This window comes from Rhineura floridana, chromosome 1 (genome assembly GCF_030035675.1).
Source record: "Rhineura floridana isolate rRhiFlo1 chromosome 1, rRhiFlo1.hap2, whole genome shotgun sequence".
Lineage (NCBI taxonomy): Eukaryota > Metazoa > Chordata > Lepidosauria > Squamata > Rhineuridae > Rhineura > Rhineura floridana.
This window is the reverse complement of record NC_084480.1, coordinates 146,308,553-146,452,731: the sequence shown is the minus strand read 5'-3', so window position 1 is coordinate 146,452,731 and position 144,179 is coordinate 146,308,553. Positions and strand designations below refer to the sequence as shown.

The following is a 144,179-nucleotide window of genomic DNA, read 5'->3' as shown; positions in this document are numbered from 1 at the left end:
AATCAGATCCGTCTCTCATTGGACGCTAATAAAATAACAGGCCCTAGTGATCCCATGTTTGACACGGCCTATCTTTCTCTATATACAACCTTTCAACTGATCCAACCAGAGGATATTCCTAACTTCCTCAATGGAATGAATCCCACGACATGCTTATTTGACCCATGTCCATCCTGGTTGATAAAAACATCTAGAGTTGAATTGGCAAATTGGCTATGTCTGATAGTCAACTCATCACTTCAACAAGGCCACTTACCTGAATGTCTAAAACAAGCAATTATAACACCTTTACTTAAAAAACCGTCCCCTAATGCCACTCTTTGTGATAGCTTCCGCCCTGTATCTAATTTGCCATTTATAAGCAAAGTCATCGAACGAGTGGCGGCGGCACAGCTACAAAGTTTCATAGACACCAGTGACCATTATGACACCTTTCAATCAGGCTTTAGACCAAATCATGGGACTGAAACAGCCTTAGTGGCGTTAGTCGATGATTTACGGCTTGAATTAGATAAAGGTAATGTGACCTTACTAGTCCTATTGGATTTGTCGGCCGCATTTGATACCATTGACCATGATATCCTTTTGAATCGCCTTTTTGAGATGGGGCTACGAGGCACTGTAATACAATGGCTTCGCTCTTTTTTAGAAGGTAGATTTCAAAGAGTTGCCCTTGGGGACTTTCTTTCAGAGCCCTGGCCATTGCGATATGGTGTTCTCCAGGGCTCTGTTCTCTCCCCAATATTGTTTAATATATATGTAAAACCTTTAGGTCGTATCATTCGTAAATTTGGAATTTCCTATCACCAATATGCAGATGATACACAACTCTACTGCTCATTTCCACCAGATGCCAAAGGGGCTGTTCACCCTCTGAACCAATGCTTAGCAGCAGTGCAGAATTGGATGAATAGTAATAAATTAAAACTTAACCCAGATAAAACAGAGGTCCTTCTAATTGGACGAGACCCCCTTCAGGAAAATAAAAATCTCCCCTCGTTAGATGGGATCTTACTCCCCCTGAAGACGCAAGTCCGTAGCTTAGGCATTATTTTAGACTCAGCCCTAACCCTGGAACCTCAGGTCGCAGCAGTCTCACGGAGCGCTTTTGCACAACTAAAATTAGTTAGCCAACTTCGTCTTTTCTTGGGATTATCCGATTTACGGAAAGTAACGCAGGCCCTTGTAACATCACGATTGGATTATTGTAATTCCCTTTATGTCAGTCTTCCTGTCAAAATCCTCCGGCCGCTTAAGCTGGTGCAAAGAGCAGCGGCACGGATGCTAACAGGAGCTGGCCCTCGAGTGCACACCATACCACTCTTATATAATCTACACTGGCTTCCTATTATGTTTCGTAACCAATTTAAGCTGTTGGTTCTAACTTTTAAAGCTTTACATAATTTGCCACCACTCTACTTATCCAATCGCATTTGTGAACACACATCCCATCGTCCACTGAGGTCCACTGCAGAACGTTCTTTGATTATTCCTTCAACTTTTACCATCTGTCAATCAGGCACTAGGAATAGAGCCTTTTCAGTGGTAGCCCCTAGCATGTGGAATGCTCTTCCACTTGAGATACGGCTTTCTAATTCCCTTTTAGATTTTCATCGACATGTTAAAACGTTTTTATTTCACTAAGCTTTTAATATGTAAATGTTACTGTTTTATTTAATATTAATTTTTAATTGTTGTTTAATGGATTTGTTACCTGATTTTATGAGTTTATCTATATTGTATGAATTTATATTGTTGTTCGCTGCTTTGAATTTAGTGAACGAAAGCGGGTTATAAATTGGCAAATAAATAAATAATAAATAAATAAATGTATTAATTATGATTTATTAAATTTATATCCCACCCTTCCTCCCAGAAGGAGCCCAGGGTGGCAAACAAAACACTGTTGCTGTTACAGTATATGCCTTCAAGTCGATTACAACTTATGGCGACCCTATGAATCAGTGACCTCCAAGAGCATCTGCTGTGAACCGTCCTGTTCAGATCTTGTAAGTTCAGGTCTGTGGCTTCCTTTATGGAACCAATCCATCTCTTGTTTGGCCTTCCTCTTTTTCTACTCCCTTCTGTTTTCCCCAGAATTATTGCCTTTTCTAGTGAATCATGTCTTCTCATTATGTGTCCAAAGTATGACACCCTCAGTTTCATCATTTTAGCTTCTAGTGACAGCTCTGATTTAATTTGTTCTAACACCCAATTATTTGTCTTTTTTGCAGTCCATGGTATGTGTAAAGCTCTCCTCCAACACCACATTTCAAATGAGTTGATTTTTCTCTTATCTGCTTTTTTCACTGTCCTACTTTCACATCCATACATAGAGATCAGGAATACCATGGTCTGAATGATCCTGACTTTGGTGTTCAGTGATACATCTTTGCATTTGAGGACCTTTTCTGGTTCTCTCATAGCTGCCCTCTCCAGTCCTAACCTTTTTCTGATTTCTTGACTATTGTCTCATGGGTGCTGAGGTATTGATAATGCTTGACAAGTTCAATGTCCTCATTGTCAACTTTAAAGTTACAAAACACTAAAACACCTTAAAAACAGACTTGAAAATATATTAAAACATCTTTAAAAACATATATTTTTAAAAAAAACTTTAAAAACATCTCAAAAAGCAATTCCAACACAGACACACCCTGGGATAAGGTCTCTACTTAAAAGGCTCGTTGAAAGAGGAAGGTCTTCAGTAGATAACAGAGATGGTGCTTGTCTAATATTTAAGGGGAGGGAATTCCAAAGGGTAGGTGCCACAACACTAAAGGCCTGCTTCCTATGTTGTGTGGAATGGACCTCCTGGGGAGATGGTATCTGCAGGAGGCCCTCACCTGCAGAGTGCAGTGATTGATTGGGTATATAAGAGGTAAGACGATCTTTCAGGTATCCTGATCCCAAGCCGTATAGGGCTTTGTACACCAAAACCAGAACCTTGAACTCTCGTAGCTGTATAATTAGATTCTATGCAGGTATCAGGTTGCACCAAGGCTGACTGCGAAGAAGAAACATAACAATGGCTAATTCCCATCTCTAAAATTACAAAAACCAGTGGTTATCCAGGTCTTTCCATCCTTAGCCAAAACATACAGGCTCCTCGATAGATGAAAAACAAGACTTTGTTTATTATTTATTTTTAACAAATTATACCCCACTTTCTACCACATTTGGTCCTCAAAGCAGTTTACAAAAGATAAAAACAAAATGGAAAATGGAAATGGGCTGCCTTCAAGTCGATCCCAACTTATGGAGACCCTATGAATAGGGTTTTCATGGTAGGCAGTATTCAGAGGGGGTTCTCTGAGGCTGAGAAGCAGTGACTGGCCCAAGGTCACCCAGGGAGCTTCATGGCTGTGTAACAGCAAAACAGCACACGTGGGGCAAATGCCTCCTGAAATAAAAAAAAGTTTTAACCTAGTGATGGTAATATACCAGGGGAGGTGCCTGCCTGATTTCTAAAGGGAGGGAGTTCTTAAAAGTTGAGCCCACTACACTGAAGGCTCCTTATAGACATGAGTCAGGCTTCTTGTCCATGGAAGGCCACAAATAAGAATTTAGAGAAATACGGCAGTCTATCTATTAATGGCAGTGGAATAAATTTTAGCTGATGTTCCAAATAAAAAGTCAATGAAAGCCAAATAGGGTAGCTTTACCTAGCAGTTGGAGGGACTTTTCTCCTCAGATAATAAAGTTCCAACTTCAGGTGGCATAAGATCTTCCTACAGTTGAGGACCCTGCTGTTGAAAATGTCTTGTCTGATTCTGAGGAACATAAGAACATAAGAAGAGCCTGCTGGATCAGGCCAGTGGCCCATCTAGTCCAGCATCCTGTTCTCACAGTGGCCAACCAGGTGCCTGGGGGAAGCCCGCAAGCAGGACCCGAGTGCAAGAACACTCTCCCCTCCTGAGGCTTCCAGCAACTGGTTTTCAGAAGCATGCTGCCTCTGACTAGGGCTGTCACAGATGTTTATTATTTACACAACCTGTAAAGATATTTATAGTGCAATCCTATGCAGAGCTTGGAAAAGTTACTTTTTTGAACTACAACTCCCATCAGCCCCAGCCAGCATGGCCATTAGATTGGGCTGATGGGAGTTGTAGTTCAAAAAAAGTAATTTTTCCAAGCTCTGATCCTATGTTTGTTTACTCAGAAGCAAGTCCCAATGTATTCATTGGGGCTTATGCAAACAGGAAAGTGTACACAGGACTGCAACCTCAAGTGATAAGGAGCTTCACTCACCGAACCCAAAATTCAGAATCATGCCACTTTAAGCTGTTTTGCAACTGTTTTATACTTGTTTTATGGTTACTGGAATTTAAATGGGTTTATTTCTTGTTGTGAGCTGTCTTGGTTTCCAGTTGGCATCCCTACCTCACAGGGTTGTTGGAAAGGCTCCACACACACTGGAAATTTAAAAATACATACACTCCATGTAATAGTTTCTTGTCAAAACCAGTTGGTAATTGCAGAACATTAAAAAAAAAATCAGTATTAGTTTCCTACAAAATAACAGCAGTGATACCTAGGTAAGCCCTGCCTAATTGCTTTAAAAATAGGATTGGATGGGAAGAGAAAGATTTACAACACAAACATAATCCTTTGCTAAATTCATTCAAAAGTCCCATTGATTTACAGCACAATCTTAACCATGTCTACTCAAAAGTAAGTCCTATTAAATTCAGTGGGGTTTACGCCTGGTATGTGGGATTAGCATTACAGCTTTACTCTCAGAGAAGCAAGTATAGGATTAAAGCTTCATATTGGGAAGGTTTCCAACACAGGCTATGAATTAGACAAATAAACTGGCCTCTTAACAGCCCAGGAAAGTTTAAACTTATTTGACTCCTCATAATTAGAAAAGCATAACGTACTGTAATCATAAACTGCATGTATACTTCTTTTAAACTTCTGTTCAAAAATTATTTGAAAGATAAAATATACAATTTGCCATTTTTGCAAGTAATTTTTAAAGCTTTGCATGTACGCTTTTAATATAATCATAACTGAAATTGTTTACAGTAAGATCGTGCTGTGATTTTTTGTTCTACATTTCCTGCACACAGAGAGAAAGTGATTTTTGTTACTGTTAAAAACTATATACTTACTCAGTCTATGAGATTTTCAGACAATCAGAAAAAGACAACCGTTTGCTGAACTTGCAATGGGTTCTAGCTATTGCCTGGAGGTCAACAAATCCCTTGTCAGTCATAACCCTGACTTCACTTATTGGCTACAAACCTGAAAGGGTGGGGTTAGAGCAGCCAATTATGAGCTTATTTTACAGAAGTTGCAGGGGGGTACAGCTGGTATTTTGGTGTATATCTCTTGAACCAGACCACCTAGAAACTTAATTTTTTTTAAAATGAAAGCTGTGAGCCTGGAGATTGGGGTGACTCACCTGAAGTCTCTGGGCAAAATCTGGAGTCTCTGGGCAATAACCAGAGACCTGGCAACACTTCCTCCTGTCATGGAAAAGTATAATGGTAGACAAAATATATGACAATTTATTGTATCCCCAAGTCTGTTGCTGCCCTTCCTAACAGTACCAGCTGACTGTGTCTCTTCTCTGGGACCAAGGGTAGTAGTATGACACAAAACCCTTTCAGAGACTGTTGGGAGATATTTTGCATGCAGTAGGGGAATAAAGTATAGATGTGGGTGATTTTTTTTGTAATGGCACCTGACTTTTAAATTCCCAGACTGGCTTTTAATTCAACAGCCTCGAGCACTTGGCTGCTTACCAGAACATGGCCTTATCTGTAGAAAGCCAACTTGTGGGCGCATTATCTGTCTGGTCCATTACTCTATGAGAAGAAACACCAAGTAATCAGCTAATAAATGACCCTTGTCTGGGGTCTTAATGTGTTCCATTCAAAACCATGCACAAAAGGAATGCTATGTAACGGAAGGAAGTTTGCGTGTGAAGGCAGCAGACAGGGATGGTGACAGAATGCGACAATGCAGTTTGTTTCCGTTGGTATTTTTCAGCAGGCCTGGTTTTTTAAGCAAGCAAAGCAAGGCATGAAGTGATGAAAGACAAGGTGACAACATTAAAAGGTGCTGCGTATGCTCCAGCTGCCCAGGAACGTTTCCTATTTTCTGGCCACCCCTGATAAAACACTCTCCATATTTTACATTTTCAAAATCGTATTAGGGTACATACATGCTTCTGCATTCTTCAGGTTGTAGCCCTTTCCACAGGCTCCCTAAAAGTTATATGCATATAAATGAATGCAACCACACAGGCACAAAATGGATACAACATCAAGCAGGTGGCAAAGAGCCTTCTGAATAAGTGCCGAGGCAGGAGAATACACATCTTTATAAGTACATAAGCATGCCCTTATTTTCCTTTCTTAAATATTAGCAGGAAGGCCACTATTTTTTGTTTGCCAACACTTGCTTTAGAGGAACCCAGAAGAGCAACATTCCAGAGTTATTCCCATCCCTTATTGTGCTCTTGTTTATATAACCCAAAAGACAACTCATGACCTTTGTAAAACAGCATCATATTGCTGAATCATGATCCGTTCGTTATCCACTGTAACCCACAAATCTTTCTCAGAAGATTTATTGTCCAGTTATTTCCATATTATATTTGTACATTTAATTCTCCTTTCATATGTGTAATATTTTGTATTTATCCTGGTTGTATTTTATGGTACTGCTGAATATCTCTCTAATTTCTTGAGCTCATTTTCATGTTTTTTTTTAGTCCACCCTCTAAAATGTTTGCAGTTCCTCCCACTATTTTATCCACTAATTTCACAAATATCCACTAATTTCATCTACGTCTATAGTGGGATGGATGCATAATGTTAGTAAAATCCATGTTACTATCTTTAGAAATATACCAACAGGAGAAAATGAGATTTTAACATTTTGAACTGCCAATGTATCAGCCCTTATCAATGAGAGTAATGCATAAGGAGGAGGGTGCCGCACAACATGCTCACCAGGATGCCTCGTGGCTTCAGCAGCAAAGATGTGTTTTGTTTCCATGCCAAAGCTGATCCATCCGTGAGCTGTTTCGTCGCCTCTGCTGAGCAACTAGCTGCCCTTGCCCTCTCCAGTAGCCACCAGGCTACCTGCTTCCATTCCAGCTGGTCATGATAAGAACTGTAATTTGAGAACTGGTGCCTGAGCGTGCTTTCCCCCCTTGTTCTTCCCTGTCCCTTTTCCCTCATGTGTTGTGCATTTTACGTTGTTAGCCTAAGAGCAGTTATTTAACTTTTGTAAATTGTATTGTTTTATTGATGTATTTAATATTGTATTTTTATATTTGTGTTTTTTGTAAGCCGCCTTGAGGGCCTTTGGCCGAAAGGTGGGGTATAAATAAATAAATAAATAATCATCTTCTAGAGCAGTGATTCTCAAACGGTGCGCCCAGGCACACTGGTGCGCCCTAAGAGGTGGCTAGGTGTGCCTCAAATACTATGAAAGTATATTTTAAAAATGAGAAGAAACCCATTTGTATAGGGTAAGTAATAGTTTTCTATAGTATATTTTTATTCATAGTTTAAAATATATTAATATATTTTTAATTTTGTACACAAAGTGCGCCAGAATTTTTTTATATGTTTTACAGTGCGCCGTGAACCAAACAAGTTTGAGAACCACTGTTCTAGAGTAATGGAACAGCCAAAGATCCATCATTGACTCCTGAGGAATACTGCAAAGTATCTCTTCTATAATATTTTTATTCCTAATCTTTGCATGTAGATTTCTAACCAACTGCACAGCGATTTTATAACAGGAATATGCTATGTCTGGTATTAATTCCTGTAAGAAAGTGTGCACATACCCAGTACCTCTGATTATCATGCTGGCATTTATTAGTTAGCTTGAAAGCTGCAATCCTCTATGTCAGGTATGGGGAACCTTTGGCCCTCCCAATGTTGCTGAATTACAACTCCCATCAGTCCCAGAAATCATGGCCAATGGGTAGGGATGATGGGAGTTGTAGTTCAGCAACACTGGGAGGGCCAAAGGTGCCCCACACCTGCTCAACATGCTTACCTGGAACTTCCCCACTGAACACAATTGCAACTAACTTCATAGTAAACATGGACAGGACTGTACTGAGAAACGTATACTGCGAGTGGACTGTGCTGTCCACACAACCCCTTGTTAAATGGGCTAAGCTGCGAGACTGAATTGCTAACAAGTATTGTGGTGTTCTGTGTCCTCTGCTGTGAAAAGGCAGCTCAAATGCCTGTACTTGCATAGTTCATGGCTCCGTTGCTTATTTCGTCCAGATACCTCCCATTGGTTTTGATCACAATATAGGGATGGAAAGATCTGTCAGTTTCGGTTCCCTCAGTTTCTCACTTTTCTAATGTTAAATTCAGTCCTCTACATTTCTGCAGCAATCTGCAATAAAAAAAAACAAAATCCTCATGAAAATTCTCCACCATATCAGTGCCAATTTATCCAAATAGACAGATCTTTGTAGGCAGGTTTGACAAAGGTGCACATTTTTGCAAGCCATTTTTCTCATCATTTCATGCCTTTTTGCATGTTATTTTCACTCACATATTCATTTTTATGCACATTTCCCCCCAATATATGCATTTTTGTAAATACTGTTTAGATGATGAACTGCATCCCCAAATTCTAATAAATGTGAATTTCGAAGGATGGCTGTGTTTCTGTTCTCATATTGTTTTGGAAAGGGAGAATTTGATAAATCCTGCTTGAAATGCGAACTGAATTGAAATTCCCACCCATCCCTATCACAATATAGCATTTAGGAAAGGACATTAACTCGGCTTGAGTTCATTTATCATCTGTCCTAACAGCTGAATCAGCATGGGAGATTTGATACTGAGGGATACTCATTAGGCTAATGATCACAGCAGACAACTTCTGAAGTATCTCTTTAAAGATCCTCATCCCACCCAATCCATGGAGGTACAGTGGGATATAAATGTAGTAGTAAATAAAATAAGTCAGAGGCACATTCAAACATCAGACGTGGCATCTGAATGTGAATGCCGTCTATCTGCATTACCTTTCATTGTGATATGCACTGAAATGCATCTACATCCACACTGCAGTACATAAATACCTTTTAGAAACACCACTAGAGTTAGATTAGGGCTCTTCTGCTAAGAAAAAAAACAGTCTTTTTGTGCAGCCTAAATGGTAGTGCTGGAATAAAAACTGTTTAATCAAGCAATTATTTGTTGTTTCATTGGGCTGGATAGCAGATGTATGTTTATCACTTGATACTGTAGCCTCTATCTATTGATCTAGCTTCTATAATTCTATGCTTTTTTTTAATCTAAGGGCCTCTGAAGTGTCCAATCAAAGCATCTGGCGGTGGTAGACGTGAATGAGTTGTCATAGGCAGAATACCCATAGCATCTCATATAACTCCAATGCGGTGCTTTTTACTGAGGTCAGTTCAAACATCAGCTGAAAATCGTTATGCAATGAAGCTAAGTACGTGCCTGTGTGAACCGTGTCATGGTCTTCACTCATTTCGCAAATAGGACAACTCCAATCAGGAATTCCTGAATCTGCTTAACCTACAAGATTTCTTATGCAGGGCAGGGGGCAGGGGAAACAACTTCCTCTACATTTACTATCAGCTAAGAGTGCTACCCAATGGCAAGTTTCCAAGAGTTAATTAAATTAGTGCACCAACTATCAATGAGACAGATGAGTACATGGCTAAAGCCCATTCTGATTACATAGTCCAAGCGGTCTGGAAAGCTTGGCCTCTATGGTATGGCAGTGGGAGTGCCAAGCTAGCCCTCACACCAAATACCTGTAGCAGGAACAAAGTCAGCCCATGTTGTTTGTTGCCTGAGGCGAGTGATAAGAGGGCATTATTATTGTTGCTTTTTTCACAAAGCCACTTACAGAAGTGAACATTAAAAACAAGTACTAAGGCCATTCCATGTACACAGGCCAACTGGCCTGGCTGTTGAATCTTACGTCAACGTTGTACTGTCAATAGAGCATCCTCCTCCACTGCCCTTGAAGATAGTCCAGTGGAGCTTAGCACAGGGCAAGCCACATCACACAGCACACACAGCTCTGTCACCCAACATCTTCCCACAAGCCCCTACCTATATGCCGCCTGCAGCAGCTACCTCCTCCTGCCTAATGGTAGGGCCAACCTTGAGAAGGAAGTACTACTTTGCGCTACATCATGTCGGAATTCCTGTGAGGAATTGCTGTCTGGAAAACCGTAGAAGACTTGACATAACCGATGAGATGCCTGCGCCATCTGCAACAGGCGTCTGAAGAGAAAAATCCAACGGGTGATGGTATCCATTTCAGAACAGAAGCAGCTGGTTTGAAGTTTACATTGAAAGTTGCAAGCTATTTAATTAGGATAGCATATAACATAGGAATCACATTGCCACCTGCAGGGTATAATTTTAAAAAGAAGGTATTTATCTGACATGCTGGAAAATTGACCCCTGAAAGGAAGTAGCATGAGTGGGTCTGCTATTAGAAAAAGTGCACTGAAATAACTAATGTTATTTGCTATTTAATTTAATTTTTTGTACAATGTATTGCTTTATTGATGTATTGCCTTGTTGATGTATTTTTATATTTGTGTTTACTTTTTCTGTAAGCCGCCTTGAGGGCCGTTTGGCTGAAAGGCGGGGTATAAATAAACATAAACATTAACATTAACATCTCTTTTCATTTTTTGACACAAGCCTTTTGGTCATCCATTGCAAGTGGCAGCTGAGTTAATGTTTGGACAGCCACAAGAATACCAATTTTAGTACCTAGTTGCTTCCTGGATTTTGGTCTCATGTTGAGTTTCCAGCAGTTCTGGCGGTAAGAAGAGTGTGCCATTAACACACATTGCAAGGGATGGACAAACTGGTCCATTTGGCTTTCTCTCAGTTTCTCATTTTCCCACTCTTAGTTCAGTTCTGCACATTCCCCCATCAGTTTGAGATTTTTTTAACGTCCTCATGAAAGTTCATCACCATTTTAGTGCAAATTTCTCCTAAAATACAATTTTTTGGCTAATAAATACATTTTTCACAGAACTTTTGCCTAACATAATGGATTTTTGTATGCTTTTTTCACTCGTATATGCATTTTATGCACACTTTATATGTAGCATATGCATTTTTGTACACACTGCTTGATTTGAAAACTGAATTGCAAAATTTGGAGGAGTTTGAATTTCAGAAGATTAATGTGTTTTAGTTCACATATTGTTTCAGAAAGTGCAAATTATGTATATCAAAATTCTCCCTAAACATTGCAACAGGGCCATGTCACACCAATGACACCATGAGGCAATGCCATAGTTCAGGACAGTTTCAGATTCCAAATTCCCATACGTGTTGCAGAATCACTATCTACTCTTGGTATACCAAATGTGAGCCCAACTCTACCCCTGTCTATAAACTGCCCTATGGTTTTGTTTTGCTAATTGCATTGAGAGTGTGCTTGCCTTGAAAAGCAGTATAAAATATTTTAAATAAATAGAGCAAATCTTCTTGACGAGGAAGAGGCTTAACTGTAGGTGGATGGGTTTTGGAATTAATTAGAAGATCACACAAGTGTTGGAAGTGGGGCAAGAGCAACTCCTGTTTTGTTCTTTTGTTTGTGTTCCAGAAGGGAGATAGAGCTAGGGTCCTCCAGATGGATAGGCTTGTTTACCTTTACCTGTGATGCTCTGACTGACTTCCTTCTGTCGCTAGACTGTGACGTCTTTAGGGAAGCTTACCTGCCCCTCCTCCTTCTGCCCTCTCACTCCTTTCTTCTCCGGCCATCCGGGAGAGAGGAGATATCCTTTTGTCTCTGCTCTCTCTCCTAGCATGGGGCTAACTCCTACACCTGGGTGTTACGCCTCCAACTTAGTTAGTTAGAACTAGGTTTGCCTTTCTATCTACTATGTATTTCTATAAATAAAGTGGTTTTTCTTATTTTACTAAGTCTCTAGTCTCAGTGATCCTGATGCAGGGTAAAAGCCTGCGTTCTTAGCTAAACTCACACACACGCTGGCACACTCGCATTTCAACATCTGCTGTTACTCTCTGTTTGCTGTTGTGCTGCTTTACACCAAATTTAGCAACACAATTACACACAGCAACAACAAGAACTTGGGGTTGTCAGTTGTCAAATGATAAGGGATACAGTATCATCCTGACAGAAGTAGGAAGTAGTGGAGTTTGGCTTTCACACCTTCCAAGAGTCCCCAGGTCAGCATATAGAGGACCGGGTCACTCTGTTTTCCATTTCAACAAGAGAGCGTCAATGCAACCTGCAAAATGCATCTTGTCCTCATTTGTTAGTTCTTGCCCACCTAACATTTATAGACAAAATGGAAGCCAAAGAAATATGTGATAAAAGTGTGGGGAACTGAAATGGAGGTGCGCTGGAGCTCTCTGACAACAGCAGCTACCTGCAGAGAAGGCTGCCTTCTCTGTGTGAATGCTGATCTAGCTTTGCTTCCTTCCAGTTAACCTGTGCTGTCAGTAGGTGATTCTTCCCTGTCTTTGCTATAGGTGTGTTTAGAGCATTAAAGTCACTCCTAATGGAAAGACAGAGCAGATGTACCTATGCTCAGATGCGGCTGCCAGCAGCTTTTCTACATAAGCCACTGCTTTAGGCTCATCATCTTCCACCAGCAGAATGGTGACTCATGCAGAGGCATAAGGGAATGGGCAAATCTTTCTTGTAAGCTCTCTAAGTAATAATTGTAATATTATTTAGAGTTTTTACAGTATAATAGAACTGGAAAACCTCAGTTTAAACACAACTTAAAAGCAAACCTTTTGGATGTGGGACTGAAGTTTAAATACATTTTAAAAGTGTGTCTTGGCTGTTGAAAGTCCAGGAAACAAATACTGGCTTAGGTTTTCACTCTGTGTCTTGCTAGGAACCTTAATCACACACCTTCCAGACTTCAGGGTTCTTCAGTACCATCTCCAGTGGCGTCACTAGGGTTGGTGTCACCCAGTGCGGTAACTCCTTGGCGAGCCCCCAAATGTCCTGCTGAGTGTGTGCACATGCGTGTGCGCATGCACACGTGCACACACAAGGCCAGCCACCCATGCCCCTGAGAGGGCGCACACCGGAGGAGCACCCAGCTGGAGAAGCAGGCCTGGGAATGCTGGCACGCCTCCCTCACCCCGCCGATGCTGGTCCCGGTCTCGCCCGCCCGCCTGCCTGCTTCTAAGGAGGAGTTGGCTGCTCTGATGCCAACCCGGAGCGCTTCTTGGCTCCTTTGCCGGGCAATGGCATGGGCGCCCTGCCCCGCAACGGGGCAGCTCTGGGTGTCATCCCCCTCATGGTGTCACCCGGGTGCAGTCTGCACTCCCCGCACCCCGCTAGTGATGCCACTGACCATCTCAGCTTATGCGTAGGAGAACTGAGATTTCACACCACTGATTCTGACTAGTCCAGTTCTGTTGGCAGTACAGTGCCATCAGTGAATTCCTGACTCACAGCTAGGGACCAAGTTGGAGCTTGTCAGGCAAAACAAATGAAATTTGCCTTCCTGCAATTGCTGAAACCCAAGCTTTCACATTCCTAACTGGATGCCAGTATTTTTTTACCTCCTCCTTCCCCTCCCAATAACTTCCTTTTTATTTTAGGATTATAAATAGCCGGAATTCCTCTATGTGTTTCAGAGCAGCAGAGTTCTCAGCATGCATTTCCATAAACACATAAAGCATGACCGCTGCAGGAATGCTATTGTTGGGCATGATTTTTTGCCTACTGTTTATAGGCTTTTTTTAAAGCCTGTACGCACTGTGCTCTTGTTGGTAAAGTTGCATTCATCTCTCTATAACACATGGAATAATATTTCTCTCCTTATCAAGGAAACGACTCATATCTTTTGTGGAAATGTGAGGAAGGAAAACATACCCTCCATCATTTCACATATAGAAATGGGTACACACCTCTTCTCATTGGTGTCTGAGGTCACCTCCCACATTACACCTTTCAAACATTGCTGAAGAGACTATTCATCACCCCTCTAATTAAGGACACAACTAAGATGTGATGCCTGTGGGAGATTGATGATCAAATCTCCTGAGGATTTTTTTAAAAAGGGCAAGTGCAGCCACAGGAGACCACAGCTCTGATCAGGGCCACCACAGGTCAAATATCCATTTTGCGGGTGGGTGGTGGGTGGAGGATTTCAAAGAATCCAGGGGGTGATACAGCTCATTCAAGTGAATAAGTTAGTGAAGAGAGAATTCAGTTAGCATGAATTCTCTAAATGTGGCCAACAGCCAACAGCAATGGGTGGGAATAGAGATGTTCTGGCCCACCTCCACTGCCCTATCCTTAGAGAGGTCCTCTAGTAAAAATATTTGTTGATCACATACCTAGGCAAAAAGCACTAGACAAACACTGGCTTCTCCACAACTTACTTCAGACCAAATACCTTTAGCACCACAGCCAGAGATCTCCCCCACTTCCCCACTCCTAAAAGTATGCTGTACATGTATCCCCGCACTTGAAGTCCCCAGGGATAAGACCAATACATAAACAGGAAATGCAAGGTACAAAGTCCTGCTGAACAATCTCCACTGTCACACCATACAGCCAAACTTTCCAGGGGAGGGGGGAGAGGAAACAGGAAGCATGTGAATAGATTGCCTGCAGGATACAGACTTGATATTAATTATGAGATGGGTGTGTGTGTTAAATAAAGACCTCTGCTGCCTCAGACTAAAAAGTCCAGCTAATCTAGCAGTCTGTTTCCAACAGCAGCAACCAGATGCCTTTGGACGGTCACAAGTGCAACAGTCTGCTCCTGTTTATCCCTATAGCATGATCTGCAGACATAACTGCTTCTGAAAATGGAGGCTCCATTGACTATTGTGGCTGCTGAAGGTCTACCCTCCATATCCAATCCTCTTTAAGAAGCCGCACTTCATTTAATTCCACAAGTTAATCACATCCTCTTCAAAAAACCTTCATTTTGGCTCTCCTGAACCTACTGCACATTCATTTTATCGGGTGTCACACCCCACCCTGCCCAATCAGTGTTCTTAAAGAGGGAGAACATTTTTTCCTCTGGTTCCATCCACACCATACCTTTCAAGCAGTCTCATACCACTGTAACAGCCACGACTTCTTCTAAAGAATCCCAGGAACTGTCGTTTGCTAACAGTACTGGGAATTGTAGTTTTGTTAACAACTCTCAGCATCCTTAACAAATTGCAATTCCCAGGATTCTTTGGGGGGAGGCAAGACTATAAAGTGGTATAAGAATGCTTTAAATGTTTGGTGTGGATGTCACCTCTGACTAATTTCTTCACATGGATCTACCCTGCCCTTCATCTGAGATTGGCCTGAGAAGTCCTCTTAGCTGTATCATCATCAAGGGAGATCCAGTTAACTGGAATCTAGAGTAGGGCCTTCTTGGCTGTGGCCTCCTGATTTTGGAATGTGCTTCTCCCTGAAGTCAGGCAGGCTGCTGTGCTACATAGGTTCTCCTGATAACTGAAAGCATTCTTATTTCACCAGGCCTTTGAGCATTAGTAGCAGATGTTTGTTTATTGTTTATATTTCAACATGCATAAACTGCACTTTGATAAGAAATGTAACAAGGGAGTGTACAACGTAAAAACACAATGTTATAACATCAGTAAAAACATCAGTAAACTGGTTGGTAGAAAAATGTCAAATTTAAATGTTAATTTATATTCTTCAGATATGAGTAGTACTGTGAGATGGCTAGATCCTGGTTTTAGTGATTGTGTGTTTATTGATTGTATTTATTGTTTATGTTAACTGATGTTACAATGCCATCTTAGGGTGAAGGGCAGAACAAACGTTTTAATAATGAATGAATGAATAAAGTTATATCCCTTCATCTTTCAAGTTTCCCCATGCTTGTTTTCTTTTTCTAAACTAAAAAGCCGAAAATACACAGGCCTGCATACACTGGGCTTGAAAAACAACACAGTTCAGCCACAACGATAACCTAAAATAACCCTACGCTCTAAAACACGGATAAAATTATGCAAATGCAGTCAATTTATTGCTTTGTCAGTGATTAAACCCTGCTTCAGCTAGCCATGGGGAACACAACAAATTAGGCTAAGAATACCACCCTTTTAACTGCCCGTACTGGCTCCCCAGAGCAGTGATATTGAGGAAGATTGTGTGTAATTTCTTCACATGAGTCATTATTCTTGGCTCCAATAAATGCCTCTGGTAGATGTGTAAGGGAAAGAAGGTTATTTTATGGTGATTAATCACATATTAATTGTGAAAGATATTGTTGAACTTGGACTTTAAAAAAAAGTACAATAAGGGGGGGAAAGGCGAAGGGGCAGAGAGAGACAAATTCAACCTGTTTACTCCCAGCTAATGTGGTTTTCATCTTTCTGATTACCTGACAGCTACAAGAATTGATTTTCATGTCAATTGCAGTGACAGCCATACTTTGTTGTGGGCTCTTGTGCGAAATACATTGGCGGGGGGGCCTCCCAATTTAGTTTGGTTATACACCATGTTGTGGAAATCCACCATAGAATTTGGAGACCAGGTCATGCAAGAAACCTTTATTATAAAACAGAGATACAAGCATGCAGGGAGGGAACGGATATGACAGCTGGCAACCCAGCCTGTCACCACCAGCTCTCTGCCTGCTCAAGTTAAAATAGCATCTTTTATACCTATAAAATGATTCTATATGATTCGTATAGAAGCAAGCAAATTTCCCCTTTATGACAGGCAGTGGAAAGTTATAAAAACATGTTTTTTTCCAGCAAGTAGGGCACTTTCCGGTTACAGCAGTTAGGCAGTTAAATGTCAAAGAATTTTTGTGGTCTTTTGTTTTTTCTCACTTTTGAACCTGTTACTTATAGGTCAGAGCAGATCAAAGATGGAAGCTCTGAAGCATAGGGTCAGGTCAATGCATAGGTCAGTGGAAATTATTCTACAATTCCCCCCTTTCGCACCTCTCTGGTGCGATGTCCTCCAGACTAATTTCCATTAGGTCTTGGATAGTATCATACTCTTCCTCTCTTGACCTATGCCATTCCATTTTTGGTGTGTCCCTAGGTTGGAATAACAACAAGAGTCCCAACCCAGGAAGCCAGAAATGATGGGCCACACCCACCCAAGGGGGTAGGATCTAGGCAGTGGGATTCTCTTTGATTGGGCTGGAGTAGTGGATGACCTCATGGGTGTCTTCATCCTGAGTTTCACCTTCACCAGCTGGTGCTAGGCTCGCTGCTGGACTTTGGTGCACGTTATTATGGCATTTCAGTGCTACTCTGTGTGGGACGGAGATTGTAATGAGGTGTGTCTTTTGCTCCTCCTCACTAGGTGGGGAGTCCTGAGGGTCTTTATCCTGGACCTCAGGGAGTGTAGGTCTGGGCCGAAATTCTGCTGCTCCTGGGTCCAATGGTGGCAGCACCTTCTTGCAGTACGATATGTGAACCCGAGTCTGATGTCCTTGACACTTAACAGTGGCGTTCATTGTTAGCAGCACCTGGAAGGGACCCCTCCATCTGGGCTGGAGTGCATTCTTTTGCTGATGGACCTTTATGTGCACCCAATCTCCTGGCTCCAGGGAATAGCACGGACCTTCCACTGGATGTGGCAAGGCTTCCTAGACCTGTGAATGAATAGATCTGACACATTTCATTAGGTCTTTGCAATAAATTAACATGAGCTCATCAGTGAGTTGTAAATCAAATTGTGCACATGGGGTGTGGCTGGCATACACATAGGCCATAACTGTCAGGATTTCATGTAGTGTTTGGCCGTGTTTACAATTCACAGTAGAGCAGATATGCATGAGAGCGAGAAACAGTGCATCAGGCCATTTCAATCCAGTTTCAGCACAGATTTTAGAGAGCCTGGTCCAAATTTAGTTGTTCAATGTGCAGTGCAGACACTGCTGTATATCAAGGGCCTTACAAAGATGTTGATCTACTTGGCCTGTGAAGTGTATTCCATGGTCACTGTCCAATATCAAAGGCAGCCCAAACCAAGGGATGAATTCCTTAAGGAGTTTCTTAGCCACAGTGATGGAATCAGCATGGACACAGGGGTATGCTTCAACCCAACCTGAAAACATGTCAATAAGAACTAAAATATACTCAAAGGAGCAACACTTAGGCATCTGTATGAAGTCCATTTGAAGTTTTACGACCGGACCCCATGGAGGGAGATGTGTTGTTTGGATGGTTTTAACCCGCTGGTCAATGTTGTGAGCCAGGCAGGTAGGGCATGTGCTGCAGTACTGCTGTACCATACAGGAAAAATTGGGGGCAAACCAATCACACTGCACTGTAGCTATCATCCCCCCTTTGCTCATTTAGGCCACTGGGTCAGATGAGCAGAGGTACGGCAAGAGTGCTTTGGACGTCACCAGGAGGCCGTCCGGGGGGCACCACAAAGCACTGGGGTACAAAATGCATCCCTTATGAGACCAGTCATTCTTTTTGCTTTCTGGGGCCTGATCCTGTAGGTGTGTGAGATTAACCAAGGAGGTTAATGATGACTGGACATCTGAAAAACAAATTAAAATATCATTAGGAGCCTGAGGGCTAGAAAGGGCAGCATTCCTAGCTACGTGGTCAGCTAGCACATTTCCATGTGCAACATCAGAAGAAGAAGAATCATGAGAGCTTTCTGCTATAGGGCGGTCTAGAAATGTAATTAAATAAATAAATAAATAAATGAGCTTTACATTTCACAATGGCAGGGGTAAAGGGCAAAATGACAGCTTGCAAAAGAGCGTTAATATTACAACCATTACTAATCTGTGTTCTTGCTGAAGTGAGGAATCCTCTCTGTTTCCACAACTGTCCAAAATCATGCACTGTACCAAAGGCATATCTAGGGTCAGTGTAGATGATGGCAGCCCGGTCCTTTGCAAGGATACAGGCTCTAGTGAGGGCAAAAAGCTCTGCCTTCTGAGCAGAAATAGCATTTGGCAGTTGGTGAGCTTCTAAGACTTGGTATTGAGTACAGACTGCATAGCCTGCAACCAATTGTCCCTTCTCATCTTGCAAGCAGGACCCACCTGTGTAAAGAATTAGATCAGGATTCTGCAATGGAAAGTCTTTTAAATCCAGATGAAGAATTAGCAATTGCTCAGTAACAGTAAGACAATCATGGGATTCTCCGTCCATGGGAGCAGGTAACAGTAAAGCTGGGTTCAAAACAGAGCAACAGGTTAAGTCACATTAGCAGCAGATAGAAGCAGTTTTTCATATTGGGTGAGCCTAGAATTGGAAATGTGCTGAGTTTTGCTTTGACCCAATAGAGCAATCACATGTGGGGCAGTCACAATGATCTAAAGCAAGGGTCTCTACCTTTTCAAGTAGGAGAGCAGCAGAGGCTACTGAACGAAGGCAGGGTGGCAATCCAGAAGCTACAGGATCTAGGGGAAAGCTGTAATAAGCTATAGGTCAATGTTTTTCTTCATGTTTCTGTGTGAGGACACCCAGAGCAAACCCTGTAATATCATTCCCTGGCTTCTTCATGGGGAGGACAGGTGTGTTACTTGGGCTGTGAGTGGGAACAAAGATTCCTTGTTCAAGTAGAGAAGCCACAACAGGTTTAATGCCAGCCCGAGCCTCCTTGGACATGGGATACTGAGGCACACATGGGAGCAGTTTGTCCGGGTCAGTAGTAATATGCACAGGTTCTGCGCTTAAGACCTGACCTGTGTCACTGACATGTGCAGACCAGAATCGCGGAGGAACCTTATCCAACAGTTCCTGTTGCAACAAGGAAGTGTTGAGTTGAGGTCCATCAGATTCTGTTAAAGCAGCCAAACCACTCCACTGCTGCTGTTCAGGCACATCCAAATAGATGCCATCAGGGGAGCAATAGATCGTGCAGCCTAATTTACACAACAAATCCTTTCCAAGAAGATTAACGGGAGGAAGGGCTAAGAAGAAAGGCATGCTGTTCAGAAATAAAGCTGATAGGAACAAGGGAACAGAAACAGGGTAAGGTGTAGTATGTCCTTCAATGCCTATAGCACTGATGACAGTAGATGAGGCAGAAATAGAAGAAGGAAATTCAGTGGCACACAAAGTGGAGCAAGAAGCACTGGTGTCTACAAGACAGTTTGATTATTAATAGAGCAGGTAACAAGCCCTATAGGGTCAAGTGGCAGAAGCGGAATAATAATGTTACATTCCTCTAGGCCAGCCTTTCCCAACCAGTGTGCCTCCAGATGTTGTTGGACCACAACTCCCATCTTCCTGACCATTGGCAATGCTGGCTGAGGCTGATGGGAGTTGTGGTCCAACAACATCTGGAGGCATACTGGTTGTTAAAAGCTGCTCTAGGCAATCCTAATCTTGATACTGAGCAGATGGATTGCTAGGAGGAAAAGAAGGAGGAGAGGAGCTGAGGGGGCAGATGAAGGAGGGTGCTCTGGTCTATTTGGGCACTCTGATTTCCAGTAGCCCTCCTGTTTACAATAATTGCATTAAATTTGCTGGGTTCCATGGGGTTGGTCCTGCCACAACCCCAGGGGCCTCTTGGAGTTCCTCTGCCACGTGATGCCCCCCTTCCTTTCTGTTGAATTTGTTGAATTTGGAGGGACATTAATTTACATTCAGCATCTTCCTCAGCTTTTTCAGATTTCTTGTGGTAGCGGATGACTGCAGCTAATAATTCATCCAAAGTTTTGCCTTCTCAAGTGATGAGTGCATTTTTAATTTGATCAGAAACTTTAGGCAGCAATCCTTCTACAAAGCACAAAGCAAGGGCAGGGCATACATTTTGTAAAGGATCATCCATGCCAGAGTGTTTCTCAAAGGTGTCCTTGAGGCGCTGCAAATAATCAGCAGGGTGTTCTCCCTTATTTTGCTTGCAAACCTTAATTTTGGTCCAGGCTGCCTTTCTGGGGAAAACGGTGGCAATGGGCTGGAGTAAAAATTCTCTATGAATAATCAATGGTTGCCCTATACTGAGATCCTGTTCTGGCCACTGGGCAGCAGTACAAATGTGTTGAACAGTCTCTCAGGGTAATATAGAACCAAGGGGTTGATTAATATCTGCCCACGTAGGATTGTAACAATAACAGTCTCTAATTCCTCCTTAAACGTATCACGACCTTCTCAAATTTTTGGAAAGCAGCGGGCCAAATGTAACAGGTCTCCTGCGGTCCATGGAACAAGGACAGTGATAACATTTGCCCCATCTGGATCATTACCGGGCAATTCTTACAAGGAGAACAATCGGGTTGTCCTGGGTCTCAAATGATAGGAATGTCTAGGAGCCATGAATGTCCAAAATTTGAGGTTGTTTTTGAGAAAGCACTGTTGAGGTGGGAGCAATTCCTAATTGTACTTTCCAAGGGACTTTGCAAATGGGCTATCCTGGGAATAAACAGAACTGGCAGGGGTTGAAATGGAGCTCACAGTAAAGGGATTGGTGGAGGGTGTGTTTGGGGTAGCCGGAGTTCCTAGAGGCTGAACAGGAAGGTGAGATCCCATGGCAGTCAAGTTGGTGCACTAATCAAGGATGTCCTCTGGATCCAAAGGAACAACCGATGGGTCCCCTGTCAGGGATGGGTATAGTCGGTTACAATTTGAATTTGGGGGAGAGGCCAATTTCTCCCGTGCTTGTTTCAATTGCAATTTTAACTTTTCTTGGGAGTCTCGAAGACTACACATCTATGACTCCATGCGTCTTTTGGAAGCTTCTTGGTACCAGTCTTGGCACCCTACTAAGCAGCAGTTTCTAATTGAAGGGTCTTTTGATCTGGATAAAATAGTGCACTTACAAGGTGCATTGGAATCCCGTGTTTCCAAGACACCTCAGTCTTAGTGGAATGCGCTTTTTGAATCTGAGGTGTCTTGGAACCACAGGATTCCAATGCACCTTGTAAGTGCACTATTTTATCCAGATCAAAAGACCCTTCAATTGAAAACTGCTGCTTAGTAGGGTCATTTCTGGTATACCAGCTCAATTTTTTCAAGAAATTTACAGGTCTTGGGAGATAATGTGTAACATACAATATACCAGAGTCCCTTTAGAAGAGACTGAAACTTATTTAGAATGGCAAGTTCCCATTGTTAGACCAGACCATTCCCACAAAGGATTGGTTTATTGAGGATGCGGTTTAATTGTCTTGGGCCTGTCTGTCAACTGAGGCCAAGCTCATGCATCCTGGGCCCGTCTTTCGACTTAGGCCAGGCTTATTCAGAGACAACGGAAGGAAAGGTGACAGACACACAAGGATGTTTCCAAAGTCACAGAAGCCTAGCTGTAGCCCCATCTTACGACCGACACTAGGAGTCCTTGGACAGTGGAGCTATGGGACTCATGTACTGGAAGGGAGGGAGGATAAAATAAATAAAATAAATAAATTTGTTTTCTCACTCAGCCTCTCAGTGTTCCAGCAACTATTCATTCCCCATCCACCCTTACATTCAAGACACTGTTGGTCAGCTCGGTGCGGCTGCAGATGGTTTCAGAATTTGCTCTGGACCAATTCCAGATAACCACCCACTCGGGGTTCATTCATGCATTCATACAGTGCAAATAACAACCGTTCTGTTTGTGCAGACTTATTCTCCCAGACAGGCTGAATTCAGCAGCAAATACAGAGCAGCAGCTACTTTAACAGTCAGACAGATTTAATTATGGGTGCCTCTGGCTTGCACTGACCTTTCTATACAAAAGGTCGAATCCCAGCTCTCCCTCACGGGTACGAAGCCTATGGGTGGCCTTCATCCAAAACCCCAATGAGCAGCTTACCTTCAGGTTTTGGTGTGTCAGGGGGTTGGTGGGAAGCAATCTGCGGTCCTCCGGACACAAGCGGGTGTGGGAACCGAGTCACAGCACCAATTGTCATGGAAATCCACCATAGACTTTGGAGATCAGGTCATGCAAGAAACTTTTATTATAAAACAGAGATACAAGCATACAAGGAGGGAACTTATTTTACAATCTTAAAACTGCATGAGCCACCAATCCTGCAATAGAGGTAGACATAACTGGCATTCACCATATACCTACTTGACCATACCAAAGGCCAGAATAGATATGTTAGCTGTGTGAATGAATTTAATGTGTATTTTTGTTTCTACTAAAGCCACTGGGCTGGGGGATGATCTGTATCAGGAGGATCATGGTGTACAGTACAGATGGGGGAAAGGGGGTTAACCCCTTCCCCATGCCATGGTTCTCATCCTGATTCCTCACTGCATTGATGCTATGTTAAAAGGTTTTTTTACAAGGAAAATTGCATGCCTCTCTGCCCCCCCTCTCAGTGTGTGTGTGTGCAGACTTGGCACAAAGACTGCCAGTTGCTGACCTCTCCTCTGAATGGTGTACCCTGATCAGCAGCCCCAGATTTCCTAAACCAGCCTTTCCCAACTAGTGGGCCACCAGATGTTGGACCACAATTCCCATCTTTCCTGACCATTGGCAATGCTGGCTGATGCTGATGGGAGTTATGGTCCAACAACATCTGGTGCCCCACTAGTTGGGAAAGGCTGTTCTAAACTCATCCCAACGTTCATCCCCTTGTCCAGTATCTATCCACAAATACAATCCCATGATCACAAATGTAGCTTATCTTGGCTTGAGACAAAGCCCAGAACTTTCCTGTCTGCTCACTTAGTTCCTTTTTATTTTTTTAGGGTTGGCAGGACACCCGATACAAATTGTTTGGTTAATATCACTGATAGTCACTGTACAATTAATTTAACCAATACTGTCAACAAGCCACAGGGTATTTGCTACAGGTCACCGAGGAATATTCATTAACTGGAAGAAATAGGGCACTGTTCCAAAATGGGATCTCTGTTGGATCATGTTTGGGCAGCTCCCAGGGTTCCCATTGATGTTTGTACCTATTAAATTTAATTTCCGTTTTCAATTCACCGTTGTTTACCTTTCAGGAGCCACAGAGGAATGCTGATTTTCCAGAACCAGAGCTGTGACAACTCCCTACTTCTGTGAAAATAAAAAAGTGCAGGAATTTACAAGAGACAGAACACAAATACTCACTTGGAAAAAGGAACAGGGGAAGCTACCATATACTGAGTCAGCCTTTGGTCCACTTAGCTGAGTAGGGTTGCCGGGCTCAGGGCCTGAGACTGATCCTGTATCTTTAGGAGAAGAGAAAGTCAGCCAAGTGCTGGTGTTCTTGCAACACTGTCATGGGAAAAACCACAAGGTGGAATTCTCCCTTCCCCCTGCACAACTTTTAAAGATACAGAAGACCTCTTGGTTTACCACTCAGCTACAAGAATGTGGGAATTTGTTATCAGAAGATGCAGTGATGTCTTTTAGCTTAGTTGGGAAAGGCTGGGTCAGACTATAGAACATCTACAGCAGGCATGACTAACCTGTGGCCCTCTAGATGTTTCAAACTACATTTCCCGTCATCCCTAACCACTGGCCATACTGGCTAGGGCTATTGGGAGATGCAGTCCAACAGTGTGTAGACCACAGGTTCCCTAGCCCTTCATTAAGCGGTGTATGTTTGTTTAAGTGGTGTTGTGGGTTTTTTTTGGAAAATCTTGAATGCTAGGTGAGTTGATCTCCCTCCCGTCCCATGTTTGAAAACACCCTCATCTGGAAACCCCCAAGGAATACAATACTATGACGGTGCAAAGGAGAGTACAGAACAGCTTTTGTTCTCTGTCTGATTGGACCTGCCTTGTTTCTGGTTTATTCACCAGTGATTGCTGCCCTCTGCTGGACAATGTTGAAACCTTAGTAAAATAGTTAAATGTGACAAGCTGGTATCTTTGAGCATGATATTTCGCTAAACCAAATATATGTATTTTTGCCTTTTTGCATATCAAATTTTCTGGGGGTAAACACACCTGGCAATTACACTTATTTCTCATGGAACTGCAAGCAAGTAATGACATGTCATGTCTAGGAAGGTAGACCACCAGTCTCTATGGTTGCGGGAGTCCGAGACGCTCTAGCAAACCACTTATATGCCAATGATTCCTGTGTTTTTGTTTGCTTGTGTTTGCGATATTTCACAAAACTGACTATGCTTTTCTGCCTTTATGCATATTACAGTTTCTGGAGATACACACGGCTGGCTATTCCACTTATTTCTCCAGAACTGCAAGTAACGACGTGTCATGTCTAGGAAGGTAGACCACCAGTCTCTATGGTTGCGGGCATCCGAGACGCTCTAGCAAACCACTTATATGCCAATAATTCTGGAGATACACACGGCTGGCAATTCCACTTATTTCTCCAGAATGGAAAGGGATTGGCACACTGAGGAGCTGCTACTACTTGCTTCTTTTGTAAAGAATGGCAGGAAAGCTGAGCGTTTAATGGGGAGCACCCCCCTTCTTGCAGAACCAACTTTTCCTGGGGTGGCACGGCAGCTTTGTGACTCTGAGTATTTGCGCACACCCGCCCAGGCGTGTCCTCAATTCAAGTTGTTCTTGTACCTTTCATTCCCCCCCAAATGTCCAATAAATTGAATACCACGCAGGAATGCCAGCTGGGGCCTCTGGCTCCACTGCAAGGTTCCTGACCCCCAAGCTTTTCTAGAGTGCAGCGCTCAGTGGCCACTCCCAGGTCCTCCCCATTCTCTCTCTCTCTCTCTCTCTCTGCCTGCCTCTCGCTCTCCGTGCAGGCGGCGGCAGTGGCAGCATCAGGGGAGAGCCACTGAGAGAGGCTTCCCAGCAGCTTCCCAACCACTTTGGGCAAAACTTGATGCTCCATTGCCTTCACCCCCCTCCTTCTCCCTTTACTTCTCCTGGCCGTTTGCAAAGCGCCAGGCTCTTGCTTTTCTCTGCTGTGTGTGCCTGTGCGTGTCTGTCTGTCTCCGAGCGAGGAGGAAAGAGCAAAGTGAGCTCCCTACACCAACCAGCCGCACTTGAGCGAGACCAGCCAGGAAAAGGGGGGCTTTACAAACAGCCACAGTTGCAGATCTCACCCGGAGCAGCCACCCAGTTCGCAGGCTGGCTAAAAATAAGCAACTGTAGCTGCACAGTAGAAGTTGCAGAGCCCCCCAACACCACACCATTGCTGTGATTGGTTCAGTTTTCCCAAGCTTTCCCTGGACATTCGCACACATGCGCAAAAGTGGAAATACATGATTGGCTGGGAAGGAGGGAAGGGGTATGGGGAAACGCCCATGGACCACCCACAGCTCTAAAGTCCGCGGTATTGCATCCGAGCACCTTGAGGTACAGCGGATGATTCCCGATTTAAAAAAGCATATCGCATTTTTTGCGGTACTGCAAAAGCGGATTTAACCACACGAAAATGCGCAAAAATGGACGACGTCATATAGACCACCGAAAATTAATGAATAGACAAAGCGATCATATCACGCATTATACAGTCGTCTGCATGAGCCCTGAGTTAACTGTGCCACCCAATATTCTAAGTTTCTCATGTTGACTTGGCTAAAATTGCCTAAATTTTAATTTTTTAAGAACTTTTACATTTATCTAAAACCTGTAATAGTTAGCTGTTCAAAAATCCATGTGCATGCTTTGTTAATGTTATTTGTTGAAGAAGGAAACTAACCAATCTTACAGTAATAGCTCAGTTAACAAATCCTCCAGGAGAAAAGCTCATTTTTACAGTCTTTTTTGGGTGCATGGGGTGGGGTGGAGAGGCGCACACTCTGACATAGTCAGAATGTGGCTCCTTATCTACTGGATTGCAGCTGCTGCAGGCAGCTCCCTCACTCGTGGCTGAAATGGCACTCCTTGCCAGGTGGCACAGGCTCTTCTGCAGTAAGTGCTTCGAGTGCCCTGGAAGCACTGTTTACTGCAGATGCGTCTGCTTGAGTGTAGGGGAGGATGGCAGAGAGAGAGACCAAGCACAGGGTGGCAGTGGTGTCTGCCCTTTGCCTGCCTGCTCGAGTGTACAGAGAGGAAAATTGTGCTCAGAGCTTTAGATTTCTATAGCAAGATGCTGCATGATAAAAGAAAAAAGGCAAGGCAAGCATCCCTGGATAAATTTTGGAAGAAGCCTTCAAGTGGTCTTTATGAGACATGCCTATTGGTAATGTTGAATAAAAAGTTTGCTGAAATATGTTGAACCATTCTTCTTTTTTGTGGTGTAGGAACCTATCCCTATTCTTTCCACGTTATTCCTACCTCTGGTGCTAAAGTTTATTTTAAAGATGTCCAGAATGCATGTACTTCATTAACCGAGGTATTACTGTATTAGTACAATTTAAAAGCCTGTTTGGTGGTGGTGATTCTGGCATATCATGACAAAAATATCATGATTAATTGAACAGTTGGAACTGGTTCATATCCTGAATGGCTTCACAAGTTCATTCTGCCTTAGTACTAAAATGACCAAATTATCATTTTACTTTTTGATGAAAATCAATCTGAAAACAATTCAGAGTAATTGCTTAATATGTACCTACCTTCTAATGAAACCTACATCTCTGAATATGTATTAAGGTTATATTAAACAACAATGTCCTTCTAAAAAATTATGATTAAATAGAATCATCCTCACTAGTGATTTAAACTGTGATTTAAATAATTAAAATGGGGTCCTTCAGAGATCGTTTTGAATCATGATTTAAATCAATTTGATTTAAATCAAATCAACCCTGCCCAAAACCAGTATATGATTTGTGTATACCATATGGATCCATTACCCACGGACCTACTCGTATTACTTCTTGCGTATTTGGAAGAGGATATTGGGATATTGCCTTCCAAAATGGTTTCAAACTGGTTTAGTGCAACATCAGTACAATTAACAGATATGGAAATCTCTACAATTACATACATACATACATACATACAGATATGGAAATCTCCAAATCTGCTAGCATGATAGACAGTTGTACTACAAGTTGTTGGTAAACTACTAAATTAGACTAATGCATTTGGTAAGAGTTCAGGGAGGTAAACAAAGAAATAATGATTTTTAATCTAGATATGCTAAGAATCAGGATGGAAGGCTCTGTCAGTTCTGGTTCTTTCAGTTTCTCATTTTTTCCAACCTTAAATTCTGTTCTCCACATTCCTGCATCAATCTGTGATTTTTAAAAAAAAAAATCCTCATGAAAATTATTCAGCATTTCAGTGCAAATTTCTCTTAATAACATTTTTGTATTTATTTATTTAATTATTTAATTTATATCCCGCCCTTCCTCCCAGTAGGAGCCCAGGGTGGCAAACAAAAGCACTAAAAACACTTTAAAACATCATAAAAACAGATTTTAAAATATATTAAAACAAAACATATTTAAAACCATTGAAAAAAAAACTTTAAAAATACCTTTTAAAAAAGGTTTAAAAACATCTATTTTTAAAAAAAAGGTTTAAAAACATATTAAAAAGCAATTCCAACACAGAAGCAGAGTGAGATAAGGTCTCAACTTAAAAGACTTGTTGAAAGAGGAAGTTCTTCAGTAGGCGTCGAAAAGATAACAGAGATGGCACCTGTCTAATATTTAAGGGGAGGGAATTCCAAAGGGTAGGTGTCACTACACTAAAGGTCCACTTCCTATGTTGTGCGGAACAGATCTCCTGATAAGATGGTATCTGCAGGAGCCCCTCACCTGCAGAGCGTATTGATCAACTGGGTATATAAGGGGTAAGATGATCTTTCAGGTGTCCTAGACCCAAGCTGTATAGGGCTTTGTACACCAAAACTAGAACCTTGAACTTGGCCCATTAGCAAATGGGCAGCCAGTGCAATTCTTTCATCAGTGATGGTAATAATAATAATAATAATAATAAAATTTTATTTGTGAGTCGCCTATCTGGCCAAATTAACAGCCACTCTAGGCGACGTACATGTACATGATAAAATACAATAAAAACCAATGGTATCTGCAGGAGGCCCTCATCTGCAGAGCGCAGTTCTGTATGCAGTTTTGACTAATGTATGCATTCTTGCAAGCAGTTTCTCCTTATATAATGCATTTTTGTATGTCATTTTCATGAATATATTCCCTTTTATGCACACTTTTCCCTAATATATGCACTTTTGTAAACATTGCTTGGTTGGAGAAATGCATCACAAAATTCAGATAAGTGCGAATTACAAAGAACAGTTGTGTTTTGGTCCTATATTGTTTTGGAAATTGTGGATTTGATGAATTTGGTTTTAAATGCGATCTGAATTGAATCTCTCCCCCATCCCTGTTTCTGAAATATGTTTTATGAGCACAGTGGTAATACCCACTGTTTGTTCTCTCCCTGAAAGTAATTATAGATGGCTCTCTTAACTTTAATTGCAGAGAGTTGGCATTACCTATCCCAGAGGAGGCTGCCCATGGCATCCCTGTATGTGTCACTGGTCTGGCCTGGCATACTAAACTCAATAAAGTGGGAATGTGATTGAGGTGGAGGGACTGGGGTTGCAGAGTTTAGTAGCCTGCAATGGAAGTAGAAAGATTATTTAAGCAAGGCTCAATCCAGTTTGTGCAGTTTGACAGATGCTACAGGAAGTCACTGATTCATTGGGTCACCATAAGTTGTGATTGACTTGAAGGCACATAACAACAACAATGTTTGCTGCCCTGGACTAATTTGGGAGGAAAGGTGGGACATAAATGGCAAGGCTGGTGTAAACTAGTTTTATAAAAACATGGAACAACCAGTTGCAAAGAATTTCAGTTTAGAGAGTTGCAGCCTCTTTCATCTCTCAAGTATTGCAATAGAGATACTATCTGATCCAAGAACACTGGAGACAAGAGAGAAGTTCTGGATCTATAGAGCTTACACCTTAGCACCACATGCTCTCAGCCTGGAGAATAATACATCACTCAGCTACAATAAATGCATCCCTTCTGAATATTTCACTCTCAGAGTTCTGTAACTGCCACCTTGGCTACAGCATCCTTTGAACGCACCAGAGAGGGTGAAAACAGCAAAAGTTTAGAAGTTTTGCAAAAAAAGAACATTATATCCTTGTTTTGTTAGCCCCTGATGCATGCATATAGCAAACTACAGGGAGAAAACAAATGCTTATATAACACTAGTTTACACCAGCCTTGCCATTTATGTCCCACCTTTCCTCCCAAATTAGTCCAGGGCAGCAAACATTGTTATTGTCATGTGCCTTCAGGTCAATCACGACTTATGGTGACCCTATGAATCAGCGACCTCCAGTAGCATGTGTCATGAACCACCCAGTTCAGATTTTGTAAGTTCAGGTCTGTGGCTTCCTTGATGGAATCAATCCATCTCTTGTTTGGCCTTCCTCTTTTTCTACTCCCTTCTGTTTTTCCCAGCATTATTGTCTTATCTAGTGAATCATGTCTTCTCATTATGTGTCCAAAGTATGATAACCTCAGTTTCATCATTTTAACTTCTAATGATAGTTCTGGTTTAATTTGTTCTAACACCCAATTATTTGTCTTTTTCACATTCCATGGTATGCGCAAAGCTCTCCTCACCACATTTCAAAGGATTTGATTTTTCTCTTATCTGCTTTTTTCACTGTTCCACTTTCACATCCATACATAGAGATCGGAAATACCATGGTCTGAATGATCCTGACTTTAGTGTTCAGTGATACATCTTTGCATTTGAGGACCTTTTCTAGTTCTCTCATAGCTGCCCTCCCCAGTCCTAGCCTTCTTCAAGACTATTGTCTCCATTTTGGTGAATGCTGTGCCGAGGTATTGATAATCCTTGACAAGTTCAATGTCCTCACTGTCAACTTTAACGTTACGTAGAAATGGTTTAAAGATGGCTTTCCAGTGGCATTGGTGACCCTGGAAGGCAAAGATCACAAGGAAAGTTGGAGATGGAAAGTGGGTTTTGTGAGACCACAAAGGGATTATTTTTCCATTTGTGTTGAGGACGTATCAGTGAAAAATGGTTTTGTAACTGCATGGTCAATATCATGAAAGTTTGCAAGTTGAACTACTATGAAACCCTCTAATTTGCTTATCCAGTATTGGAATAAGCTAATATAAGATCCAGATTTTGCATGTCTTGACCATTGCAAGGCTGTTATACAGTATGTTTAGATTCCCTTCTGGAGAACAGGAAGGAAGCACATTTTGGGCTCTGCCATTGGCTAGTGCTGCTGAGAGGCTGCACACCTTGTCCCCAAGAAATATCAAGCCAAGGGGGGAGACCAACAAGGCCCCATCCATGGGACAGCAGAGGAGCAGCAGGAGGTTCCTCCTCCTTGCCAGAAAAAAGAATCAGCTCCAGCAGCCAGTTGCCCTTCAGAAGCACCTGGGAGGGGAGATGCTCTGGCCCCATCCCTAGGCCAAAGGCAAAACAGCCACCAACTCCTATTCAAGCACAAACACTAGTGAGGGAAGATCAGCCTAGCCCCAACTGGCTATAAAGGCACACTAATAAATGCACACTAAAAAGTAATATTCATGTCCTACCATTCTTCCACCGTAGATATCAAGGTGGTGTTCTGGGATTTCCCATGTGGTCTTCCATCCAAGCACTGATCAGACCCGGGTGGTGTAGTGGTCTGAGTGCAGGACTAAGATTGGGGAGACTCAGGTTCAAATCTCCGCTCAGGCATTGAAGTTCACAGGGTGGCCTTAAGCTGGTCATTGTCTCTCACAGAGCTTGGAAGTAATTTGTTACAAGTAAGGAATTACTTGTAATTCATTACTTTTTTGAGGAACGAGTGGGTAATTCCTTTACATTTTTATTGTAATAGAACTAGGAGTAATTTTATTACTTTTGTGCAGTAACTAATGTTTCCAGCATTACCTTTGGGCATTACGTGGGGGCAGGGGGAAGCAGGGGAAGTCATCTGCTCCTCTGATTTGTGGATGAAAATCATGTGCCTCAAACTGGGCTTCTGTGCAGCGTCGCTCTTCCCTCATGCTCTGTGGGTGGGTAGGAGGCAACAAGGGAGGAGGTAGAGAGTGAGATGGGGTGGAGTGGAGTGGAGTGGAGAAAACAATTGTTTTAAAAAAAATGGATGGTGGTGGAGAAGAATGGAGTGGAGGGAAAAAGGAGCCGGAGTGCAAGAACGTGGATAAAGGAGGAAAAGGAGGCAGCAGCAGAATGAAGATAAAGAACTGTGGAGGTGAAAGATGACAACGTGTGTGTGTGAGAATACTGTGTTTGCACTTGGCACACAAAGCGGCCTCCACCACCCTCTCTGGCTACTGTGCTGCATTTGCAGTATTTTAACTTTTTTTGCATCTCAGGGGAAAATGTTTGCTTGGGTGAGTGTCCCTTAGTTGGTGGCAGGGCAGGGTCCAGGAGGTGGTTAAGTGAGAGAGATTGTGCTTGCCGGCTGAGTATGTGTGTGCGTTGCACTTTGTTTGACATGCAAAGATCTGAGTAGTGGCCTCTGCCTTCCTCACCACCGCCTTACCAGCGGAGAGACCACCATTGCTATCTTATGGATAAAAAGAATTATTCTATTACCTCTGTGTGTGTTTATTTTTAATGTTGTTTCAAGCTACTTAGATGTGCAGCGGCCAAGGCCAGCACCTTGTAGGCATTTCTTTTTAAAGTAACTGAAATGTAATTGTAGTGATTAATTTTGAGAAAAAGTAATCAGTTACTTTCAGAGCAATTGTAGTGGTAATTGTAATGGCAATTACTACTTTTTGGGGCCATGTAATTGTAACTGTAATTTATTACTTTTTTAAAAGTAATCTTCCAAGCTCTGGTCTCTCAGCCAAATCTCCTTCACAGGATTGTTGCCAGGATAAAATGTGAGCGTAGGGAGGGAATCTTGGAAGTTGCCCCAGAGCTCCTTGGATATATGGGGGGAAGAGAAATAAATAAAAAGTTGGCACCGTCCTGTACTTTGAGTAGGCACTCAGATTGTGCCTCAAGGAGGAAAAACTGACTTTATTCTTCCAAAGATGCTTGGATCCAGTAAGGGTGGGCTCAGCCTGACACACAGATTTTTGCCCCAGACTTTGCCTGAGCGTAACAAGAGCCCATTGTTAGCTACAAGGTATGGGGATGATGTCATTTCTTAGCTCAGCACAGTGATTGTGAGGTGGGTTTTTCATCCAACAGAACTTTGTCATCTGCCTCCATGACAACAATGCACAGGCAAGAGCTCTTGTGATCAGCAGCTGTACAACCCTCCAGATGTGCGCATAAGCTGCCCAATATTGATGTGTGACCCTACACGGAGGCCTAATGAGGCTTTGAAGGATTGCCGGGGGGGGGAGAGGTGAGGTGCCCAAACAGTGTGAAGACTTGGCTTAGCCTATAGGGCTCCTTCCTGGGAATTCGTGGGCAGAGTAAGGGGGAGCAGTTGTTCTGCCTGGATGAACTCTAATCCCTAGACTCCTAGCTTTCATTTAAAAAGAAACAGCAAGTTTCAAGTATTTGTAAAACCTGAGATTTGAGGCAAAATATGCAGATTATATTCTCCTCATTTGTATGGTGAGAAACCTGCCTGCTACCTACAACCTTTCAGTGTTTCTGGCCAATGAATGAAGTCATTGCAATAACTAGGGATGGAAGGATCTGTCCATTTTGGTTCTCCTAGTTCCTCAGTTTTCCACTTAAATACAGTTCTTCAGGATTCTGCAGCAATTTGAGACTTTTTTAGTATTTTAAGTGCCTGTTTCGTGGTTTTAAGGTTGCGTATAGTTTAATTGTATCTTAATTGTATATTTTTGTATGTTTTTAATGACATGTAGTTTTATTTGTAAGCCGCCCTGAGTTCCAGTTTGGAAAAAGGACGAGGTAAAAAAGTTTCATTCATTCATTCACTTTTTTTTTAATTCCTCACAAAAATTCTTCACATATTAATGGGAATTTCTCATAATAAACACTTCTATGGTGCAGTTTTGACTAATGAGCACATTTTTTAAAGCAATTTATCCTATATAATGCCTTTTTCTATGTTATTGCACCAATATATTCATTTTAATATATGCATTTTCCCTTAATATATCCATTTTTCTAAACATTGGTTGGAGAACTGCATTGCAACATTTGGATAAGTACAAATTTTGAATAGTGGCTATATTTCAGTTTTCCTATTGTTTCAGAGTGTGAATTTGATAAATTCGATTTTAAATGCAAATTGAACCAAATTTCTCCCCTATCCCCAGATATGAAGCATAATGTGTTGGGACAAGAAAGCTTGCATGCTTTTAATAGGGAGATGTCCCTTCTAGCCAGAATTTGGGGATACCTCTATGCTTGTTTATTGTCATGTAACTTCCTATTGATACGTGTTATTTTCCCTTCTTCTCTTCTTTGTTAAGAGATGTTGTTCTCTTATTAGCATAATTGTCCATTAAGCCACAGGAGGCAGACAATCCCAATCATGGACTAAATCTACTACCTACTTCTGTCTTTTCTCTGCAAGCTAGAGCCTATGTTTCCTGAACATATGAAAGGCTGTGAGTAAAACATTCTGAATACTTTTTACCAAAGAAGACTGTCTCTGTGGTTTTTATTCAGCTAGTCTGTATGAGGGGAAGGTGGGCTGGTTATATAGCTCATTCTGCTTTTCAAAATATGTACTCTGCTAAGAAATAGAACTACTGAACTATTTCTATTTCATCTTAAACCAAATAAAATGTGCAGAGAGTATTCTCATTTGTGTTGTGAGAAACTAGCCATTGAATGAAGCAGCAGCAGCAGCAGTAACAACAGCTTATTTCCCACCCTTCTACCCTATAAACCAGGGCTGAGAGTGTGGGTTACACCTATTTTGCTGAAGGGTGTGGGGGAGACAGGGTGTGACAACCCTGAAGGGCAATCCAGTGCTATTAACCTGGCGTTGTTTTGTTTTCCAGTTTGTTTGTTTGTTTTTGATTGAGATGCCATGGGAAGGGGGCTGGGAAGGTTACTGTAGCAGCAATACAATTCATTGAGGGATGGAGAGGAGGAAGAAAGCCAGGGAAAGAAGTGAGGGTTTTAGCAGTGAGCGGAAAGATGTCTGGATCCTAGGTCCACCATGTCTACCCACTGAGAACCAACAAAGGGGTAAATCTGGAATACAAGTTTCTAGAGGTTAGGTCTACTCAGGCCTCACCACTCTCCAGGTGGGGAGGGGTGGTAGTGGTACACACCTGACCTCCTGACAGTGGTATTGCTACCACTTACTGATGCAAGGAGGGGTGAGGAGGCAGGGAGGTTGGTACTGCGCAAGTGCACCAGTGGAGCCAACATGGCACTACCACTGGTGTTCCTGCACCACCTCAGTCCTTTCCCTCCTGGTAAGTGGTAGCGATACTGCTGCTAGGAGGCCAGGTGTGTGCCACTGCTGTTGGAAGTGGGGCAAGAGCATCTCCTGTTTTGTTCTTTTGTCTATGTTCCAGAAGGGAGATAGAGCTAGGGTCCTCCAGATGGATAGGCTTGTTTACCTTTCCCTCTGATGCTCTGACTGACTTCCTTCTGTCGCTAGACTGTGACGTCTTAAGGGAAGCTTACCTGCCCCTCCTCCTTCTGCCCTTTCCACTTCTCTTCTTCCCCGACTGTCCGGGAGAGAGGAGACACCCTTTGTCTCTGTTCTCTCCTAACCATGAGGCTAATTCCCACACCTGGGCATTACTCCTCCAAATTAGTTAGTTAGAACTAGCTATACCTTCTATCTACTACGTATTTCTATAAATAAAGTAGCTTTTCTTATTTTACTAAGTCTCAAGTCTCAGTGATCCTGATGCAGGGTAAAAGCCTGCTTTCTTAGGTAAACGCACGCACACGCTGGCACACTCGCATTTCAACATCCACTGTTGCTCTCTGCTGCTGTTGTGCTGCTTTAAACAAATTTAGCAAGCACAAACACACACAGCAACAACTGCCCCTCCCCACTGAATGCTCCTGCCTCACACTCAATAACCAGAGCTACCAGAAATTTTAGGTGTGTTTGTGATGTTCCTATATATTAGTGTATATATGGTAAGTGCTGGTTGTTTAGAGTATACATGGTAAGTAGTGAAAGAGGAGGGGGAGTGAATGGGCAATAGAATGCTTGATGATTGGCTGAATGTTTAAAATGGCTGACAGTATAAATGAAAGGATGACAGGTAAATCTGGGGGAATGTGAGGTGGTAAATTGTGGAATAGGGGGGAGAAGAGAAAGAGTGGATTGCTTGGTGGGGTTTGAGAGAGTTGTTTGCCAGGAGAGAGTGAAGAAGGAGGGAGGTGGAGTTCGGATTAGTATTGAGTAAAACCATATGCTTATGTGCCTTAAGAAGAAATCTTGTTAATCTTGTTAGCTTTGTTATCTTTAATAAATACTTAATTTGGTTTACCAAAGGCCTGATCCTTGGCTGGGGTTTCACAGACCAGAAGGGAGGGTAAGGTAATGACCAAGGCTGAAGGGGAACTGTAACAAATGGTGGCAGCGGTGAAGAGAATAACAATACCAGTATTCAGAGTCTCTGGGAATACTAGTATTGGGACGTTACTGGTGGTTGCCTAGCAGGGGGATCTGTTGAGATCTGTGCTAGAGCGGGGAGAGAAATCATAAGAGAGAGCGGTCCGGACTGGTGGAGTCCCTGGTGGTGCCTAGAGACAGGCAGTAACCACGAGCAGGTAGGAACCTGACAGGGAGAGCCAGGGAAGGACGCATCACATGTGGTGTCAGTAGCGGTGGGATACGAACAACAAAGAATCCAGATACGAACCAAAGAGAGTCCCAAAGACACGTGGTGACAAAGGAGACTACGTCACAGGTGTTGGCTGTAGCAGTGAGATACGAATACTAGACAATCCCTAATAGTTGTGTGGCAAACAGAAATAACAAAACAAGATTTCTTGTGAGAGTGACTGGCAAAGAGTGTGTGGCAAAGAGTGAGTGAACTCAAACACCATGGCTGAATACATAAAAATGAAAAGAGAGGAGCTGGTGGAGAAGTGCATAACATTCAATTTACCTCATGAGGGTAAAGGGGTAGATGAATTGAGGGTAGCACTTATAGGATTTGCAACTGCCCAGCAAAAGCAACCTGTCAGAGAAGAGACCCCAGAAGGATATTTAAGCAATCCCGCTTATATAGAGTACTTGAGAGATTGAGGATGGAGGCTGAGGAAAAAGATAAACAGCGGGAGTTGGAAGCTGAGAGATTGAGGATGGAAGGTGCAGAGAAGGAAAAACAGAGGGAGTTGGAAATTGAGAGAATGAGATTGGGGTTTGAGGAGAGGGAGAAGCAATGAGCATTGGATGCTGAATTACAAGTAGAAAAGTTAAAATTTGATAGAGAGAAATTTCACTCTGAGGAGACAAGGAAAGAGAGAGATGGAGCAAAAATAAAAATTACACCAAAGGACTTTGCTGTCTATGAGCCTGGTCAAGATCCTCAAATTTACCTCAGCACCTTTGAAAAAGCAGCTCAGTTGTGGGGGCTACCTGAAGATAAATACATGCAGTATTTATCAAACCTGATTAAAGGGGAATTGGCTGAGGTATACCAATATTTCCCCTCAGACAAGCCCGTCACCTATGCTGAATTCAAAGAAGCAGTGTTTAAAAGATTCAGACTGGGGCCTGATTATTTTAGAAAGCTTTTCAGAAATTGCCAGATACAGACAGGGAGGTCTTTTGTGGAACTGGGAGCAAAGTTGATGGATATATTTGGAAAGTGGATGAGTAGTGCCAAAGCTCAGTCAGTGGAAGTGGTGAAAAGCCTCATGATACTGGATCAATTATACCATCAGTTACCACCAGAAATAAGGCTCCTGGTCAAAGACCATTCCCCTACATCTGTGCAGGAGGCCGCAGAGATGGAGGATCACTTCGCCTCCAATAGAACTGGCTGGGTGGGAAAAACATCAAGAGAGTTTAAACCCAGACCATATAGTGCTGGCAGAAGGGATGTGGTACCACAGCGAGTGAGTCCTCCATTAAAATCTGAAGGGCACAGGACACCCCAGAGTGGATCTGTGTACCCTAAAACTGAGGAGAAATTATGCTACAAATGTGGTAGACCAGGGCACCTACGTTTTCAATGTGAGGTTGCCAACCCCATTAGTAATCCTGCTCAGACAAGGGCAGTGAAAACAGAGCCCAAGGCTTTAGAAACAGCGAAAAAGGTTCAGTTTTGCCAGATAAACTGGACAGAAGTAACAGACCTTGATTCAAGTGTGAGAGAGGAAGTGAGAGTACAAGGGGCAAATTATTGGGCATTGCTTGATACTGGTGCCGCTCAGACATTACTGAGGCCAGATTTAATAAAATCTGAGGTAATATTACCTCAGGAAACTGTGACTATCCAAGGAGTGAGGGGTCAACCAGAAAGTTTGCCTGTGGCCCTGGTGGAAATGACTTGGAGAGGCCGAGAGGGCCGATATAAAGTAGGCATTAATGCCCAGCAACAAGAACCAGTAATACTGGGAAGGGATGTAATGGGCGCCCAAGGAAAGATCTATGTAGTGACCAGACAGCAAATTGGCAGAGAAAAAGAAGCCATATTAAGGGGGGCTGAAACAAACAGGGTGGAATCTGTTAACCAGCCTCAGGTCACCATAGCAACCACTAGCAGGCCTGCTGAAGAAGACAAACTGTATCAAGTGGTCTCTGGGGAAGAAGCAGAGCAATTCAGGGAAGAGCTGCATAAAGATATCAGTTTGAAGCAGGTAAAGGAACAAGCCCTGACCCAGCAGATTCCTTTCACTGACAAACTGAGGAGTCAAGTTGTGTGTGAGAATGGGATTTTATGTGGACTGTGGATGCCTGCTGAGAGAGGGGGTGAATGTGAACCAGTGAAACAAATGATGGAAGTGGTGAAAGAGAATTTGAGTCAAGCTCAGCAGAAGCAAAGTTACTGGTATGACAGAACAGCCAGAGAACGTGTGTATAATGTGGGAGATATGGTTATGGCGTTCATACCCAGGAAACATGACAAATTACAGGCTAACTGGGAAGGACCATATACCATCAGAGAAAGGCTTGACGCAGTGACATATGTAATCACCACAGACCAATTAAACAAAAGCAAAGTGGTTCATGTAAATATGTTGAAGCCTTACCATACCAGGGATGCACAGGTGTTGCAAGTTACCTTATTCCCTGAGGGAAGTGGGCCTGAATTTCCAGATTTGGTACAGGAAAGCAAAGACAAAGGAGGGGTAGATCAAGTGGAATGGTCAGAGGAGGTAGAGGAGGAAGTAAAAGAAGAGATTCTGAGAGTTTTGAAAACCTATAGGAATCTCTTTAGCAACAAACCTGGCCGAACCAGTATAGTTATACATTCCATTGATACTAGAGATCATGCCCCAATCAGATCTGTTCCGTACCGTGCGAATGGGAAAGTTTTGAATGAGATCAAAAAGGAGGTGGAAAATATGCTGGAATTAGGAGTGATCAGGGAATCCATCAGTCCCTGGGCCTCAAGTATTGTCCTGGTTCCGAAAAAAGATGGAACGACAAGGTTTTGCATTGATTATCGGCTAATCAATAAAATTACTGTCCCAGATGCGTATCCTATGCCTAGGGTAGACGCAATGTTAGAGTTATTGGGGGCAGCAACCATTATCTCTACACTAGATCTCTGTAAAGGATTTTGGCAAATGGAACTAGACGAGCAATCCAGAGCCAAAACTGCCTTCAGTACACCAGATGGGTTATATGAGTTTGTGACCTTACCCATGGGACTAAGGAACTCACCAAGTTCATTTCAGAGGCTAATCAATACTGTGTTGCGAGGCATGTCAGATTTTGCAGTGGCCTATATCGATGACGTGGCCATTTTTAGCAAGTCGGTGCCTGAGCATGTCCAACACCTGACAACAGTATTGGAGGCCTTAAGAAAAGCAGGCCTCACAATAAAAGCTAAGAAATGCCAGTTTGGACTAAAGGAAGTAATCTATTTAGGACATAAGGTGGGGAGTGGGAAAATCACCCCCTTATGGAGCAAGGTGGAGGCAATACAAGCGTGGCCGATCCCCTTAACCAAAAAACAAGTAAGGGCATTTCTGGGTGTGGCTGGTTTTTATAGGAAGTTTGTGAGAAATTTTGGGGAAATAGCAACCCCCTTGCATGAATTGACCAAGAAGAAGTGTTCTGAGCGTGTGGTATGGACGGATGAATGTCAGAAGGCTTTTGATCTGCTGAAGCAAGCCTTGTGCCAAGGACCCATATTAATAGCACCAGACTATGAGCAACCATTCATCGTGGCTACAGATGCGTCAGACCTCGCGCTGGGAGTCGTCTTGCTGCAGGAGAGAGAAGGCACCAGACATCCAGTGGCGTACCTGAGTCGCAAGCTGACGCCGAGGGAGAAAAACTATTCGTCGGTCCAGAAGGAGTGCCTAGAGGTCGTGTGGGGACTGAACAAGTTGCGCCCATACGTGTGGGGACGAAGATTCACAGTGACTACGGATCATCGGGCCTTGTTATGGTTGCAGACTATGAAAAACCATAACACTATGCTGCAGAGGTGGTCCTGGGCCCTACAGGACTATCAAGTGGACTTCCAGTTCATCAAAGGCAAGGACAATGTACTGGCCGATGGACTTTCCAGGCAAGTGGCTGGGACTGCAGTGACGTGACCAGACAGAGGAACAAAGAAAGACATTTTCCCCATAGAGACTTTTATTTGTTAATGCAACGTATAAATCCTGGAACAGGAATAATACTCTGCCGTTGTTTAAGGGGGGGGAAATGTGATGTTCCTATATATTAGTGTATATATGGTAAGTGCTGGTTGTTTAGAGTATACATGGTAAGTAGTGAAAGAGGAGGGGGAGTGAATGGGCAATAGAATGCTTGATGATTGGCTGAATGTTTAAAATGGCTGACAGTATAAATGAAAGGATGACAGGTAAATCTGGGGGAATGTGAGGTGGTGAATTGTGGAATCTGGGGGGAGAAGAGAAAGAGTGGATTGCTTGGTGGGGTTTGAGAGAGTTGTTTGCCAGGAGAGAGTGAAGAAGGAGGGAGGTGGAGTTCGGATTAGTATTGAGTAAAACCATATGCTTATGTGCCTTAAGAAGAAATCTTGTTAATCTTGTTAGCTTTGTTATCTGTAATAAAACTTAATTTGGTTTACCAAAGGCCTGATCCTTGGCTGGGGTTTCACAGACCAGAAGGGAGGGTAAGGTAATGACCAAGGCTGAAGGGGAACTGTAACAAATGGTGGCAGCGGTGAAGAGAATAACAATACCAGTATTCAGAGTCTCTGGGAATTCTAGTATTGGGACGTTACTGGTGGTTGCCTAGCAGGGGGATCTGTTGAGATCTGTGCTAGAGCGGGGAGAGAAATCATAAGAGAGAGCGGTCCGGACTGGTGGATTCCCTGGTGGTGCCTAGAGACAGGCAGTAACCACGAGCAGGTAGGAACCTGACAGGGAGAGCCAGGGAAGGACGCCTCACAGTGTTCTCTGATGCTAATTATGTATGTATATTTATTTCTTTGGAGTGTTTACTTTGATCCCACCCCTGGAATAATTCCCATGGACTTCCATGGACTCTTTCATCCTGAGAATTTGTCCTTGCTCCCTGGATTTGCTTGCAAGAGAGTGTTTGGTCTTGCCTCAAATAGCATCTCTTCTTTGGACATAGGGCACTCATCAGCTTTACTGTCTCCATCTCACCCACCTCCACTGGGTACTTTCTACCTGAGCATGGAGGTTCCTTGACTTGGAGCCCTCTCCCAAAGGCAAACAGGAGAATAGACCACCTTGGAGGGAGCTGAGAATGTTGGGTGAAACTTGCCTGGGGGCTGCAGCAAGGGGAATGGCATACTGAACCTGCACACTCTTCCTGTGATCCTCTCAAAAGTACCTGATTGGGTGGGACATTTTGTTCCTCCTCTCCAGATGAACCAAGTGCTGAAAGAGGCATCACCAGACCTCTGTAGAACATGGATAAACAGAATTCAGCCCATTCAAACACAGGTGATGTCCATTCCAAGGAATAGAGAGGGTAGGGCCACATCTCTGGGAGTCACTTTTGAAAATGAAAAATGGAAATGGACTGCCTTCAAGTCAATTCCGACTTATGGCGACCCTATGAATAGGGTTTTCATGGTAGGCGGTATTCAGAGGGGATTCACCACTGCCTCTGAGACTGAGAGGCAGTGACTGGCCCAAGGTCACCCAGTGAACTTCATGGCTGTGTGGGGATTTGAACCCTGGTCCAGGTTGTAGTCCAGCACCTTAACCACTGAAACAAGCAGCTTATAGCCTTAATTGGTGCTGTGATGTCCCTGTATATATATGACTGTAAATATGGTAAGTGCGGGTTTATTAGAGTGTATATGGTAAGTGGACTGAGTGAGAGGGGGGAGTACATGGACTGGAATGCTGGAGAATGTTATATTATGATTGGCTGAGCGTTTGAGTGTCTGAAGGTATAAATGAGAGGATGACAGTTGGTTGAGAGTTTGGTTGGTGGGAGTTCTGAGGGAGGCTGTTGGTTGGTTTTGTGGGTTGGATTGGATTAGGCTGGTAGTGAGGCAGGTTATTGACGACTAGAAACATAAATAGAAACGCATCTGATGAAACCATATGCTTGTTAACTATATCTTTAAGTAATCTTGTTATTCCTGTGTATATAAATAAATATTTCTTGGTTTTCCTAATGCCTGATCCTTGGCTGGGTTTACACAGACCAGAAGGGTGGGCAGGGCATATACCAAGGTTGGGAAACAGTATCAATGGCGGCAGCGGTGAAGAGATAGTGTAACATCATCAGGTATCCAGAGCAACCCAGGGCTGTATGCTTTATAGGCACAAAGATACAGGGGGGTTGTGGCCTGCAAGGGCACCCAGACACAAAGTATCAATAGGCCTGGAGGAGACTAAGGCACAGTCTCAAGGCAATATTGAATTACTGGGAGTGACTGGTGGTGCTGCCTAGCAGTGAGATCTTGACAGATCTTTGCTAGAGCCTGTGAGAGAACCATTTAAAAACCAGGACCCTGAGGTGGGACCGTGACAAGGCAGTAGCCACAGGCAGGATCCTAGCAGGTGGTGGCCTGAGGTGGGATCCTGACAGGAAGGGTCCTGACAAGTGCCTATACAGAGTAGGTGCTTATGCATCTCCAAAAGAGAGGATATAAATTTGCACACAATTTCACATATGCTAATTTCTATGTACAGACACAGACTAATTAACATGTAAATACATTACACGTCACCATAGTTAGACCAGAGAGCCAGTGTGGTGTAGAGGTTAATAAAGCTCATAAACTACCACACTTATGTGATATGTACACTGATTGCATGAGTCAAATAAAACCAGCAGGATTGTGAAGATGAGTTATAAAAACACATCATGATGTGGTTTTCTTCTCAGTGCCGAGGGGTTTCCTTTCCACCTTCTCTGTGATCCCTAGGTGGCAGCCCTGCTGGGAAATGATCTTGCCATTCCACCCCTTGCTTGATTGGGGTTTGAGAGACTCCATCCTCTCCTTCACTCCCACCAAGTCCCCACGAGCTCAGACAATCTCTTTACCATGGTGCTTTGCTGTTTGCCTTCCTGGGCTGCCCCGGAAATTCTGTCGAGTAGACCTGTCCTCAACACACACACCTTATTAAGAGGGCCTTGATGCAGCTGGTTCCTGCTTTCTCCAGAAGACCAGGAACTCCCATGTCCCTTTTGTTCCCTGGGTGGCACTGCTGCTAAACTCTTTGGGCTTGGGCTTGCCAAAACAAGGCACACAGATGGAGAGATGGGCCTTGCAGTAGCCTCTTGCCCTGGCCTTGTGTCTCCTGAAGTTCCAGACTCCGTTGTTGGTCGGCTTGAATTATATCTCACTTATTAATTCAATTATATATCATTATTGTTTGGATTCTTATATATATATATATATATATATATATATAAAAGACAGTTTTGAAAGCAACAAACAGAACTTCACTCAAGCTTGCTCTGGATCTCTATAAGGATTCAATGTGTCCAGAGAGTAAATCCAAAAGTTCTCCCTTTTGGTCAATATCGCTGTAGCGATAGAGATGCCAGCAGATCCAGCAGCATTGACCAAAAGAGAGAACTTTTGGATTTACTCTCTGGACACATTGGCACCACATGGCCTGAACCTGGAGGACAGTACCACCACTACTTAGCTTCTGCAAATGAAGCCCCTCTGAGCATTCCATCCTCAAAGCTCTATAACTGCCACCTGGTAACAGCATTTGTATGTTGGCAGCTGATGAAGGCGGAAGCTGAAATGTTTTGTTAATACAATAAAAACCTCTGTTCGGTTAATCACTATTACGTGTATATATATATATATATATAGATAGATATGAATGGAGTACCATATCTTTATGCTCACAATTGTTTTACATTACCCAGCAATACTGATTATCGAACCAATAAAGAACCTTGCAAAAATATATCTACTCTGATTTAATTTAAAAAAACATTTTAATACCATGAATAAATCCAAGACTTTTGCAACAGCTGTCTCAGCTTTATTTAAGTTGATAAGTCAATGGCGCCAGGTAAAGACCTTTTTATGCTCCCAGGCATTTTAATTTTCTTAACCATTTTAATCTTTTAATCCGTATTTTTAATTTCTGTAGTATTGTGTTTTTGTAGTGTTTTTTGTTGTTTGTTTGTATATGTTTTTATGATTTTTATCATGATATATTGTATTTTATCTTGTTTGTTCACCGCCCTGAGAGCTATTCTGCTAAGGGCGGTATATAAATTGAAATAATAAATAAATAAATAAATAATGTGAAATTAATTTTGCTGAGGACGGGAAGAAAATTACTCTTAATTTTTGTATCCACTGGAAGAGCCCCTAATTTTGCAAAGAATCAAAACAGCCACAGAAGGGCACAAGACAGCCACTTCCATATAAGGACGTAAGAGCTCTTCTGGATCAGACCGAAGGGCCATCTGGTTGTGCTTCCTGTTTCCCACAGCAGTGAACCAGATGCCTTCATGAAGCCTACAATCAGGGCATGAAGCCAGCAGCCCTCTCCTCCCCCTGCTTTCCCCATCATCTGCTACGAGGTTCCAGTTTACTATTGTGGCTAATGGCTATTGATAGGTGAATCCATTGACTTTGAAAGCCATTGTGGGGCAGTGTATTCCATAGGTCGATTCCGAGTTCTATGAAGAAGAGCTTTCTGTTGTCAATACTGAGTCTACTGTCAACCTTGTTTACTGGATGGTTCATTGGATCCCAATTTTAGTATTATATGATGGGGGTAAAACCTCTCTCTACATACCCTTAGCAGCATGGTGAATAATTTGCAAAATGCATCTACTCCTACTCTCTTTATTATAAAAACCCTTTATTATTTATTTATTTATACCCCACCTTATGGCCAAAAGGCCCTCAAGGCGGCTTACAAGAAAAACACAAATACAGGAATACATCCATAAAGCAATACAATTTACAAAATTAAATAACAAATAACATTATTAAAAAACAGTGATATCTGCCCTTGGAGGAGGCTGCCCATCGAGCCTCTGCATGAGTTACTGCTCTGGGGCTGCTTCTTTAAAAAGACACACACAATGACTCCCCACTTGTGATTCCCAGCAACAGTGGAGGAGAGCATAGCCACTGTGGCTAGTACCCACTGACAGCCGTATCCACTGTGAATTCGTCTATAAGACCACGTGGAACATCAGGAAAGGCATAACCTTGAAATGATATAGGAATCCCCCCCCAAATCTGGATTTAAAAAAACAGAGCAGTCATTACGTTGATCTAGGCTGCAACCTTGTGCATCCTTCCTTGGGAATAACCATACCAGTATAACTATGGATGGGCTTACGCTTTGTGGGTATGCAAGCCTTGGCTCGATGTGAGATCCAGCTCATTAAGGCCAGGTTCAAGTCTTTACATTTTCATTAAATATGTTTCCTTTCCCAAGCTGCATTGCGCACCTTTATCCAGGTTTCAGATGGGAAGATCTGTTGAGGCAATAGTACAGCCTTGTCCGTCTCATCCAGATGTTCTGGACAACAACTCTCTCCCATAATCATTGGCCATGCTAGCTGGGGTCAATGGGAGTTGTAATCAAAGACATCTGGAGGGCACAAGGATGGGGAAGGCTGGAATAGTAGTATCAGCCCCTTTGTATACACTCTTGCTGTCCCTATTTACCATAGGCAGTCTCAGTTTGCTAGTCCCTGTTCCTGGTAAATCACTGGTACTAATTTAGTCTTGTTTTGCCTTTAGAATTTACCTTGTTAAAACATTGTTAGTGTGTGAGTTGTCATTCTTCAGGGTTGAGATATTTTCCCAGAATCTCTGGCTATATGAACTTGACAAGTGTCACAAGCAAAGTATTGGATCAGATGGAATTCATCTCATAGAGGATACTCTCCTAGAGGTATGGATGTATAATTACAGGTAGCTCAAAGTATATTGTTAGATTTAGATCCCTAGTTTCTTACTCTTTTCTACATGTGTTGGACTGGACGTGATTCAGAGCCATCTTATAGAAGATACTTCCCTGGAGGTGTGAATATATGATATGAGGTGACCCAAAGCATATTGTGGGATGCATATCCCCAATTCCTGAATTGTTATTGTCATGTGGGATTATCACACATATATAAGCGTTGCACAAAACACAACAGATTTGATTATTAAAAATTATTGTTGATCTTGGGATAGTCCTACAGTTGTAAGAGCTATGATGTGAGGTAAACCAAAGATTATTTTGGGGTTTAGGGATATGTAAACTAGCAATGCGTTACATTTTCTGATTGAGCTGCATTTTGAACTTTTGTCCAGATAAAGAACCAGGAATTGGTAACCAACTGAAGCTTGATCCCACCTGAGTGTACCACCCCTCCATCTCTAATTAATTCAGCTTAGTTTCCACACAATTGCTGGCTACTTCCCTGAGGTCAGTGAGTGTTTTGTGCAGAGCTTGGAAGTAATTAGTTACAAAAAATGAATCACTTGTAATTTATTACTTTTTTGAGGAACAAGTGGATAATTCCTTTATATTTTAATTATAATAGGAGTAATTTCATTACTTTTGAGCAGTAATTGTAATGTTTCTAGCATTACTTTTGGGCATTACTTGGGGGGGAGCAGAGGAAGTCTTCTGCTCCTCTGATTTGTGGATGAAAATCATGTGCCTCAAACTGGGCTTCTGTGCAGCATCACTCTTCCCTCGTGCTCTGTGGGTGGGTAGGAGGTGACGAGGGAGGAGGTGGAGAGTGAGACAGGTGGAGTGGAGAAAAAATGGTTTAAAAAATGGATGGTGGTGGAGAAGAATGGAGTGGAGGGGAAAAGGATCCTGAGGACAAGAAAGTGGATAAAGGAGGAGGAGGCAGCAGCAGAATGGAGATAAAGAACTGTGGAGGTGAAAGATGACATGTGTGAATACTGTCTTTGCACTTGGAAAACAAAGCGGTCTCCACCACCCTCCCTGGCTACTTTGCTGCATTTGCAATGTTTGCTTGGATGGGTGTTGTCAGGATCCTGCCTGCTGCCACCACCTGTTATGTCGCACCTTGTGTGCCCCAGCTCTGGTCACCACCAGTCAGGATCCTGGTTTTTATTTGTTCTCTCACCAGCTTTACCACAGATCTTGCAAGATCCCATTGCTAGGCAGCAGCACCAGCCACTCCCTATTTCACAATATTGCCTTGAGACTTTGCCTTAGTCTCCTTCTGGCTTATTGTTACTTTGTGTCTGAGTGCACTTGCAGGCCACAACCCCCCTGTATCTTTGTGTCTATAAAGCATACAGCCCTGGGTTGCTCTGGATACTTGATGATATTACACTATCTCTTCACCACTGCCACCATTTGATACTGTTTCTCCACCTTGGTAAATACCCTACCCACCCTTCTGGTCTGTGAAAGCCCCAGCCAAGGATCAGGCTTTTGGTAAACCAAGAAAATATTTATTTATAAACACCAGGAAATAACAAGATTACTTAAGGTATATCTAACAAGCATATGGTTTCATATATTGTGTTACTTTTTATGTTTCTAGTCATATATAATATGCCTCAATACCAGCCTAATGCAATCCAACCGACAACTCCCTCAACTTCTCACAACTCAAAACAACCCACACCTCTCAACTGTCATCCTCTCATTTATACCTTCAGCCACTCAAATGCTCAGCCAATCATCATACAGCATTCTCTAATATTCTAGCCCATGTACTCCCCCCTCTCACTCAGTCCACTTACCATATATACTTTAATAAACCTGCACTTACCATATTTACCGTAAAATCTACATACAGAGACATCACAGGTGTCCTTTAGCTGGTGGCAGGGCAGGATCCGGGAGGTGGTTGAGTGAGAGAAATTATGATTGCTGGCTGAGAGTGTGTGTGGGAGGGTGCACTTTGTTTGACATGCAAAAATCTGAGTAATGGCCTCTGCCTCCCTCACCAGCGGAGAGACCACCACTGCTATCTTATGGATAAAAGGAATTATTCTACTACCTCTCTCTGTGTGTGTTTATTTTAAATATTGTTTTAGGCGACTTAGGTGTGCAGCAGCCAAGGCCAGCACCTTGTAGGCACTCTGGTGTTTTTAAGTAACTTAAGTGTAATTGTAGTGATTACTTTTGAGTAACAGTAATCAATTCCTTTCAGAACAATTGTAATGGTAATGGTAATTTATTTATTTTTGGGTCCATGTAACAGTAATTGTAATTTATTCCTTTTCAAAAGCAATCTTCCAAGCTCTGATTCTGTATCCTCATAACGGCAACCGGAGAAACCTAGTTAGCATGACAGGGAGTGCTCTCCCTAGACATTCTTTTTTGTTTTGTTTTGTTTTTAGAGGCAAGTACAGAATTTGCTCAGGATGATGCTGGTATTTTCAGTGCAAGTTGCACTTAGTATAAGGTTGCTATATTCTCCACCCACTCTTGTTTTTAACATCAGCTGCTTTTCTTGACATACAAAGACAGTAACGGGACATGCTACACCTCATGATTTTTCTGTATTTCACACATTTGTCAAAAGACAGAGGCTCGGTCAGGATAAAACCAGGCAACCGCATTGAAGTGGAGTAATATATTCAGCAACTGTGCAGTACAGGATGGAGCAAATGAGGAGTGTCATGGTAAAAGATTTGGTTCAGCCTCTCTTAGGTGCTACACAAATCCTTATAGCTGGAAGCACTTAGAGGGAATCAGCAAAGAGGCTTGGTAGAGGTGTATTTTGCAGCTGAATCATGCGCAAATAAAAAGTTATGTGCCTTCAAGTCAAATACAACTTATGGTGACCCTATGAATCAGCAACCTCCAATAGCATCTGTCGTAAACCACCCTGTTCAGATCTTGTAAATTCAGGTCTGTGGCTTCCTTTATGGAATCAATCCATCGCTTGTTTGGCCTTCCTCTTTTTCTACCCGCTTCTGTTTTCCCCAGCATTATTGTCTTTTCTAGTGAATCCTGTCTTCTCATTATGTGTCCAAAGTATGATAACTTCAGTTTCATCGTTTTAGCTTGGAGTGATAGTTCTGGTTTAATTTGTTCTAACACCCAATTGTTTGTCTTTTTCGCAGTCCATGGTATGCGTAACGCTCTCCTCCAACACCACATTTAATGTTGATACATTCCATTTCTTACTTGACAATTTCTAACTTTCCCTGGTTCATGCTTCTCGCATTCCATGTTCCTATTGTGTGCGTTGTACAACTCTGGACTCTTCCTTCACATGTGTGCGCATCAGCCTCTGGCCTTCCTTTCGGCTTTGACTCATTAGTCACAGCACTACTCATACTTGTCCTTTGTTCTTCCCCAGTAGCTCAATAAGTGCCTTCTGACCTGGGGGGCCTGATCTTCAAGCACTATCTCATGTTGCATTTTGGATACTGTTCATAGGGGTTTTCTGGCAAGAGGTATTCAGAGGTGGTTTACTATTGCCTTCCTCTGAGTTTGGATGCATCTTAGTCGGGTGTCTCAGCTTTGACCATTCCGCCTTGGGTGCCCCTGCTAGGAGTCTAGCCTCTTGATCTAGACTCCTGATGGCATTGCTCTCAGCTTCTTCAACACTCTCAAATCCCCTCACCACGTTAAGATGTGCATCCTGGAAGAAGGGGGCAAATAAAAATACAACTTCTTAAATGTCTGGCAAACCTTTGAGAGTCTTTTTGGCTAGGTATAAATACTGTGAATAAACAAAGAATATTCTCTATATAAATGATGTTAATATCTAGACTGCTCCAGCTAGATATGCTTGCATCTGGAATGCTTGGTATCTTCTGAACTATATTGATGCTTGGAGTTTGGATCTTTTGCAAAAATCTATACATGAACAGAAAGGGTTTTTTTTTTCTTGTGGGAATAGTACATCCACACACACCCTGGACAATTATTACTTTTTCCTGTTTCTTCCTATAACTGCTTCTTTTCCATCCTTTTCTTCTCACTTACAAGAATATATCCATGTAAATCATTGAAAATTAAATTAAAAGAAGTTAAAAAACAGTAACTAGTTACTACAGTAAAAGTGACATAACTGGGTGAAGCAGCATATGCTCTCCAGTGTGAATAAAATGAGCAGAAAACAACAGTATCTTAACTGTATTGGTCCCAGCTTGGAGGGTGGCTTGGTGAGCCTTCATGCCCATTTTTCTCTACCTGGCTACTCCAATATTCTTCATTGCCTACTTCCCTCTTTCTTAAGGCAGAAATTCAAAAGGCAAAGCTTTCTCCATGTTGCTATGCTGAAATAACAGACTGGAACCCCAGCCAGAATTCCACCCCCCTTCATGCATGACCTACATCTAAATGGAAATGGACTGCCTTCAAGGCGATCCTGACTTATGGTGACCTTATGAATAGGGTTTTCATGGTAAGCGGTATTCAGAGGGGGTTTACCATTGCCTTCCTCTGAGGCTGAGAGGCAGTGACTGGCCCAAGGTCACCCAGTGAGCTTCATGGCTGTGTGGGGATTCAAACCCTGGTCTCCCAGGTCGTAGTCCAGCACCTTAACCACTACACCACGCTGGCTCAACTAGGGGTTTTCAAATGGGCAAAAACAGATTCATATAAGGGCTCTTCCTAACATTTTACAAGCATCTAGGGCAAACCCTGTAGGCAGCCTTCCTTGTTAGGTGGGGCAGCCACATTTCTAGGTGGGGCATTTTTGGGGGGGAAGGCCCATAGTGCCATCCAATCCCCCCTCACTCTGCAGTGGAGAGGATGCAAGGGCCAAGCCAGGCGGAGGGAAAGGCAGTGACCTCAGTCTTCCTCCATGCAGAGAGAGTGCTAACTTGCATAATGGGCTGTGTGAAGATAAAGTTAACAGAAAATGTAGTATAAATACTAGGAATTGGATGACTGGCATTGTTGTTGTTATTAAAGGATATTATGGATACAGCAAACTAGGGGATACCAAAGGTGTTAAACAAAATATTTTATGCTATAACTAAGACGTTAAAAACTAGTGTGGTTTTTCTCAAAAATTCAGTTTTAATCTTGTATCACAGACAACACCAATAAAAGAACAGGTTTAGAAGCAAAGTAAGAATATGTTAAAATGCAACCATGGTCAAGCATTCAGGGAGAGTTTTGCTGAGAACAATACGCATAACATTCTTGTTGAAGTCAATGAGACCGAGTTCTTAACTTGGTAAAATATTTACTGCATAATAGATTTCCTTTCATAAACATATAAAAATACTTGATAAACACGCAAGAAAGCTTTCTGAATGGCAGGTTAACAATACACTTTTTCAGAGTTAGAAAAATGCATCGACCTAAAAACTATAATTTACAATTGTTGCAGCTTTATTTTCCATAGAATTAATCTAAAAAAATATCAAGATAAGGGTTTTTCAAATGCAAGAAAAACCAAATTTGCATAATGCTTGTGAGTCATTTAAAGTCTCTGCAGCCGATTGATTCAAGTTAGAACCAAACATATAAGCACCCAATCCTGCTCTACTCATCATATTAACTGCAGAATAAAGAAACTCTTACTTTTTACAGCAGACAAAGAAACTTCTTTACAGTATTGCTGGCTCAGTAGAGAACACAACTGAAACTGGAAAGCAGAGCAAAGGAAAGTCTAAGCCGGGGTGGAATCTAGCCCATAATACAAAGTCGTAATATTTATCTCTTTAAGGGTCTCTTCAAGGCTAGTTTTTTCAAGATCACTTAAGTAATTATAGGGCGAGTGTGATCATGAAAAAATCTACCCTCAGTCAGGGAAAGTCTTGAGCAAGCAGACTTTTGGGGGCTCTTCCAGATGAGGCTTTTGTTATGTACTCATCCTGCCTTATTCACTTAATTTTTCAGAGGGTCCTATTCTTAAATTGCTCCTGTTCTTAAAACAGTCGTTGCTGAAATGGAGGCTGTCATCGATTATGTCGCAAATTAAAAAAATTCAGGGGGGTGAAGCACAGCTCTGGTGGGGCAGTGTACATATTTGCCACACCCTGGCTATAGGGCTGGGTAGCCCATTCATCACTCTCCAAAATAAATAAGTAAAAGGGAGTTCTCTTCTTGTAACTCCAAAGAATGTACAGAAACCAGAAGCAAGTGAAGCTATTGCTATATCAAGCTGCTCATAGCTACATTAGCTAGTTGAAAACTAAATAAAACCTATACGAAAAGGGGGACTAGATGGATAAGGAATTAAAAGCATACTAAAGGAGTAAGGCACAAATGGCTTTAGCATATAATACATTGGCTAGTGAGCTGTTTATTCAGTTCTTTTCAAAGTGTTGTCCTGCCCCGGGCACTTCAGGTTACCTGACCCTTTCTCCCACGGGTAATTAATTAAAAGCATTCAGAATGCTCTACTCTGACTCAACCTCATATTTGCCTCTCAGTGTTTTGCCATCTACTTCCTAGGACCATCTTTTAAAACAATTGCAGGGCAGAGTGTTGATTTGTATGTGTTATTGCTTTTGTGTGCTGTTACCTAAGCAGTAAGAGCTGACCTTTACTCAGAACAATAACAATCACCGCCTTCCTATTAAAGCACAATCATCACAGAGAAGCAGATATGACTCTGAAGCCGCTCTAGACCGAGCCCCACCTTCCTGGAGGCACTGACTTGGCACCACGTATAACGGCAACCCTTCCTGATTCCACTTGTGCCTTCTCCCTCCCTCCCTCCCTCCCCCATAAAACCCTACTGATAACATGTTTGGCAGCAACACCAGCTTGGTTTCTCTGTACACACAGAAGTTTCGGTCAGACTAGCCGGCTTCTTTTAAGTGGGCACACAGCAGAGAGAAAGCAACCTTTACAGCAGGTGCGACTGCAACAGGACAGGTAAAGGCTTCTTCTCCTTGATAACCGTTTCTAAGTCAGTTCTAGCTAGCTCCATGATTTGGGAAAGGGGGGGGGACACTCCTATAAGGCATCCTCAGCCCTGCATAACATGGAATAGATTGCATGAATCAGGAATTACCTCATGTTACCTGCGATCTTTTTGGGTGCCATGTACTACATAACAATGGCGGGTACCGCATCCTTTGGTGGTTTGGGGGAACCAGATGAAAGCATGAAGCTGACACCCTCTGGAGCCTGCAAAAGCTTACTCCCTCTAGTATGAAGTAGAGCAGGAAATGGTGCTCCTTCAGGATCAAAATTAAATCTCAAGGACAAGATGGCCCTTCAGAACTAGAATCTTAAGCTGGAAGGAAGAATAAGTTCACTGGGGCTTCAGCCTCTGTTACTCTGCGCCACTACTTTTCAAGCTGTGTTCCTGTTGGATTTCCTTGAGACGCTTAGCCAGGTCTTCCCCAAAGACAGCTCCTCTCCTGCTATAGACCTTCCCTATTATTGCACAGGAAATGCTAGATGTATTCTAAGGTGAACTTCGATTGTGTGGGGTAACTGATAGTCCTGTCTGGCACCACATCACTTAGTGAAACACAACCTAGAACCCTCATCAGGTGCAGGGATTCCACAGCAGGTAGACAAGGGTTCTTACTTCAGCAGGTAAATCAAGGTGGCTTGCTAAGGGCAGGTGGTTTGAAAACAAGTGGCGTGTACCCACAACAGCTTCTCTGTCTGTTGCCTGGCACAGAATGCGGACCCCGACTGCCATGATTGTCGGCATTGTGCTAGGGCCCTGCGGCCTTGTCCTGAACCTGACCAGCACTCTGGCTCCGGGCTGGAGGGATGTAAGCCATATCCCCAACAAGCCGTATGACCTGATTCAGCACCAAGGCATCTGGGATATCTGTGACGAGTCGCAAAGCACCCAGACAACCAAATGCCACATTGAGGACACTCTTGGATACTTTTCTGAGCAGCCTGTGCAAGTGGCCAAAGGGCTGATGCCATCCTCTGTGGTGGTCACTATCCTGGGGCTGGTTGTCTCCTCGCTGGGCGTACGCTGCTGGCAAGCCATACCCCATTACTTGCTGGGAGGGCTAGGTGGCCTCCTGCTCTTCATTTCTGGGTTGTTGAGCCTTATTGCAGTCTCTTGGTACAATCACAAACTCTACAATCTACCCATTACTGCTGGCAGTGACCAGGTAGTAGGCTACTGCTTGGTACTTGGCTACTTGGGGAGCTGCCTGGAAATTATTGGAGGATTTTCCCTCACGCTTAGCTTTTCTCAGTGCTGCAAGGAACGCAAGCTGAAGAAAGCAGCTATGGATTACAGCTACCCACCCAGCAGCAGCAGCCAACTAGGCTCAGCAACCATAGCTGCCATCTCTCCCTCTATTGACAGCAGACAGTTCCAAATGGGCCACAGGACTCCAGTCCCCAAGTCCTACACCAACCCCCAGGATGTACTGGAAAGCGAGCACACCAGTAACCGGAGCCAGCTACCCTGTGACTCGGATTTATAGCCCTAAGCAGGGACCTTCTCACAAATGGGAGACAAGGTATGAATGGAGAACCATGCTAGGACAATAAGCATGCCTAGCCAGGAATGCTCACCTCCAAATTTAATTTCAGCTAAGACTATTCCCTACCTCTTTACTAATCAGCTGAGCATCTGTATCAGCCTAAACCACTACAGACTCTGGATCTATGTATTTTATGCTTTTCCTCTGTGATTATTATATGTTATACTAAGACATTTAAATTACTATTGCATAAAGAAGATACAGTAAATTAACTTGAACACTGCCTGTGAGCCTTTCTTTATATCATATGTAAAAGGACAAGGCACAATTTTTTTTCAGATGAAAGATGAGAATTCAGGAGGGGTTTGGAGAGGGGCCAGGCTTCTCCTATGGCCACAGTCATGGCATTCACATAGGGTGTGACTATTTCCTCAAGAGATGTTTTCTTATTTACATGACGGACACAAAGGGCAATACATACAGAATAAAAATATCCTTTGTATGGCAGTTTAGGTTACCACACCTATATTGCATCACTGACTGAATTTTGTATTTAGACAATCCACACCTTCTCCCTCAAATAATTACTTCAAGAAGGGCACTTGATCCTCAGTCCTTCCTACACACCCACCCCTGCCTTAGCTACTGCCTACCCAAATTAGCAACAGATATTTGATTGGAGTATGAGGAATGTTATACTAGGGGACAGAAAATTAATTATGAAGACAGCAACATTATGGGAGAGAGTTAATAATAACATAAAGCACCGTCATGGGAACTGTAGTTTGTTCAGAGTGCTGAGCGTTGTTAGGAGACCCCTATTCCCCCACAGAGCTCCAGTGGTTTAACAGTCAATCCCTTTTCCTAGCAGTATATTAATATCAATAAATGATGTCAAGGGCAGAAGCACACCTGACATTAGGGGCAGAACTAGTGGCACAGTCCCCCCTCCTCCCAATTTCATCTCCACATATTTACTGGATATGTGGAGGATGCTGAAGAGGGAGGAACTTCACCCTACATGAGCACCACCATCATTTACCTTAATCAAAGTTTATATGCACACATGCATGAATTTTCTGCTAGCTCCATCAGTTCCATTGAAGAGGGATTACTGATGTAAGCATAAAATGGTTTTGCTGGTAGAGAACACGTTACCGTGCCCTCGCAAAAAGCATCCTCCAGGTGGACATTGGAGCTGGAAACCCTCTGCAACACTGAGATCCCATGTGGCCAACATGGCTCATAGTTCTTGAAGAACCTTTCCTGCAGCAGCTTCTTTTTATTTACTTAGCCAGCAAAATAGAAGGCCCTTCCTTAGCATATTTGCTCTAATTACCCATCACAGCAAAACAAAGATTGTCAACCAGACCGGATGTGTAGTACAATGCATTGGGTAACCTTTTACCCCCTAATTTGCATTTCCGTGAGGTTGCTCAGTTATCCATTCTCTTGCCTTTGTTCACTGCATTGATGTTCCACCGCTTGCTTCTTCAGAGTGCTTTTCTGCAGAAAGTAGCTCAAAAAAATCTTGGTTACTTTTTTTGTTCATTCTAGAAGGAGCTAGAGAATACAGTGATTTTGACAGCTTCAGACAAGGAAGGAAAACAAGGAGCCAAGATGAAGATTATCAAAACACTAGTCTCCATATATGTAGTTAGTAGCCTGAACTGTAAAAAAACCAAAATATCAATAGTCATGGCTCACATCCACAACCTGCATTTAAAGCACATGGCTTTCCCCAAAGAATCCTGGGAACAGTAGTTTACCCTTCACAAAACTGCAACTCCCAGCACCCTTAGCTACAGCCCCCAGGATTCTTTGAGGGAAGCCATGTGCTTTAAATAGAGTGTGGATGTGAGCACAGACAGGTGCCCAGCCTCTAATTTTTTTTTGATGTTCATTTATTGATTGCTTCTATGTGTCATCTTTCCTCCGAAGGGCTCAATACGACCCACATGGTTCTCTTCCCCAACCAACTTACACCCTCCCAACAGCCCACTGAGATTTAGCCCAAGGTCATCATTAAGCTTCATGATTCAAAGGAATTCTTCATGGTTTTTTTCTTATACATTTTATAAAACACATGCAAATATATAAAGTCATAAACACACACGTGTAACGCTATGCTTGGACACCAGTGGTTCAACACTAGATGGCAGCAACTTTGGAAACAGACCCATTTATGCCTCTCACTGCAGAAGAGATAACCATATTTTATTCAGAGTTCACCACCTATAATGGAACAAAAACTTCAAATTTTGCCCTCTCTCCTGCTTTTTCTGTGAATGCCATGCAGTCAGGGCATGTGTTAATATTTTACCAGTTTATACATTGTTTGCATAGCATACATAATACATTCACAAGGGACCTGGTTTTGTTTTTAAAGTTTTTGAAAAAGAACTTACTGTTACACTTTAGCAATAAGCTTCCTCCAACCCCTAGGAAATATGCTAGCTAATATTCTGACCTTTAATGGACCATACCCATATCTAAAAACTTAACCTAAAAACTTAATTTAAAAAGATCAGTTTAAAGGGCATAAATCAGCCAAAGTTAGACATTTTAAGCCCCCATAAATTTGATTTGAGGGGTGCTTAAAACACGTTTAACTTTTCCATCAACAAAGAGCAAGAAGTGCACAACTGTGGGCTGGAACAGGCCCTAATCTGGAGCCCACAGGCCAAATACTATAGAGAAGGAATGGAAAACCAGATAGTCTCCAGCAGGGATGAGGGAAGAAATTTGGTTCAGTTTGTATTTTAATGAAACCGTAACTGATTCTCACTTCCTGAAACAGTGCAAAAACCAAAATGCAGCTTATCCTTCAAAACTTGTACTACTCTGAATTTTGCAGTGCAGTTCTCAAACAAAAAGTATGCATAAAATGTGCATTAGGGAAAGTGCATATAAATGCATTAGTGAACATGCAAAAAGGCATATTAGAAGAAAATGCTTGCAAAAATGTGTATATATCACAGCAAAGTCAATTACAGAAATAGGTCTGTTAGGAAAATTGCACACTAAAACGTAGACAGATTTTTATGAGGACTTTTAAAAAAGAAATTCACAAACCAATGTGGTAATACGGCAAACCAAACTTAAAAAGTGGGAAAATGAGAAACCAAAATTGACAGGTTTAGCCATATCCCTACCCTCCATCTGTTGGACGCCCAGCAGCCCCAGTGAACATGGCAACTAGTCAGGGTCATATTGCAGTTTTAGTTCAATTCGAGGGCCACTGGTTCCCAATTCCTGTTAAAGATCATGATTTTAGGAAAGGCAGCTAAGGGGGACTAAGGGGGAAAGTAGCCCCAACACTTATATGAAGGAGTTTTTTTGCCTCAGTTGCTTCACTGAAGACCAACTTGAATATTTAGTTGAGATGATCATTGCAAAGCATCAGCCATGTATCCCATTGGCACCAGCTCTGTACTAATATAGCCACTGATAGTATAACTGGTAATGCAGTATTGATCCATAGTGTGGGGAAGTGGATACAAAGATGTTAGTCTCATTAATACTACTGTTATCCAAGCAATTGACTACCTGGCAGTAGATGTAGACAAAAAAAATATTTCACACAGCACATAATTAGGAGGATCCACTGCCACAAGACATGGCTGTGGCCACTAGGTTAGAGTGCAATTCTATGGATGTTTACTCCAATACTGCTTACTCTCAGGTATGTATGTTTAGAACTGCAGCCTTAACTGGCTTTAAAAACGGGGCGGGGGGGGAATTCGAGTTATCCTCCAACAATCCATCAATGACTAGTAGTCATGTTGCCTATATGCAGCCTCCAGGTTCAGACATACCACTGAAAAACCATCTGCTTGGAAACACCGAAAGAAGTCTATTGACTGTGTACTTCTGGTTGGCTTTGTGGAGACAGCTGGTTGACCGTGGCCATTGTGAGATATAGGATGCTAGACTAGAGGGATCTTTGGTCCGATGCATAGAAGCTCTCCTCATCCAACAATAAGACTGAGAAATACATGTTTGTGTGCTACGAGGGGCACCAGCTTTATTTATGTTTGATGAGCAGTCTGGGTTTATTGATGCTGGCTAACATACTCCATAAAAGGTGATAATGCTGTTGGGGTGGTAGCAGATGCCTACACAGTTGACTGCATCACGCTATCATCCCTTAGAAGAGAGGAGGATTAAAATGTACATTAAAAGATTTAAAGGTTCTACATTCAAGCTTCAGTACCTACTTTTTTCCTCAGCCCTGCTTTAGGAAACTCATATTCCAAACTTACAGAGATTGATCAGGAAAGGTGAGAGAATAAGCTGGAATATTACAGCCCCATTTTCCCTCCCTTCTAAAAAAAATTAGAATATGACGACTTTAAGGGTCTGACAGGATTTGGGGGCCTGATGACAGAGCGATTAAGACAGGAGTAGGAATGGAATTCAAACTGAGTAAGGTGCAAATTGATCAAAATAGCTGTGGAATCTGAACTATGATGTCATAACCCTGCCAGCTAGAGGAGGGGGAGGGATTCAGTCTGTCTGGGACAGCTGTTTTCAAGAAACTTTAAAATGCTTTATGACAACTAAAGGCTAGAACAGCTTTTGCTAATCACGTATCCTCTTTGACTACAACCCCCATCAAATTCAACCAACACAGAGCTCAAGCAATGATATTTTCCCCTTCAGCGGCTATTAAAGAGCTCTTAATACACTGAATTCTGAATTTTTGGAGACGTTCATTACACTTTTCTAGAGTGCTTCTAAAGATTGCTGTTCTGTTTTGGGCGGCAAGTAGAACCGAAACTCTGCTTTGACTACTGGAATTCAAGTAATGTTATGTAGGCAAGTGGGCAGTCTCAGAGGGGCCATAGTATGAGGGAATGGTTAAATAAATATTGCCTCCTCAGAGCATGATTGCTTCCTACAGCAATGTTAGAGAGAGGGAAGAATGGATATAAAGGCAGTGCTATTTGGAAAGGGAAGATTTATACCGATAGCGTTCATTTCTAGAGAGGTGAGATGAACCACAGAGAAAGAAATTACTGGAGCAATCTATCTCAACCATAACCAGCCAAAACCCCACAGAAGAGTTGTGCGATAGGTCATCTACACCTGGGGAAATGGTGCATTGTGTTAAAAGTAGCCTGAAATTGGAAGCTGAACAGGAAAACATGGGAAGAGGATGCGCTGGGGCTCTTCCAGGCAACCTATATATTAAGCATTCATCCCAATTTGCTTGTACAAGACTTAGGAGGTTAGATTTTGTATCAGTTGTTTGAGCATTTGGTCAGGTTTTTTGTGGGGAGGTTACACGGCAATGGACATTCATTCTGATCCGCTTGTGGGCGTTTATACATCTTCCTAATAATCATTCATTGATTCCACACTTTAATGCATTGCCTCGTCACTTTCCTAACTACGAGTCTTTTTTTAAAAAGTGGATTTGTTGTGCTAGGACAGCCTTTCCCAACCAGTGGGCCACCAGATGTTGTTGGACCACAACTCCCATCAGCCTCAGCCAGCATTGCCAATGGTCAGGAAAGATGGGTATTGTGGTCCAACAACATCTGGTGGCCCACTAGTTAGGAAAGGCTGTGCTAGGATGACAAAGCCCTTTCACCCACTTTAACTGCACAAACCTTAATTCCCTGGTATGTGCTTGAATCCCGCCTGGGAAACTGACAGTCTGGAGGAGGCCTTGATAATGACATCACGCAGATGCCCTGTGAATAAAGTGCTGGTATTCCACAGTAAATGACCAATGTGGAAACAGCTGTAACACATGCCATGTTGTCACCATCGTCTGAGGGCTGCATTTGAAGAAAGACCGCAAGACATTATTAATAATAATTTATTTATTAATTAATAATTTATTCATTTATTTTACAAGTCTGTGCCCATGCCTGTCTTCAGAGGAGTTGACAGCTCCTGTAGAGAATTTAAAGCCAGATTTCAGGACTCTTTGCACTATTACCCGACTGTCAGCTTTTCTTCTATCGACAGTGGTATTACAATCTGGTAGGATGCTTGCAACAATCTAGTTATGTTCTTCAAGCAAGGAAGAACTGCAGATAGATGCTAGAAGCTTTGCCAGGTAGGATTGCCCATTTCAGCCAACAGCCCTCCTCTGCCCTGCCAGCATTTTAACCATTCAAAAGGACGATGCTTGTAGGCAAGCTACTACAGCCAGCCTTGTCTTTCACAACAGCCAGGCCAGGTTTAATACCCTACTATTTGTTGTACACCGCCCTGAGAGCTTTCTGCTATAGGGCGGTCTAGAAATGTAATTAAATAAATAAAATAAATACTAGGAACAGCATTTGTTCCAAGAACTTAGGAAGCATCTTCCATCACTTGGAGTTGGAAGCTTAGAACAGGAATCTTAAGATGTCCTCACCTGCTCTGGATCGTAAGCTGCATTGATACAGGTTTCATCTTCAACAAGATTGTCTTCTCTTTCACTGCCCTTCTGGTAGGTAGTCAATGTTCTAGATGATGATGTACTTGAAGTCCTGTGGAGGCGGAAGGAAGAAGAGGAAAGGGAAGGAGAGGGAAAGGATACCCATGTTGACTGCAGTTCAAATACTAGGCTGAAGCCCTGAAGTCCTAAGCTGCAGAGTGATTTTGTTGTAGTACCACCTACACCACTGATTTGCAATTCCCTCCCACGCCTACAAGTCACAAACCTGCTCTACCTTCTGAGAGACCCAAGGAAGGTTAGGCGAATTAATTAGGCGAATTAGTAAGGGACAGTCTTATAGTCAAATTCTCCCTTTATTTGGTGGTAGCAAGCTTTTTAAAGGGGAAGGGTGGGCTGAGTAGAGGGGTACACTCTGTGTTAGCCAGGAATTCCTATCCCTCAAATTGCACAGGCCCAGAGTGGCGGCAGTCATACGTATATTGCAAAAATTGCATTAGCACAGTTCACTATCCTGTGAAAAGGACTGCAACTAGCACAAGCATACAGTTCAAATTTAGGAATAAATCAGTAGATATTCTATTGACTGCACCACATCAATGGCAGTTCATCCCAAGATCCTCCCTAGTTCCTTCACAGGAAAAATAGAATGAAAATGCAATCAGTTGCTCATCTGTAATGAATAAGATGTCCCTGCTGACAATCGTTTTCCCCCAATATGCTGTTTAAAGTCCAACATGCAGAGGCAACATTTACACGCTCTCTTCACTGGAAGATGCACAGTGATCTAGTAGGGTGGAGAAAATGACAATAGGCTTACCTTGGTCGTGTTCTTTGCTTCCTGAAGTAGATATTGATCCCTACTGCTGCCATAGCAATTAGAAGGACTGCAATGATGCCCAGAACAATGAGACCTGCCTTAGATCTTGCCTCCTCCTCTTCGCAGTAGTCTCCGCTATAGCCCAGCATACAGATGCACTTCACTCTGTTGCCTTCCACGATACAGTCTCCTCTCAGGTTACAGGTCTCACTGCTGCATGGCTGCGACCCCAGGCCACTTCCCACAATTCCCTGCACTAGAGAAGGTTCTTTCCGTTTCTTTGCTGTAGATAATGTGGCCTTTTGGCTTCTGCTTGGAGGCAGCACTTGTGTTGTAGTAGTGCTCCTCCTCTTTTGCTTCGTTACTTCTGGTTGTACATACACAGGCCTAGCGATAGGTTTCTTGGTGATGGCTTTGATGGGCGCCACCGTTGTCTTCTTAACAAGAAAGGGTTTTGTTTGTAGCGGGGTTGAAGGTTGACTTGTGGACTGGGGTTTCTTCTTGAAAGAGTAGTTGCCTGCCAGTGGGAAAAACCATTAACTCATCACTTTTGGAACACAGCAGTTTATATTCACCTAAGTCCTGCTCAGAGTAAACCCACTGAAAGTAATGAACCTAAATTAGTCATGTTCACGTCAATGGGTTCACCCTGAGTAGGAATAGCATTGAGTATCGCCCAGTTTGTTCAACCTAGTACCCTACGACAGATCTGGCAGTTTAATGACAGAAAGGGTAGCTGAGGGCAAAGCTTACTTTTCAGAAGTTATACTATGTACTTGGTTAAGAGGCTAGCTCACCTTTTATTTTCATTTTCCAGCAAAGAGGCAAAATGTAGCTGTCCTTGAAGCTTTATCCCACTTGTTTGAGTTAATCTGTTGGCTAAATTAGAAATCTGTCCAGCAGAATGGTTGTGGGCATATTCCATTCTATATTCCGGAATATATTACCTATACTACAAACATGTACAGCATTCTCATTGATTCCCCCACAGAAACGTGAAAGCACAGTTTCAGTAAAGTGCTGAGAATCCGAAAGGGTCCCTATTTCCTGCTCATCAAACAGTTCCCAGGGGCTCTTTGGGAGAGAAAATGACAAACTAGTTTTAAGTATATAGTGTGGATTTGCCTTATTTTTTGCTGTTACCAAATATGACGTTTGTCTATAGTACAACTTTTCTGTACTAGATAAATATTGTACACTTAAAGCTTCAACCCTCACAATATTATGAAAAGGGAAGGATTTTTTTTGGTAAGGCAGCTGCCAGATATTAATATATCCAACTTTCCAGCCATTAGGAGTTTTGGTATTTTAAAGGGTCATTTGGCAAGGCAGCTTTCCCAAGGAGCCACTTACTCACAACACATGCAGTTTCTTAATTGGGTTACTCACAGTCTCTCTCATCGGATCCATCAAGACAATCAACGCTACCATCACAAACTTGCCCTCTTACAATACATTTTCTATTATCCTTGCAGGCTTGAAGTGGCTCTGAGCATTTGCGCTGTTTGGTGCATTCAGTACCATGTTCTAGGCTGTATCCAGTGGTGCACCTGCAACTTCTCCCTTGCGGAATTGGTAAACAAATGTGGCTGCATCCTCCATTCTTTTCTGAACAGCCATTGCTACCTAGAAGTAGCATGAGAAATATTAACTGCTTCAGTTTACTTGCTACCTTGCAAAATGTGGTGGATTAAGGGAGCATCCTCCTGTAGTTACCAGTGCAATAACCCTTTTGTGTTGAACCTTTTTGTCACCCCCTCCCCAGATTAAGCAATCTAGAACAAGGCTCAAAAAAGATACCAGCAATTGTTCCAGAAGCCTTGTGAGAAAGAATGCTTCAGTCAGATCAATGACTGAGATGCCCTTATCCAGAATTGGTGCCCAGAGGGCACTCCTATTTTTGCATTGGGTTAAAAGCCACCTTTTTGAGTTATGCCCAAAAGGACACCAGCCGGCCAAGTAATTGCTCAAAAGCGACCCAACTTCCCTTTAAACCTTTAAGAACTTTTACCTTGTTGGCTTAGCTTGCTGTAGATCTTTATATCTACAAGTTTCTGTTCTCCTCTAAACCACCAGTTTTCCAATTCCTCCAGTTTGCTGTGCCACACCTTTGTTGCACCTATAAAGAAACAAACTATATAGCATTACAATTTCCCATCCCTGATAATTGACTAGAATCAGTTTATTTCTGGACTAGCTAGGTAAATTATGCTGGACTGGGACTGTGTCCCATAATCTAAAGCTAAATGGTCTCATCTGATCCTCTGAAATGCTGATGATTTAAGACTTATAGCTTGCTTCCGGTTCTTGCCATATGACCCATATCTCTTGTTTGCATGTCGTATCAGGGCTCTCTTGAGTCATTATAAGTGATCCAACATCAGTATATGCTATAGTCAGCCACACTCAGCTACAGTTTAAATGGGTTGTATTCAACTAAGTCCTACTGAAATTACTGAAGCCAAGTTCGGCATGTTTAGTAACCTCAATTAGTCTATTCTGAGTAGGACTAGCATTGAATACCATCTAATATTTTGTTGGAGTTCTACATTTTGAGCCTGCTTACCATTGCGAGCCACTGTTGTCCAGATCATTATTCCTTCCCCAGCTGCAAAGAGTGCAAGGCCATGCAGCCCTGCACGAATGAGTCTGTACTGAGTGCCATCCAACCGAATGCTTTCCACGGTACCTTTTGCTGGAAGAAAGTTAGAGCCTGATGCGTATAAGAGGAATATGCACAAGAACTATTGCTATTGTTTTAGAAGCAAAAATATCCTTGAGATTCAACCCACATTTTATTAAGGGTTAGCATCTGCAGAATAATTGGCAGAGAAGGCTCTTACACTTGCTCTTGATTTTAAAGGAAGCAAAAGCTGAGAGTAGCCATATGAATACCCTGGACTTTAGGAAAGCCAATTTTAATAAACTGAGAACAATGAAGTCCCATGGCAAGCAACCCTAAAGAGAAAAGGAGTTCAAGATGGGTGGGTGTTTCTAAAAAAGGAAATTCTAACGGCACAACTGTAAACAATTCCAACAAGGAAAAAAGGTGGATGACAGCAGAGGAAGCCAATATGATTTCACAAAAAGCTAAGAGATGGCCTGAAAACTAAAAAGGACACATACAGGAAGTAGAAGGAAGGCCAAGTCACAAACGAAGAGTACAGACAGGTAGCACAGAAGTGTAGGGATGGCGTCAGGAAGGCTAAAGTCAAGAATGAGCAGAGGTTAGCGAGGGACGCTAAAAGCAACAAAAAAGCTTTCTTCAGGTACATCCATAGTAAAAGAGAAAAGAAATGGTGGTTCAACTACTCAATGAGGACAGCAAAATGGTAAGAGGACAAAGAAAAGGCAGAAGTGCTGAATTCCTACTTTGGTTCAGTCCTCTCCCCAAATATGGTCTAGCGAAGGTGAAGTACAAGTTGAAGGGAGAGGATTGCAGCTTGAGACTGATAGACATATGGTCAAGAATACCTAATCACTTTGAACAAATCTGCAGGGCCTGATGAACTGCATCCTAGAGTAATGAAGGAACTGGCTGAACTCTCAGAACTGCTATCTGTGAAATCATGGAGGATGGGTGAAGTGCTGGATGACTGGAGGAGGGCTAATGTTATCCCCATCTTCAAAAAAGTAAAAAGGAAGAACCTAGGAACTACAGACCAGGATGCACACAAACTGGTCCAGAGGAAGGCAACAAGGATGATCAGGGGACTGGAAACGAAGCCCTATGAGGGGAGACTTAAAGAACTGGGTATGTTTAGCCTGGAGAAGAGAAGACTGAGGGCAGATGATAGCACTCTTCAAGTACTTGAAAGATTGCCACACAGAGGAGGACCAGGATGTCTTCTCGACTGTCCCAGAGTGCAAGACACAGAATGATGGGCTCAAGTTACAGGAAGCCAGACTTTGGCTGAACATCAGGAAAAACTTCCTAACTGTTAGAGCAGTATAACAATGGAACCGATTACCTAGGGAGGTGGTGGGCTCTCCAACACTGGAGACATTCAAGAGGCAGCTGGACAGCCACCTGTCGGATATGCTCTAAGCTGGATTCCTGCATTGAGGAGGTGGTTGGACTCAATAGCCTTATAGGCCCCTTCCAACTCTACTGTTCTACAGTTCCCTTGTCAACTTCCATTCCATTCCTTTCTCTCAACTTTGTATGATCTTGAAATATTTTACCTTGAACCAATTAAATCCCCTAGTAGAGAGTAATCAATACTTTTTACACCTATGGCTAGACTTTGCTAGTCATGCATATATCTTGGATTTTTGCTTCTTTGTAGGATATAGATACATTTTAAACATTGACAGACTATCCAAACTGGATTTGTAAGCTAGGTCATTCATAAATCTGCAAAGTACTTTCACCAATGAAAGTAGCCTCGAAGTCACCTGCCAGGGCATAATAAAGCTATCAGGTACACCAACGTGTTCTAGAGCTGTCAAGAGCCTCTGAGGTGCACCCTATTCTGAATGCTTAGGAAAGCCATTCCTTTCTCAGCAAAGGGTTTAGTCCAGGGTAGCCAATGTGGTGCCTTCCAGATGTTGCTGATCGATAACTCCCCTCGTCCCGGACCATGGTCTATGCTGGCTAGGGTTTATGGGAGTTGTAGACCAGCAACATCTGGAGGGTACCACACTGGCTAGCCCGGTCTAGTCCCTGCAAGACTAGAGGCCCTACCTGGAAAAGCTTTTATCAGCCCAACTACCAAGTAGGCCTTAAGGAGAAAAGACTGTATTTAGAGAAGTGTACAGTTTAGTGAGAACTTTTGCTGACTAAATATAACGAACTAAACTTGGTACCCAAATCAGTAGAACGAAGGGAGGGGTGTTGACAGTTTATTTAATGGTGCCTAACATGTTAGCAAAACAGGTTCTTTTCAGTATATTTTGTTGTTAATCCAAATCATCCAAATATGGTGTGGGGGGAGTGGTTCTGATTATCATAAAGGGACCCTGGACTTCTGAATTTGGCAGTATACTACTGGCTATGCCCAAAGAATGTCACCAATGTGCATGTTGGACTACTTACCCTGGTCAGCCCAGTAGACCTGGGTGCCAGCATCCACTATTGTTAAGCCAACAGGAGTCTGTGATCTCTTCCAGAGAACCTTCCTCTTGCTCCCATCCATGGAAGCACATTCTATCATGGGCCCAAGAATGCTATACTCATTACCGGAGTCAGCAATACACATGGCTGCAGTTGGGGGATGCAGCACCACAGACGTTGGCCGGAACAGCCCATCATTGATCAGCACATGTGTATATCTGCCATCTGAAGTTGCTACTTGGATGGATGGGTGCTTGCTGTCAATCCAGTAGATGTTGCCACTCAGCCAGTCCAGAGCGAGTGAGACCACCATGCCCTCCACTGACAAGATTTTCTTCAAAGAAACTCTCCCAGCATCCTTAATCGCTAGGACCTTTATGAAGCCATCCTCAAACTCTGAGAAATAAAGGGCCGCATTGCGTACAGAGTAGTCGGCTGCTGCCAAGTGGGTGATGTTTGTCAAGGGGAGAATGCTATGGTCGGGAAGAGTCAGTTGTCCTGCTACAGAGCGCAGTTTCTTTAGGTAGACCTAGGGTTTCAGACAGCATTAGGAACATTCGTATAGTTTAGGATTAACAATAGGTTGTTCCATTTGCATCTTCAGAAGAAACATTTTGTCAAGAACACTTGTCTCATGGCACAGGCCTAAATCTACTGAAGTCTGTAGGACTTTGTTGCCATTGCTAGTGCTGACTGAAGCTTTTATGCAAGTCTGAGATAACTGTCTCTGCAACACACGATTCCTGAAGCTAAAAATCTCCTGTTAAAGTGAGCTTTGGTAGAACCGTACAAGGGTCTGACTGGCGCTTTAGTGTTTTCCTCAGCTTTGTGGAGAAGACAGTTGTGGACATTTTACAACATGGAGGTAACCTATGCAGAACTTTGATGAAGCCAAATCCAGTTACCATTTACCCAGTGGGGAAACAAATCCTTCCTTAAGCCATTTTCCTGTAATGACTTATCACTCATTTAAGAAGGAAGAAGGGACTCTTCGGGCTGGGAACCAAAACAAGGCCCTTAATATTATGTAAGAAGTCATTTAAAGCAATACCTGTGTAATAGTGGTTTGTGTAATCAGAAACACGAACGCTGACTCCTTTAGAGGAATGCAGGTCTTGCCATCATTTGAAAGCACAAGCCCAACTGGGCAGCGGCAGCTCCCTCTCTTGTCTGGGTTCAGCAGGCAGACATGTGAACAGCCACTGCCCACACACGGGTCGGAGGCTGCAGGCTGGAGAACTTCATGCATGATCTGCAAGGCAATTTTCCAGATGTTGAAAGCTTTGAGCATGCCAAGTGTTCCAGGCCATCTCCAGGTGTTAAGCTTACACTGTAGCCTGCATCAAACAAAGACTATGCACTGCATTGTAGACTACATCACTGGGACCTGCAGTAAGGCCAGTTTGTATCAGGTGGGTTGGGAACACTTTACCAAAGAAAAAAACATTTCCCATTTAATTTTATGGTAGTTGCCATGAAAGAGGGAAAAAGGCAACTTTTTCATGAGGTGGCTTTCATCCTTCAGTTGATAAAAGCCCTTGCTAATTTAGACTTTGGCTTTGAATGAACTGGGTGTGTAACATTAGTTTTCCAAAGAGATTGTATTTAGACAAGAGAGTTTGCATCCCCCATTCTAATTCCTGAGTAATCCTCATTTTTAAAAATAATTTTATTATATTCAACAACGAAGGAAAAATAGTACATTAAACAAAAAGTGAGAGCCAGTGTGGTGTCGTGTTAAGGTGCTGGACTATGACCTGGGAGACTAGGGTTCGAATCCCCACACAGCCATGAAGCTCCCTGGGTGATCTTGGGCCAGTCACTGCTTCTAAGCCTCAGAGGAAGGCAATGGTAAACCCCCTCTGAATACCGCTTACCATGAAAAACCTTTTCATAGCGTCGCCATAAGTCGGGATCGACTTGAAGGCAGTCCATTTCCATTTCCAAACAATAAAGAAAGTGCACTGGTGGGCCTTGAGCATATGTATAATAGATCGCAGTTATGAAGAGGGGGTAAATATGGTAAAAAAAGTTAATCTCAGTCTTATTTCTCTTGCAGGGCTTACAGGAATACAAAGTTTTATTTGGACACCTGGAAGCTGACAGCAAACTATTCAGTCTACTAGAACCTAGCAAACTGAGCACACTGTAGTTCTTTTCTTACTATTGCAAATTCCAACATAAAACATATTGGCTTGGTACCTTAATTTGGCCTTTTCCGTATTAATGAAAAGTTCTTGCCATGTTGTGAAAAAGATGTCTGGATTGTGTGTCTGCCTCAATGTTATTAATTGGTGTATTCATTTTTCTGTTAATACTATTCACCATCCTTTGTCAAACCATTTCATAATGCTAAGCCCATTGGCTTCCTTCCAGTGCTGAGTATCCCTCATCTTGACAAGTCTGGTCCCTTATATAGAATATTAGGCCTGCTTTGTTATTTCCAATAGTATTTCAAAATGCAGCTGGCTGAAGCAGAATTATATCTAAGTCAAGGACTCTCCTGGGGTTAAGCAGAGTGCTTACAGCAGAGGTGGGCAGCCTCCCCCCCCCCAATATTGTTAGAATAAAACTCTCATCAGCCTTAGTTAGCATGACTGGTAGTCAGGGACAGGAGTTGTAACCCAGCAACACTAGAAGGCCACAGGTTTCCAACCTCTGGCATATGGCCTCCTTTTACAAGCATGATTCACTTTAGTGTATGTTAGATGCAACTTACTTTCAGTGCTTATTCGTTGTCTGAACCACATTCACACGAGACTTCCTAAAACAACTACAGATCTTAACACTCTTTAACTAGCGCAGCAACCATTATTAGTTACTTTCCTCGCAAATGTGGTTGTAAGTTGCTTTGCGTCACAACACCACACTAAGCCAGTTGTAACAAACTGGTTACAAAGTGTAACGAACACACACATCGTAAAAAATCCCTTAAAAACACATCAGTACAGGTAAGACACAAGCCTTACAAAATCTGCCACACTGAAGGAGTCCACAAATACCTGAAAGCTCTTCAAATTAAGGGCTGAAAGCCCCGGTTATAAAGAAGGGTTTTTGCCTGATGCCTAAAATTACGATAGCACCAGGCTTGCCTTCCTGGGGAGAGTATTCCACAATCAGGGAGCCACCACTGAGCAGGGGAGTAATGCAGAGAAGCGTCTCAGACAAAAAAAACAAAGGTTCGGGTCAGTTCAACCATGCCCCCAAGTTTTGCAAGGCATTTTTCTATACCTAATTCCTGACCAAGTCTCCACTCTCTCTCTCTGCCTTGCAGCAAAGCTATTTTATTTATCTAGTGTCATAGAATAAGGATTTTGTTCAGCAAGTTGACCCAGAGGAATGCAATTTCATTTATTCTTCAAGGTCTGGTAAGAAGATATATTCTCTTGCTCAGATGACCAGCTGATATCTTACTTGTACCCTACAAAGACCTAATAGGCAATACCTTTAGTCCATATGGCTGCCCGTGGCGCTTGATAAGGACTGTTCTGTTCTTGCCCGTTCTTTTGTCTAGCCTCTGTACTGTCCTTGTTTTCATCTCAGACCAATAAATGTAATCCTCAAAGACAGTCACTGCAAAGGGACTATGAATTTCAGTCAGCTCTAACACCTAGGGGAACAAAAAATAAAGTGTTGATGACAAGATACTTACCATAGCTTGACCTAGATCAGTGGCTCCCTACCTTTATGAGTACAGGATCCCTTTATAAGCTCAAAAAAATCATGACCTCCCTGCTAATTGTAATCTTAGCCTGTTAATTAAAAAAAACTGTGTGTGGCAAAATCATATCTCCAAATATCCCTTTCCATAAAAAGCTCCCTGCAGACAGGGAAATGTTGCTGTCTTTTCCTAATGCAAAGGTTCATCAAACTGGTATCCCCCTCCTGCACACACACACACAGTCTGAAGATGTACAGTCCTGTCTTCCAACACTAGTGGGTGACAGTGTTAGACTAAGATCCAGGTTCAAATCCCCACCCAGCAATGAAGCCCACTGGGTGACCTTGGGCCAGTCACAGTCTCTCAGCCTGACCTATCTCACAGGGTCTGTGTAAGGGTAAAACGGAAATGTGGGGGGAACCATGTGCACCACCTTGAGCAACTTGGAGGAAAGGTAGGATATAAATGCAATAATAATTAAATACATTTCAGCTGCAGTATGTGGACCCCTGCCACACCCAACCTGCTTATTTAATAATAATAATAATAATAAAGCAATATGGTAGTGGTGGGGATGCTAGATTGTGAAGACAAAAGGGTGGAGAGATTGAGAAGGGGGTTAGTGCTTTTAGGCCTTGCGATGATCATCAGAACGACTTGGTTAGTGTGCACGTAGGGAATGAGAGTGGAGCAGAAGACAGATCAGCACACATACACACACAAGCCTGTCCCTCCTGCAAGCATCTGCAGGTGTGCATGCATTTGGGCAGGTGGGAGGGGGGAAGCCCTCAACTGCCACAGCATCTTGGAGAGAGTGTTTGGGGGGGCGGAACGTAGGAGGAAGAAAGGGGGGACGCTGGCGCACACACACTAGGCCTCAGAGATGGGGGGCGAGCAAGTCCTGAACTTTATCACTGCTCCTTGGTTCTGTATGGGCTGAAGGCGAGATCTGGGCAGCCTTGCAAATAAGAATAATTTTTTAAAGGTCATGGCAGTGAATCAGGAGCCAAGAAAGGCAAGCAAGCTGGCTGCCAGGAAAGAAGGGTGAAAGCAGCCTTTCCCTGTAGCCTTGCTTCTTTTTGCATCACAAAAAGCCCTCTCCTCTCATTATGGGTAAGCGTGTTGTTAGCAGCAGCAGTGCAAGGAGACAGGAGCAGGCAATAGTAATCCCCTCTTCTTCCTGGTAGCTCCACTCTCAGCCTCCTTTGGCTATTGCCACATGTTTTATAGGCAGATGCCTGCCCTCGGTGTGCCTGAAAGGTGCTCTGGTGCTTCAGCAAAGTCCTCCCCTCTCATTTGCAGCAAGGGGGACGTGTCATCTGCAGCGGCAGTGGGGAGCAGACAGTGTCCAGGGAGTGAAGACTTTCCAAAAAATTAGTAATTCATTTATTTACTGTTTGTAGCCCCCTCTGGATTACTTAGCGCCCCTCCTGGGGTCACGGGCCTAGGTTGGGAACCACAGACCTAGATCACTAGGAGACCTGCCAACTGTCATGCACTTTGGTTGAGCCTGGAGGCCTCCTGGTCAACATACAACATAATTTCAGGCCAACGTACAACGTAATTTCAGCTGCCTTCCCGCAAGGTTTGCCGTCTCCGATTCCAGCCACAGCCTGGCTGAAAACTGCTCAATGTCGTTGCCGTGAAGCCGAGGAGTGTTTTGGACAGCCTGAAGCAGCACTACTTCATTGACAGAGATGGCCAAATGTTCAGATATATCCTGAATTTTCTGTGAACATCAAAACTCCTCATACCAGATGATTTCAAGCCTTCCCTGGCAGCCTGGATGCTGTTGGAAACAGGATACAGGCCAAGATGGACTCTTCTGACTAATCTAGCAGGACTCAAGAATGCAGTCAAAACCTCATCACTTCCAGACAACCTGTTTTTTGAGCATTCACCATTATTTGTTTGCACAAAGTTTGTGGAGAGGTTATATAATTCCTGCTGTTTATTGAGCAGGCATTGTGATTTGTTTGTATCATGTCTTCTCTTCTTCCAGGCATTTTAGGATTTATTTCTAAATTGGTTTTTTTTTAAGTGTTTTTAAATTTGTATATTTGTTTTTAATGTTTTTAATTGTTGTAAACTGCCCAGAGAGCTTCGGCTATGGGGCGGTATACAAATGTAATAAATATTAAAATCAATATAAAAAAGCATCCTCACATGCAACACCACAAGTTAGTGATTTGAGAACCATGCTGTCACAGTCACTCATTCAACAACCATGCACTCCTTGCAGCTATCCCATCATTCCATCCACTCCGTTATCACTCAAGGTATACTTATAGTTAGTGTAGTACCTTCATGCCAGTGCCATCCAGAAAGGCTGATCCAATGCAATGAAACTTGTCATCAGACCAGAAGATTTTCCAGCTCAAGAGGTCAAGGGTTATGCTGGTGGGCCAGCCAAGCCCATCAAGGAGAATTGCTCTGTTACTTCCATCCATACCAGCTTGCTCTATTTTAGGTTCATCCCCTATTTCAGACCAATACATTAATCTAGGAAAAGGAAGATTAATATTAGATACTTCTATACAACAGAGATGTTGAAATATATAAGCAATGCTTTAATGTAACACTTGTTGAAACAAAAAGCTTCAATCCTATTACAGGCATACCCCGCTATACGGACCTTCACTTTATGGACTCTCCCGAGTACGGACATTCCCGTTATCACCATTCCCCTGTTTATGTACACTAGCTTTGCAAGAACGGACTAGTCGAGCGCTTTGCTAAAAATAAAATAAAAGCCACGGTTTACCTCCCGCCGATCAGCTGGTTCACAGGGAGGGCTGCGATCATCAGGCGGCCTTTCCTTTGTTCTGGTGTTGATCGAACCGGGCCCTCTCCTGTTGTGGCGTGCCCATCTCTTTCCTTGCATAGTGGCTTTGCGATAGGCTTGGAGCCATCTGCTCCGGTGGGGTCCTGCTGTATTGCGTGCATGTGGCTCGCGTAAACAGGCCTGAGAGGCAGAAACAATGCTGGGGGGCCCCAACTGATGTACACAGTACTGTTTTTGCTGCTGTCAGTTTGTCTTCAAACACATTTGGCATCGCATCTCTGTGTTATTGTCTAAGTGAATACCTAAATTCTAGTTTACGCACTGGTTTTGTGATTATGCCCTCTCCATCCTTCCTACAATAAATTTTTGTTCATCCGACATTGAATGTAAGCTTACCCTTTTTCTTAAAATAAGGCCTACTATGTTTATTTTAGTTATAAATGCGTTATTATTTTAGTTATAAAACTGCTTCACTTTAAGTACATTTTTGGTTTACGTACTCACTCTGGACCCATTGCGTACGTTAATGCGGGGTATGCCTGTACTCTTTTAGTCTGCAGGTCTACCCTTGTCCCCAGGAGAGCTCTACAGCTAGGTTATCCCATGCTGCATTGCTAGTGTTCTCTTCATTTGTATCCCACCCTTCTGTCAACTTCAAGAGCCACAGCCTCCAATTTATACACTCTGGAGTAGATTAAAATGACACATGCAACTTCCATGGTTTACATCAGGCTATTCCAACGATAAGCCTAGGCCTTTTAGAAGCAGCATCCATAAAATATAGGCTTGAAAAGTCTTACCCATCCAGGAGGTGGAGTGCTAGAGACCGAGGTTGATCCAGGTAATCAAGAACCACGGTGTACTCAGGATATCCTCTCCAAGTACCATTTAGTGGTGTGGCCAATAGCTGTCCTGCCGTTCCATCAGTCCAGTAAAGATTTCTTCCTATCCAGTCCACGGCTATGCTATCTGATTTGATTCCTGAAGTCAGATTTTTAAAAGAGTAAACAGGTATGAACATGCTATTGGTTTGCATTGTGTCACAAGAGGCCAAGTGATATATTCAGAACAATGCTGGGTAGATAATTGAATTGGGGTACATCAGTTAATCATCATGCCAGACACTGAAGTAATTTTGGAATCTAGCTACAACACTGCAGTCCAATGTCAGCTGCCAAAAAGCCTGATTATGGGTAAGCAGTGACCAACATGTTACAAGTTGTAGCTGGATTTACTAGCCAGCTGCGAAGTCCAATCCGATTACAGTTTCACATCTAAGCAAGGACACTTAGAGCTGCACCTTACAACAGGTTGTTGGTTGTACGTCGTTCCTTAATTGAGACATTACAGGTGCAATCCTATGTAGCAAAGGTGGCTGACCTGTGGCCCTCCAGATGTTTGACTACAGCACCCATCATTCTTGACAAGTGACCGTGCTGGAACTGGGCTGATGGGAGCTGGAGTCCAACAACATCTGGAGGACTAAAGGTTAGCCACTCTGGTATACATGGGTATTCATACGTTACACTTTCAATGGAGCTTACTCTGAAGCATGCATGCACAGCATCACAGCCCAAGAGACTGGCACAGTAAACATGGTTATTTATTATGGTTGTACCCCTTCCTACTTTCTCCAAGCCTCTGTCCCAAGTAGCTTTTTAAAAAGGCTGGAAAAGGCAACACTTCTCTCTGTACTTTTTCACAGCTGGCCTCTTCTCTGTGTGAATGCCAGACAGGAAAAGGGGAGAATTGGGGCAGATGCTATTTTGCTCTCCTGCCACCTTCCAAGCTAATCCTCCATGGAAACAAATTAAATATAGTTAATGGTAAAGTACCTGAAAGAAGCACAACAAAAGTATAACCTCTTAACAGACAAGCCAAAAGGAGTTCTCAGGGAAGAACTGAATTACTATGTAAAAATGCCTGTTCACCTCAGGCCTTACTGACCACAGGTACTTGGGGCCAGCCCTACCATTAGGCAGAGTGAGGGAACCACCTCAGGTGGCAGAGATGGTGTAGCTCCCTAGCTGTTCCTCTTCAGCCCGCCTGCTATTTCCTTCAGTTACTGAGAACTATTCCACGTGGCCTGTCCTGGTCCCCCTAACTTGCCTGCTGCCTCAGGTGTGGTAGAAGATGCTCTGTTGCCAGTGTGGAGGAGTCAGGAGGGCGCTTCTGAACAAGGGGTGGGGAGCCCTCTCTACCCCCCCCCACCAGCTGCTGGCAAAGAGAGTATAGCAGCCAATGGTATTATACCAGCTAAGCTAAGCTGCTCAAAGCTTTTTAGCTTCCATTGCTGCCTTAAACTATATTTTGAGGACTCTCCTGGAAAGCCCCTGCTTCAGCTGCCAGTAGGCAAGGGTGGAATTAGTTCCATGGTGCCTCATTTTAGTATGCCGTACCATTTTGCTGTAGTGTCTGAACAAGAGCCCAAATGTCAACAAACCTTGAAGCTCCAATTTGCTGGGCTAGGTCACCTAGCCTTTAGACTATCAAGAAGTGGCAGAGCAGTAGCTACCAGTAGTGAGTTTTTATAGCATTTCATAAAATGCACAATTATTAGTCCTCCAAGCCACTTTACAAGTCCTGGTTGTTTTGGACATGCAGATTGTGAACTAGCCTACGACGATTCAGCCAGATTCAGATATTTTTTCTTGACATTCTATGCGTTTTTGTTGTTTTCTGCCAAGGACTAGACAAAGTTCAGGCTAAGGAGTTTTGTCTCAAGTCACTGATTTCTTCTTGGAGCATGCCTGAACCCAAACAATGACCCACCTTTTACTAGATTCCCCCTTTGCTTGTCTTTCATGCTCATCCACTTAACACTTTCTGCATTTAGATCCATCCAGAAGACTTTCTGCTCCACCAAGTCATAGTCAATAGAAAAGATAACAAGGTCCTTATCAGTTGTCAAGATAACATCTTCTTTCGAACTCCTTAATCCATACAGGATCAAATTAAACTGCACTGCAACAAGCAGCTTTGGCTCGGAGCCTACAGGAAAGACAGGAGTTGTGTTGCAGTTTTGAGCAAAATACTAGCATGGTATTGCACAGATTCCTGACAGGACAGGCACAGATAATATATTAGCAATTTTAGCATTCAGTAAAATGAACCCACCAAATTGGTGCTTTGGCCAAATTGCCAACACAAGTGATAACTTGTAGGTGAGATTCTCTCCTCCCCACAAGTTTTCAGTTTGTTTAAATTCCTGCTGCACTAAACTTTTGTTAAATTCCACATAAAGTATAAATTCAAAACAATGCACTTTACTCAATGCATTTACAATCATATAAAAGACCAGATTTATTTCCATTTGCTCGCAGTTTCAGTCTTAGCAGGGAAATTCTGCTTTTGGCAGTATCAGTACTGGTCATGAGTCCTTGCCCAAACTAACAGCTTTAGAGATGATCAACAAGCTCCCACCAGTTTACCAGCACGAAGCAGACAACACAGAGGTTTAGTTTCTAGGGCCTCCTTCCCAGAAGTCTATGGATGGATGCATCTGAAGCCGTAACCTTTCATCCCACTTCAAATAAGCTGCGTTTACACCACTGTAATGTACAGATGCCTGATGGAAGAAGCCAAGCTACACAACTGTAGATCCTTACCAGCTACTTTGCATGTGTGGCCATCTGGTTCCAACAAGTAGCCAGAGTGGCAAGAGCACTTGTAGCCACCGTTTGTATTGACACAGGTCTGACTGCATTTCTTTTCTGCCAGCTCTTTACATTCATTGATATCTTTACAGGAGCGCCTGTCGCTTCTTAGCCTGAATCCCTCATGGCAAGCACATTTCTGAAAGTGAGAATGTATGTTAAAACCAGCTTGGATCTTCCGTTGCAGGTAACTAGGAGACTCTTATCTGCTTAATACAGGGCTTTGGATACTGGAATGTTCCTTTTTCCACAGAGTTGCTGCTGGAAAAGAGACATAATTGCCCTTCAGAAATGTAACTGGTCGAGACTGCTGGCTGTCCTACTCATTCCATCAAGCCGAAAGAATCCCAGCAGGACAGGATGGAAGCTTGACCCCCGCTACACACACAAAGTGGGTAGGCAAAGGGACCCTGGATGTGGAAGGAGACACCGCTACCTTTAACAGAACAGGGAATCAAGAAGGTGCAGGTTTCTGTGCTGGCCAGTGCAGCTTGTAAAGTGGAAGAATTTGAAGGTCCCTCTATCTAATCATTGTTGCTGGGGAAGGAAGAGTTAAACCTCACCTCCCTGCACTCTGCAGTCCTAATGAATCCCCCTCCCCAGCACCAAATATTACTTTTTTAAAAAAAAAAAGACACACCAGCTTGCTTGGCAACTATTTTTTATCTGAGCCATAAAATGCTGTTGGAAAACGTCTACCATAAACCATGTTGTGTACTCATCTTCCAGTTCAGAACCACAATAGCGGAAGTAGAATTATACCACGGAACGCGTACCCACTCCCCACACCTGCCCCAATATATACAATGCTTTAAATGAGTGTACATTCTGTTTTAAATAACTGGCATTTGGCCATCACAAGGTTAAAGCTGAATAATGAAGCTGATGTGTCTTACAAGACTGCTCCTTGACAGTGTCTATCTACAACTTTCCTGGTGTATGCGGAAAGAGCCTTAGTTAGCTTTGTCTGAGCAGAAACAAAATCACTTGAGAAGTCACTTATTGTAAATTAGAGTTTGAAGAGGCGATTATGTATTCAATTATCCAAGTATTGTGTTCACTTACAGGCCCACTGGGAGACTGGTAGCAGATCTGGGAGCACGACCTCTGGCACGGCAGGGCACAGTTTCTGCCTTCATCCCATCCACCTTGACAGTCTGGCCTCCCATTGCAGACCAGAGTGTAATTGATACAGATTTCACCACATTGGAATTCATAGCCCTGGCACCTCCTCGGTTTGCCTGTGGGACAAGCAAGGAAAACACAAGAGACCGTACGAGCATTTAAATATAGAGTACAAAAAAGCATATCTTTAGAACTCTTAAGGGGGCCAGACGGTTACGGCAGAAGACCCGTGTGCCTTAAGCAGAAGGTGAAACAGTAAGGAGGGCATGCAGGTGGGCAAGGAAGAGCCTGCTTTCCCCCCTCAAACCCAGTTGCTCATGAACCTGGCAAGGGAAAGTGATCAAGGCACAGAGAGGGTGGTGAAGATTCTTCACTTTAGAATTGCACCTCCCATCACACCAGGGCAGACCTGAACCTTTTTTTTAAAAAAAAAAGAAAGGTCTCCTGGTATCACATGTACTTTGGTCTTCATTAGGCAAAGATGCTCCTCTATTTTGTAAAGCCGCTCCTCTGCTAAGAGAATAACTCACAGTAGGGCCAAATGATACTCATGTTCTTGGAGTCAAATGGTGGCAGTGAAGTCTATTGCACCGGTTTTAGTGACAAACGTTGCTATAAGCTCAATTACAAGCTTCAGAGCAGGGAACTCCCTATGAAAGGTGCAGCAGCTGTCTAACATAACTTGGCTACACTACTGTGTCAATCCAACCCACTTTCTGCTACTCCAGCCCAGACTTATCTCAGGGTATTCAGTTTGGAATTTTGCCCCCACTCCCCAGGTCATATCCGCACCATACATTTAAAGCACTCTTGTACCACTTTAACAGATTCCCACAAAGAATCCTTGTGCAGGGTTGGACTTGATGGTCTCATAGACCCCTTCCAACTTTACTATTCTATGAATCCTGGGAATGGTAGTGAAGTGTGCTTGGAGGGATCGCTTAATTACCTGCAATTCCCAGGATTCTTTGGGGGAAAACCATGACTGCTTGAGTGGCATCACAGTGGCAACGTATGGCATGGATGTGACCTTGGTAATTTTGATTTCTCCTATACAAGGTGTGTTTTGTCTGCTGCTGAACAGCACAAATAATTTTGTGCTTTAAGGCAAAATATTTTCCTTGTGGCTTTTAAGTGGGAGTGCCACATCACGGTGAGAGCTGTTCAAAAGTCAAGACTTTAGTGCCTGCAAAAGCTCTTGCTAGGAAAAAGGTGGTGGGGTGGGAAGAATACTTACAGTAAGTTTCATCACTCCCATCTCTGCAGTCAGCCTGCCCATCACAGTGCCATAGGTCTGGGATACACTCTAAACTGCTACATTGCCACTGGTTGGCACCACATTTTTGCCCTAGCAACTCACAGTCCTGAAAAGAGAAGACATTCAGTAAATGAGTGAAAGTTACCATTTCCCCTTTTTGTTGTCCTGCAGGGATAACCATGCCACCTAGTAAAGTTGTTTGGAACATTCAGTTTAGGGACTTAGCCCATTGCCCTAACAAGGGCTTAGCTGGCAATTGCCAGAGCTGGGCTTATACTGTGATCTGCTGCTGAGATGCAGCATCCTGGCAACCTTGGCTTTGTTTTAAATTAAGCTTCTAAACCTTATGTCTTGAAAGCTATTATTAGAGCAAGTATGGCTGACTGTGCACAAAGTCTATAGTAAAATAGAGAGCCTGGACCTCAGTATCCTATATACCAGGCCAAGTTCAAGGTTTTAGTTTTGGTGTACAAAGCCCTATACAGCTCGGGACCAGGATACCTGAAAGACCATCTTACCCCTTATATACCCAGCCGATCACTGCGCTCTGCAGGTGAGGGCCTCCTGCAGATACCATCTTATCAGGAGGTTCATTCTGCACAATATAGGAAACAGACCTTTAGTGTGGCAGCACCTACCCTGTGGAATTCCCTCCCCTTAAATATTAGGCAGGCACCATCTCTGCTATCTTTTCGGCGCCTTTTGAAGACTTTCCTCTTTCAACAAGCCTTTTAAGTTGAGACCTATCCCAATCTGCGTCTGTGTTAGAATTGCTTTTAATATGTTTTCTTTAATAATGTGTTTTTAACCCTTTTTTGTTTGTTTTTAAAGCTTAAAATTTTTTTTTTAACGTTGTTTTGTTTTAATGTATTTTAACGTCTTTTAATGATATTATAAAGTGTTTTTAGCGTTTCTGTTTGCCACCCTGGGCTCCTGCTGGGAGGAAGGGCGGGATATAAATCAAATTAATAATAATATCTTGCCTCTCCCACTAGGCAAACCTTATTGTGCAAAGGCATTATGCACCTATATTCTATTTGCAGAATCTCAACTCATTCCGTTTATACCCTGTGGTTCTACATACAAATAGACCTAACACACAAATAGTCTCAGAAGACAACTGTGCTACACTGCTATGGCCATTTAATGTGAAAATAAATGTACAGTTAATTCAAACACCATAGAAGACAGCCACAGGAAATTCCTCTAAGCAAGCCACTTATTAGTAAAATCTACCTCAAAAAAAGGAGGCTTCAAAGAGCTTACCTAAATGCAGAAAAAAGGAATCCAACAAACCTACCCAGAGAGTGCATTACAGAGCTTCAGAGTCATTATAGGAAAAGGGGCATCTCTTGTACCTTACATTTGGCACCTCTAAGATGGTGATGAGGACACAGCCTCTGAAGCCAGTTCTACAGCTCAGACAGATTCAGAAGGGGAAGACAGTTTCTGAGGAATCCTAGTTCCACATCACTTACAGCTTTAAGGGTAAGACCAGCACCCTAAGATTGATTCCAGAAATGAGCAAACCAATTAAACTGACAAAACCAGAGCTTGTCTGATGTCTGGAATCCAGCCAAAAAGATACATTTCAACTTCACTAAGCACTGATAACTTGGGCACAGGTTTTTGACTTGTGAAGTACACAGTCCAAGTACTGTAGTGATTTTGCAGGCCCCCAAAAGATGCTTCCTCAAGTGCAACTGCCTCCTTGGGCCACTCTACATCACATAGCAAGCACAGGTTGGTCACCAATCTACAGTTGGAGCGCTTCTCTACTCCTGCACCAATTTAACCCACCTTTTGCCAAACTAGTGTTGACACTTAAAACACCTGAAGACCCTGATGACCACGGATAGCAGTGTGCTATATATTAACACAGAAATTGTCAACTTGGTGCTCTCCACAGTGTCCTCCAGATATTGCTGGAGCCCCAGTTCCATCAGCTATTGCCAGCATGGTCGACAGCCAGAGACGGTAGGAGTTGTAGTCCAAACATCTGGAAGGCACCAACCTAGCAATGCCTGTTCTAGCACTAACTCTTATAGAGTGCCGGTGCTTTCTGATGGAAGGCTTCACTGCCGGTCTGAGGAAGCACCAAAATCAGTTACTCCTTGCCAGATCATAACAACGTTCACAACAGAGCCCAGTAGCAATCCAATTCAGTTGCCTTTTATGGCCCTGTTCAGTTTTGGTTCAACAATTCTTCCTTTTGCAGCTAGCTACTGGTGGCTATGAAGTTGTGATCACTTAGAAGTGACCTCTCATTTGTCCCTGCCCATCACATACTATAAGCTTTTGGACTAACCAGGCCAAGGAATCCTGTATTGTGCATGTCACACTTACTGCTTTAAAAGAAACTGAGTAGCTAGCTACAATGCTTAATATTGTAACCTGCCTTGGGACCTCTGGGTGAAGGGGGGGGTAGATGATAAATTTAAACAACTGACCAGATATTGATTATAAATAGGCCATTTAATGGCACTTGTCATTTGTTGCCAGTTATATACCTGTTCATCAGATTGATCTTTACAGTCCTTATCTCCATCACAGAGCCATTCCTTTAGGATGCACTCTTCACTTCTAAGGCACTTGACCTCATTTGGATGGCAGAGATGTAACTTGAGGACTGGGCAGTCAGCTTCATCTGAGCCATCTTTACAGTCACGGTCTCCATCACAGTGCAGGGAGTACGAAACACACTGTCCACTTCTACATTGGAATTCCAGTTCAGTGCACTCTGCGTGAACTACAAAAAAATGGGGTGGTGTTTAACCCTTTGAGGTCTCTCAAAAGCACCAGCAAGACTTAAAATTGTGATCAAATAAGATTAATGAATATGTAATAATGATCAGTGTAAAATATTTATATTACTGGTGGACAAGGTACAGTGAAATGCCTCTGAGTCCACAAACCCGATAGGAATTGACACACAAGGTCAAGGGTCTAGTAGTTTATGTATTTCAGTTCTCCTATTTTCAGAATATTTGCATCTCCCTTTGGAGAATCAGCTGTTTAGACTGAACACTTGAACTTTTAATCCTACATTTTCAAATGAAATCTCTTACTGAGACCCACACAAACACAACCAGTACTAGGATGCTGCTGTCCTTGAATGCCAAGCAGCTGCTGCGACAGTAGCAGCAACTACATGGACAAATGCAAAATCAGTCTTTGGAATTAAAATGTCACATGGCCCCAGGAATCTACTGGGTTCAAAACCTAGCCCACCAACCCATTTTGAGTTAATCACCCCATCATCCTAAACAGTCAATAGTGCGAAGCCGTTGCTCCTGGTTCAACCAATAGGCACGATTTGCATTAAAAGACTTTGGCTAATTCAGACAATGCCATCAAAGATTTTGTGGCAAGGGACAGTTTCACTCTGCAAGCTCAGAAACAAGACTAAGCACAAGCCTAGAGATCTTCCACAAGGCAACCTGTTAAGAGTTTTATAGCAGAAGGCACTCTCAGGGCACGTCTTGGTGTCTTCTGGCACACTTTAGCTGCAGCTTTCCTAGAAAGCCGGCAGTTTGGAAGCCAGTTGTAGCCATTTTCAGTATTTGCTCACCGCAGCCGTGCTCATCTGCACTATCACTGCAGTCGGGGCTCCCATCGCATAACCAACTCTCAGGTACACAGCGTGTGCCACCGTCGCAACGTAGGGCACACTCTGGTGTTGGCATCCAGCAGCTGGATTCATCGGAGCCATCCGGACAATGTTGCACCCCATCACAACGGTACTTCTCACTAATACATTTGTTGCCACTCCAACACTGGAAGATTCCTTTGAAATGATCACAAAAATATATCAACCTCAATATTTAGGCCTTGCTATAGGGTTGCAGAAGGGAACTGCACACTTTCTACATTCAAGTAAAAGCAAAGTTGACAAAATGCTAGAGCACTTCTGTAGAAGCAGGGGTAACGCTTGCCTGTGTTTCCAGAGAACTACATGACCAAGTGATCCATTTACATTTCAGTAGAAATCCTCTCTCTATACTTAAAGAACACTTTAATCCAGTACAGAGTTGGATAGACTCCACTTAAGCTTCTTATTTCCCCCCCAATTATACAGAGTCTCTGGGTCCAACGATTCCCCCAATGTTAGTTCTTAAATGCATCTGACATGCTAACTTCAACATTTCAGAATCCCCTAGTGACATTCATAAAAATACTAAGCAACACCTCCACCAATTACAACACCTTCCCCAATATCTTAGGCAATCAGGAAGTGAGGGCAGGGAGAGAAGAGACACTGTACGTCTTGAACCCTTAATGCCCTTTTAGCAAAGCCCTCTATTTAAAAAAGGAAGTCATAATGGAGGGTTGGACAGTTACAGAATAATTAAAAGGATACATGGAGTAAATGACACAGGTAAGGAAGAAATTAGTTTGTACTGGCAGGGTCTGTTATGAAACCCAGACACATAGGAGAGTTAAAATGAGTAGAAGAGAGAAAGTACTTGCAACTCACTTAATTGCCAGGACCACACTTAATAGGCACCAATGATTTTAATAGAGGGTGTGGACCTGGATCTGGCCAGCAGGCCGAATCTTCATCTACCTCACCCCCAGGTCTGACAGGAGGACAGTGCCATCTACCTGCCAATCATCTGACATCACAGTTACACTAGGTGGCCCATTTTCACTCACGTTTGAAGCCCCATCAATCAGCTGATTGCCAAGGCTTCAAAGAACCACACAGGGCTCTATGCAAGCCCCAACAACCAGCTGAACTAAAGCCCCTTTTACTGACATTATTTCAATATGGTCTAGATAATTTACAAGGTCACTCACCTTGTTTAGCAAGAGCCAAATGTAAGTAATTAATCTGCAGGAGCCTGTCCTTAGCCCAGCAGTTAGCCACAATTGTCAAGCCAAATCCTGTTTCATTGGGCTAGGAGATGCTCCTCCTGTTCTTAAATTCACATGTGGTACAGGGTATTAAGTTGTTGGCACACAGCATAGAACTTAGTACCTGGATTACTACAGAACTGGGAACAGTTGTCTTCATCAGACCCATCTATGCAGTCCTCTTCTCCATCACAGACGTATTCATAGGACACACACTCTTGCCCATTTCGGCAGGCTACTTCAGCCCATCCGCAGACCACAGTTGTCAAGATGGTGGTTTTTGTTGTTGCAGTCTTAGTGGTCTTTGATACAGTTTTCGCCATTGTTGTGGTCTTTGGCATTGTTGCCTTTGTTGTGGTCTTCAGCATTGTTGTAGTAGGTACAACATTCAGCACGGGCGTACTTGATGCTGTAATTTGTGGTGTTGCAGCAGTAGGACTAGTAGTAGTTGATGCAGCAGTGTTTGTGATGGTAGGCTTTGCAACAGGAACAGATTGCACTGCAACTAGAAAGTTAGCAATAAACTCCAATTTATTCATACTCTTATTTACATAATTTGTGTGTTTGATAGTTAACCTTTCATCATATAGGAAGAAAGAGCACTTGAAAATGAGAGTTGTGCCCAGGTTTTTGCTGGTTTGCTCCATCACGTATGGGACAGTGACAATACTGACTGCAATGTCAGGTATACAATCTTGTATGCATTAGGATTGTTTTGCCTCTAACTCACTGCTCTCTGCTGTGCTTCTGTCTAATATCTTGAGTGGGACAAGTAAGAGTGTAGGCTCGGTATATGCCATGGAAAATCTTATGGAGGCTCCCCGCCCCTGGATCCCTTCTACCTAAACAGGGTTGCCAAGTCTCAAGTCTTACCCAAAGTTTCAAGGTTTCAACCTTCTTCCACAGAAACCTTGAGTAGTAAGGGGCCATAATTAAGGGGTCAGTTAGCTTTCCTACTTAACTTGAGAGTTATGCCTTTTCACTCTATCTGAAGCCTACAGAGGGGCTACCACTACCTCTTATCAGGCACCATGACCTGGGCCACCCTATGGCCAGATATGCTATACGTTGCTACCTGTACCACTTTTTGGTACTATGCCACACAACAACATAGCCAACCTTGCAGAACTTGATCAAAGATTTATCAAATAAAGTTTTTTTGGTGCCCAGTCTTGTACTGAAGGAAGTTCAGACGCAGGGTATGTAATGGCTTGTCACAGCCAATTTGCATCTACAGGCCAAAAATTCCTTGTAAGGAAAAGTCAGCTAAGATATTATAGCCGTTACCTTGTGTGGTTCATGAAGTCATTAAGTTTAATTTTCAACTGTTTGCTTCATAAACAGCAGATTTCCACAGACCTAGAAGTCAAGCCCCTCCCCACATGGTAATAGGAGCTTAACAAGTAAAAGCAAATAAAATGCTCAGCAACTGTCATGTTTTTGTAGAATAGATTCCCATAAACAACTGAACCAGTGCCCCCATACCTTCTAGGAAACCACTGCTGCTTATGTGGCCAGCATTGAAATCCACAATGGTGCCAATTCAGCTTACCAGTCTTCAACTTTGTATCAAAGACCATCATTGCTTTCTGTACATCAACTGCTTGCACAGCAGAGGGCTGCATTGATCTTCTGTTCCAGACCACAAGTGTTGTTCTGTTGAATGTTACCAGGTAAGGCCCATAAGCAGCTGCCACTCCATGTGTCCATCTCTCTTTCAGGTGATATGCTTTGTGTGTGATGAGATTCAGCATATTAAGCGCTATAAACAAGGAATGCTGGAATTGTTATTCAATCACAGCAGGTCACTAAAACATGCTATATATTTAGTCAATAGTCACAGTATATCCAGTTTCTAGAAAGTTGTACTGAACAGGCCAACAGCCCTAGTAAGGGTTAATAAGGCCTCAAACCAGTGGGTAGATCCAGTGTTTACATATGAAACCTTAAATTAATTGTTTTCAAAAGTATTGAATACATTTCTAGCCTGCTTTTCTTCATAAAGAGGATTCATAGCAGATTATTGCAGTAAGCTAGAAAATATACATAAGAAGATCAATAAATATTTATCATCTCATAAGAGGCTCAGTGGTCAACAATTCACCCACAGGACTGGGAAAATAAGTAGGTCTTTTAATGAGTTCTGGAATCTCAGAAGTGTTGGTGCCAGCCTTATCGGGGGGGGGGGATTCCGCAATTGGAATATCTGTACTGAGAATGCCTTTGCTTGCTTTTTTTGCATATTGGATTTCAAGACAATTCAGTAACTCTTGCAGATCTTGAAGTATGGGCAGGTCTGCATGGCAGTAGATGCTTTGTCATGTATCTAGGTCATAAGCTGTTTATGGCTTTGTATGTCAATACAAATACCTTGAACTTGGTAGCATAAAGGGAGCCAGTGCAGTTCTTTCAGCATAGGTATAATGTGCTCCCAGCAGGCTATCCAACAAATACATGCCATAGCATTGTGTACCAACTATAACTTCTGAGCTGATTTTCAAGGCAACCCAAACAGACGACATTGCAATAGCGTAGCCTTGAGGTTGCCAATGCATGGATCATTGTGGCTAGGATATCGTTATTCAGGAATGCTTATAGGTGGTGCACCAACCAAAGTTGGCAAAAGGCATGGAAACCACTTGTGCCTCCAACATGGTTGAATCTAGGAGCAAGGCCAACTATGCACCTGTTCTACCTGTCAGCCCATCCAGAATGGGCAATTTATATCCAGTTCTTGGGCCTGGGAATTGCCCACTCAGTCTTTCCATCCTGTCAAGATTCAGCCTTAGCGTATTGACACTCATCAGTGGTAATATTTGTTTACTGCTGCACATCTAATGCCAACTACATAGCATAAGCTAGCAAGCACCACATAATTACCCATGTCTTTGGAAGTCCAGAGGAAGCTACATGAGCTTGTGTCCAAGGTTATTGGGACATCTTCTGTCCAGGTTTCATTCCACACTTCCCTGATATCCCTACCATCAAGGTTCATCCTCTGAATAGGTTTCCCACTTTCAAGCCAGTATAGGGATGCTCTCTGCCAGTCTAGGAATAGGTGCCATATGGTAGCCTTCGCATGATAGAGAACCTTTGTCATCAAGCCAGCAAAAGTAGTAACCTTAATTTCAGTTCTGCCACAGGTTAGCCAATATAGGTCCCCAGAAGTTATATCAACAGTTGCTGCACAGACTAGAAAAAAAGGAAATATAAACTTTAGTTTTCTCCCTTCAGCCTTAATCTTTAGGCCAAGCTACCTGATGGAAGTGGGGATCAGAGCCTTCATCAGTCTTAGCAAACGGAGCTGTGCTTTCATGCTTTGCAGACTACTACAGCTTTCATCCAGTCTGCTATACCCATCTGCCCAAGACGCCATTGACAAAGCCCCTTTGCAGCCCATAGCTAAAACACTTCTTTGAGGGGGAAGGGATGGATTAGGAGTTGCAAGTCTAGACTCAAGGCTTTTCATGTACTGGGGGGGAGGGAAGGCTGGTCCTGTGCTCCCCTGAAGCTACTCCCCAGGCCATTTGTACTCTCCCTCCCACGGCAAGCCCCCACTGTTAAAGCGTAGCTGCTGAATGGGCAAGAGAACTTTCTCAGTCCCCACACACATCCATTCAGATGGCAGATCTCTCCCCATGTTCGTTGCCATCAGTACCAGCAGCACTCTATGCAGTTCTAACAGCATCTCTAAAGTTTCACCGAGGTGTGCATGTCTTTTCTAGCCTGGCTACCCAACATCCTTTTAACTGGATGACCTCTACATGCAAAGCATATGTTCTACCACTGAGATATGGGCCACCTCCAATGAGCAAAAAATTCCAAATGTATTCCAAGGTAGAAGAACTACTGCTTGGTACCCATCCCCCCTCTTTGTGCAAAAGCATAGTTCATGAGCTTGCTAAGGCACTGTCAGATCTGTGTTTGCAGACTTAAGGAACTCCTGTGCAAGGGTCCACTGGCTTTTACATCCCTTGCTTTGTCTCTTCCACTCCCAGAGCATAGAATATACTCCTAGCCAGTTGTACAGCTAGAAATTCTAGTTATGTGGAGTCAAGTAAGAAATCATTGCACCAGACACTGGAGTAATTGCTTTGAAATCTGGCCATAACACTGTTGTAACATTAAGCCATTTGCAGAGATATTCTGAAACAATGCAGAAGAGCTCACCTGGCGAGTTCGTAGGAATTATTAGTTTTGCTTTCGTCTCTTTTGAAAAACGCATCAGTTCTCCTTTGTCATCGGTCCAGTAAATGAATCCCCTGCTCCAGTCCATGTCCTGAAAGTAGATGGTTTCTGGCCATTCGTGCATCATTTTGTGCTGCTGCAGCACCACCCCCTTTGGGTCAACTTGCAGCCAATAGATTTGGTTATTAGTAGAATATAAGACATGCGGCTCTGTAGAAGAATACAGCAATTGAGGATCAGGTGGTATTCTAATCCTGCATGAATTGCTAGCCTTCCCAGCTCAGTGTCACTGTACTATTCAACCCAAGTACTGCTCTTGCTAGACAAACAGAATAGGTTGGGTCTTCAGTAGCCATTTAAGCATATTACAGGCTTGCCACATCACCATTTGCTCCTCCCTGAATAGAGAAGCAAGTTAATGCTCAAGCAGTGCCAGTTGCTCAAAGACAGTTAAAACTTCTGATCATGTAGAAGAGACCCTGGAGATGTGTCGATTGCCATATGAATTCTGGCCAGTTTGGTTTTGCCTTTATATTAGAGCAGATCTTGCTTCAGTTGGATTTAACTTGGTACGACAGGAAGGCTCAGCTAGCTGCCCAGCCTTCCTATCAATCCTTAAAGGTTTTGTTTTCTTAAATGTGTGAAAACATGGTGATTGACCAAAAGAGCAGATCAGAACATCACTCCTAGCTCAAACTGGCCTTACAGGATCGCATGGCAGGTTTCTATCCAAATCATGGACCCATCTATCAACAGCTACAAAAGGTTTAGTAGCAAGCAGATTGTCACATGACCTTCAGGATGCAGCACAGCATAAGCTTATCTGAACATTTGTGTGTAAAAACAGACATATTCTCACTAAAGTGATCCATGGGAGGATTTGGATCCCAGGACGCATTTGCACCACAGATCTAAAACCACAAGCTTACCTGCACATTTGTTAGAAGGCAGGAGGAAACTGCCCTCTGGGCAGGCACACTTGTAGCCCTTGGTGTGAACTGGCGACAAAAGGCAAATATGGCTACACAATCCAGGAGCGCATGCAGATGTGTTACCTAGTGACCAAGATAACAAATTAGTCCAAGAATGGATCCAGCACTTTCCAGGCTGAATCCAATAATTAAAAGGAAGTTTCTACATAGGCACAGGCCACGCATATTCCACAAATGCAGAAGGTAGCGCTGGCCACAGAACTCAGCATGATGAGAGGACAGTCCTCATTTTCAGGCTCACCCGTTCTACGAAACTTAGCACATGCATAGGACACTTAGTAAGCTAGCTAGCAGCCGTTTGGATAATGAGAGTGAGCAGCATCTACAGCTAACAAGCATATTTGGAGCCATTTTGAGATGAAACAGTTGCACATCACCAGAAGGAAGCAGCCTCTGGGAAGGCACCCTCCAAATTGGGATTTGCTGCAGGCATACCCTGAACAGGTAGCATCAGCCGAATCACTGGCTGCTATACCTTTACAATGCGTGCGTTTGATCTGAAGTGTCAATACAATTAATGGACATCTGCAAAGGACCAAACTGAAATAGCTTGAGGGACAAATTCCCTATGCAGCAGACACTTGAAGGCCATGTCCATCATTTCATCAGGTTAGTTCCACTCAGGTACAAGATCAATTACACTTCAGTTGGAAGTTACATTTCAAGTTAAAATTTGAAGTGGTAGATTGCGAAAGCTTCCAGAGATAACTGATAATATTTAAAAGATGAAAAGCTGTTGACTATAATTAATATTGTGTTCCATCTGAGGTATCCTTAAGGACATTTCCTTCCCTCCCGAGTACTCCTACATCTAGGTGCAATGCTTCTGGATCAGAGGATAAAAGTTCTATCGATAAGTGCCGGGGTTCAGAATCTACTTCGATATTAACTAGGACATGAAGTATAGGTCAGCCCCTTTGTTCCAAGAGCCGTTGGCCTTCTAGCTCTAAAGAGATGTTAATATTTTGTGAAGTGTTCTGAATATTGCAGGCTGAATTGGGGAACCTCCAACTAGGACTCCTTTATATTGGAACTCCCCTTTCATGTTAGGTGCATGGAGGGCCTTGAATGCAGAAGCTTAAACATGTACATGCTTACCAAGCTACAAGCTTCTACCAAACAGAGCTTTATTTCCACATAGATTAAATTGGGAGATACCTCTATGTCCAGATGGTGCCCATTACAATTGTTCTGGCAGTCACTTTTCAGATACTGGAACAAGCGAGACTGAAGGTTGTAATAGGACAACTCTATGGTGGAACAGTATCATCTGGGCTAATAGCCTATGGATCACCTGAAGCAGCCTCGGTCCAAGCTGGGCAACTTGCCTACTCCCCCTACCCACCCCACATCTGGCCCTCCATCAAGACAACAGGAGATTTGTTAATAGCATAGCCAAGTTAGTTCTGCCTGTGCATGTCTGATGGTGTTGCCTATAAACTCATACAACATGCACTGGTAGGGATAGTAGAGGACAGGAAAATGTAACTGCTGCCAGACCAGCCTTGCTTATATGACCAACCAGAGATATTTTAGATTAATATATATAAATCCACCCTTTGTCAAAATCAATCCAAGATGCTATACTTACTTCGAGGCTGAAGCAGCTCATGCAGTACTGTGAATGAAGAGATTGAGGAGTTCAGCAACACACTGACACCTGGGGAGGTGCGGGATGCATACAGCAATTGCTTGTTGTCTGCCCAGATGAACCGATCCTCAAATACAGCAAGTCCCAGAGGGGCTTGTTCTTTCAGTGGCATCTCTGGGAAAGTGTATCTGCCAGTGCCATCTACCTTTATGGTCTCTATGGACTAAAGAGTAGCATTATAAACTCAGCATTCCAGCATCAGATTGAGAGGACTATTAATACTTAAGTGCTTCAATTAACAATATCTACAGCCTTTACCAGCTAGTGAGCTGTTCACCTGCAGGTTTTGTGGAGTGCTGTTGCCCCCAACACTAAGCTAATTCAGAAGCGCTGGCATGGTACACTGTACACACAAGCACTCCAACTCCTATTGCTTACTGTGCCACTGTGCCTCTGCCCGCAAGCCTAGTGCTGACAATAAGAATTAGAGTCTAGACAACAAACCAAGGTTAAGGTTGCAGATGTACAATAAGACCATGGTTTGGCTTAACCTCTGGAACAGGGCTTTGTGAGGTATGTATACACAGACACCATATGCTGTGAAAAATACTTGCCTCAAGCCATGGTTTTGCATCTTTGTTTGTGGATAGTCTTTAAAACCACATTTAAAGATGCCTGCAGAGGGCTAGAGGGGTTTATTCAAAAAGTACAAATAGTGTGTTAAATGTGGGATTGTCATCTCCCAGTATTTTAACAGGCTTGCCCTACTGTTCAAAGCAACCTGCTCACTAATGAGCCACACTAGACAAGACATACACTGTAAAGTGTTTTTTAAAAATAGCTGGCACAGGGAGATACAAAGTTGGGTTGGGATCAGGATGTGTGCATGGAAAGGGGACTTCAAGCCTGTGTTCTTGCCATGGTCCTGATTGGAACTGGAACACCACGACTCCTGCCACAGTTGCTCTTCACAAAAGAAAAAAGCCCCCGTTGATGCCACATCACAATTAAGTGTTATGCAAAGGTGCTACAGCACTGACACAGCTGCTTTAGGATTTCTGGGTTTTTTCTTAATTTCCATACCTTTTTATACTCACTGATCCAATACAGTCTACTAGTTATATAATCAAGAGTCAATCCAACAGGGTCTTCGGTAGTTACAACTGCAAGGACATGTCTGTTTGAACCATCCATCCCTGCAGCTTCTATTACTGTCCTGCTTTTCTCACCACGATTCACCCAATACATGTATCTGTAATGAGACAGGAGTTCAGAGCATGGCACCATGTTGTGGAGGTACACGATGCTGCAAGAAGAGTGCTCCCAATATAATTTGCATTTTGGGATCAATTATTATTTGGCACATCAGAGCTTGTATAATCACACATCGAGTTATTCCCACGCATAAGCAACTTCTTTTAAGTTGCCACTTGAACAGATCATGAAGTCCCCAGCATATTGGTGCTGCCAGTGAGCACTCGAAGAACCAGAATTCCTCCTAACCACAGATCTATGGTGGCAACGAACAGCTCATGTGCATAACCTCAAGTTGGACCACATGGTACAATTTAGTGTCCAGTGGCATGTCATGTAACTTCCATGGTAAAACCATGCCTTGCAACACAAGGAGTGCTGGACACAGGTTCAGGTGTGTGGAGATTAAGTGAGAGTACTCCCAAGTATTTTACTATTATTACATCTATATTCCACCCATCCTCCAAGAAGCAGAAGGTAGCATACAAACATGGCTGTCCCACCCGTCCAATTTTATCCTCACAACTATCTGTGAGGTGGGATAGGCTGAGAGACAGTGACTGATTGGCCCAAGGTTATCCAGTGAGCTTTATGGCCAACTGGGGATTTGAACGCTGGTCTCCAAGGTCCCAGTCTGACACTCTAACTACTACACCAGACTGTGTTGAGGGGCAAGGGAAGAGTTCATTATGTATGCTCAGAGGCACCATTACTTTATATTTGCCGGGCTAACTTCTAGCTCCAACAGCCTAGGTGCAAAACACAGTTGTTCATACGTTGCATATAATCCACTGAAGACCCTAAACCCTCTAGTCATATTAGTTATCCCAGGATAATTCTGCTAATTATAAATACAAAGATGCACTACTTATCCCTCTCATCTAGATTCAGTATTCAGAATACCTTGGACACATACAAGACTTAACTTGCTACCCGCTTATGGTAGTTCTGCTATCCTCAGAAGCCCAGGGTGTGGTTGCCCAGGAGAGGGCATTCTGTGGCAGCCCCCAAGTTGTGGAACTCCCTACCCACAGAGGTGGGTCTGGCAACTATAGTTTGACAAATGGTGAAGATGCAACTCTTTACCCTGGCCTTTGATACCTGAGATGTATACTTTTAGGACCCCACCTTATTTTTGTGACTGTAAGTAGTTTGGAATTGTTTTTAAGGCTGTATTTTAAATTGTTGCAAGCTACCCTAGGATCTCAGAGTAAAGAGCACATAATCAGTTAAAAGAAAATCATCAACAAATGCTTTATTATGTTGTAACCAAACTCTATGCATCAAACACGTATGGTCAGTGCAATATTTTACTGTTTTCCCAGCAACCCCACCCACCTTTTCTCCCTCAGCCACTCTCACATTCCTTCCTACCTAAGATACCCATTTGGGAAAATCTATTTCTGCTATTATGTGGCAGTTCTATTAAAATATGCCCACTGCAGAACAGGACACTGCAGTTTCACATCGATAACCTTAGCAGCTGAAGTGGGTCATCTGAAAGGAAGAAGCTTTTCAGATACACATAGCCTTAACCATTTAGCATTCTTTCCCCAACATGAGCCTCTCTCTAGTACAGTGACAGAGTATTCCAGGCTGTTCCAGACAAGACTCCAACTCATAGCTTAGTAGGCAAATAACAGCCCAAACCCCATTCTAGTACTCTTACCTTTTTTGTGGAAATGTAGCGAGTTGTTCTGGCACCACGTTCTTCTCTAGAACCTTCACATACCCCCTGCCATCACTTAAGCCCGCAAAGATGGCACGAGGAAAGCTGCTGGCCCAATATAACTGCCCTGTGAACCAGTCTACAGATATGCTGTTGACACTGCCAACATCTAGGAGGCAAGTTCATAGAAGGTCAGTAGTCTCGTGTCCTTTACGCAGAGAGATCTTGGAAAGCAAATTGGGAATTGTCCAGTAGATACCAGTGCATTGAGCTTAACCAGCTCTTCATTAGGGGAACAAGCTCTCTAGAAGAGCAAACCGTCTCCTACAAAAGGATGTTAGACAACTTTTCTCAGAAGCATCAGGAGGAGCTTAGAAGCATGAGGAGGAAACTAACAAATCCCTGTGCTACTTCTGTGCTGTATTTTATTTGCCATGCCAACCTCTCATGACTCCCATTTAACTCACTAATTGTTGAGCTTACTGCTTGCACATCCAGTCCTGTTCGGATTTACAAATATTGGGATCTTGAACAGGTCCACAGAGAATGATATAAGAGTTTGCCTCATCCTCAAAAGGCAAACCCATAAACTATGACCTCCTAAGATTGTCGCTGTTACTCAGCAACTCTGTCTTTTCACTCAACTAGAAAGACAGCAGAATTTAGCCTCTAGACAAAAAGGTTTCATTCCTCTAGTAAGAGGCAAGAACAGGGTCTGAGTCACAGCCGTGGGGCACTCTTCAAGAATCTAGCCCCCTGCCCAGGTTTTCAGCTCTGAATATGTAGCTCTTTTATTTATCAGGAGAACATATGCAAGGAATGTTCCGTCCAGATATTAAGTAATCTATTCCCCGGCCAATTACTAAGTTTTGTCCAAGTGCTTTAAGTTATGTATTGGTTGCATTTACATTTATACAATTGTTACTTATGCCCCTACTGCATTTGCTTCATTTTGTTGTACCCTTCCTCGCCCACTTCAGAACTCACAACAACTCTATGGTGTAGATCAGGCTGAGTGTACAACTGGCAAAAGGTTACTCAGTTAGCATCATGGACACAGTAGGATTTGAATCCAGGTCTTCATTGCCCTAGCCCAACACCATCCACCACACTACACCAGCTCTCAGTGTCATTTTAACTTTTACTCTGCTAAAGTCTTGCTACGTACAGGCTTGCAGGGAAGGAAAGGGGTGCTGAAATGTTTGGCTAAGTCGCTCAGTTACTCCAAGCATACACTAACAGCTTTACTTAGATAAGGATTCAGCTACTCCAAGTATATTAACAGCTTTACCTGGATAGAGAAGCATCTCATTTTTTCCTGGCAAATAGATATGAAGCTTCTTCCCTTCATCAACCCAATAATAGGTTTTCCTTAACAAGTCATAGGCAACAGAGCTGGGCGTTGTCCTTGTAGACACTAGAGCCTCCAAGTGGTGAGTTTTTACATCCAAGAGAGCAAGATCATGCCCAACAGCCAGCAGTATTTTGGTAGCACCGTCTGAAAGAGATCTTTCATTATCAGCTCATGCCTGGAACACAATCCAGCTAATGGTGGGCTGCTGTAAGAACTCTAAGCAAGGACTAGATATCCAAGCTGGACCCCATAGCCTTGCTTGCTAGAGTCATCCTTTATAGGAGGCATCTGTGAAATGTCTCTGCTAAGTAGCACTGTGTAGTTTGATATACTCCCAAACTAAGGCATGCTCTAGCTGGCTGGGAACTTCCATCTTGCATAACTTGGGCTGCCATCCCAACAGCACTTACCTGGGAATAAGCTCCACTGAATTCAACAGGACTTACTTCTAAGTAGCCATTGTTAGGGATTGCCCTATTAAGGTTGGTCCTTTGTCTGGCAACTCGATATTGTATACAGTCTTAATTAGATATATTCCCAGGTATCTTAAATTGGAGCCAGGATAATACTGCTATTATTTTACTTCATTTACAAGGTCCACCCCTAACTCTGCTGGTTTTTCTGAGTAAAGGCTAAGCAGGTGCTTCATAATACACCATCATACAGAAATGAAACTACATGGTCAGTCAGCAACTTTTTGTATTCTAACCTCACAGAGTGCCTCTTAAGAACATGTTGTTAGCTTGCCTATATGAAGTCATTTTTTCCATATGCCGGACTAAGTGCCAGAACAGACTGCCTGGCCAGTATTTAGTTCCATTTCTAGCAAGGACTATTTTAGCTATGATGGGTAACACACATCACACTTATACCCCCCATAGAGGCTCTTTTAGTTTCAAATCCTCCCATTCCCCCTCCTTTGGGCTCCTGGGATGTCTTCATGTGCAGTCAAGCTACATATAGGAAGCAACACACCATTTTTTTTCCTCTTGAAGAGGCACAATGGTGTTGATCCAGGTTAAATCCATTATGATGCATTACCAACTCCACTGATAAAGTAGCTGGGCTCAAAGTCCCATGCACTTATGAAAATATGGGACAGGTTGGGTTGGTATAACTTTATTCTGTATTTCGAGGTTAACTGGGCCTGCCAACTGCATTTCAAGTAGGCAATTCAACATGTGATATTTGTCATGGACATGTTAAGCCTTCTTGGTGACCCACCACACACAGGAAGCCTCTTCAATGGCAGCTTTTGTACTCAGTATTTCTGGTCAAAAGCCTGTGCTCTCCTCTCCAGTTATAGTACTGTCAGTACCTTTAAGAAAATGGCAAATCATACCTTTTCCCGCTGCTTAAAACCCTTGGAGGTTTGAGGAACCTGGAGTTAGATATCTCAACTAACCTTGCAAGCAACACCCTTAGAATGGCCTGTGTCGTCGTTTGAACTTCTAGTTATAAGATTTGCATGGAAGTGGAGGTTTGTCATGAGGTTTAGTTCACCGAAGTTTAAAACCACAAGAGATTCTTTAGGATATTCTACAGCCTGTTACACAATGCCAGAAGAGCCACTAATCTGTGGCTGAGTTAATTGCTGCTGCTACTTAGGCACATTTCGAGTGCCTGCCGAACATCATGACAGGCACTATTACCAAATGAAGTACCCTGGGACACTTCAGATTACACCTGGGCCTGCTCAAGCAGGGAACCAGGGCCTCAGCAAGGGCACACGATCAAGGAGCCCCACATTTCACAAAGGAAAGGGTTGAGTGGAAGATCTGCCTCCTGAAGTGCTATTAAAAGCATCACACATGCACATTTAATTGTGCCTTCACCTCTGCAACAAATGTACTAACCTTTGCCAAGCTAGGCAGTCTTGTTTCCCCACCCCCTCCATTAGTGTCCCAAGCTAGAATCCATTCATGCATCTGAAAGGCTTACCAGCACTCTTACAAGTAGTTCTGTTGGAGAGCCTGTACCCTTGGACACAGTCACAGGTAAAAGAGCCCACTGTGTTGTTGCACAACTGGCTACAAGGACTGTACGGCATTTCACACTCATCAACATCTGCAATAAACAAACAGAAAACGCCATGTATAGAAGTTCCTGCAGACTGTGGAGGTCAGCCATGGCCATGAAGTGCTAAGAGGAAGTAGTATTAGCTTCTTAGATTATTATGCTATCCTGACTGCTTACTGGAAACAGCACATGAGCCCTATTAACCAGGAAAAGGGACACGATAGCAGGAGGGAATTTCCCTTCATATGTACCTATTTAGGAAAGTTGTTCAAGTTAGCCCATCAAAGGAACATGTTGAGCCTAGTTAAAGTGGCACAAGGCTTGGCTAGTTTTACTTCTCCTTCAGTACCAGGTAGCAGTTTGCCAGCTGGATCCTAGGCATGACAGAGGTTCCAGGTTTTTATTATGGAACTGGCATGTGCTCCACAAAGATGGCGGTACTCCTTATTCTGAGCAGCCAGAAATGTTCTGCCAGCTTCCTGGAGCATTACAATGCTAGGACTTAGCTATATAATTAAAACTCAAGAGACTGGGGGGACCCTGCAGGCTGCCGTTTTAATGCAGGTGTATTACACAACATGTTCTTGACACAACAGTAGTGTGTTCATACTGCTTTAGTTTGCTCTGTGCTGCTTCCCAAATGCTACCCCATTGTTTCTGTTGGGAGGGGCTATCGCACAACAGAAGGAGTTCCAAAATAAGAAGTTATAAGAAGATTCCAGCAAAAGTTACAGGATATGCACTGACTGGAAATGAAGCAAAGTGACCATCCCAAACATTTTGCAGGCACTAACCATTGGAAGTGGAACCACACTGGACCACTTTGATAGCACTCTGAGAACAAATCATCATGAATGCACGATAAAAGGGGAAGGGCCCTGTTCTACATTGACCCAACCACTAAGCTCCAAGGCTGCCATTATCAGCAACTAAGCATTTATTGCAATCCTATGGCAACATCAGGGTCCTTACATGTAGTTGCCGTTAGTACTTCGATATACATCTATTTCCTTACTTTGATAGCTCAGGTATCAAGACCCTCAAGTCAACCAGGAAGGGTTTTCTTTAGAATGTATGTATGCTGGTTGCAACTTGCAGGTTTAGAGAACTTTCTCCAGTTCTAAGTAGTGAATTTCTGATTTTCTTTACCCTTACCTGCACAATTTTGACCATAAGCGTGAAGATTCCAGCCAGGACCACATGAACACCTCACACCCCAATAGGTCTCGGTACAATTCTCCATGCAGCCTCCATTGTTCAGAGAGCAATTCTTGCCTACATGCATAGAACAAAAGTTAAACAGAACTGACATCCTTTAACAGCCAACTAGAACATGGTGTTAATTGTTTACTATACAAGCATAAACTATTAATTACCGCAAGTACTGGGTTCATCAGTGCCATCTAGACAGTCTTTTACTCCATTGCACATTAGAGATTTCAGAATGCATTTCCCCTTATCACAAAGGATCATTTCTTCTGGGCAGTAAGCTGTATTCAAGAGTCCAAGTTAGTTAGGATTATGTACTGTTAAATGTTTTGGCAACCATCATTTGCAAGAATGTTTCTAGATCTAAAAAGCCCACACAAGTAAACTTGCTGGCCAGGTAAAAGCCACTCTCATGGTTTGGAAGACTCTTGTTAGCTTCCAGATTGGAAGTATCTTTAATGGATTGTTCTCCCAACTCTATTTCCAGGAGTGAGCATTTACACATTGACGGAGTGGACCTACAACTAACATAATCCTGTTTGTTACCTGGTAGAGGCCCCATTGTGGGCAGAAGTCCTTACCCAAATCAACCAGGTCCTAGGAATGTCCCTAGAATTTCCAGGTGTTGATGCTATATTTCGTTATAACCTGATGTCCTGGATTTGACAGAGGGACACCGTGGCTTGACCCTGCACGCTTTATTAGTGGCCAAACAACTAGTCTCACAACATTGGAAAGATCAAACTGCTCCCCAAACTGCTTGTTGGTCAGAGGATCTTCCTTCCCTTGCAGCATATGAAAGAGCTACTTTTACCCTGAAGCACAAATACATACCCTGAGATCTGAGACTCCTACCTGAAGCTGTTTGCATGCTTGGCATGCCATGTGGGCTCAGCCAGAGCCTATTCCTTCCCTTTTCCTACCTGACTCATTCTCCCCCTAGTTTATTTTTTAAAAACTTACATCTGGTTTTCTTAATGGCATTATTAACATGTTTTGCTGCTGCTGTCTTTTTTATTGGCCATGTTTATTCTTTGTATGGTTACAGAAAAAACTGGAAAAACCACTAAACCAGGCATAAAACGCTGGTCGTGTGAAATGTTTTCCTGTGAGTTTTTAAACCCCTAGCAAAATGGAATGCTCTGCGAGGGGAATTAATTTTACGTATAGATTAGTTGTCCCCCATACCCATCTGAAAGTAGATCAAGCTGCTTACCACAGACTTCTTCATCTGAGTGGTCACCGCAGTTGTCTATGCTGTTGCACTTCCAGTCCTCCATAACGCACACTTTGTTTTTACACTGCCACTGTCCAGCCAGGCAGTTGTTCAGAGGACAGTTTGCTTCATCTGAACCATCTTCACAATCCTTATGCTGATCACAGAGTTCCCATGGATCAATGCATTGCTTATTCCCCCGGCATGAAACTTTTTTCTCTCCACAAACTGCAATAATATTGTAGCATCAGCACAGATTATTTGCCCTCACTTCACTTATGTGGGGTGCTCCAACTGGGGGAAGTGGGCTAGGTAGACCAACAGTCTAACTCGCGGGCTGCTTCACATCTTCAAAGTTTAGGAAAGAAGCTGAGGAGCATCTTAACAGACTGTGGCATATAAAACTGCTGAACCGCTCAGAGGAAAGTTTTGAAGAGGAAGCCTATTTTCTTGATAAGAGACTTTCTCCCTACCATGCAATGGCATCAAAGAGCTTAAGTCACCTACATGCTAGTATCTCCCTTCTGGATAAAAAGGGTTGTTCCCTATAGGAGCCATTTACCTTCACCTTTCCCTAGCCCTAATAGAACACACCTTGTGTAGGTTTCAAAGAGCTTAGCAGCAGAGTTGCTACGAAGGGGCAAAATATTGCACTGACTTGCCTCTCAGAGATTTATGAAGCTGGTACTATCAACATGAGAAATAAGTCATGTCGTCAGATGATTGACAGGAGGGTGGTCACCTCCACCAGTCAAAGTTGATCCACAGAATTGGTGAAGCAGCAACCCCACCCCTGATACAAAGCCATTAGAAAAGCTGCCCCTTCTCACACCACACCCCTCACCAGTCTTGCTCTCCACCTTCTCAAGTGCTTTCATCGGCTGCAATGCATCCTACGGTTTCAGGAACAGGAGAAGCCTGATGCAGCTGGCCTTCCAGTAGCTGTGTCAGCTGATGGACAAGTGGGCACAGCTTGGGGGAAATGGCCTAACCAGGTCAATTTGGGCCCTCTGTTGAGCCAGGCCTGGCCTGCGGGCCAGAGATTCCCCATCACTGCTCTGTATGTTGGAGCCAAGTGCTGTAGGACACACACCCCCAGGATTGAGCACTGTAGAAGCCACCCACAGAAGTCCAGATGAAGGCACCCCCTTCTGCTCTCCTCCCCTGGATTGTCAGCTGGCAGTAGAAGAGCTGGGAAGCAGGGTCATTCCATCAGCCCTGCTGAGAGACCAGCTCCATCAGGCTGCTCCTGTTCTGGAACAGTTGGTTATTGAAAGAATTATTTAACTCAGGGTGGAAGACCTCAGGCCCCAGCAGCCACATGTAGGCCTCTGAGTAGGCCTCTATGGCTGGCCCTTGGGACTCTCCGTAAGCCACATCCCTCACCAGCCTTGCTTACAACCTTCTTAAGTGCTTTCCAGCCCTGGCTGGAATGTGTCCTTTGAACTGTGATAATACCTCTTGCTTACCTGAATGGAATGAGGTGTGTGGGAATATGCGTATTTTACATGGCTGGAAGGAAGAGCTGCATCTATTACTTCATCCGCCATAGATATGTGGCCCTTCAAAGGTTACATATGAGAAATGCTGCCCTTAAGGCTCAAGAAGGTTCCCCGCTCCCAATTAACTTTAAGAACTGGTGCCCAATTTTGCTTTTCCTGTTCCCTACCCACCCCATTTTACTTCTGTGTCATGTCTTCTATGAAACTCCCTGCCCTCAGGTTATGCTTTTGTTTTTATTGATTGTATGGAAGCTGCTCTGAGAGCCTTTAGCTGAAGGGTTAAAAACACTATATACAGCTTGTTCAGTAGCCATTCAGGTAGTTGTACGATGAGGGGGAAGCGGGTGGGTAAAGAGCAGCTTAAGGGCATGCTTGACAAGAGCCTTGGTAGCAATTCAGAAAATGTTGGCTTTGTCAGCTCTGGTACCCAAGGCTTTGGATCCCTTTGTACTCCATTACCCATCACTTCAATTGGTTTTTTGATAGATGCATAATGAAGGTTAGCCTGAAACAAAGGAAACTTTAGATCCCCGATGAAACAAGTGTTAGAAATACAGCCAGAATTTTTGTCAAAGTAACATTTAATCTATTTCAAAGTTTTTAAAAAAATGTTTTTATCCTGTCTTCCTGTAACATTTGAGCGGTATTTGCCTGTAATTCCCTAAAGATTAAAAGAATGCCGGTGTTATTTTATTCAACAGGATTTATATACTGCTTAATCATCCATAACATCTAAGCAGCTTACATGCTAGAATTGAGGCTGGGAGCTGAAACTTTGTGATCTTTTTATTCCTGTAAAACCATAAAAGCCAGCAAAACCATACATCCACTACCAGTTTTAACACTTGTCTGGATTTTGTCTGATCAAGCAGCCAGCCATGCCCAGAGATGGGTCTGCAACTTCACCGTACAGTTTTCGGGGAATGCCAAGTCTCGCCTTTTTATCCTTGCCTTTGACACTCGAGATACATAGTTTTAGGACTGACTATTTTTTGTGAAACCATAATTTTAGGATGTTTTAATGTTAAAACTGTTGTAACCCACCCCTGCAACTTTGGGTGAATAATACATTTAATATTATTATTAAATAAATTTCATTATTATTTATTAATAATAATACCAGGCTGATCCATCCAGTTGCAGTATAAGTCCTGAATAGAGTCCAAGACCTGCAGCTTAATTTGGTGCATTTTTACATAGCAAGTCCACCAAGTTCAATGAGCTTTTACTTTCAAGCATGCATAGGATTGTGGCCTTTATGCCAGAAGAAACCAGCACCCAAGGCAAGGATTCTCCAGCCAATCTTAGCATAAGGAGTTAGAAGTTGGCTTCTGGCTCAGCAGCTTCTACGCTAGAGGTTACCGACAACTGCAAAGTCTTCACGTAGTCAAGAACTATACAATAAAAGTGAGTGCTGGCATCAGTTGTGTTGCACACAGAGACAACTGGGGAAGCAAAGTGCCAAGCAATATTGAAAAAAGGTTTTTAACATACCACAGTTCTTTTCATCAGAGCCATCCATGCAATCACTGGTACCATCACAAAGCCAGGTAGCATCAATACACATTCCATTATTGCACTGCCATGCATTTGGGTCTCCATGACATTCTTCATCTGAATGAGAAAAGAGTATTTAGCTTGCTTAATGTTCCACTTAACACGAAGTGCCTAGATAGATACCCTCCCTTTTGAAGAACTGTTGCCTATAGGATAGTTGCCAAGGATGATTTTAGCAGCCTGGGAAGCTGCTTCACAGTCAACATTCACTGCAGGAATGCTACAATAAGAGCTCAAAGAGCCTGCATGCAAAATAAAGTAGATCTTGAGGCTCAAAGCAGAAGCAGCGCTTCCCTCAGATGCAATTCACTTAAGCCATTCCTGAAGATACAGGAGAATGAAGTCAAGCCAGTCAGTAAATAAAGCAGCTTATGCCAGACATCAGTGGCAACTACTCTGAAATCACCTGCCTGCTCACTCATGAGGCAAAGAAGCAGGAGCAAGAGTGACTGAATCATTACATTGCGGGGGAAAGTTCAAATGAACTTTTACAGCCACATCCCTACATTTCTTCTAGACAAGTCACTTGCTATATACTGTATACCCTTATTAACATAAAATTATTATGAATGTATAACTCAGCTTTCATATGCCAATATAACTTCGTATTCAGATCATTGGCTTCAAGGCCCTAGAATCATAGAATAGTAGAGTTGGAAGGGGCCTGTAAGGGCATCAAGTCCAACCCCCTGCACAATGCAGGAATCCAAGTCAAAGCATTCCCGACAGGTGGCTGTTCAGCTGCCTCTTGAATGCCTCCAATGTTGGAGATCCCACTACCTCTCTAGGTAATTGATTCTATTGTCATATGGCTCTAACAGTTAGGAGGTTTTTCCTGATGTCCAGTCAAAATCTGGCTTCCTGCAACTTGAGCCCATTATTCCATGTCCTGCACTCTGGGGTGACTGAGAAGAGATCCTGGCCCTCCTCTATGTGACAACCTTTCATGTACTTGAATAGTGCTATCGTATCTCCCCTCAGTCTTCTCTTCTCCAGGCTAAACATGCCCAGTTCTTTCAGTCTCTCCTCATAGGGCTTTGTTTCCAGTCCCCTGATCATCCTTGCTGCCCCCCTCCGAGCCTGTTCGTTTGTCTGCATCCTTCTTTAAGTGCGGAGACCAGAACTGGACATAGTATTCCAGATGAGGCGTAACCAGTGCGGAATAGAGAACTAATACTTATGATTTGGAAACTATACTTCTGATAATGCAGCCTAACATAGCATTTGCCTTTTTTGCAGCCACATCACACTGTTGGCTCATATTCAGCTTGTGATCAACAACAATTCCAAGATCCTTCTCACATGTTGTATTGCTGAGCCAAGTATCCCCCATCTTATAACTGTGCATTTAGTTTCTTTTTCCTAAGTGTAGAACTTTGCATATATCCCTTTTGAATTTCATTCTGTTGTTTTCAGCCCAATGCTCCAGCCTATCAAGGTCCCTTTGAACTCTGTTTCTGTCTTCCACAGTATTAGCTATGCCCTCCAATTTTGTATCATCTGCAAATTTGATAAGCATGCTCTGTACCTCCTCATCCAAGTCGTTAATAAAAATGTTGAAGAGCACAGGGCCCAGGACCAAGCCCTGTGGTACCCCACTCGTTACTTCTGCCCAGTTTGTGAAGGAAATGTTGCTACTTCTGCCCAGTTTGAGAAGGAAATGTTGCTAAGTACACTTTAAGTACGATTCTGGAGCCAACTGTGGATCCACCTGATAGTTGTTCCATCCAGCCCACATTTAGCTAGCTTGCTAATCAGAATATCATGGGGCACTTTGTCAAAAGCTTTGTTGAAGTTGAGGTATATTATGTAGGCAGCATTCCCACAGTCTACAAGGGAGGTTACCCAGTCAAAAAATGAGATAAGATTGGTTTGGCAGGATTTGTTCTTCATAAATCCATGTTGGCTCCTAGTAATCACTGCATTGTTTTCAAGGTGCTCACAGATTGACTGCTTTATAATCTGCTCCAGAGTTTTTCCAGGGATTGATGTTAGGCTGACTGGTCTGTAGTTCCCCGGTTCCTCCTTTTTGCCTTTTTTGAAGATAGGGACAACATTAGCTCTCCTCCAGTCATCCGGCACTTCACCAGTCTTCCATAATTTCACAAAGGTAATAGACAGCGGTTCTGAGAGTTCTTCAGCCAGTTCCTTCAATACTCTAGGTTGCAGTTTATCAGGCCCTGCCGATTTGAACTCATTCAAAGTGATTAGGTATTCCTTGACCATTTATCTATCAATCTCAAGCTCCAATCCTGCCCCTTCTACTTCATGTTTCCTGGGAGGGTCACAGATTCCTTTTTGGGAGAAGACTGAGCCAAACTAGGAATTGAGCACTTCTGCCTTTTCTTTGTCATCTCTTATCATTTTGCCATCCTCACTGAGTAGCTGTGCCACCGTTTCTTTCCTCTGTCTTTTACTACGGACATACCTGAAGAAAGCTTTTTTGTTGCTTTTAGCATCCCTCGCTAACCGCAGCTCATTCTCAGCTTTAGCCTTCCTGACACCATCCCTGCAATTCCGTGATACCTGCCTGTGCTCTTCCTTTGTGGCCTGGCCTTCTTTCCACTTCTTGTATGTGGCCTTTTTTGTTTTCAGGTCACCTCTAAGCTTTTTGTGAAGCCACATTGGCTTCTTCTGTTGTTTCCCACATTTTTTCTTTGTTGGAGTTGCTTGCCATTGCACTTTTAGAATTTCCTTTTTTAGAAACTCCCACCCATCTTGGACTCCTTTTTTCATTAAGGTGGCTTGCTTCATAAACCCAGTTTGAGTTTGGCTCAGATGATCAGTTTTTGCTTTCCCAGCTGAAACTGAAATAGAGCACCTAATAAGTTAAGGCATGAAATTGGTGTTCAGTTTGACAAAACCTATATTTTTTGCCAATGAAGCAAGCAATAGTTTTTGGCAGGGGGCAGCTAGATTTAGAAAATGGCTGAACAACCTGCTCCTGCCTGCCACTCTGATCCAATTCAGCCTGCCGCTCACGACTGCTTACAAACAAAAAACAAAACAAAACACAAATCCAGCCACAGACCTCCTGTGTAATTCAGCCCTTAGTTGCATGAAGCTATATATGGCATTCTAGGAGGCTGTTTATATAGAGTTACGGCTGTGCCAGGTAAGAAAATTAGGCTTTTGCATAGAGGGAAAAATCAAAGATACACCCATAAATTGCATCAATTATCAGATGATGTTCAGGTCAGGTACGATGGCTGGTGACTACTAGCTGCTCCATACCTGTTTGGGTAGGAGTTGGAAAACATTTGGTAGTTTGTCTCTAATCAGCTAAAGAGAAATTTTGAAACAAGCTTGCAAGAAACAGCTGGCCAATGGGTACATGCTCCAAGGTCACAGTGCTGGAATTAAGAGTAATAGATGCTCTTTTAAGCACTAGCTCAATGATTAGCATGCCATACATTTGTACACAAGATAGCAATGGGGTATTTACAAACAAAATTACAGAGGCACAATATACCTTACTCATAAGGAAGCCAACCCTGTAGAACAGTCTTCACAAATCTAGTGTTCTCCAGATGTTTTGGACTACAATCCCCATTCACCTGAGTCAGTATGGTCACAACAATAACAAGTTGCACCTGTGTGACACATTACAGCTGCTGAAATTATAGGACACTGGGCCCAATGTCCTGTAGGACCCTGCAGAGTTGCGCTGCGGACCGGAGAGTATTGAGCGAGCTTATGTGTGTGTGTTTGAATCTTTGCTAAATTGCCTGCAAAATTAGTCAGACAGAGGCTTTAAGCTTTAAAATAAGAAACAACTACTTTATTCTGGAAGTACATGTTTGATAGGAAAGTGTCCTATATCTAGCTAAGTTGGAGCAGGAAGCACTAAGCCCAGTACTCGCCCTCATGCTGGTGGAGAGGGAAAAACAAAGAAAAGATGTCTGCTCCCCTCTCAAGAAAGAAGACTGGAAAGAAGGGAAGGAACTGGGATCAACATCCTTTGCATATCAGTCTAGCAGGAAGGAAGAGACAACAGGAGATCAAAGGACAGGTATAGCCTAGCAACCAAGAGGTCTCTCTAGCTACCCTTTTTAACCCCATGCAGCCTCAACCCACAAGTTGGAGTTGAACCTCATACATTCCAACAGAAATCATCTCTTCTACACAACTATTAAAGGTGCAGGAGCCCTGTCCCCTTTGTCAGCTGGCCACCCTACTTGGGAAACTGCATAGCCATGAAATAATGTGGACTATTACAAGCCCATCCCAAAATGTTTGTTTATCAGAAGCAGTGTATCCAACCTTAGTCTCTAAAATGGGCTCTCAGCAGTTAACAAGCATACTGGATGGCTCTGAAAGACTTACCACACTGCTCATCTGAACCATCAGGGCATTCTTGTTCTCCGTTACAAAGCCACATCAAAGGAATGCACTTATCTCCACACACAGCTTGCTGAGAGATACTACAAAAGCTTCCATCTGTAGAAAGCAAAACAACATTGTCAGAAACTGACTGAGCAGCAATCATGGATTGCAACACTTCAAAACTAGGAGAAATACCCAAGGATCCAAGGCTTCCTTGGTAGTCAGAACCAGCATACAATCAGAGCCCTACTAGTATAGCCCAGCAGCATATTTCCCACAGTGATGGTCATCCTCCACATGCCTCCAAGAAGCCCACACACAAGGTATGAAGGCAGCAGAAACACAACTCCCTCTATTCCTAACCTCCAGCAATTACTGTTCAACAGTTTGTACTACTGTTAAAATCTGGAGGTCCATTTAGCCATTGGAGTACATAACACAGAGCATTATCAAACAAAATGGTCCCATTAGCACAAGGACTTCTAGTTGTTCCACCAAGCTTCCCCTTCCTCTCCAAATCTGGGTTTTCTCCAATCCTCTAGAGCAGAACAGATTTAGGGAGCGCATAAGGAGACAGAGGAAAAGTTCCAAAGCACAACCTAAAACCCTTGGGCTAACAGAACTACTACATTGGATACCATACTGGCCATAGCTATTTTACTTATAAATATCCTTGTAACCCACCAATTCATTAAAAAGATATACAATGGGAACACATAATAAAATAGTTAAAACATCAGAAAGTTATAGAATCAGCCAACGCACTTAATACTACATGCATGCTTTACTCAGTTCAGTTAGGCTTGCTCCCTCCCAATAAGTATTCAATGACCTACCATACAATTGCATATTAATTAAACATATATTCCTCCCTTCCCCCCAAAGGAGGGCTACAAACTCAAAAACGATTAAACAATGCAGTTTAAGTCATCTAAAAAAATGCAACCTTCAGAAAAAAGAGATACTTTCACTAGATACCAAAGCCCACCTAGCATGAAACACACCTTAGAAAGCCCCCATCCCCACTACGCCACCCAAACGCCACGTGACCGCTGCTAACTCCGCCCTCACACTCACGTCTATCAGGGAAGAGACCCCAGCCACCTGCGGTAGCCAAGAGCAACAATAACAGAGTCCGGAGCATAGCGCCCCCCATAATGCAAAAAAGGCGCGCAGGACCAGTAGCAGCACAAAAGACAAAGGCGAGCACAGAAAGATAAAGAGATGGGCGGGATGCAGCAAATTCGGCGCCCGGATAAGTTTTTATCCCTCGCGCAAGAGTTCCATTGGTCAGGGGCCGTGCGGCTGAGCGCCAATCAGCGGAAGCGGCCCAGCACCTCCGCCAGTCGGCTTGCATTTGCGCGCACCGGGGTGATGACGATGCGCGGCTGCCATCCTGAGGACACTTACCTGGGAAAAGCAGCACCGTTGCGCGGATCAGGCTTTTACTTCCGAGCAAACGCGACTGGGATCGGGAGGTGCACTGTCGGCGGACTGAGAAGCCGTAATCATAAAGCACCATATACCTTTGAAGTAAGGACCGCTGAATCCAATGGCAGTTACTTGGAGAAAGCCTGTAGAGGAACAGACTGCGCGGCTTCACACTTACTAGAGAGGAAGCCGCATTGGATGCAGTAGGACTTATTGCCGTGTAAATTTACACAAGATTACGCTGAAAGCCCCATCCAACTCAGTGTTGTTCCAGCCCCATCTCTTATATCTATAATAAGCTATTATTATAGCCCTATTTATTTAATTTGCTTGAGTTTTAATCTAATTTTGCTAAAGTAATTTGTTGCTCTAACAATATACTGTAGTTTAGTTATTCAATAAATATTCTAATTTATTTGTTCCTGGGTTTATATGGAGGTACTTCTGATGAGGACATGCTTTTCCTCCTTAAGGTTACTGTCCATCACTCCACCAACTAGGAGCTGGCTCCTGTGAATGTAACTGGTGGACATTCAACAGCTGAACCTTTTTCCTGGCCTCAAGATGGAATGATATAAGCTTCACCTGCTGAATTCTGGCCTTTTATTGCAGCTGCTAAATGCATAAGACCTCTGCTAGAAAAACAATGTTGGTATCAGGCACCCCCAAAGCAAACAAAGTCTCCATAGCTAAGGTGGGCTCAACCATATTGGGAATGTAGTCAAGTGCAGGGCACATGTTGAAGACAGCTTATCCTATGCTTTGTTTGAGTAAAGCTTTAGCCTAACTCAGAAGGCAAATATATACTGATATATCAGGAGTTGAAAATGTTATTTATAGTCTTATATTCAGAAGAAAAAACAACTCCCACTCAAAGAAAAGGCAGTTTCAAATACCAGTGTACCAAAGGTCTACAGCTTAGTGGTATCTAAATTTTGCTAAAAACATTATTATACTGGTACTTAAGAAACCACCAGGTGCAAGGCAGAAAAGATGAGTCAGTTCCACTATAATTGTGTCTTTAGGAACAAGGTTGTCCATCACACAAGCAGATGGGAAAGTGTACTAACAGCACAATCATATGTATGTTTATTCAGGTTAAATTGGGTTTACTCCCAACTAGTAAGTTGATTGCTTTCTTGTACTCACCTACCTAGGAGTACTCCCTATTGAATTCAATGGGATTTAACTTCTAAATAGGCATGTACAGAATTGTACTGTTGATCTTTATTTTGAGGCAAAAGCTGTCAGTAGTTATAGATGCAGCTGTAGCTATTATGAAATGCACAAAACAGGTATAAGCTATTTAGAGGAACTCCATATTCAAAATCTTGACCCCTGCTGTTTAAGGAGTAGATCAAGCTTTCTCTGAAGATTCATAAATAATAAGTGGCAAAGCACAATGTTGAGGAGGCCTCATTTCGGCTATGTTTAATTGTATGGAAAATGTATGTGACATTGAGCTGTTGTCTACAAATAAGATCTTTATGTGGTATTTGTTTTGGAATTGCTTTTTAATATGTTTTTACAGATTTTTTAAAAAATATGTTTTTAAGGCATTTTATTTTTACGATGTGTTAAAGATGTTGTGTGATGTTTATAGTGTTTTGTTTGTCCTTTGTTTCCCACCCTGGGATCCTTCTGGGAGGAAGGGTGGGATAGAAATAAAATAAATAATAATCTTGCAGTATCTCTGTGCTCATGGTAGATACAGCATTACAATGTGTTTTATACCTTTCAGTGTTCCCCCACTGGTAGTAGAACGTGAAATGAAGAATTGTGTTATAAAATCTATATCATAAGCCTTCTTGACATCAGAAGTGGAGGTTTAATTGGGATTTGAACTTGTCATGTAAAATTGTGTCTAGAATGTGCATGCCAACTCTTAACTGCAATAGAACCAACCTTCAATCAAAGTAATCATGTTACTATATATAGTTCACTGCTCCTCCACTTTTGAGCTGGAATTCAACTTTGAAATGCAGATTTATGACCTGAATGTGAGCAGGCAGTTGGCTGTAATGCCCAAAAGCACATAATTGCAATTAAAAAGTAGTATGGTTTTGTTTTAAAAGAAATTGAGATCACATGGCATTTAAACTTAAAGACAATACTTCTTTTAAAAATTATTTTAATTTGATTTTACACAAATTTCTATTCAGTGAAAGAAAATTAAAGTTCATAATCCCATAAAAGGTTAATAATATTTTGTCAGGCATTCTGGCTGACAGCCCTTGCAGCCAGGCACATGATAGTTCAGAACAAAGGAGTACAAAACTGGTAATAAACCAACTCCACCTCTAAAATATCTTGAATTTCCTGCATCCTGTCCTTTAATACACAGCGGTGGTCCTTATTGAGACCTGTCTGGGCTAGAACTAGGAAAACATGGATCAGTTCACTACTGCCTACATGCAGGGCCAGCCCTAAGACAGTTTGCTGCCTGGGCGGACAGACAAGATGGCGCCCCCTCCTCATTCTGTGTATAGAAGACAACTGGAATGGCAGTTGAATCTTAGTTCACTGGTGATAATGGGATTGGATTCCCTGAGGCATAGGCCAGATTAGGAGGCTGCGGAGAGACTGTGTAGCAACAGAGGCTGCTGTTTCTACAAGGGCTGCTGCTGCCTCCCAGCATTTGCTGCCTGCACAGTTGTCTCAAACTGCCTAATAGTAAGACCAGCCCTGCACATGAGCCTCCAGGGCTACAGAACAGATTGCATCAAAGACCGTAAAGTGTTCCTGGGCTTCAGAGTCACTCCACCCGCCTAGGCTGCCCACTGCCTCCAACTGACATGGAAGGATTATCAAGGCGTCCAGGTCCATCTGGGATATTGCCCAGCAAAAATAAGTCTCCATTGTACTGTGGTTCCTCGTTATGACTCAGGATTCATGATTCTTGTCTTCTGACTCCCAGGTTATTACTTCTGTCCTCACTCTAAAACTGCCTGCAGTCCAGCCCTGACAGTCTGATAGGAAGAAAGGATGGCCAAACCCCCATTTGGAATTTGGTCAATCCATATCAGACAAGCCTATTGAAGGCCAGGCTTTTAACAGCCAATCAGAGAGATAGATGTGATGTCACTTGGAGGTCTCTGATCCTTGTGCTAAAGAAAGGAAATTTGAATTCAGTGCTTTTAAATGTTGAGCAATTAATTCCATTTCCGAATCACTTCCTATAAAATACCTCAAAGCGATTTAACAACAAAAGCATCAACAATTAAAACAATTACATAAATTTTGTATGTAAAACTATTACATATATAAAAGCATTAAAATAATTTCATATATAAAAACAATTTCAAATCTAAAACAGATACAGACTCGGCTAAAAATCTTCTTAAAAGTTAAACAAAGAAAGATATATCGCAGCATAAGGGGTTGTTATGACAGGAAATAGGATATTTCTCTGAAACATTTATTCAAAGTTAGCATCACTTAAATCTCAAAATGAGGGGGGCTGATTTGAACCTTCTGCTGTTGAATAACAGATACTGATTCACAGAGGAAATTAAAAATGCAAACCAAGGAAGAGGCTGCATGAGAATGGAGTGTAGGTGGGGAGTGTGTTTTAGGAATTAAAGCTAATCTAGTTAAATTGACCATGCCTTTCCAATCCAGTCAGTATGGGTCATTCCCATCGCATTCATGCACAGGGTCATCACTTGATGACAATGAGTGATCTTGCATGTGTGAATGGGCTGTTAGACATAACAGATGGCTTTTCAGTTGCCAGCGTGCCAGTCGTCAAGAGTATGGGGTCAGGGTGACACACTGAGGTGTTGCCTTCTTACCCTTCCCAGCTTCCTCCAGGACATTCAGCAGACCTTCATCTTCCTGTTTTTATAAAGCATGTTCCTGACTAGGTGGCATCTCTGGCCTAAATAAATAAATTAAAATCCAGGAAGGGATAAAAATTCAGTTGAAGCCATCATAAAGTCTTAGGAGTGTTTAAAACTAACCTTTTCCTACTCTTGTTGATATTTCTGCTAAAGATGGAAAAAGAGCTTGTCTAGGTGACCTCCATCCTGTTTAAGGGGTATGGTTGCAACGTGTGCAGTGATGCACCTATTGGCATGCACCTGTTCCTCAGCATACCTTCATTATTACCTTTCAGGTTGGTGCCATTTTAGTTGCATATTTTTTAAAAAATCATCTTTAATTTGCACTTTTCCATCTATTCCCCCCCAGTTATTAAAATATCAGCACAATATCAGCACAAATATCAGCACAAATGACAAGGTGTCGTACTGCAAAATGTAAAATTGATTTTAGTAAAAGTTCCACCTGCTGCCTTTCAGTTTTACATTTGGTGCTATTTTGTTGCCATATGTTATTTTTTCTCATTTTAATCTATTTTATATTTTAAACTTTTTAAAGTTATCAAAGTAATGGTACAATAGTGTTGAAGTTTTTAAAATGCTTTAGCACAATTTTAATATGATTTAAAATTGGATTTTTAAAATGGGTAAAAAATGTCATGCTTGGATGACTTGTTCTTTTCCTGTCTACACAGCTGTGTCACTTCCACAGTCATTGTACATCAGTCGTGGGGAACATGCAGGCAGCATTTATCTTATCTCCAATCTTAGTGCTGTGGGACTACAGTGCTAAGATCAAAGATAGGCCTCTGCCCAGTCTTTAAAAGGCAGCAGGCACAAAAAGCCTCTACCTACGCTTTAAGAGGCAGCAGGCAGAGGTTTATCTCTAATCATAGTGCTGTGGAACTGCAGTGCTAAGATCAAAGATAACTCTCTGCTGCTGCATATTACCATCAACGAGCAAGCTGAGGTGGTCTGTGGTCTGCTTGTTCCTTCACAGTATAAGGCAGCAGCAGAAGCTTATGTCTGATCTGTGGGAGTACAGCACTAAGATTGGAAATAAGCCTGTGCCTGCCCCTGCAACTAGAACTTTGAATTTCCTGATATCATATGACCTCCAGTGCTGGTGAGCTCAGGCTCTGCCTGTGGGCTTTCCAGGGGCATCTGGTTGATAACTGTGAGAACAAGATGCTGGACTAGGTGGACCTTTGGCCTGTTCCAACAGGATCATTTTTTTTGTCTTAGGTGAATGATAAGTGGGTGAGCTCGCTCACCTCTCAAAAATGGCCCACAGAGGCCCTTGTCCGGAATGCAGTCCTCTGGCCTGATCCAGTTCCCCGCTCATGGTGTAAATGGAACATAAATGGGACACACAAAGGTATTCTTTTTTACAAAGTATGGAAAGTCAGCTGAAATTCCTTATGCAACTTACAGTAGAAGAACAACAGTAAACTCTGCTGTGTTTCATTTGTCCTTAAATGCACTTGGTGAGCAAAGATAAGATGTTGACTAAATTTGTGCAGTTGCAAGCTAATGGTATTGCCATGCCCATGGGCTATTTGCTGTATACGCAGCCTGAGACACAGCAGCAGATCAATATAAACAAAGTTTTGGTAGGCATCCAGATAACACCAATTAAATCTGAAGGTGAGCCAGTTACCAAGAAATGAAGCCTTAAAGGAAAGTGCTGTCCTGAAATCCAGGCCAATATTCATGGGAGGAACAGATCATATCCAACCCACCAAATCTGCTGGCTAGGAGGGGTTACAATGAGACAGTTCCTTGACTTCCCCCCTGCTGTAGACAACTGTGCCCCTCCATGTGCACAGCATGCCCCCTCTAATAGAGCATGTACCCTACCCTGCTAGTAGCGCTGTCAGTTTCCTTCAGGCCTTGGCTTCAGCCCTGGCATGCTGGACAGCTCCCTGGCCTGGCCTGGCAGTGTTGGAGCTACCTGGGTGCTTCACTGGAGCTGGTAGCCATGGATGAGCATGAAAGGGGTGTGGATGCTTCCCCACCCCCTTGTTCTACTGTTTCTGAGCAGGCCCAGACCTACTACCAGGTGGATAATTCAAAGCATAGTGGATCCATTGTTGCCCTCTAGGGCTGAGGAGTTGAAGTCGCATTCTGGACTTCTGCGGTGCCTGGGCTCCTTGACCTTGATGCTCTTGCTGGGCTCTGCCACTGTGCTGGGACCCATAGGTGGGAGGGAATGGCTGGGCAAAAGGCTTTCCTAATTCACAAGGGTGGTGGTATGATGGGCCAACCATGGTGCTCGCATCTGAGGGGCCCTCCCTCTGGCATCTTCTGTGCCCAACCTTGCCGCCCTGGGCTGCTGCCAGGAGGAAGGGCGGGATATAAATCAAATAATAAATAAATAAATAAATGATATAAACTTTGCACCAGGAGGTATGCTCTAGCCTGCTCTCTTGCTGCCTGTTGTGTCTTGCCTTGTTGGTACCTTGCCTTGTGGGGTCTTGTGTTCCCCACGCCTGGCCGCTAGATCACTCTTTACCATGCCTGTGTGGGTAGCTCCATGGGGCATCCAGCGAGGGTTGGGAGACTCTTTGGTATGGTGCTGTGTTATTCTTTTCTGCCTGTTGTGGCTGTGCAATCAGTTCTGTAATGACAATAAAGTTTAGGGTTTTTTGCAATGTTCTTTCTGATGGTGTGTGGTTCTATGATGTGGTAGGTGGGGACAGGTGCCTACAGGCACGATAAAGGTAAATAATTTCTGTGCACTTGAGGTGCTGCTGTTGGCATGTGTGTTTGTTTACAAAAGATGTTGTTGCAGCTGAGCATGCGTAGCATACGTTTGGCTGTCCGATTGGCATGTTTATGGCAGACAGCATGGCTGTGCAAGCTCGGACGTGTGTCTGAATTGGCTGCTGCGGGTGGGATTGCTATGGATGCCGTGGACATGTCTGTAAGTCTTCCGCTATCAATGGCCTCTCCCATCTTTTGCCAAATTTGCATGGACAGATCACCAGTGTATGTACTCTCTAGAAAATTTCCCACTTTGGATTGGTCCGAAAACTGGCAGTGGAGGACAGATGGAAGGATAAAGTAGAAAAATCTTAAGAGTTCTGTCATGAAAGGGTGTGTCTGAACTTTGGTTTTGGCACAGATTTTCAGTAACTACTCCAAGCATGCTTGTTCATGTTTATACTGATGCAAAGCCAACGCTTAAGTGACTTACACAGAGATGATGCTGATGTAACTGAATTTCTGATTAAGTTATGCAATGGGATTTTTAGAGAAATACATTGATGTGATACTGTTCTGGGAAGCTTCCTCATAGTCATTCCTTCATCAGGACCAACTGAGGTCATGTAATATGAACCTCTGCATAACACAAATGGGCTATTTGGGGGTTAAGGGGAGGACTGCAAAGAAATTTCAGTGTGTGAAGATTCACAACAAGCTTCAAAGGCCTGCTATTCTATGTATTCAAGATTACCAGCCCCAAGCCTATGCATGTCTACGCAGAAGTAAGTTGCATTGATTTACATAGGACTTACTTCCAGGTTGCAACCCTTATGTCCAGTTGATGGGAGAGAGAAGGCAGATGCTCCTCTTCCTCCACAGTTCTTCCTGCTCTTCCCCTCTCTGGTCCTGTCACCGCAAGTTAGATTGAAAGGCTGGGAGGCACAAACATCCACTCATGCTCCTTCTACGCTTCTTGATTTTGTGACGTAGACACAGCGAGCACAGTGGCCTTGGCAGCACAGAGAATGTCCTACCTGCTCAGTACAGTTCTTTTAGTTTGTTTTTAACTCTTCCTGGACTCATTGTTGCCACTTCTTTCCCAGTTTGGCTTCCTAGGGGTAAAGGAAACATTTAGGTGTGGACAGTGCAAAGAGTGCTGGGCTGTTTCCTTTCAAGATTGGCTTAGGAAACTGTTCACATACATGCTTCCACGGGTTATCGACTGGGATTATGGAGTCTTTCCCAAAGCAGATTTCTAAGGAAAGCATTTTGCAAGAGAAGCATTAACTGTGCTCAAATCGCAAGCCCCATACAAGTAGTGATGTGCATGGCCAAGTGAAAAAGTGGGCAGGGCTCCTGCATCTTTAACAGTGGTGCAGAAGAGCGAGTTTCAGCAGGTGTAGCTTGTCATGCAAACTACACCTGCTGAAAATCCCCTGCCCTCTTCTGCAACTGGTCATTCTACCACGAGTCAGCAGTAAAACTTCTGTTAAGCCTCACTAGCATCCAGAAGTGGTATCTCTTGCAGGATAGAGCAAATTCTTAACCAGGAATCCACAGCTGTGCTACTGCAGCAAGAACAGAACCAGGCAATCAGAAGTATTCTGTGATTCCACACAAGTGCATGTAGTAACTGAGAGCAGAATTGTAGCTTTCTGAGACTCTCATCTTTGTCTTTTCTTTTTTTAAATTATTATAGAAAACTATTTTTAATTCATTGTGGCTATGCACAAAGGCATTTCCCATATATTTTGAAGCCTAGCGGAAGCAGAAGGTATTCCTAAATATATCACGTGGAGGTCCACTGTCCCATCCACCTCTTTAGGAGTAGGAGAAATTAGATGTAAATATAGAAACAAAACTTTAACAATGCAAATCAATGTGCACATATCACATCATTAAAATTTTGTTTGCACAGAATTTTTTCATGGGGCAGAATTTTAATGAAAAAACTCCAGGGTAGTCACAGCTGAGTTTAGGGAAGGAAACAGAGGAGCAGAAAGAGCCCTTAACCCACAGTCCTAGGGGCACTTACCTGAGAGTAAGTCCCATTGATTAGAACTCCCATCATCCTACTGTTGGTGAGGCTGGCTAGGTCTGATGGAAGTTGGAGTTCAACAACATTTGGAGGGCCACAGGTTGTCCATCCTTGCCCTAAACCATGTATTGTGGCTTGTCAGGTGCTTGATAATCCCCTCTGATTTGTTTCATAAACTGGAGCAGCCCTGTAAAAATAGGTTTATCATGTCCCTGATAGCCTTCCATATTATATGGGTGGTGGTCATTCACAAATTGTGCAGGCATGTTTAATGGAGATCTGATACTCTTTTTCTGTTGTGCATAGAATGACACTTGAAGACTTGGATGAAACAGGAACGCAGTTTGTACTCATTCCATTGACTGAGTGATAACTTTGTTACAGTAATCCCTTGATTAAGTTTGGCTTTGCGCAGCAATCTTGCCACAAACTTGGCTGGCTTCAGATTTCTACATTGCTTCTACATTCAGAGCCCATTTAGTTACTGGTACAGTCCTGTAATGATCTACAGTGGAACTGGAGAGTTACAGTATATGATCGTCTCAGAAATCTACCTTGTATTTTCCTTGTTTCAGGGAAACTTTGGATACTTATTGGTTGAGTTAGAGAGATGCTGAGGAATGTCCATTAACATTCCAAGTTCTAGCTTGATCAGGGAACAAAGCTTGACACAACAAAATGCTCCGAGCCTGATTTCTGTGGGAAGGAATTGTTGTCAGTCTGGCTCGGATTAAAAGTTAACACATACAGGCTGTGTGGAAGCAGGGGTGTAGCAGTGGGAGGGAAATGAGGGCATTGCCTCCCCAATGAGAATTCTACCCCCCCAAATGAAATTTCCCTTCAGTCCCCAAATTTCTGGCATTGCAGTAACTTAAAGCTTCAGTTGTACTTTTAGAAACACAGTTTAGGCATGCAAAGAGGAGGACAGGGCAAAGTTACCAAGGGAATGTGAACACAGTAAATAAAAGAGTTAAATGTGTGAATGAAGTGAACATAAGTCGTGATGTATGGGGGAAAGAATTGACAAACCTACGGGTTTGCAATTGGGGGAAGACAAGGTGGGAAGGACAGTATTGTTATGCACTGCAGAGAATCTCTCCCTCCCCTGTAATGCTTAACCAGCCTCTGGAGGTGATGGGTGTTATTAGTGCATCTGGTGGGTGTGCCTGGGCTTTGGGGCCTAGACTGTGCAGCAGCCTAGCCTAGTCCAGGGCAGGATCTGTGAAGAATCAAAGAGGTGAGTGAGCTGGCTCTTCAAGGTCCAGGAATCCTAATGCTAAACTAGCTCGGGCAATGGGGAGCTGGAATATTGTGTGTGCATGTCTGGGGGGCATTTCTTCCTTAGTTTGTTTAACAAATTGAAAAATAATAATGCATATTTAATTTTTCTCATGTGAACTTATGTACTACTAAAATAGGGTATATGAAATTTGCTGATAGAGTTAGCTGGCTGGCCTAGGGCCTTTCTGTAGAACAGAGATTGTGTGCTTGTACAGTTGATTCTAGCACCTGTAGTTCACAGAGATGTATAGTTCCTATGTGACATAAGGAAATGAAAAGTGATGTTTATAGGTATTAATTTAATTTTTAAAGGGAAACATCTCTTAATTGCTTTCCTGCCATGGCAAAGGAGACCAGGGTAGTAAGTTCTAGGAAGCAGCTGCCTCAGGAGAACTGAACTCAGTTCACAAGCTTACTAAAACACTGTAGCTGTACAAGGAAACCTTTCCATTCATTCACTCTTTGTATGCTGCAGGACTTGCCTTTGGTGCATCTACAGCTGTGTGTGAAAATTCATTTTCAACTTTGAAAATTCATGTGTTGACACCATACAGGTGTTTAGTTGTTCTTCAGAGAAAAATAAACTTCATAGAATCAGAATTGTAGGGTTGGAAGGGGCTTAATAAGGCCATTGAGCCCAAACCCCTGCTCAATGCAGGAATCCAACTTAAAGCATACCCGACAGTTGGCTGTCCAGCTGCCTGTTGAACGCCTCCAGTGTTGGAGAGCCCACCACCTCCCTAAGTAATTGGTCCCACTGTTGTACTGGTCTCACAGTTAGGAAGTTTTTCCTGATGTTCTGGCTTCCTGTAACTTGAGCCTATTATTCCATGTCCTGTACTCTGGGGTGATCGAGAAGAGATCCTGGCCCTCTTTATAACAACCTTTCAAGTACACTAATACCTCTGTTAACAAAGTAGATGCGTTCCTGAACATTAACAGAAACTTTGGTAGCAGCAGTAGGTATAACATGGAAAGAATAGGGATAGTTTCCTACACCCGCTCATTGATGGTGGGGGCAGCTTCAACTGGGGCTTTAAAGGGTGCCTACCCAGGACCCCCTCCCCTACTTCTCTTCCTCTGAATCGTATTGGATCTTTCCCTCCCCAGCCCTGGGAGAAAATAAGAGATCTCTTTAATGCAAAGCAAACACACAGGCTTAATAGTTTCACCCTAGCAAAGCAAAGGCACAGGCTTATCAGTTTATTGATAGTAAAGCAGACACAAGCTTGTCAGTTTCACCTTAAAGCAAAGGCACAGGCTTGAAAGTCTGTCTATAGCAAAGCAAATCTCATCAGTTTCACATTTAAAAAGGCCTTCCTTAAAAGGAGCTTGTTCCTGGATGATTTGTTAACTGAGGTATTACTGAACTTGAAGAGTGCTATCACATCTCCCTTCAGTCTTCTCTTCTCAAGACTAAACATGCCCAATTCTTTCAATCTGTCCTCAGAGCTTTGTTTCCAGTCCCCAGATCATCCTCGTTGCCTTCCTCTGAACCTGTTCCAGTTTGTCTGCATCCTTCTTAAAGTGCAGTGTCCAGAAATGGATGCAGTAGTCAAGATGTGGCCTAACCAGTGCAGAATAGAGGGGAACTAATACTTCATGCAGTTTGGAAACTATACTTCTGTTAATGCAGCCTAAAATAGCATTTGCCTTCTCTGCAGCCACATTGCACTGTTGGCTCATATTCAGCTTGTGATCAACAACAATCCAAACATCCTTCTAGCATGCAGTATTGCTGAGCCAAGTATCACCCGTTTTATAACTGTGCATTTGGTTTCTTTTTCCTAGGTGTAGAACTTTGCATTTATCCCTGTTGAATTTCATTCTGTTGTTTTCAGTCCAGTGCTCTAGCACAGTGGTTCTTAACCTTTTCCACTGCCAGCACCCCTTGGATTTCCAAAACATGCTCTCGCAGCGCCCTGAAAAAATACAGTTCATTTTTTAAAATTTTATTTTATTTTATTTTATTTAAATGTGTGTTTTAGCATAACTTAGCTAAGATAAAAGACAGCTTTCCAAAATCTTTGGTTGGGCCTCGCACCCCTAGAAAAAGTGTCTTGCAGCCCCGGGGGTGTGTGCACCCCAGGTTAAGAACCACTGCTCTAGCCTATCAAGATCACTTTAAATTTTGTTTCTGTCCTCCAGTGTATTAGCTGTCCCTCCCAATTTGTATCATCTGTAAATCTGATAAGCATTCCCAGCACCTTCTCATCCAAGTCATTAATAAAAATGTTGAAGAGCACTGAGCTCAGGTCTGAGCCCTGCAGTACCCCGCTCTTTACTGCCCCCCTGTTTACATAAGAACATAAGAAGAGCCTGCTGGATCAGGCCAGTGGCCCATCTAGTCCAGCATCCTGTTCTCACAGTGGCCAACCAGGTGCCTGGGGGAAGCCCGCAAGCAGGACCCGAGTGCAAGAACACTCTCCCCTCCTGAGGCTTCCGGCAACTGGTTTTCAGAAGCATGCTGCCTCTGACTAGGGTGGCAGAGCACAGCCATCATGGCTAGTAGCCACTGATAGCCCTGTCCTCCATGAATTTGTCTAATCTTCTTTTAAAGCCATCCAAGCTGGTGGCCATTACTGCATCTTGTGGGAGCAAATTCCATAGTTTAACTATGCGCTGAGTAAAGAAGTACTTCCTTTTGTCTGTCCTGAATCTTCCAACATTCAGCTTCTTTGAATGTCCACGAGTTCTAGTATTATGAGAGAGGGAGAAGAACTTTTCTCTATCCACTTTCTCAATGCCATGCATAATTTTATACACTTCTATCATGTCTCCTCTGACCCGCCTTTTCTCTAAACTAAAAAGCCCCAAATGCTCCAACCTTTCCTCGTAAGGGAGTCGCTCCATCCCCTTGATCATTCTGGTTGCCTTCTTCTGAACCTTTTCCAACTCTATAATATCCTTTTTGAGATGAGGCGACCAGAACTGTACACAGTATTCCAAATGCGGCCGCACCATAGATTTATACAACGGCATTATGATATCGGCTGTTTTATTTTCAATACTTTTCCTAATTATCGCTAGCATGGAATTTGCCTTTTTCACAGCTGCCGCACACTGGGTCGACATTTTCATCGTGCTGTCCACTACAACCCCGAGGTCTCTCTCCTGGTCGGTCACCGCCAGTTCAGACCCCATGAGCGTACATGTGAAATTCAGATTTTTTGCTCCAATATGCATAATTTTACACTTGTTTATATTGAATTGCATTTGCCATTTTTCTGCCCATTCACTCAGTTTGGAGAGGTCTTTTTGGAGCTCTTCACAATCCCTTTTTGTTTTAACAACCCTGAACAATTTAGTGTCGTCAGCAAACTTGGCCACTTCACTGCTCACTCCTAATTCTAGGTCATTAATGAACAAGTTGAAAAGTACAGGTCCCAATACCGATCCTTGAGGGACTCCACTTTCTACAGCCCTCCATTGGGAGAACTGTCCGTTTATTCCTACTCTCTGCTTTCTGCTTCTTAACCAATTCCTTATCCACAAGAGGACCTCTCCTCTTATTCCATGACTGCTAAGCTTCCTCAGAAGCCTTTGGTGAGGTACCTTGTCAAACGCTTTTTGAAAGTCTAAGTACACTATGTCCACTGGATCACCTCTATCTATATGCTTGTTGACACTCTCAAAGAATTCTAATAGGTTACTGAGACAGGACTTTCCCTTGCAGAAGCCATGCTGGCTCTGCTTCAGCAAGGCTTGTTCTTTTATGTGCTTGGTTAATCTAGCTTTAATAATACTTTCTACCAGTTTTCCAGGGACAGAAGTTAAGCTAACTGGCCTGTAATTTCCGGGATCCCCTCTGGATCCCTTTTTGAAGATTGGTGTTACATTTGCCACTTTCCAGTCCTCAGGCACGGAGGAGGACCCAAGGGACAAGTTACATATTTTAGTTAGCAGATCAGCAATTTCACATTTGAGTTCTTTGAGAACTCTCGGGTGGATGCCATCCGGGCCCGGTGATTTGTCAGTTTTTATATTGTCCGTTAAGCTTAGAACTTCCTCTCTCGTTACCACTATTTGTCTTAGTTCCTCAGAATCCCTTCCTGCAAATGTTAGTTCAGGTTCAGGGATCTGCCCTATATCTTCCACTGTGAAGACAGATGCAAAGAATTCATTTAGCTTCTCTGCAATCTCCTTATCGTTCTTTAGTACACCTTTGACTCCCTTATCATCCAAGGGTCCAATTGTCTCCCTAGATGGTCTCCTGCTTTGAATGTATTTATAGAATATTTTGTTGTTGGTTTTTATGTTCTTAGCAATGTGCTCCTCAAATTCTTTTTTAGCATACCTTATTGTCTTCTTGCATTTCTTTTGCCAGAGTTTGTGTTTTTTTTTATTTTCTTCATTCGGACAAGACTTCCATTTTCTGAAGGAAGACTTTTTGCCTCTAAGAGCTTCCTTGACTTTGCTTGTTAACCATGCTGGCATCTTCTTGGCCCTGGCGGTACCTTTTCTGATCTGCGGTATGCACTCCAGTTGAGCTTCTAATATAGTGTTTTTAAACAACTTCCAAGCATTTTCGAGTGATGTGACCCTCTGGACTTTGTTTTTCAGCTTTCTTTTTACCAATCCCCTCATTTTTGTGAAGTTTCCTCTTTTGAAGTCAAATGTGACCGTGTCGGATTTTCTTGGCAATTGGCCAGTTACATGTATGTTTAATTTAATAGCACTGTGGTCACTGCTCCCAATCGGTTCAACAACACTTACATCTCGCACCAGGTCCCGGTCCCCACTGAGGATTAAGTCCAGGGTTGCCGTCCCTCTGGTCGGTTCCATGACCAACTGATCTAGGGAATAGTCATTTAGAATATCTAGAAACTTTGCTTCTTTGTCATGACTGGAACACATATGCAGCCAGTCTATGTCCGGGTAGTTGAAGTCACCCATTACTACCACATTTCCTAGTTTGGATGCTTCCTCAATTTCATATCTCATCTCAAGGTCTCCCTGAGCATTTTGATCAGGGGGACGATAGATTGTTCCCAGTATTAAGTCCCTCCTGGGGCACGGTATCACCACCCACAACGATTCTGTGGAGGAGTCTGCCTCTTTTGGGGTTTCGAGCTTGCTGGATTCAATGCCTTCTTTCACGTATAGAGCGACTCCGCCACCAATACGTCCTTCCCTGTCCTTCTGATAGGAAGGAACCATTGATAACCACTGTCTGAGTATGATTCTGGAGCCAACTGTGGATCCACCTGATAGTTGTTCCATCCAGCCGATAGTTGTTACATCCAGCCCACATTTAGCTAGCTTGCTGATCAGAATATCATGGGGCACATTGTCAAAAGCTTTGCTGAAGTCGAGATTTATTATGTCCACAGCATTCCCACAGTCTGCCAGATAGGTTACCTGATTAAAAAAAATGAGATAAGATTAGTCTGGCAGGATTTGTTCTTGTGAAATCCATGTTGGCTTCTAGTAATCACTGCATTGTTTTCAAGGTGCTTACAGATTGACCGCTTTATAATCCACTCCAGAATTTTCGCAGGGATTGATGTCAGGCTGACTGGCCTGTACTTCCCAGCTTTCTTGTTTTTGCCCTTTTTGATGACAGGGACAACATTAGCCCTTCCCCAATTATCTGGCATTTCACTCATCCTCCATGATTTTGCAAAGATAATAGACAGTGTTTCGGAGAGTTCTTCAATCAATGCCTTCAATACTTTCGGATGCAGGTCATTGGGCCCTGCAGATTTGAACTCGTTCAAAGTGATTAGGTATTCCTTGACCTTTAGTCAATAAATCTCAAACTGCAATCCGGCCCTTCAATTTCACATTTGCCAGGAGGGTCATAGACCCTCTTTTGGAAGAAGACTGAGCCAAAGTTGACATGTAGCACTCTTGCCTCCCCACCCCCCACCCCGTTATAATTTTGCTATCCTCGGTGATATGTTGAGCTGTACCATGCATTCTTTTCTCTGCTTTTATTATGGGTGTACCTGAAGAAAGCTTTTTTGTTGCTTTTAGCATCTCTCACTAACCTCAACTTATTCTCAACTTTAGCCTTCCTGACACCATCCTTGCAATTCTCCTTTGCGGTCTGGCCTTCCTTCTACTTTCTGTATGTGTCCTTTTTTTGTTTTCAGGTCATCTCTAAGCGTTTTGTGAAGCCACATTGGCTTCTTCGGCTGTCTTCAGGCAGCAAACTTAGTAATCTTGGCTTTTGAAAGTAACATATTTGAAGGAATTTCAAATGAACAATTCCTCTGCACGTTTGCAGATAAATTATGGCACATTAGACTTTATTAACAGTTCAGATCATTATGGTAGGATGACTTGCACAATATACATTTACTTCCCAGTCACTGTTATTTAGTTTACATAACTATTTTGCACGTGGAAAATGCTGTATTTTAATTTGATTTGCTTTTTTGTAACCTTCACAAATCATAGTTCCTAATTAAAATGCATAAATTGGAGTTTATTGTTGTCATTACCTAAGCAAACCTTTCCTCCCCAGAAGCCTCTTTTGCAGTGACCAATGCCCCAACCCTTCTGCCCTCCATTTTTGTCTCTACCCACCCAATGAAAATTGCCTCGCTATGCCCCTGTGTGAGGAAGGAAGATATGGGGGTGGGGTCTAACCACTGCAAAGCTGGATAGAAGGAGGCCTAAAAGTTGGAAACCTGAAGGGCAGAAAGTCCAAATGTAGCGCAGCTGAAGGAAGAGGGCAGAGCAAGCGATGTACACAAAAAACCTGAGGAAAGAGCCTGAGGTTTGGGGTTTTCCAATACCCATTGTATCATTGGAGAACTGCTTCTCTTTCCCTTCCCCCACTTTCAAAAAACAGAATTAAAATGTTGAGTTTGCATAGCCGCTTGTAACAAGGTGGTTTCTTTCACAGAAATCATTGGGTCGGTTCACACATGGACATACATTGCTGGATTTCTCTTGATTATTAAACTTGGTTTGCAGCTGAGCATGTGAACTCACTGCTAACAGGCATTGTGATGTTTTAGGTGACACAAGATTTCTATCTGTGATTTTGATCTGTGATGGCCCTCTCACACATGCAAAGTTATCCCTGAGGTTGCAGTCATCAAGTGATGGGCATAGTTGAAATGATGTGGACAAGCTGCTTGCAAGGGTGTGGCTGACCATGTGTCCTCTTGACCATCTTAGTTCCTTAGAGCTAGCTGAAGGGGATTACTGTGTGGGTGTAGGGAGTGATTAATGCTATATTGGAGGAGGGGGAAGTACCATCCACGTTGAGGGGGGGTGTCCCCTCCTTAAGAGGACTTCCTGGGCCCAGAAGTGCTTAACAGCTATTGCCCAGTGGCAAATACCCCATTTTGGGCAAGGTGTTCACGAGGGTGATGGAGGCCCAGTTTCAGGCATGCTTGGAGAAAATTAATTATCTGAAACCATGTCATTCAATTTTCAGGCCTGGTCACGGTGATGACGTTTGTTGAGAGATAGATGGGGGAGTGCAATCCTGCTCCCTATGGGCCAGATAATTATCTCCCCACTCCTAGAGGGCCAAATTTAACAGGTGGATGGGGTGGCCCACCTGTCAGTCACCTAATATCATAGGGGCATTAAGTGGTGCTGAACTTTGAAGCCTAGACTGTCAGGTGGGTGTGATTTCTAAAAATGACCTCAGTCCTCAGGCTGGAGATTCCTCACCCCTGCCATTGTCCATGATATCCTTCTGGAGTGGCTCCAGGAGGTAGGGGTTGAGGGCACTGCATTACAGTGGTTGCACTCATATTTTTGGGGCCTTTTCCAGAAAGTTGTTAAGGGGGAATTATTGCTTAGCACAATGGGAGCTGCCCTGTGGTGTCCTGCAGGGTTCCATCTTTTCTCCTGTGCAGTTTAACATCTATTTGAAGCCAATGGGTGCTGTCATCAGGGGATTTGGAGTTAGGTGTCATCAGTACACAGATGGTACCCAGCTCTTTCTCTCTTTCCATCTGAATCAGGAGACATAGCTCAGGTGGTAGACCAATGCATTGGAGATGGTGATGGGCTGGATGTGAGCCAATAAACTAAAGCTGAATCCTGATAGGATCTGAGGTCTGAGAGGTGGAGAGATGGCCCATTCTGGACACGGTTGCACTCTTCTAGAAGAGGCAGCTTCATGGCTTGGGGTACTTCTAGATTCAACATTGTAACTGGAAGCCTAGGTAATCTTGGTGGCTAGAAATGCCTATTAACAGCTCCAGCTATTTCTCCAGTTATGGCCCCTTTTGGAGAGAAGTAACAGCCACTGTACTTTGTGTTCTTGTAACTTCCAAATTAGATGATTGAAATATACTTTGTGTGGGGCTGGCCTGGAAGACAACTTGGAAACTTCAGCTGGTCCAAAATGCAGTAGCTAGATTACTGGCTGGCGTTCCATTTAGAACTCGCATTAACTCTGTTGTAAAACAGCTGCATTGGTTTGCCAGGTCATTTCCAGGCTTCATTCAAGGAGCTTATATTAGTGTCTAAAGACCAATCTGAAAGACTGCCTCCTTCCCTACAGATGGCCCTAGGTGTTATGATTGGCAGAGGGGGCCCTCTTGGTAGTTCCATTGTCCTTGAAAGTTTGGGGGATGGCGGCATGGGAAAGGGCATTCTCTGTGGCAGTTCCTAAGCTCTGGAATTCCCTCCCCAAAGAGGTGCATCTGGTACTGTTGTTATGTAATTTGTGTCATATGCTGAGGATGCACCTCTTTACCCTGGCTAGTCTTTGATGCCTGAGATATATATTTTCAGCACCCACTCTGGTCTTCTGATTTAAATTGTTTTAACTGATATTAATATTGTATTTTTATATTGTAATCCAACCTGGGTGAAGGGCAGTTAAGAAAATCTGTTGTCTGAAAGGACAACCATGCATCATCTTGTCCAAATTCTACCTCTAAATTCAGGATGTCCTATACCAGCCTTTCCCAACTAGTGGGCCACCAGATGTTGTTGGACCACAATTCCCATCTTTCCTGACCATTGGCAATGCTGGCTGAGGCTGATGGGAGTTGTGGTCCAACAACATCTGGAGGCACACTGGTTGGGAAAGGCTGTCCTATACCAATCCTTGGTAGATGCCACTCCAGTGTTCCCTTTAAAAGTCTCATCTATATCCCTGTCACACTTATAAAGAGCTTGGCTTGGTGTTCATGAGAGTGTCTTACATTATCTCTGTGAGATATGTTAGACTTGGAGATAGTGAATTGTCCATTGCCATCCAGTGAGTTTAATGTTTGAGAATCAGTTTTCACTGAGGAGTTAAACCTGTGTCTATCTGGACTGTGCCATTTCAGACTGCCAGTGAGGAAATCACATGACTGAATGCTGTTCCATACCACCCCGTCACCCCCCATCCTTCCTCGTAGAAAACTAGATGTCAGAGGCAAGTGTTTTTGTCTAACCTTTTCCTTAACATACTAGTACTATGTACAGAGACTTTATTTGTTTGAATGGGTATTCAGTTATGTTAGCTCTTTTTTGCAGTCTGAAGTGTTACAGCTACCCCAGACACAGGTTTAACAGTAAGACTTAAACCAGAGTGTCCAGGGTTCTGGAGCTAGATCTTCTAGCTCTCTAGCTGAAGAAAATCATATATTATTAGGATTAGGATTGTTAGTAGAAGTATTATACATGTTGTTTGCTTGTTACCTGAAGGTCTTCAAGTGACTTAAAACACATTAAAAATATAAATATAAACACAAAATGCCATTAAACAAAACAAACAACCCCCACAACAGCCGCAGGAAGGTTGCCAGCACACTAATAACAAAAACATATTTCACTCAGCTGCTCAAATGAACACAGTTACGTTTTGCCTGACAACTTAAAACTATATTCCCACAATTAAAAAGCCATTGCTTCTTGGCCTGATCTCAGTGCTTATGATCAACATTTCCCCCTAATATTTCTCAAATTCAACATGTTCTCTTACCTCAACTTGCCAATCATTTTCTCGAAGGTAAATTACACCCAATTACTTCATTCTACTCTCCAACTATTATTCCCTTCTAGACTTTGTATTGTCCATGTCTTTCTCTCCACAAATTCTTTCCAATTTGTCAATGTCCTTCTTGAATTGAGGCATCACTGGGTTATGTTCAATAGCACAATGGAGCATTTATTACATACATTGTTGTGCATGTAGCTGGCTTCATCGCTGCATGCAAATGGGTGGTCAGGACCCTTCACAAAAGAATTTTTATGTTCTTTTAGTGGCTCTGAATAGTCCCTCTGAATGGACCATTCACCTGCTGGGTGGGGTCTCAGATATGTGCACTGCTGAGCACAGCTATGTTGTTGATTTGAATGGGAAGAGGGGAAATGAGAGGGAGAGGGAGGAAAGGAGAGGTGTGGGGAGACTGGGGGAGAAAAAAGGAGATCTTCAAGCTGACTTAGCTGAAACTGCTAGTGTTGTAGTGCTGCCCATGGTACTTTGGCTTGGGGTATTGGAGAATCCATAACAAGTTACTACATGAAATGCCCAGACCTCACTGACTGACTGACCAACCGACTCAGATTGCAATCCTATACACACTTACCTGAGAGTCCCATTGAACTCAATGTGGTGGATCACTTTTCGGTATACATCTATAGGACTGCATTCACAGGGATATAAAAGTGATCAGGATGCTTCCAGATGAGCTAGAGCGCTGAAATTTGGCCTATACATAGTCCACCACACCACTGAGTACTTGAAGAGTCTGAAAGGGGAACATTTGTACATCTCAATACAGAGGACTCAAACTCGACTCTGAAATGGTTAAGGTACTCTCAGGTAACAGAGCAATTTATCTGAAATTTATTTGATACTTACAGAGTGCAAAACACAAGGATCTGTTCAAAGAATGTGTGAGGCGGGTGGGAAGGAACAATCTCACTCTCCTTCCCCCTCCCAATGCACACACATTCGTTAAATGAATGAAATATGCTACATTAAAGTCTGAAAACTGGACATTTTTATAGCTAACATTCAGAACATGGGATATGAGACTTGAATTCAAGCACAGAGCATGTCAAGCCACAAACAGTACAGAATGCTGAGCCATCGCATTCTGTTGTCTCTTGAGCCTTGGAGTTTGGGAAGAGGGCACTTTCTGTAGCAACCATGGACATATAATTATGTTCGCAAAATGAAATCTTCATTTACTAAGTCGTTGTTATTAATTAAATTATGTCCTGGCCTTCCTCCCAGAAGGAGCCCAGGGCGGCAAACAAAAACACAAAAAGCACTTTAAAACGTCTTAAAAACCAGACTTGAAAACACATTAAAACAAACCATCTTTAAAAACATATTAAAAAGCAATCCAGCACAGATGTAGACTTAGATATGTGTTGGCTTGTGTGCGTTGTTGTGTGAAACAGCATACATTACATTGGAGTTAAGTTGAGCAAGAAACTTCTTCAGAGCATGTTAAGAGTCTTCATTGAAAGACATTAAGGCCAGAGGCTTAAGAGTAAATACATGTAGAGATTCTTCTCACCCCCCTTCTGGTACATCTCTCTCCATAGATAAACACAAAGACACAGCCTCTCAGCTCAGAGGCATAATTCAGAAGAAGGACAACACACAGACTCTGTTCGAACTTTCCCAGTCGCTATCAGATGGCTACCATAGTGTCAGGCCCAGGATGCGACTCAGGAACCAGACCAGAGGTTGTAGTTAATTCGTGTTTTATTAGAGTAATGTCCAACAAAGACTGCGCTTTCTCATGAAGCAATACAGGGATACAGGTCCTGCGACATTGGGAGAAAGTTGACAGAGCAAGGGGCTGCTTCCCGCCTGTTCTTTAAGAAGGGGCTAAACGGGCGCGCAACCTTTCGCTCCTCCTTAACTCCCCCTCAGGTACTGCCCGCCTTCCCCCCCTTCTCTCCTGTCTTTTCAACCGTCTGCGTGTGCGTGGTGAGGGAGGAGGCATCACCTCCTCCTCTTCTGAAGTGTCCGATCCCCTATGGGTGATAAAGAAGGGGCTGAGGGTAAACCATCTCTCCGCCTTTCTGCTGTGATCAGCCCTCCCTCTTGCTCTGAGCTGCGGAGAAGGGAGGGCCTGGGAATGTCTGGGGGGGATTCTAAAACTTCAAGGCTCTCAGGCTCCCCATTGCTAGGCGACCCTATCTCTGGCATGTCCTCTGTTTCGGCTTCGCTCCACAGAGGGTAAGTTCCTCCCTCCTCCCTCTGCCAGCCATTTGAATCCTCTTCTGACAACCCCCCAGGAGCCCAGCTCATCCTCCCGACACCATCCCCCTTCTCAAGCTGTGCCCCCCTCCCCCTGTCTGGCTTGGGTCGGTGAGGAAAACGTTGATGGAAAAGTTTAACTCTGGAGCATGCACATCATCTGCATTTTCCCATGATCTGTCAGCCACTCCATAGCCCTTCCAGTGAATCAAATACTGCAGCTTGTGGCGTCTGATCCTGGAATCCAAGATTTCCTCAACTTCAAACTCAAGCTGCTCATTTATCAGGAGTGGGGACCCAGGAGGCTCCTCCGGCCGCAGCTCACTGGGAGGGGCAGCTTTCGTCAAGAGGGATCGATGAAACACAGGATGTATTTTAAACGTGTCAGGTAGCTTCAGCCGGTACACCACGGGATTAATTTGAGTTTCTATTTCAAAAGGACCCACCCTTTTGTCTTGTAATTTTCTACATTTGCCCGGCATCTGGAGGAAACGGGTGGACAGCCATACCTGGTCTCCTGGTTGAAGGGGGGGGCCCTCCTTCCTGTGCAGGTCAGCAACTCGCTTGTACTCTGTTTTGGCTTCGTTTAACTGCTGTTTCAGTGTTTGTTGCGCCGCTTGCAATTCTTTTAGGAAGTCCTCAGCTGCCGGTACCAGCATTCCTTCTGAGCTGCTTGGAAAGACTTTAGGATGGAATCCATAATTCGCGAAGAATGGGGTTTGTTGAGTGCTGGAGTGTAGAGAATTGTTGTAGGCGAACTCTGCAAAATGCAAATATGATACCCAGTCAGTCTGTTGATAGGACACATAACTTCTTAAATATCTTTCCAAAACGGCGTTCAAGCGTTCCGTTTGCCCATCTATCTGGGGGTGATGGGCGGAGGAGAGTTTTAATTCCGTCTGCAACTGTTTCCACATTGCTCTCCAAAATTTGGCTGTGAACTGAGTTCCTCGGTCTGAGACTACACTGTTTGGCAACCCATGCAGTCGGTAGACTTCTTTGATGAATAACTTGGCCGTTTCCTTAGCCTCTAAGGCTCCTGCACAAGGGAGGAAATGCGCCATTTTGGTGAGTAGATCTACCACGACTAAAACGGCTGTCATTCCTTGGGATTTGGGTAGATCAGTTATAAAATCCATGGAGAGATCCTTCCAGGGTTCATGTGGGACAGGTAGCGGTTGTAACAGTCCTGCTGGTTTTCCTGTTTGTGTTTTTGTCCGCAGACAGACAGAACAGGACTTTACATAGCTTTCAATATCCCTACGCATTTTAGGCCACCAGAAGTCCTTGGCCACGTTCTGAATGGTCTTGTAAATCCCAAAGTGTCCCGCTGTGATGGAATCATGGCACTGGCGTAGGATTCTGAGCCTTAATTCTCCTTCTGGCACATATCTGGCTGTTTTGAACCATAATAGTCCATTCCTCCAGTGAAAGGTTACTTCTGAGTCTTGACTTTGTCCCGTCTCCTGCCCATATTTTAGTACGTCTGCATCTTCTTGTTGTGCCTTTTTGAGTTCCTCTTCCCGCGAAGACTGGCATGATCCCAACATTAATTTCTCTGGCGGTATCACGTACTGAGGCTGGTCCTCGGATTCACTTTCTTTGTACTGTGGCTGTCTGGATAAGGCATCAGCTCTCTGGTTTTTGGCTTGGGCTTGGTAAGTGATCTTGAAGTTAAACCTGGTGAAGAACTGGGACCATCTTATTTGTCTCTGGTTCAGCTTTCTGGCAGTTTGGAGGCTTTCCAGGTTCTTGTGGTCGGAGCGCACTTCGATCTGATGAGGGGCCCCCTCTAGGTATTGTCTCCAGCTTTCAAAAGAGTCCTTGATGGCCAGCAGCTCCTTCTCCCAAACTGTGTAATTCTTCTCTGCAGGCTTTAACTTCCGAGAGAAGTACGCACAGGGGTGCAGCTCCTTTCCTTCTTGGTCTAATTGCAGAAGGACCCCCCCGATAGCAAAATCTGAAGCATCTGCTTCCACGATGAAAGGGCGGGTCGGGTCAGCAAAGTGCAGAATGGGCTCGGATGCGAACCTTCTCTTCAGCTCCTCAAAGGCCTGGGTGGCATTCTATATCTAGGCATCATTATGACAAATAAAAACTCAAAGCTGTTTCATAATAATTACGAAAAATTATGGACAGAGATTAAGAAAGACTTGCTAAGATGGGATAAACTACAATTGTCATTAATGGGTAGAATATCTGTGATAAAAATGAATGTATTACCGAGAATGATGTTTTTGTTTCAAACAATACCTGTAATATCCTCTGATTTACCTTTTAAACAATGGCAAAAAGATATTTCTAAATTTGTATGGCAAGGAAAAAAACCAAGAGTTAAATTTAAATTACTTCAAGACGCTAAAGAAAGAGGAGGACTGGGATTACCAAATTTGAGACTTTATTTTGCTGCCTGCTGTTTAGTCTGGATAAAGGAATGGATCTTATTGAGGAATAAAAGACTATTGGATTTGGAGGGCCACAATCTGAAGTGGGGATGGCATGGATATCTATGGTATGACAAAGTAAAAGTAAACGTAGACTTTAACAATCATTTTATAAGACGTTCTCTGTTGAAAATATGGAATAGATACAAACCAAGGTTTTATTCGAAAATACCATTATGTGTCTCAAGTCAAGAAGCGTTTTATAGAAGAGAAATGTCTGGAAAAGAGAAATGGTTAACTTATCAAGAACTATTAGAAAATGTACATGGAGAATACACAATGAAAGAGAGAGAACAATTGATAAAGGAAGGATATAGTTTTCATTGGTTTGCCTATTTACAATTGTTAGAAAGATATAAAATGGACAAGAAAATGTATGGGTTTGAAATAAGTAAATCTGATTTTGAAATAGGTTTGTATACAAATGATGAAAACATAATTGCAAAAATGTATAAACTTTTATTGAAAATGGATATGGAGGAAGAACAAGTAAAAGAGTGCATGGTAAAGTGGGCAAAAAATTTTGGTCATAACATACAAATGGATCAATGGGAAAATATGTGGAAAAAAGGCTTGAAATTTACATTATGTTATAATCTTAAAGAAAATTTTTATAAAATGATGTACCGTTGGTACATGACTCCAGAAAAGCTGTCAAAAATGTATAGTAATGTCTCTAATGTTTGTTGGAAATGTAAACAACAAGAAGGATCTTTTTATCATATGTGGTGGTCATGTAAAAAGGCGAAATTATTCTGGGCACAGATAGGTAGGAAGATGCAAAAAATTTTAAAGATAAATATTCAGTCAAAACCAGAATTTTTTTTACTGGGTTTTATGGATAAACAAATAGAAAAGAAATATGGAAGAATATTATTATATATGGTTACGGCAGCAAGATTATTATATGCACAAAAGTGGAAAATGGAATCAATACCAACAATGGAAGAATGGCTACTGAAATTAATGGACTTAGTAGAAATGGATAAATTGACGTGTTTACTTAGAGAAAAATCGACAGATACATTCCTTAAGGATTGGAAGCCTCTCTTAGACTTTTTGTCGAAAGATCAAAATAAAATGATGATACTGGGATTTGATGATTAATTAAGACAGCTTATGGAGAAAAGGGATTCTGTATGTACATATTAAGGGACAGGTTTGATGTATATTATATACTTATAGCTGATCTGTGACAAATCGGAAGTCAACCATTTTATTTTTATTTTTTGTTGTAGTATTGTTATGTTTTTTCTTACTTTGTTTTGTTTGTTTTTTGGAAAAATTTGAATAAAAACTATATATATAAAAAAAAAGGCCTGGGTGGCATTCTCTGTCCATTGAAACTTCTTCTTTCCCCTTAAACAGTCAGTCAGAGGAGCTGTCAATTTGGAAAACCCTGGAATGAACTTTCTGTAATAATTGGCAAACCCCAAAAACCGTTGTACATCCTTTTTGGTGACAGGTTGGCCCCAGTCCAATATACAGCTTACTTTCCCTGGGTCCATCTCCATGCCTTCCGCTGAGATTCGATATCCAAGGAAGTCTAGAGACTTGAGGTCAAATCCACATTTCTCTAATTTAGCATACAGGTGATTTTCTCTCAGTCTCTGCAACACCGTCTTCACATGCTGGTCGTGGTCTTCCTGGTTCTTTGAGAACACCAGGATATCATCTAAGTAACAGATTACATATGTGTCCAACAAGTCTCTAAACACGTCGTTCAGGAATTTTTGAAAAATTCCTGGACTTCCACAAAGTCCGAACGGCATGACCAGGTATTCATACTGTCCGTAAGCGGTCAAGAATCCTGTTTTCCATTCATCTCCCTGCTTCATCCTGATCAGATTGTACGCTCCTCTCAAATCCAACTTCGTGAAGATTTTTGCAGAGTGCAGTCGGTCCAACAACTCTGAGATCAGGGGCAGCGGGTAGCTGTTGGGGATGGTGATCTGGTTCAATGCGCGATAGTCGTTACAGGGTCTGAGTTCCCCCCCCTTCTTTTTCACAAACAATAGTGGCGCTCCAGCAGGGGATTGTGAGGGGCGTATGAATCCTCGTCTCAGGTTTTTATCCAGGAATTCCTTCAGGGCCTCCCTCTCAATCTCTGTGAGAGAGTAGATTCTCCCTGATGGAATGCTGGCTCCTGGCACTAGATCAATCGCACAGTCGTAAGGGCGGTGGGGGGGTAAAGTCTCTGCCTCCTTTTCATCAAACACATCTTTGAATTCTTCATACTTTGGCGGCAGGGTCACTTGCTCGATCTCTTGCACTGCCCCCGCTAAGGTGTTCTTGATTCCTTCAGGAATTCAGGTTGACAGTTCTCCTGGCAATACTGTGAGGTGAACCACACCACCGCCTCCTTCCAACTTATTGTGGGTTCATGCTTTGCTAGCCAGGGCATTCCCAGAATCACCTCAAAGTTCGAGAGATCTGACACGTATAGCGAAATGAACTCTTCATGCCCGGGGATTTGAAGTTTCACTTCCTCCGTGGCTTGTGTCACCCCTCCTGACTTCAGGGGTCTCCCATCGATAGTCTCCACAGCTAGGGGAGCGTTCAGTTTCCACCGGGAAATTCCATGACACTTGACTAACTTTACTTCAATAAAATTTGTGGAGGCTCCACTGTCAATTAAGGCAGTGGAATTAAACACCACTCCTCTGGAAGTTGTAATCCGAATAGGCAAGACCAACACCCCCTTTGAGGGAGGTTGGATCGTTGGGGGGCCTTTATACAACGCTGCCCTCAGTCCACCGGCCTGCACGTGGACTGGGTGTTCTAGTTTCCCGACGGCTCAGCTTTCCCCCCTTTTAGTCCACAGTCTCTGGCCACGTGGCCCGGCTTTGAACAATAAAAGCATAAACGTTCTCGGCGGTGTCTTTCCTTTTCTTCTTCCGACAGTCTTGGCCTAGCCCCTCCCTGTCCCTCAGCTGCATTACCTGCCATTCCTGCAGAGGGAAGGGTCTTGCTGCGAGATGCCGAGGTTGAGTATCTCGGGACCTCCTGCTCCCTTTCCAGGCGCCTTCCTTCCATCCGGTGATCTATCTGTAGGCATAGCCGGATGAGCCCTGGTAGGTCAGCGGGGGGGGGAGGTCCTGGCCAACTCATCCAGGATTTCAGCATTTAATCCACTCCGGTACATAAACACCAGGGCGGTGTCATTGTAACCAGTTTCCTGGGACAGAATTTTAAAAGCGTTAGTGTACTCGGAAACAGTCCCTTTAGCTTGCTTCGGAGCGCCTACTTGCCGCGCTACTGTTTCAGCTCTTTGCGGGTCTTAGAACATCTCGGTCATCTCCTGTATAAATCCTCTGTACCTTCTTAAGACAGTATCTTTTCTCACGAGATATGGAGTCACCCATTTTGCAGCTTCTCCCTCCAGGAGGCTAATCACGAAGGCCACTTTAGCCCCATCATCTGGAAACTCCATGTGCCTGACATCCAGATATAACTCACATTGAGCCACGAAAGTTGCCAACTGATCACTTTGTCCCGCGTATTTTGGGGGCAATCCAATGGGAACCTTTACTGCGGCAGCTGGAGGGGCTGTTTGCATCTGGTCTATCGTGGCCTTCAAAGTTGGATTATCCGTCTTCAGCGCCTTGACTGCTGCTAGCAGGGCTTGGACATCCGTCTGCAATTCAGCTACCTTAGTCCTCAAGAGTTTCACTTCTTCCGTCTCAGAAGTGGGGTTCGTCCCCCCCGCTGCTCCCTTTGACATCTTGTCCCAGTCAAGTGAAGAGAGTGTTGAGGGTGATTTAGGTGGCTCTGTCAAGCTGTCAGGCCCAGGATGCGACTCAGGAACCAGACCAGAGGTTGTAGTTAATTCGTGTTTTATTAGAGTAATGTCCAACAAAGGCTGTGCTTTCTCATGAAGCAATACAGGGATACAGTCCTGCGACATTGGGAGAAAGTTGACAGAGCAAGGGGCTGCTTCCCGCCTGTTCTTTAAGAAGGGGCTAAACGGGCGCGCAACCTTTCGCTCCTCCTTAACTCCCCCTCAGGTACTGCCCGCCTTCCCCCCTTCTCTCCTGTCTTTTCAACCGTCTGCGTGTGTGTGGTGAGGGGGGAGGCATCACCTCCTCCTCTTCTGAAGTGTCCGATTCCCCTATGGGTGATAAAGAAGGGGCTGAGGGTAAACCATCTCTCCGCCTTTCTGCTGTGATCAGCCCTCCCTCTTACTCTGAGCTGCGGAGAAGGGAGGGCCTGGGAATGTCTGGGGGGGATTCTAAAACTTCAAGGCTCTCAGGCTCCCCGTTGCTAGGCGACCCTATCTCTGGCATGTCCTCTGTTTTGGCTTCGCTCCACAGAGGGTAAGTTCCTCCCTTCTCCCTCTGCCAGCCATTTGAATCCTCTTCTGACAACCCCCCAGGAGCCCAGCTCATCCTCCCGACACATAGCAACGACCCTGGCAGTCCATTCCCAGACAGGGCATAGACATAACTCCCCCTTAACCACAGTCATGTCTTCAAACTTGCAGGCTTCATGGAAAACTACTAGAGACAGTAATGCCTACTGGTCACCAGCCCAACAGCCTCCCTTTTTTCCATTAAGACTGCAAAATACACATGAAATACATCTCCATAATACATAGTCATACAGTCATACACTTCTACAATACCTCTTGCAATACATTTCAGTACATTGCATTTTCAGTTCAGTACAGTTCAAACTTACATCTCAGTACATAGCAGTACATTTCAGAAACTCTCTGTACATTTAGCTAAAACGTTGTTCAATCAAACTTTGGTTCAACACATGTCAAATAAAGTGTCTCAGGATCCATGTCCACAACTTTATTCATTCCAGGACTTGTTATTAATCCCACAGTAAATCTGTCAGGCGGTTTGCCTAAAATCGCTCTCGTGGAGCGTCTTAAAGGAACCAGAGCCTTGGCTCTCTCTGCCCCCCCATTTGTGCTTGTACTTGGCACAACCTGCGCAGGAGCTTCCATTTCCTCAGCTTTTCGTTTCTTTGATCTGCGTTTTCCAGAAATGAGCTCATTCAAAGCATCTCTGAGAGGTATTTGTGTACCTTCCACTTTAATGTCAACATCTGGCTTAAATTTCTGTGATTGTGTTCATGTGTCATTTGTGCCTGTAAGAAGGACTGTCTCCCTTTGATCCCAAGGCTTTTCTGAGACTTTAATGCTTCTGCTCAGAATTAACTGCTGTGTTTCTGGACACCAAACTTTGAAATATGCATTCTCTTGTGCTCTAGGTGCACGTTTGCCACGTCTCTTACCCTGTGGCTTGTAAACTCGGCTGCGATGCACTCTTTCAGGCATCAGCCTGACTGCATTACATGAATACTGTGGCTGTGTGCTTTTAACAGCTGTCTTCTTACAGCTCTGGCGGTCATTCCCTTTCCGCCCCATTAAACTCAAGGCATCAGCACACTTCACACCCATGGACATTTTAAACTGTGAATCATTAAGGCTTCCCTGCAAACATACTTGATCTCCCCTCATTACAAAACATTGGTATTTGTGAAACAAAATTGAATCATTACAACTCACCAGTTTTCTAACTGATAAAACATTATGAGCCAATTCCGGAACGAACAAACAGTCTGTCATTATGCCAAGCTTGTCAAATTTCACCAGACCACGTGCTTTTACGGATTTCCGTGATCCATCAGCAAGTAAAACAAAGTCCTGCTCATCTGTAGACGTGTAAAACAGACTCCTGTCTTTAATTAATATATGGCTTGCTCCGCTGTCGAGCAACCAGTTCACAGGTCACAAATCTTGACAAACAAAGTTCACACTGCCCTGCTTCAAGCCTCCGTCCCTGGAGTTTCGCTTGACTGCACAATCTTTACGGAGATGCCCACGAGCCCCACTGGCAAAACAAGACTTCGGCCGCTGCTGCTCCCGCTTGTTTTCCTGTCTGCTTTCAGCAGCCTGCTCCGGTTCGGCACATTTCTCCTCCTTGCTTCTGACAGCTTCCACCGGCTGGGCTCTCAGTGCCTCCTGCCTCCGCTGCCATTCCTGGGACAATTCCTGCAACGCATCCCACATCTTTTTAGCCGATGGCTCATCTCTCACACACATCAGTTGAGAATCGGATAGAGCCAAGATTATAAACGCCTGCGCCCTCTGGTCTCGACGCTTCCAGGCCGCGGTCAATACCGCCGGGGGGTTTTCTTCAATCACGTCCCATAAATCCTCTGTTATCAGCAAAGCCCTCATCCTCGGCTTCCAGCTGGCAAAATTCTTTTCATTAAGTCGTTCCATCGGCAAGCCTCCCCCAGACAGGTTTACAGCCATGTTGCTCACCTCCGTCTGGTTCAATCAATCAAGCTGCCCTCTCTGGAACTCCGTCTGCCGTTCAGACCAGCAACTTACTCCCGTGTAATGCGCTGTGGAGCGTAACCATCCTCTGCTACCACTGTTGGCTTGTGTGCGTTGTTGTGTGAAACAGCATACATTACGTTGGAGTTAAGTTGAGCAAGAAACTTCTTCAGAGCATGTTAAGAGTCTTTATTGAAAGACATTAAGGCCAGAGGCTTAAGAGTAAATACATGTAGAGATTCTTCTCACCCCCCTTCTGGTACATCTCTCTCCATAGATAAACACAAAGACACAGCCTCTCAGCTCAGAGGCATAACTCAGAAGAAGGACAACACACAGACTCTGTTAGAACTTTCCTAGTCGCTATCAGATGGCTACCATAGCAACGACCCTGGCAGTCCATTCCCAGACAGGGCATAGACATAACTCCCCCTTAACCACAGTTACGTCTTCAAACTTGCAGGCTTCATGGAAAACTACTAGAGACAGTAATGCCTACTGGTCACCAGCCCAACAATATGATGTCTACCTAATAGGCTTATTGAAAGAGGAAGGTCTTCAGTAGGCGCTAAAAAGATAACAGAGATGGTGCTTGTCTAATATTTAAGAGGAGGGAATTCCAAAGGACTGGTGGTACAGCACTAAAGGTCTGCTTCCTATGTTGTGCGGAATGGACCTCCTGATAAGATGGTATCTGCAGGAGGCCCTCACCTGCAGATATAAATAAGGGGTAAGACGATCTTTCAGCTATCCTGGTTCCAAGTTGCATAGGGCTTTGTACACCACAACCAGAACCTTGAACTTGGCCCTGAAGCTACTGGGCAGCCAATGCAATTCTTTTAGCAGCAGAGTAACGTGGCACTTTCTAACAAGTTATGGAACTTCTTCACAAGTTTAAGAGCTGAAACTTAATACATATGCAGCCTGATTATTAGGAAAATCTGACATATCTGAAATGTGTTTGTTTGTTAGTGTGTCCTCCACACATATCCTGCTCATCATAATGACTTTGTTCATCCATACATAAAAGCCATTTCCCAACATTCCATTCCCATGTCCCATGTTTAACTGAAAGAAACTCCCTCTGCTTTCAATGGAGCTGACTCCTAGTTAAGTGTACATAAGATTGCAGGCTTTCACTTTGATCTTAAACATGTTATTTACTTGATTCTTTGTTCTTTGATTTCTGTGCAACTTATTTCCAAGTATGCATTAGGACTGCAGCCTAAGGGCTCATCTACACGGTGGTTTACTGTGTGCTTGGTGCTACTCACATCTCCTTTAAATTTTCATGGTTCACATGACATTACTGGCAAACAAAAGCTATCATGCATTTCCCCCTGTAAATACATACTAGTCCAATCCACTGATAATACAAAAAGTGGAGAAAAAAGTCTCCCTTTCTCTAGTGCTTGCAGATGCTTTGCTCCCATGCTTTTAGGTGGGTGTGTCAATCGTTCCCCTCTCCACTCCCACTATCTCCTACTCCCTTCTTTCGTTTTGTTTCCTGTGGGCTGACAAGCAACTTCTGGTTGCTCTCCTCCATTCTGCTGGGCTTTTTCATGTTGCTGCAAATGGTGCCTTTATTTTCTTTTTCCTCTAACTTGTGCACAAAAGTATAACACTGCTCAAACAAATATGTGTATTTCAGCTATATTTTACCAACACAGGCAGGGAAAACACAGATATTTGCAGTTCTGGGTTTTATTAAAGGAACCTACTTCAGCTGGTAGAACAGACTGAGCGTGCTGTGTCACCTAGCAACCAGAGGAAGTGGAAAAGTATAATTAGAAGGCAGGGCCACAAGGAAACAGTGAGACTAATCCTCCCCAGAGGAACACCTACTTGTGTGAATGGGGAAAACCGATTGGCAGCTAACATTGAGCAGAAACTGCAGATGGTGCAAATCTATAACCAAGATAAATGCAGTGTATTTGCTACAAAGAAACCATGTAGATGAGTCATAAGAACAGTCAGTGTGGGATTCTGGGGATGCTGATATTGAAGTCAACCCCACTGAAGATGATGAAAATGTGGTTGCGTGAAGAATATGGTTGCTCACATTAACTTTACAACCGTTTATGTCCCATGAGTTTATTGTAATTAGTGAATGCAGTTGTGCAACTTGTGATGTGCTGAAATGTGCTATTGAGAAGGAATTGCTAAATGGAAGTTCTGAGCAAGCTGGAAATAAAGCTGGAACATATCTGCATAATAAATGTAAAATGTATGGGAAACTCATTTAACTTTTGTGGCTTCCTCTCAAGAAAGTGTAGAACTCCTTAGCCCTGTAGAAATTGTACAAGCCTGGAACTATAATCTCAGGACTCCTTAGTTGGGACTCATGATAGTAAAACAGGCTTGAAACTGGTTTAAGTTTGTAGCATATGTAGGCATGCCCTTGAGTACGCTCTGGCAAGAAACTTCTGCTAAGTCTGCAGTAACTTGTTCGCTCTGGAGTCCGGCAGAGGTGGTTGTGGGCTGGGGATGGCTTTCTAAGGGAGGGATGAGGAACTTGCAGCCCTCCAAATGTTGGGCTACAACTCCCATTATCCCTGACCATTAGCCATGCTGGAGTTGGAGTCCAACAACATCTGGAGGCACACTGGTTGGGAAAGGCTGTTTTAAGGGGTGCCCCTGATACACCACATCCAGTACAGAATTGGAGGTGCACCCAAAAAACCTGGTCCATATTATGCTGAAGGATCAGTATTGATCACTTGGCATTTCTGTGCCGGAGTGAAGGAATGTGCAGTGCTACCAATTGTGACTCTCCTTCCAGTAAAAGTGAGCAGCAGGCAAAGCACTGAACTGGAAGGATCCTACTCTTGCCAGGATGGAGTCTGGAGGCAATGCAGGCCAGCAAAAAGCGATGGAGGTGCCAGCACCTTGATATGCAAGAGCAGCTGTGTATATGGGCTCTATGGCTTGCTTCTCTCTGGGCCCCTCCAGACTGGTGTTTTTTGTTTGTTTGTTTGCGGGTGTATTCTGAAAGATGCCATTGGTGCAACAATTGTGCAGTAGTGGTGGATTTATAATGGACTGCCCACACATCATTCTGCTTTATTAGTGGTTCTGCAATGCTTCCCAAATGTTATTGCGTTATTGCTGCCTGGAGGGGCACTCTTAGGCTATAGGACAAACTAAAGCAGAATCAAAGAAAGAAAGCTGGCACATTTGCGGTATAAAAAGTTGCAGGATTTCAGCAGGAAGTTACGTGCAATGATTGGAAACCACACAGTATGCCTGCCCTGAAACCTTTGCAAGTGCAAACAGCGCTGAGAAGAGAATTGACAATACCATCATGAGCCCATTCATGAATGCACAATAAAAAGGACGTCTGGGTACTCTCTCTCAAAATTCTGTCACATCTAAGGGTGACTAAAAACCAAAACAATGTACAAAACTCAAAACAGTACTGTGGTGCAGATAGGGATTGGCTTGGTTCTCAGTGCTCACGTGGAGTTCTGTGAGATAAGGAAGCCACAACATATAACTCAGTTGTTCATTGCGGAGAGGGCAAATCCTGACTCTTACTGCAGACTCTGGGGTCACCAGGGGCAGGAGTCATGTTTAGTCCCCACCCTGCTTGTGTTCACTGACTGCATTCCTACTCTTAGGCCATGTTTATTTTGGAGAAACAGAAGGACAGGTTTGGAGAAAGAGGCCTTTGTTTTGACCATATGTTTTGTCTGACATGATGGCCTCGGTAATGGGAGGGTGCTAAATAGGAGAGAAGAGGTAATAGAATAAGGGAATGGAGTTCACCAGGAATGACGGGGACTCCTTCCTCCCCTCCCTCCTGTCAAACTTTATATATCTTAGCAAGTGATCAATTCAGGAGTGTATAAATCTTAACATCAATCTTATTTGATCCTGGTTTTTAATCACTGCTGACTTGTGTATATTTGCCAGATAAAGCTTCCTTCAGTTTAATTTTGTCCTCCTTTGAGACGAATTCTCCTTTCAAGTTGTGGGATCCCATCACTGAAAATTTCCCCTACCCACACAGGTTCTAGCTCTCTCGTGCACATGCCATTTACAAAGCATGGTGCAGCTGTTACGGATTGTTTTTTTGGTTTTCATTTTCATATTTCATCATTCATTTCAATATTTTATGAAATCAATTCCACTTAAAAGTTCTGATGCAATGCCAAATCCTTTCCTGTGGTAAGATCATTAATATCATATTGACCCTGAGAACAAAGTTTTCCAGCTTCTTGATTGCCAGAGATGATGATTGCCCTGGAACAATTTTGGTATGGCAGAGACCAATGATGACTACAGGGTGAAACACGCCATTGATGGTGGTGGTGTGAAATTGCTTATGCCTTACTTGGTTCAGTGCAATTGATTGAACTGCCTGTATGCGCCAGTTTAGCTGTCATGGTTTCTTCCAAAGAAATGTGGGAATTGCAGCTTAGTGAGGCTGTTGGAAATTATCAGTTCTGTAAGGGGGCAGAGATCTCTGTCTGCCTCAAGGTTAGCACTGACCCCCTAGAACAGCCTTTCCTAGCTTTTGGCTCCCCAGTTGTTGCTGAACTACAACTCCCATCAGCCCCAAGTAGCATGGCTAATGGTCAGGAATTATGAGAATTGTAGTCCAACAGCATCTGGGGACCCAGAGGTTGGGAAAGATTGTTCTAGATCAGCCTTTCCCAACCGATGTGCCTCCAGATGTTGTTCGACCGCAACTCCCATCAGCCTCAGCCATTGGCAATGCTGGCTGAGGCTGATGGGAGTTGTGGTCCAAAAACATCTGGAGGCACACTGGTTGGGAAAGGTTGCTCTAGATATCCAGCCTGTTCAGCTTGGGTATGCAAAAAGCACAGTAAGGATCCTGTCATTACATTGTCACTATGTGGCACAGAGCCTAGGTGTGTCTGAGTGGAGTCTGGAGGTTTCTGTTTCTGCTCTGTTCTTTTTTTTATTGTTACTTAAGAGAGCCAATAAAGTTCTGGTATAGTGTCCTGGCTGAGCTGTCCTCTAAGCTTTCCATGGCAAGCACCATAATTCTT

The 144,179-nt window shown here is 43.2% G+C and overlaps 2 protein-coding genes and 1 long non-coding RNA gene across 4 annotated transcripts; 1 reads left to right on the top strand and 2 right to left on the bottom strand.

Moving 5' to 3' along the window:
- The first annotated feature begins 53,737 nt into the window (after positions 1-53,737).
- On the top strand, positions 53,738-68,925 carry CLDN23 (claudin 23). The gene is made up of 2 exons (XM_061635468.1): positions 53,738-54,547; positions 68,844-68,925. Exon 1 carries the CDS (start codon positions 53,738-53,740, stop codon positions 54,509-54,511), a length of 774 nt encoding a protein of 257 aa, XP_061491452.1. The 3' UTR covers positions 54,512-54,547; positions 68,844-68,925.
- LOC133388889 (prolow-density lipoprotein receptor-related protein 1-like) lies at positions 60,328-108,250 on the bottom strand. 2 transcript variants are annotated; one of them, XM_061635397.1, is made up of 33 exons: positions 108,081-108,250; positions 107,004-107,117; positions 102,615-102,734; positions 99,619-99,846; positions 98,570-98,683; positions 98,349-98,468; positions 97,116-97,241; positions 95,112-95,318; positions 93,821-93,989; positions 91,981-92,149; positions 90,898-91,120; positions 89,244-89,369; positions 88,297-88,524; positions 87,007-87,318; positions 85,679-85,888; positions 84,251-84,631; positions 82,841-83,056; positions 81,780-82,018; positions 79,249-79,375; positions 77,952-78,127; positions 76,839-77,025; positions 76,003-76,221; positions 74,031-74,211; positions 72,749-72,947; positions 70,230-70,394; positions 67,836-68,036; positions 66,767-67,313; positions 64,295-64,423; positions 63,740-63,847; positions 63,118-63,354; positions 61,729-62,245; positions 60,888-61,002; positions 60,328-60,418 (listed from the first exon to the last, which is right to left on the bottom strand). In XM_061635397.1, exons 1-33 carry the CDS (start codon positions 108,157-108,159, stop codon positions 60,374-60,376), a joined length of 6,534 nt encoding a protein of 2,177 aa, XP_061491381.1. In that variant the 5' UTR covers positions 108,160-108,250; the 3' UTR covers positions 60,328-60,373. The 2 variants fall into 2 exon arrangements, with proteins under 2 accessions (XP_061491381.1, XP_061491391.1); XM_061635407.1 differs by lacking the exon at positions 108,081-108,250 and adding an exon at positions 107,840-107,867.
- Positions 108,251-114,721: 6,471 nt separating this feature from the next.
- LOC133388923 (uncharacterized) lies at positions 114,722-117,088 on the bottom strand. The gene is made up of 3 exons (XR_009763982.1): positions 117,000-117,088; positions 115,777-116,076; positions 114,722-114,875 (listed from the first exon to the last, which is right to left on the bottom strand). It is a non-coding gene; the product is annotated as an uncharacterized LOC133388923 (long non-coding RNA).
- Positions 117,089-144,179: the final 27,091 nt, after the last annotated feature.

Bases quoted from the DNA above. Each gene is read 5' to 3' on its own strand.
- LOC133388889 (XM_061635397.1), bottom strand. From the start codon at position 108,159: ATGGGGGGCGCTATGCTCCGGACTCTGTTATTGTTGCTCTTGGCTACC. The intron at 64,424-66,766 runs GTAAGTAGTCCA...ACTTTCTTCCAG, and splicing joins GGTCTACTGGGCTGACCAGG to CAAAAGGTACCGTGGAAAGC. The intron at 60,419-60,887 runs GTGAGGACATCT...AATTCTCTACAG, and splicing joins CAGCTTACGATCCAGAGCAG to GAGCTGTCAACTCCTCTGAA.
- CLDN23 (XM_061635468.1), top strand. From the start codon at position 53,738: ATGCGGACCCCGACTGCCATGATTGTCGGCATTGTGCTAGGGCCCTGC.